Source organism: Zootoca vivipara, chromosome 9 (assembly GCF_963506605.1).
Source record: "Zootoca vivipara chromosome 9, rZooViv1.1, whole genome shotgun sequence".
Lineage (NCBI taxonomy): Eukaryota > Metazoa > Chordata > Lepidosauria > Squamata > Lacertidae > Zootoca > Zootoca vivipara.
In genome coordinates this window covers 5,841,775-5,957,895 of record NC_083284.1, presented here as the reverse complement: position 1 = coordinate 5,957,895, position 116,121 = coordinate 5,841,775, and the positions used below count along the sequence as shown (strand labels likewise).

The 116,121-nt window shown below is 46.6% G+C and overlaps 2 protein-coding genes across 14 annotated transcripts; both read right to left on the bottom strand.

The window, feature by feature from the left end:
• Window positions 1-2,851: 2,851 nt before the first annotated feature.
• FASTKD5 (FAST kinase domains 5) lies at window positions 2,852-17,198 on the bottom strand. The gene is made up of 2 exons (XM_035101169.2): window positions 17,098-17,198; window positions 2,852-8,776 (listed from the first exon to the last, which is right to left on the bottom strand). Exon 2 carries the CDS (start codon window positions 8,739-8,741, stop codon window positions 6,231-6,233), a length of 2,511 nt encoding a protein of 836 aa, XP_034957060.1. The 5' UTR covers window positions 8,742-8,776; window positions 17,098-17,198; the 3' UTR covers window positions 2,852-6,230.
• Window positions 17,199-25,231: 8,033 nt separating this feature from the next.
• LZTS3 (leucine zipper tumor suppressor family member 3) lies at window positions 25,232-97,607 on the bottom strand. Of its 13 annotated transcripts, none has more exons than XM_060278352.1 (5): window positions 97,244-97,607; window positions 44,787-48,478; window positions 42,938-43,411; window positions 39,294-40,124; window positions 25,232-34,023 (listed from the first exon to the last, which is right to left on the bottom strand). In XM_060278352.1, the coding sequence occupies exons 3-5, from the start codon at window positions 43,370-43,372 to the stop codon at window positions 33,307-33,309; spliced, it is 1,983 nt and encodes a 660-aa protein (XP_060134335.1). In that variant the 5' UTR covers window positions 43,373-43,411; window positions 44,787-48,478; window positions 97,244-97,607; the 3' UTR covers window positions 25,232-33,306. The 13 variants fall into 13 exon arrangements, with proteins under 13 accessions (XP_060134335.1, XP_034957043.2, XP_060134329.1 ...); XM_035101152.2 differs by having other exon boundaries at window positions 48,382-48,478; window positions 97,244-97,606; XM_060278346.1 differs by lacking the exon at window positions 97,244-97,607 and adding an exon at window positions 64,958-65,579.
• Between the last annotated feature and the right edge of the window lie 18,514 nt (window positions 97,608-116,121).

The following is a 116,121-nucleotide window of genomic DNA, read 5'->3' as shown; positions in this document are numbered from 1 at the left end:
ATGGGTGCCGGGAACTGCGGCACCATGATGGGAAAACTACAGTTCCCAGAATTTTAATTTTTTGGGGGGGGGGAGTCACATGCTTCTATTTTTGCTGGGTGTGCTTTAAACGCATGGTGGATTCACTGGGTTGTCTGAACATGTCATGCAGCTCCAGGTGTTGCTTCTATCTACTAGTCCCAAAGAGGCTGTGAAAACACTGAACATTTGCATCTAGACGGTTTGGGGACAAGTAAGAGAGAACAAGCTGAAACTTAAATCCAGATAAGGCAGAGAGATTGTGGGTAGTTAGGCCTGCTGCGGAAAGAGGTGGGCACTCCCCAACTTTGCACTGGTGGTGGGACGGGGGAGGGTTGCTCCTGGACTGTGTGTTGTCAGTGACCTGGAATACCTTTAGCTATCTAAGAAAGCACACCCTACTTACATCTAGACTATTTTAATTTGGGCTACCTTTAAGCCATGCAGAAACTATTGATCGGTGCAGAATGGAGCTCTGCCTGGCTGATTGTTGAAATAAAGTCACCAGAGCATATATCAAGGAATGAAGAGCTACCTTCGCCAGTTACCTGTTTGTTTCTGGGGCCAATTTAACGTCCTCATGATGAGTTTTGAGGCCTTAACAGTTTGGAACCAAGTTACTTGAAGCAACACCTATACTCAGGTGGACCTTGTGTGGGAGTTAAAGTGGGCCTCAGAGACTCTACGAACGAATGGGCCTACCTCCAATAACTGATAAATCAGCGCCTTTTTAGTGATGGCCCAATAGCTATGAAACTTCTTTCCATAATGCACAGCCCCTAAGTGAACCATGAAGCACTTTTTGTTCTGAGCTACTTCTAACTCACTCTTTTAACTATTTTCAGCTCAAACTAAATGGGCATTTCAGTGCTCTTTCTTAAGCAGCAGCTGCTCTCAGCCTCTCACATCTAGCTGCTTTGATTATAACATTTGTTTTGGTGTTTTGAAGATTGCATTATAGCACAGTAACGTTGTGTTTTAACAAAGCGATGCCCAGGCCTAATTAGGGCTTTCCAGGCCTTAGAAGGTTGACTCACCAAGCCAAGGTTGCAGTCACCAAAACGGAATGTCTAGTTGCCATTTTGGACGGCTCTAAAGTCCTATTTTTCAAATGATGGACTGGCTGTGATTGATTAAACATCTGGCTAGTTCAGAAGACAACCTTGAGCCAGGTTAAGAACTCTGAGAACTTAAGAGAGTTCTGATTGTGGAGACAAAATATAACAGATAGAATTCTACAGGACGTAGTATTAGTATGTGAAAACAGTCCAGATCCAATGATCACCAGGCATCCACCTTCAGATGATGGAGTTGTCAGGAGCCATCCTGCCACCCAGGCACCTTCATTTGGTCTCAAGTGGTCAAAAGCAAGGTGCAAAATGTGCCTGGTGCCCTGCTAATTTTGAACCCTGCACATCCTTTACCACCCTGGAGCATTTTGGCAGGTTGGCATGTGTCCTTGGACTCTGTTAATGCCTCTTGCTTGTCTGGATGAAAGACAGAGGTGTGTGTCTGTATGTGTGTGTGTATAAAAACCAGCCAACTGTACAATAATATTTACGTTCATTGCTCCAGCCACCACTGTATGTGCCCCCACCCCCAGAAAGGGAATAAGGCCCTTGGAATAAGGTTCACCCCACCCTGGATGTAGTGTACGGAAAACTGAGGTAGCCAGTACCCGCCGTACTACAGCTCTGCTTCTATCATATCAGCTCAACCAGGATGGCTGAAAATATGGTCCTTGGATGTGAGAGCAGAACCTGCAGTCATAGCCAGGGTTGATGACCTCTCCCCGGGAAACAGAAGAGCCAGTGTGGCGTAATGGTTGGAGTGTTGGACTAAGACACGGGAGACCAGGGTTCAAATCCCCAGTCAGCCCCGAAGATCACTGGGTGACCTTGGGCCAGTCACAGCAAGAATTCTACAGGATGCGTTGCTGGTGTGTGGAAACAGTCAAGATCCAAGGCCCCCAGGCATGCACCTGCAGATGGTTGAGACGTCGGGCACCACTCCGGGTGCCCAGGCATCTTCACTTGGTTGCAAGTGGCCGATAGCCAGGTGCGAAATGTGCCTGGCTAATGTTGAATACTGCTTTCAGCTTGGTATCCCTTTTGAGTTTCATCAACACCCTCCCTAGTTTTGCTCAGCAATAACTCCCAATATACATTTAAATGAAAAGGTCTTTGTGACTGATCTCTGATCCATGATTACTAAGGTACGTTGACACTGAGAAGGCTCGGTTAGTTTCCTCCTCAAGCACAAAGCCTGCCTATTGGCGACATCTTCTAATTCCCTTCAACAGGCAGAATCTTATCTGTTTGGGAAGGGGGAATCCAGGACAGCAAAGGTTGAGTGCTGACAGAAAGGTAGCAGGTCTAGCACAGTAGATCTCAAAGGGTGAGGCAGGAGACGATGGCAAGTGCAGTGGGAAGATTCAAGGGCAATCAAAGGAACATTTAAACACTTTAGTGTAGTTTGGTTCATTGGCTGCCATGCAGAAAAGTTTTAGATTGGGTGTTGGAACTGAAGAATGAATTAAGAGTTTTGGGAACAAGAAGGGAACTCTTTGTAGCACCAACTGGGTGCCAATGACTGGCGTGCAAGGCTGGCATACTTGGTCAATATCTTTACCCAGCTGAATGAGCTCAATGTCAGTATGCAAGGTGACAATGACAATATCCTTGCAGCTACAGACAAAACAAGCTGCATTTTTTTTAAAAAACAACAACATCAGCAACATACCCTGAAAATGTTCCCGCAGGTAAAAAGACAATGAATTACATGGCCTTGCACAGGAACATCTTGCAACACTGGTAGAAAAGACTGACCATTACATCACCTGCAGAAAATTTAGACTGGGTTAGAGACACCTTTGCAAATTGCAGCTGTTCAGGACTGACATTGAATGAGGAGGAAATGGCATGCATTTTAAGTGTTTGTACCTTGAAAATGAAACACACGAGTATGCTACTGGGCTCTTTTTGGATATACAGCCAGAAAACATACCCACACCTCTCTTCAAGAGCGTGGGCTATTCTTCTGCAGTTCTCCGTGACATATTGTTGTGAACAGGGATATGACAAATAAAGATCGGAAAAGAGAAAGGCTTCTTTGTGTTGATGAGATGAGAGTTTGTCTCAAATTAGACCGAAGGTGAATGAGATTACCTGGCAAAAGCAATCTCACACCCCTCATTGAGTTTGTATACCTGCTTAAGGTACATATGTAAGATAATAATGATGATGATAATAATAATAATAATAATAATAACAACAACAACAACAACAACAACAATTTATTATTTATACCCCGCCCATCTGGCTGGGTTTCCCCAGCCACTCTGGGCGGCTTCCAACAGAAAAATAAAACACAGTAATCTATTACAGTGTTTCTCAACCTTTTTTGGGCCACGGCACACTTGTTCCATGAAAAAAATCACGAGGCACACAAACTCTGTGCCGCCCTATAGGTACGCGACGCCTTTTCCTCGGGAGGAGACCGTTGCCTATTGTTCTCGCCTTCCTGCCCCCCTCTTCCCACCACCACTGAAGTTGTGCGACAGACACCCTCGCTGCTTTGTGTGTGAACCTGGGCGACTGGCGTGTGTGTGTGTGTGGATGGATGTGAGTGTGCGCGCACACGAAGGGGAGGGGCAGCTGGAGCGCAATGCGCGCTGCTGACGCTGGGCCGGCTTGGGCCCGCCGGGGAGCGAGCGGAGAGGGGAAAGAGGCCGCGCCGGTGCTGCTCAGCCTCGGCGCCCACCTTCTTCTCAGCAGCCGCCGCTTCTTCTCCGTGCCCCGCGGCCTCCGGCATCCGCAAGGCGATGGGCCTCGAAGCGCAGCCCCCTCCGCCGCCGCCACCACCACCAGACGAGGCTGAGGAAAGCCAGGCCCGTCAGGCCGGCCCCGTTCGTTGCGTGTGGAAAGTTTCAGTTGGTGGACTAGAAGCGGAGAGCGGGGCGCGTGAGGCGCCGCCGGCGAGAGAAGGGATGGGATCTCGGCCGCCGCAACTGCCGCCTTGCCGGGGACGCTGAGAGGGGGAGCTGCGGGAGGAGGGGCTGCGGCAAGGCGGGCAGCTGGCCCCCGCCTGCCTGCCATTGATCGCCCCTTCCCGTCCGAGCGCGGCTATCGTGGCCGCCCGGGAGGGTGGGCCGCCTCCGCCAGGATGATCACAAACACGCGCAGCTTCCTGTGGTCGGACCTGGAGACTCGGGTTCTGCTGGAGATCTGGGGGGAGGCGGATGTGCAGAGCGCCCTGGACGGCAACTTTCACAACAGCCATGTGTACCGGGACGTGGCTTGCCGCCTGGCCGAGCTGCAAATCGCCCTTCTCGTCGCCGCACTTCGCGGCACACCAGCCAGCGTCTCGCGGCACACTAGTGTGCCGCGGAACAGCGGTTGAGAAACGCTGATCTATTAAACATTAAAAGCCTCCCTGAACAGGGCTGCCTTCAGATGTCTTCTCAAAGTCTGGTAGTTGTTTTTCTCTTTGACATCTGTTGGGAGGGCGTTCCACAGGGCAGGTGCCACCACCGAGAAGGCCCTCTGCCTCGTTTATAATTATAGTTTGGAAATGATTCACATTCTTACTTAGCTGGATTGTTTTATACTTTCTGGGTGCCCCATGATCATATTATAAAATAGTTGTATTCTATGTTATGAATCAGGCACTGGTAGTAGTTGTTTCTTTTTTGTTTTCCAATGTATTTATCATCAATTGGTGTGGCGCAAGGAAAGTTATTATTCTGAAGGTGTGGCCCAGAGAAAAGTTTGAGAACCACTGGTCTAGCAGGATGCATTATTTGCCTATATTTCTGCAATTGGGAATCTTAAGTGAGCAATTCCTTATTAATTAAGGATACTGACAAGCTGGAACGTGTCCAGAAGAGGGCAACCAAAATGGTCAAAGGCCTGGAAACAATGCCTTATGAGGAACGGCTTAGGGAGCTGGGTATGTTTAGCCTGGAGAAGAGAAGGTTAAGGGGTGTTATGATAGCCATGTTCAAATATATAAAAGGATGTCATATAGAGGAGGATGAAAGATTGTTTTCTGCTGCTCCAAAGAAGCAGACATGGAGCAATGGATTCAAACTACAACAAAGAAGATTCCACCTAAACATTAGGAAGAACTTCCTGACAGTAAGAGCTGTTTGACAGTGGAGTTTGCTGCCAAGAAGTGTGGTGGAGTCTCCTTCTTTGGAGGTCTTTAAGCAGAGGCTTGACAGGCATATGTCAAGAATGCTTTGATGGTGTTTCCTGCTTGGCAGAGGGTTGGACTGGATGGCCCTTGTGGTCTCTTCCAACTCTATGATTCTAATTGATTAAGGATAATTCCTTATTAATCACTGTTTTGTGCACTCAAGATCAATAAATGTGGATTAATCCATTCAAAGTGTGTTCCAGTCACTCATTGGAACAGCAGAAAAATCTACCCATGGCCTCCACCCAGGAATTCTAAACAAGAAGGTGATTAAAATGTAATAAAGGATGGTGGAAACCTATTATGTGAACACTCCATATTACCCACAATGCCTTTCCTAGAACCATAGAATTGTAGAGCAGGAAGGGACCCCAAATGCCATCTAGTCACAGCTAAAGAATCTCTGGCAGATGGCCACCCAAGCTCGGTTCAAAAATTTCCAACAAAGGAGAGCCTCTTCTAGAAGGGATTGTAAAAAACTAAATACACAGTTTAAAATGCCAAGCACTTTACAGCATCACTGTCGCTCACATTTCTCCTAGCCCACCCGGTTATATAGGCAAAGCTAATTCTCATTTTGCAGATGGAGAATAAGACTCATTTAGAGTGATAAGTGAACTGGAGATTACATCTAGACATTACCACTGGACTGCATTGGTACCATTAACGCTTGAAGAGCTTTCCCCGCTCCCTGTTCACTTTCAAATGAGCTAGCTGTCACTCCAGGGAGGAAAAAGAGCGCATATAACATTATATTAGAATAAACATTTTATTTACAGGATAATCACTGCGAGAGACATTCGCAAGCTAGGGACCATTTCAGGGGTATGTTGCCATTCCTAAGAATACTGGAGCACAGATCCTGCAAAGGGATGCTGGCAACTGAGCAGCTTTGAAAAGGTACATTATACAGCAGTGCTACTGTGAACTACCTAGCTACATTGCCCAAGACCAAGAGCATCAGTTTGTGAGGAAACTTTTCAGAATTTTGCTTCTGAAAACCTGCAGATGGGTCACTGACTACCTACTATGTCATCTAAAGCGTCAAACACTTTGTGGTGCAAATAGCTCAGCTTTTCCGACCGGCTACGTCTGAGCAAAGGCAGCCACTCCCAGAAGGGCAGTTCTACCGCTATGTATCCCATTTGACGGAGTTGCCTCCTTTTCATACTGTGGAACCCCAGAAGGCGTTTGGAGCCATAGCAGTAGTGGTTCCTGCTGGACACCTGGACGGCTAGTTTCACATCCTGACCTTGCAGCTCATTCAACCGAGGAGCTGGACCTGTGCCCGAAGAGGCCTTGGGTTTGGTTAAAGCATTCAAGATGGCGCCCGTTAGTGGAACTCCGCTCAAAAACGTAAAATGATCCCAAGTGGGCGGAGGCGGATCCTGTGGCAATGCTGCTGCTGCTGCTGCTCTGTTTGGGGTAGACGTTTCTATCTTGCTTTCAGTGTTATTCATGGGGGATTGGCTACTAGGCCTACTGTTTAAGAGTTGACTCATCAAGTCATCTGTAAGGGAAACTCCACTTTCATTCAGTTCCAATTTTACAACTGCCTGAGAGTTAAACGGCAACGGCTTTCGGTCAGAGTCAAAACGAATCTCCAAATCAACCGATCTGGTATGAGGCAAGAGCATGTGATTTTTGACATACTGGGGCCCACCCAACATCTCCTCCAATAGAGACAGAGCTTCTGTCAATTCCGGCTTCGTTAAAATATCCTTCTTGGCAACGTTCCACAGCATATCTGCTACCTCTTGCCCAAACTGTGGCTCAAGGCGATGGCCTGTGTAACTGGGGCATTCAATCTCCACCGTGCCATCCAGAGTGAACAAGTCCTTGCTAAGGTCAAATTCACTCTTGCTGATTAATTCTGCAAACTCAGGACCCAAAGCATAGTCTAGCAAGTCGTTTGGGAACCGCTCTGTAAATGCCAGAGCTAACAAAAAGGTGAGGAAATGCTCCGGGAATTTCTGGATTTCATGCATCTTTGCGCGCATCTCTTCCTCGAGGCTGGCATAAAGCTCCTCTGCATTGGGGGGCTCATAGTTCAAGCATCCAAATGACCACAAGAATTTGGCAATATCTTTGCTCCGGCAATAAGAAACTCTGGAAGGCAAAGAGGCAGCAACAGCATTCATAATCCTCTCATCAAGATAATGCAAAGCTGAACAGGCAAGGGTGATGTGCATGACACCTTGAACGCCTATAGTTGGTATCATGGGAGGAACAACTTTCCCAAGCTGATTCATAAAGTCAAGATGAATAACATGAGTGTAACGGAACATCTTGAGGACATTCACCAAGGCAAAAGAGCTCATGTCTGATATACGGGCAGAGACTTTATCTCCAATTTTCCGCATGGTATGTTCTGAAAGACCATTGTGTGACTTGAAGAACCCTAAGCAAATGGCACCCACTTCCTCTAGATTGAGACAGTCCAGCTGTTTTAACACCAAGAAGTCTAATTTCTTCATTAACTCTCCAGGGGCTTTACGGCCTTCGCCTATGATGTAGACCAGCTGGACCAGCTGGGGCAAAGAGAGTTCTTTCCAATGCACGTTGACATAGCTCAGCATGCTTTCCAAGTACTGGGGGACGCTGCGGCCTAAGCACCGCCACAAGTCAGCCACCATCAGCTGCTGGTCTAGCGTCATGACCCAGACCCGGCTGCAGCACTCCGCTTCGTACACATTCAACATAGAGTGGGAGGGTGGGATGGCCAGGCAGACAAATGCTTCTAAAACCATCATAAGCTCGGATATATCGAAGAGGTGGACCTTCTCAATTCCATAGCGGCACAGCACAGCAAACCTTATATTGGACTTCATGCTTACTTGTTGTTCCGCTGGCAAGCAGCTCAGCTTGAAGAAATACTCTGCAATTGCTCTTGGTTTCAGGCTACTTTTCAACATGGAGATGTTCTGCAAGATCCATTCACGTTCTTCCATGGAAATGGGCTGAGGGAACTCATCTCGGTTGTAGCACAGAGATCTGTATTCGGGCCTTTGCTTCTGGAACAGCCTGATATCTTCCTTAGGGTCATAAGCCTCCACGTCAGCTGCTTGCTCATTGTCTTTCGTGGGGTCCAGTTTAGTTGGCTGCTCCAAAGAAGGTCGGATGGGCTGAGTGTGATTGCCTTCCAAATCCAGCAGTGTGTTCTGCGTGCTCGAAAGCTTCCGTGAGCAGGTAATGTTGCAGACATTCTGTAATGGTTTGGCACTAATCCTGGGACAGTCACTTTCTAGCGGCCCCTCCTCCAAACTTCTCGAGGTTTCCTCACGAGATATGGCTTTGGTTTCTGGGTAGGCAGATGGATTAAAAGATACATGGTATTCTGCAGGCTTCCACAGTCTGAGCATGGTGGCGGGTTTAGAGCCCTCTCCTGCCTCTTTGGTGGGCTGGCCGCCTTCTTCTGCCTTTCGGAAGAATACTGTCTTGCCCCCAATCTTGCTTGTAGTAGAAAATGCAGCTGCCCTGCAAGGCTGCCCTGCAAATCTTCGGCATATTATCCTCGTAGCCATGGTCACAATTACCAGGTCAGAAAAGGTCCCAGGTACTGAAAAAAGGGCAGATGAAGAATGAGTGGCTTTCATCCGTCATGATGGCTTCTCTTTTTCTTTTTTAAAAAGACTTAACCATTTAACACTATAGTAAGACATGCCCTGAAAGGCAGCATTTACCCAGCACTTCAAACAATCTCAGCACATGGATATCCACCAGAAAGTTGACTATACTCAGCAGCCAATAATTCTGCTCCATTCTCTCACACAACCAAGGTATTCTGCAAAATGAAGGACAGGACCCTTATCTTAAGAGATTAGGTGCTCAGTTACTACAGGAATCTCTTTCAGGACTAGAATACGCTATGAATTGTATCCATACGTTAGTGCATGTCTATGCAGATAATATCCTACGTTGATTTTGAATATTTAAGGTTTGTGCAAATCTTTAGTATGAAAGAAGCAACAACCCCCCCCCCCCTTAGCAGTAGGTGGCCTACAGTGGTTCTCAAACATTTTACAGAAGAAATTCACAAATAGCATTTAAACAAAGATTTAGGGCAAACCAGTGGGGATGCATTCCTGACCATAAAGTAACAACTCTTTGTGCTGCCTTTGCAAGCTTGAATGACTAGAGTGATCAAACCTCCCACATCCACTATCAGTGGCTGAAGCTGTTGCTGGCTGAAGTGGAAATGGATCCAACCCAAAGTCTTAAAAAGTGCAAGAAGCAGGGCTGTGATGTTCAGACTTCTGACTGACGAATCAAACACCCCGGTTAATTGGGCAGAATGTTCAAAAATCACCTTTTGAGCGGAAGTCCTTAGAAAAAGCACAATCAAAAGCATTCTCACTCCCTTGCAGAACTATTGTTTTTATTCTTTTTTATATATATAATTGATTAACCAACCGAGATTTCTTTAGCTGGTGACAACTATAGTTGAAAGCTCTTTATAACTGCCAAATAGCACCCCAACCCTCAAGTCCAATGAGGACATTTGAAATGTTTCAGGTCTTTGGAAGACAAAGGTACTGGAGACATGCTGGCCCCAGAAAATGAGAAATAAATGATAGTTTAAAATGCCTTTTTTAAAACAGGATCACTTAGGTATCTAGAAGCTGTGAACTTATCAGGCTTTTCTTTAGGCACAGATGCTCAACACAAAATGTAAAAAAAAATAGAAGAATGAAGTTCTTGAACGCTCTACCATTGCTGAGGGCTACCTGAATGCCCCACGCACAATGGGCCTGCTGATTCAGTAACAGTCCATATGGCTTTGGCAAAAGAAGATGGCTTTGGATTCATGCCCGAAGAACCACCTGACATTCAGCAACATCCAGTTTTCAAACAAAATGGCAGTTCCATTTTGAATGTACAGTGGTACCTCATTGAGCATCCAGGATCCGTTCCAGAGCCCCGGATGCTCGACGAAAGAGACACTCGACAAAGCGTTGCTGTGTGTGTGTGGAGCGGTTTTGCATTTCTGCGCATGCGCGAAGCGGCAAACCCGGAAGTAACCCATTCCGGAACATCCGGGTTTGCCGCGGACGTTCACCGAAATGGACAATCAAGGGGGCGGATGTTCACGGAGGTATGACTGTATTTCAAATGAATTCATATTAATCTGGAAGCAGCAAAGACCAGAGGCTTTAAGCACATTTGTATGTATGCTACACAATGCCAGGGTGAGATGTCAATGGTTTGGTTCAGACATAATCTGGTTCAAACTATGATTCTAGCAAGCCAGGAAATCCACATGTAGAAAGAGGAAGAATAGGGAGGTGGAAACATGATGTCTGAGTTAAGTCCAAAGGATTTTGCTTAACATTAAGCACAAATTAAAACTACAGTGGTACCTCTACTTACGAATAACTCTACTTACAAATTTTTCTACTTACAAATGGAGCTCCGTCCGCCATCTTGGATGCGGTTTAGATAGGATTTTTTCTACTTACGAATTTTTAGATAGGGTTGCTTTGACTTACGATTTTTTTCTCCCAATGCATTCCTATGGGATTCGACTTACAATTTTTTTTCGACTTACAAATGTGTGTTCGGAACGCATTAAATTAATAAGTGTAACTGTACTGCAATGTTGATTTCAAATGCTAAACCGCAGAGTCAATGCAGTGTAACTGATGTCAAGGAAACTGAGCCAAAAAATGGACTTGGTGTTAAAAAGGGTTTCAATTAGGTCTCCAGGAACTGCCACCACTTCCTAGAAGGCAGTTTTTTCAAAGTCAAGCCAGTGAAAAAGACCCCCACCCCCAGCCAGCAGAACAACCATTAACTCTCTTCTGTGTCTAATCCGCTTACACAGAGTTGGGGTACTTAGAAGCAAAAGCATGCTGAAATAAGTTAATAGACACCAAAGTCTAGATGTACTATTATAGATAGATCTATGGTGCGACCATACTTGGAATACTGTTTGCCACACCTTAAAAAGGATATTGGAGACCTGGAGAAGATGACGAAAACAGTACTGCAGAAATATACTGTAACTATTTAGTGTAGAACAGGCATGTCCAAAGTCCATTTCGGGGGTATAATCTGGCCCCTATGGCAGTCTATCTCCTGGAGCAAAATCCTTAAAAAGGTGTACAACTTCAATCCTTAAAAAAGGTCAACAACTTTGGTCAGCCCTCACACATGTTCACTTTACCAAATCTGGCCCTCTTTGAAAAAAGTTTGGGCACCCCTGGTGTAGAATAAATGTAAAAAGGGGGGGCATGGAACAAGTGTGGAGTAGAGAGATATTCCCCCCTCCCCACTCTGATATAATACTAAAACCCAATGGGGTTATCCAATGAAGATGAATGGTGGGAGATTCAGGACAAAAAAGTAGTATTTTAACTGTACAATGCTTAGTTAATCTGCTAAATTTGCTTCCTCAAGATGTGAGCGATGTGTCAGAGTGGGGAAATAATAGCTATAGAATCATATAAATGTAGAGTTGGAAGGGATCCCAAGGGTCATCAAGTCCAACCCCTGGCCATTGAGGAATCTCAACTAAAGGATACATGACAGATGGCAATCCAACCTCTGCTTAAAGGCCTCCAAGGAAGGAGAGTCCACCACCTTTTGAGGGAGTTCATTCCACTGTCAAACAGCTGTTACCATCAGAAAGTTCTTCCTAATGTTAAGTCAGAATCTCCTTTCTTGTAACTTGAAGCCATTGGTACGGGTCCTACCTTCCAGTGCAGGAAAAAACCAAGTTTGCTCCATCTTCCATGTGTCAACCCTTTACATATTTGAAGATGGCTATCATATCTCCTCTCAGTCTCTTCTGGAGACAGTACTCTAGGTGTGGCCTGGCCAAGGAAGAGTGGAGAGGTACTTTTACTTCCATTGATCTGGACACTAAACCTCTGTTGATGCAGCCTAGAATAGCATTAGCCGCTGCATCACACTGTTGACTAGTGTTAAGCTTGTGGTCTAAGTTAAGTAGTAGCAGGGTTGGTCACAACTGAATTCAAGATCCCTTGGTGGAGCTATTACAGTTGCCCACCCACCTCACCTCAGGACAAGTTAGGCTAGGAAACAAATGATCCACATGAGGACAGAGGCAACTTATTTAGCTGATCACTGCAGATGGTGACAGCAGTCACGAAATTAAAAGACGCCTGCTTCTTGGGAGAAAAGCGATGACAAACCTAGATAGCATCTTAAAAAGCAGAGACATCACCTTGCCGACAAAGTTCCGTATAGTTAAAGCTATGGTTTCCCCAGTAGTGATGTATGGAAGTGAGAGCTGGACCATAAAGAAGGCTGATCGCCGAAGAATTGATGCTTTTGAATTATGGTGCTGGAGGAGACTCTTGAGAGTCCCATGGACTGCAAGAAGATCAAACCTATCCATTCTGAAGGAAATCAGCCCTGAGTGCTCCCTGGAAGGACAGATCGTGAAGCTGAGGCTCCAATACTTTGGCCACCTCATGAGAAGAGAAGAATCCTTGGAAAAGACCCTGATGTTGGGAAAGATTGAGGGCACATGGAGAAGGGGACGACAGAGGAAGAGATGGTTGGACAGTGTTCTCGAAGCTACGAACATGAGTTTGACCAAACTGCGGGAGGCAGTGGAAGACAGAAGTGCCTGGCGTGCTATAGCCCATGGGGTCACGAAGAGTCAGACACGACTAAACGACTAAACAACAACAAAATCAGGAGAGAGACTACTGGTACACCTAGCCCAGTACTGTCCATCCTAAATGACCAGCGGTTCCCCAGGGTGGGATACAGAAGATGCTTCTCATCACTTACTACAGGCTTCCTCAACCTTGGCCCTCTAGATGTTTCGAGACTACAATTCCCATCATCCCTGACCACTGGTCCTGCTAGCTATGGATTATGGGAGTTGTAGGCCAAAAACATCTGGAGGGCCAAGGTTGAGGAAGCCTGACTTACTACCTGGTCCTTTTTAATTGAGATCACAGCAACCATGCAAACCCTATGAAACAAAACCCTGATGAATTGCAAAGTAGAACACCGTATTTTTGTATTGCCCTGAAATTCTCTTTACACTCTTGTTATACAAAATATAGATAGCCTGAGACGGCAATCTGAAGGCTGATGAGAAGAGAGGTTCCCTAAACCGTTGCTCTCCAGCCCATTTCCTCATCAAAATTAAGCTTTCAAAGCGGCTGTTTCTCTGAGGAAAGGAATACATACAGGATTTTCTGCAAAGCAAATAAAATAAATTCTGTTTCAAAAGCTAGCAGAAACACACAATATGCTGTTCTGTCAGTAGTAATTGATCATAGACGAGAAGAAAAGTATTTTGCTGCCACCTGGTGTTGAGAAAGTGGAGCCACCACAGAACCAGAAAAAAGAAAGGCCCAGAGCAGGCACCCCCAAACTGCGGCCCTCCAGATGTTTTGGCCTACAACTCCCATGATCCCTAGCTAACAGGACCAGTGGTCAGGGATGATGGGAATTGTAGTCCAAAACATCTGGAGGGCCGAAGTTTGGGGGTGCCTGGCCCAGAGCTTACATTATTTTATTTTATTTTTGAAAACCGCTCAGATTTCTAGCCCATCATGCAGTGGGCAAAAGCAAAACATGTCAGAACAGTATGCTTGTAACACATAGGCAGGACTAATGGATTGGCTTCTTTTTCCTGCATTGCTACAAGAAGTTGCTGGGCTGGTGGGGAGGAAATAAGTGAATTGAGAGTAGGGAGGCCATATTTGTTAAGAGAGTACAGAGAAAATGGGGCTTCTAGTGCCTTTTTAGGCTGGCTCATGCACATCTAGGCAAGTTGAATCATAGTACAAAAGTCGCAGAAAAGACTGCAGCCTACAGCGGAAATGGGTTAAAAGACACCTGCCCCTATTCTGTGTTAGAGGGCCCCATGTAGTTTCTATAGAAGGACCACTGTGCAGAGGAATGACTCATGGTTTCAGTTGTATCTACACGAATGCACAGAGTATAGAAACCAAGTAAGATGAATTGGAGCTTTTAATACAGGATGGCAAATATGACCATGTAGGCATTACTAAAACCTGGTAGGGTGAGATTGTGACTGAAATGGCGAAATATGTTCAAAAGGAATACATCAAACAGGAAGGGAGAAGTAGCAGCATTATAAGTAAAGGATGTTTACACTTGTGAAGAGATGCATGACTTGGAGCATGAAAGACAGATTGAGAGTATATGGGTAAAAACTGTAGGAGGAGAGGAAAACAACAGTGACCTTACTGAAGGTGTCTGCTATAGACTTCCATGCCAGACTAGGGTGATGCCCTCCTAGAGAAGATTACAAAACATTCAAAAAGGAGTCATGGGAGATTTCAACTACTCTAATATCTGCTGGAACACAAGTTTACTGTTAGGTGGATTTGACCAACTGAGTGCTCACTAACAGTTCCTCATCATCCTGGGAAAAAGTGACAAGTGGGGTGCCACAGGGTTCTGTCAGGGGTTCACTGCTGTTCAACATCTTTATAAACTACTACGGTAGCTGGCTCTGCCACGCGTTGCTGTGGCTCATCCCTGTGATTTTCCCCACCCTGTGCCGATCCATGACGTATCCCAACCCCCACCCCACCCCCGGCATATCCCTGTGATCCCCCTCTGTCCCAACCTATGACATATCACACCCCCTTCTCCCCACACCCCCGGCTCATCCCTGTAACAGGTCCCATTGTGTCCTGACCTATCCCGTCCCCTCCTCCCTCCAACCCCCACTCAGGCGAGTCAGTACCTCCGTTCGGCCTAGTCTGTAAAGGCTTCGGCCTAGTATGTAAACAGGAGCCAAGGTGCTGTTGAGAGGGAATGTTTTATAGGTGTAGTATCAATGTAGCCGCCGCTAGAGGGGCTAGTTTGTAACCTGGTTCATTTCCCAGCATGCACTTTTGGCTGAGTGGTGCTTTCTGGAACAGGGTTTTTCGGGGGGGGGGTTACCTGGCGGAGGTGTGACATCTGTCTTAGCAAACTTTCCTATATCCTTCGGACATTCGCATGTGATGTTGTATCAAAATTTCACCTCAATCAGTCAAGCGGTTTTGGTGAAAAGTGGAAACACACTCACATGTCCTTTTTACATATATATATATATTTCTGGGGGGTGCGCATCAAATCTGCAGATGACACAAAACTGTGCTCAGTTCTGGCCATCACAATTTAAGGAGGATATTGATAAACTGGAACGTGTGTAGAAAAGGGCAACCAATATTATCAAGGGTCTGTAAACCAAGCCTTATGAGGAATAGTTGAGAGAGCTGGGTATGTTTAGCCTGTAAAAATGGAGACTGAGAGGAGATATGACAGCTATCTTTAATTATGCAAAAGGTTAACACATAGAGGATGGAGCAAACTTGTTTCCTCCCACTCAGGAGGGTAGTACCCATACCAATCAATGGCTTCAAGTTACAAAAAAGAAGATTCCAACTCAACATCAGGGAGAACTTTCTGACAGTAAGGGCTATTTGACAATGGAACAGACTCCCAGTAGAGGTGGTGGACTCTCCTTCCTTAGAGGTTTTTAAGCAGAGGTTGGATTGCCATCTGTCATGTATAATTTAGTTGAGATTCTAGCAGTATAGGTGATTGGACTAGAACTAGATAATCCTTGGGATCCCTTCCAACTCTACAATTACATGATTTTATGGTTTCCAAGAAAGAGGAATTTACCATCTTTTGTATGCATGGTGTATGCATCCAGTGTGTTTGTCCTTGCCTGTGATGTATTAACAAATGATATACAGGTATACCCAAAATAATTCACTTTACCTTGTGTGCCTTGTCTTATTTAGCTTATAAAAGTTCAGCCTGTGTATTTTATGTATAGCACCTCATTTACAAAAGACCATTGGAAATGTCATTACTACCAATTTATTATTAAAATGGAGGAAAAACATATGCATAGGCCCCACAGGGAATGCTAGCCATTCTTTATAATCATACTACACCCTGCACAGGAAATCTGCAGGTGCCTGGTGTCTGTACATGTGATACTTGCCATTGCAATGCTGCTCTGCAAATGTCACCCCCGAAAACGGCAGAATACACATGGCAGAATATCAAGGCCTCTTTGGTTGACCCACCTCTGCCTGAGACCTAAGAGATGGCTGCTGAGCAGACAATTCTGGGCTGCTAGATGATGGGCGGCTTCACATGCTAATCCATAATGGTAGCATTAAGGAAAGTGTCTGCTGTGCAACCTGCATGCGACACACTCCACTGAGAACGTAAGAAAAGCCCCGCAGGATTAGGCCAATGGCCCATCTAGCTCAGCATCCTGTCCTCACGGTGGCCAACCAGGTGCCTCTTCTGGGAAACCTGCAAGCAGCACCTCTCCTCTCCTGTGGCCTCTTGCAGCCGGCATTCAGAAGCATCACAGCTTCCGACTGCAGAGGGCAGGGCATAGCCATCGTGGCTAGGAGCCATTCATATTCCATGGGGCTCCCTGCAGGTATTTCCACAGACACGAATTTGCGACCAATTTACCCTGAATTGTTTTAAGAAAAATCCGCCTTTGCCCCTCCCTGAAGGGTAAATTGGTATCAATGAAAGTCTGGAGGTGCCAGCAGAGGGGTGGCATAACGGGGGGTGGGGGTGGAAAGCAGGCACCTGGAGTCTATGACGCAAACACGGGAGGCGTGGTAAGCAGGGGGGGAAGAGCACCGGCCAGATTACGTCACTCCCAGATGATGACGTTTTCCCCAAGGTCCTATAACGTAGAGTCGTGGGCGGGGGCTGAGGTGAGGCGACTGTGACGTGCCGCTCAGGGGATCCAAGCATCGCCCCTCCCCCCCGAACGCGTCACCCTTCCCCCTGCTCTGTATGGTGGGGGTGTATTTATTTTCGAGAGGGCCGCCCCCCCCATCAGGACACCGACAGCGCCTCCTCCTCCTCCTCGGACTGCCCTTCACTCACCGGGAACGGCGCTGCCTCCGTCCTCCTCCTCCCTTCTCCGCTGCCGCCGGGTTTCGCCCCTGTCAGGCAAGCCTCCTCTTTCCCCGCCCTGCGCGACCTCTCTCCTCTGGAATGCTTCCGGTGCCTCCTGCTTCGGCCGCGCACTTCCGGGAGAGGCCCTACGGAAAGCGGACGGGCTCAACTGCCTTCGCGTGCTTGACGTAGGTGAGGGAGTGGAGGGGAGAAGAAGAAAAGACAGCTTCCGCGCAGGCGCGCCGAGGGAAAAGTTCGATTGTGCGCACGCGCCCGGGTGCCTCTCCGCTGTGCGCATGCTCCAGGACGGGGAAAGGGGCGTGGAATAAACTGCTGCCGCCGGCGCCGCGCAGGCGCAAGAGGGCGCCATCGCCCTGGCTGTTGCTAGGGCAGAGCGCGGTCGGCGTCGTCAAGGGGCGCTTCCGAGACTGGCCCGAAGCGGCGAGGGGCCGGTTCAGACTGCCTCTTCCCCAGGTTGCATGACTTCCTACCCTCCCTTTCTGTACAGGCCAAAGCCGGTCACTGAGGCCGCTTACTGGGGGGTGGGGGGAGTCTCACTGAAGTCTATGGAGGCCATTGGTCGTCGCGGGGGGAGGGGGGATTTGTTTATTTATTTCCTACCCCACCTTTTTCCTCAAGTCACTGTGCGTGGTTCTCTCCCCCTCCATTAATCCCCACCTCAACCCTGTGAGGTAGGCCAGGCTAAGAGGCACCTGACAAAAAACGGTGGGGGGGGGGCCTTCGTCTGCTGCTGAAGCAACATAAAAGCAATCCGTTACAATCCATTGCAGCCTCATAGGATGCTCCCTCTGGAATTTATCACACACACGTGAATTTGTAAATCTGTCTGTGCTTGGGCACCCAGAGCGTAAGTACATGACCCTTAATGTATCCTGTCAATCACATGCATTTGGAGAGGATCCTTAACTTGGCAGACAGAGAGAGAGAGAGAGAAAATACCTGAAATACAGGACAAAACTATCAATAAAGGATGTAGCATTTTACATTGGGATACAGGAGAATCTTGTATTATACGGTGCAGGTGGCAAAACCTACTGGACCCCAAAGGTCACCTTTCACAGCCCAGTGGGAATTTGAACCCTAGACACTCCCAGACCTTTAATCTGAAACTCTAACCACACCAGCCGAACCACACCAGCTCTCCAGTGTGTTAACATATATGCAAAATTAACTGCCTCATTGGGATTCAAATTTAGCCAGGACCTGGACAAAAATGCTCTGGACAAAAGCGCTCTGGGTGGCCTGTTTACTGTATTGAGCATGTGCCCTAATTTGCTATTTATGTGAGCATTCATTCTGATTTGTTTGCAGGGAGTTTAGATGCTGTTACATCAAACAAACAGCCCATGCTTTCCAGTGTATTTTCTTGCCGCTTTCCTCTAGACCAGATGTTTTCAACCTTTTCTGAGTCCACAGCTCCCTTGGCCAACTGCATTCTTTTTGTTGAATCCCTGTGGGGCTCAGGAGCCCAGTCATGTCACCTCTTGCCTGCAGAGCTGACAGCCTCTCAGCTTTTTTCGAATACCCTCCCTTGTGGAATGTTCCCTCCTCTCCCCTCTCCTTGGGAGTCCTCTGGGCAGCCTGGTCTCTGAGCTGAACCCCCACCCGAGAGGTGCCTCCCAGAGGCACCATTTGCCTGGGGAGCTTATGGCCAGGGCTGCTGTAATAAACAGCTGTGCAAGCCTTGGGGAGGCAGAGGTGCAAGAAGGCATCAAAGGAGGAAGGAAAGGAAAGGAAAGGAGAAGAAAGGGGGAAGGGAGACACAGGCCAGTTGCCCATGGCACCCCTGACCATCATTCAAGGCACCCCAGGGCACCATGGCAGTGCACACTGGTTGAAAACTACTGCTCTGGACCAATGGTTCTCAAACTCCACCCCCACGGGCCACATAGGGGACCACTTAATGATTTCACCCTGAATGGCAGGGGCAACCCAGCAAAATGGTGGATTATAAATAGTAAAATTATTATTAAAAATAATGCCCGTTGTTCCATTTGCAATGCCCTGTGCTAGATGCTGTATGATTTTTACAGATTCTGAGGCCACCATGCATTGTGTGCTTTTATTATTGTTTTGTTGACACACTTATTTCTGTGTTAACTGCTTTTGAGCTTGTCAATAGGCCATATAAAAATGTTTTATGATAAACTGTACCATGCACTTTTGGGCATTTGAAAGTTTATGCCACAGTCTATCTATTACCCTTTGAAGTATCACCACAACTTTTAATGCAGATTAGAATCAGGCTGAGCATTTCTGCGCTAGCCATTAAACTCTTACAGTGTCCTTAGCAACAGAGGATATGTAGCATATATATTTGAGAGCGGTTCACATCCATCTGTACTTCACGCTTGCTGACCAAGGCAATAACTATGAAGAGCAGCAACTATAAAAAGAATGAACTGGGAAACAGATGGACGTTTAGACAGGCCATGAATAATTCTGAAACTCGTGATAGCTATTCCATTATGGCAATTTATGGGCAATATATCCTCCCTTAGCTGTGTTAGGGTTTTTTCCCTCCTTTTCTGCAGTTTATATTCTTTTTTATATAAAATCTTTTTCATTAAAACAAATTTACCAAAACAATTTAATAATCAATATACCCAATTGCATTCCCCCCCTTTTATTCCCTCCCACCCCTCCCTCTCCCACCCTCCATGGACTTCCCTCAGCTCCCCTCTCTGGTTTGTTTATACATATAAACAAACAAATTTATACTCTGCATGTTGTAAATTTGTACATATTACCTTATCTATCATCTATTTTACTAATAAAGTTGTGGATGTTTATTCAAAACCTGCCAAGGAGTCCAAATCTTTCTGTTGTCTTTTAAAATAATTTGTAAAAAGTTCCCATTCTTCCTTGAAGTCACGGTTGTCCTTCTCCCGTAGTTTGTATGTTAACTTTCCCAGTTCTGCATAACTCACCAGTCTTTCTTGCCATTGTTCTTTCGTTGGGATTTCGTCAGTCTTCCATCTTTCTGCTAACAAGACTCTTGCTGCTGTTGTAGCATACATAAATAAGTTCTTTGTTTTCCTTGGCAGGTCTTGTCCTAAAATCCCTAACAAAAATACTTCCGGGTTTTTTTTTACAAATGTAGTTTTAAACATTTTTTTCCAATTCATTTTTGATCATCTCCCAAAACTTTTTGACTTCTCTACATTCCCACCACATATGATACAAAGTCCCTTCTTTTGCCTTGCATTTCCAACATATATTTGACCCAGTTTTGTACATTTTCACCATGTTTACTGGTTTAATGTACCATCTGTACATCATTTTCATTTAATTTTCCTTCAAAAGGGAACAATTCTGCAGTTTATATTCTCGGTGGGTTGACTACAGCTATATTCCAAATGTGCCCCCGCCATCTATTTGAATGAAGTTGCTATGATATTTGGAAGACTGAAATCAAGACAGCTGGTAATACCTAACATAGAATTTGTTCCTACGCATACCACCAATATTTTCAGGAAGCTCACCATTATGCTCCCAATATCTCTTTTCTGGAGCCAGTTCAGACCCCATGAGTGTATACAGTACTAGATGTGAATATTTTTGCACCAATAGACATCACTTTACATTTGGAGCTAAACCACAGGCCAAATGTGAGAAAGGTGTGATAATTCTTTGCTAAATTGCAGTTCTGCGTAGGGGTGATTTTGCAGCTGAGAGAAATTACTGTCCATGCCCCCCACCCCCCTGCTACGCTTTCCACTGCAACTTCCCCCTCCTCTCCTCCAGGGTTCCATACAACCATTCTACTACCTTCAGTGCGACCTTTTGTTTTTGTTTCACCCAACTTGGAGATGTATTTGCTTTGGGGTGGAGGGGCATTTACACTCTGGGATTTTCCTATCTTGAATAATTTGGTCTTGCCCACAAGTCTGTTTTAAGGGCTGTTTTTAGAATCCTAAGCTACCAGCCCTCATGGCTGCAAACATGAGTGTAGCCAGGAATTTTTTTTGGGGGGGGGCAGGCATTATGTTAACAGGGGGCAGAACCAAGTTATCTGCAATGGTCAGTTAGTTAATGCCTTCACCTAGGAAATGCAAGCATCTTTACATAATTTTACACTTGCTGTTCTTTTAAACATCAGGGGAAGGGCAAAGGGTACGGAAATGGACAAACTAATAAATAACAGAATTGAAATGAATTATTAGTGTTTTCCACTGTACTGCAAACTTTCCAAGAGACCCACCTAGCTCAACACCCAGGCACCAGACCGAATTTTAGGGCCAAAGTTCCTGCCTTTGTGGCCTTTTACAAGCCATATAGAATCCCTGTGGCTGCGGGATGTTGCTCTTTGCCTCTGGGTCAATCATTTGTTCATTTCCTACCCTAAAAAAAAAAAGAGGCACCCCACCTTTTTGCTTCAGGCAGTTTCAGAGCTCCCAGAGCTGCTGCTTACGTAAAAAAAATAAAACAGTTGTTCACGGTTATAATCCCAGCTAGCTCAGCTCCATGAAAGCATTCGGACATGACCACAGCTAAATGCCATGCAAATGCCCAGGCAGATCCATTAATTAAATAAGCTGTTCAGCAAAGGCCTTAATTGGGCTGTTACAAGCTCCCGGAACAATTGTGACGAGAGTTTATTCCTCGTCTGTTGTTCTTATTAGCTGCCATTTCCTCTGCAACGACAGGCCCTTTACACTGGAGGTTCATTACCTGCCAGGAAGCTAAGAAGAGCTCTGAAAAATGAGACCAAGGGTTAATCTAGATCAGGGGTAGGGAATCTCATGCCCAGGGGCCAAATGCAGTCCTGTCTGGCCCTCAGAAGTCTCTCCACGCCACACTCATCCCTGTGATTCCCCCCCACCCTGTCCCAATCCATGACCTATCCTGTCCCCTCCTGCCCCCAACCCACACCCAGGCGAGTTCCCCACCTCCATTCCATTTGGCCTAGTCTGTAAAGGCGAGCCTCCATTCGGCCTGGGGGCGGTGGGGGGGGGTGTCCTGCGGGATCGTGGGGGCGGGATACCACTTCCAAAGTGAATTTTCGAACATTCAGGATTCCGAAACCTCCTGAGTCGTGCGGGATTGTGGGGGCGGGATACATGGGGTGGGGGTGGGGGGTTGTAGAGAGGTCTAGGATTTTTTTGGAGGGTGGCCTGGTCCCTGGGGGCGTCAGGATCGGCGGTGGCTGATCCGCAGGGTGGGGTGGGGGTTGTGGAGAGGTCTAGATCGGCGGCGGCAGCGTGATCTGCGAGGTGTGGAGAGGCCTAAGTGTGTGGAGGTGTGTGTGGAGTGGGGTGTTCCGTGGATGGAGGGGGATCCCTGGGGAGAGGCCTGGTCTCGGCTGCAATCTCCGAGGTGGGCCTGGTTCCCTGAGGAGCGGCGTGGTCTTGGGCGGTTTGTTCTCTGTTGGAGTAGTGGTCTCCAGGGCGTGAGGGATTGTGGGAGTATGTTTGTCCGTTGTTCGTTGAATGTCCACTGGAGGGTGCAATTTTTCTGACCACAAATCCAGGTTTTTTACCTGTCTTAGGTGTGTCAGCTGGTCAGTGTAAGTGCATGATTACCTGCTCTCACGTGACTCTGAGGTTGTGGCCAAATTTCAGGACGATCGGGTAAGTGCTTGTGGGAGAAAAGTGGGGAATAACACACATGCACCTTCACCATTTATATATATATAGATATAGATATAGATATATATAGATATAGATATAGATATAGATATAGATTAGATATAGATATTTACATTATTTTAAAAACCACTATCCCATGGCAATAGCTGTTCTTGTCTATAAAAACCAATGAAGACGTACAAGGAAAGATGGTGAAACAAGTTTATTATTATTTTAAAAACTATTATGTCTCTGCTGCACATAAATAACTTTTTGTTGTAGCCTTCACCATACAGTTCCCATCAACCCCAGCTGCACAGCTGGGCTGCCTGGTCCAAAACCTCTGGAGGGCATCAGGTTGGGGAAGGTTGCTTCATTATTTTAAACACAATGACCAGCAAGGCAAAGTTGGTGGGTCAATGTCTGAATGCAAGGTTTGGAAAGGATACACACCTCAAAGAGTGTTAGTTCTGAAAAGATTCTTTTAAAAAAACCTGTAAATAAAAATTGTGTTTCAGTCGATTCCCCCCTCCCTCTTGTGGGTTTTGTGGTTTTATTTTGCAAATCTCATAGACATAGTTCAAAGAACCATCAACAGTCAACATGTGACAAAAAGATTCACAGTTTTGATTCAGTACACTTCCGGCTTAAATTCACAGTAAGAGCAGATATACAGAAACAGATTGAGGCTTATGGTTTGTTTGTTTGTTTGTTTGTTTGTTTTTAAAAAAAGGAGAACGAGAAAAATAACATCAAGGCAATTTTGCTTCCAACATGCTGACCCAGGGCCAGTCTAGATTTTGTGTTTTAAAAGATAATTCCAGTAGTTGTCAGCAAAATCTAAAAACATGCAGACGAGCAGAGTTCTTATTGCTGGTGAAATTGCACTGGGCTATCCTGTCAACTAATTAAAAATCCTGCAGCTTCACGTGTGTTATTCCTTGTTTTCCTACAGCAGACTTCCCCAACTTGTGCAAATGCTTTTTGCTGTCCTGAAACTCCCATCAGCCCCTGCCGACACAGCCAATTGTCAGAGACTGTCTGTTGGAGAAGGCTATTCCAGACTGTCATCTCTCTAGTAAAGACTATAGTCTGAATAATGACTAGTCATTATTTGGGTTGTCTGAATAATGATGTTTCTTTTGTGCTGCGTTCCCCATTTACGGTGCCTGAACACCGTCCCCACTTGCAGGGTCTCTGAAAGATTCTCCCATTTGCAGCCAACCAGGGCCACCGCAATTGGGGCAGTGGTCTCAGGAGGCAAGTATTGTGGGCTGTTAAATAAATTGCCAGTTATTTAATGACTACATTTAATTTTATTAGGCTTTTTACCTCAAGGGGGTGCCATTCGACTTTTCTCCCTCAGATGATGCTAGATCTGGCCTGAACTGTAGGAAGCAAAGTATTTTTGTCATGGTTTTTGACTGGTGGGTGGGAACTCTGTGTCACTCAGCCTAGCAAGTGAAGTCCCAGCTCCATTCAGCAGTCTCCCAAGAATCGATGCAACACACACCAGAAATTAGCCCGGGCATCCTTTCATTGACTTCGTTCCCAACAAACTTCAGCTCGAGCACAACTTATATGGAGTCTTGCCAACTTTTGACATCTATATTTCCTCGCTTCTGGTGTTTCGGCCGGCAAAGGCTTCCCGTGCAAAAGAATTCCATAGCCCCAAATTCCACAAGTCTGGCGAGAAATGAGTCATTCAAGACTTTTCTTTGGTAACTTACTTACAACGAGCCGTAGAATGGATTTCCCCCATGCGTTGGTTGTTTTCAACTGTGACCATGTGTTGGGCGACAGCAGGTGACAACAGTACGTGCAAAAATGATTGTGTGCACACAGCCTTGCAGGACTTAAACAGACAGCAAATTGGAAAAAAGAGAACTCCCCCAGTTCCCTGGTTTAACACAAAGCTGTGAACCCTTGGCATGGCAGCTTAGTCGCTTGCCCTTTCTGCTCTGTCCTTTTCCATGTGTGATATCTGCAGAGTGGTTTTGCTATGGGCACCAAGGTGCACACACACTGGGCTTTTGCAAATGTCTCTGTATTAGCTAGCTCTGAATCATGGGCGTACCCAGGATCAAAGCTAGGGGGGGAACACCAGCCACGCCCCCCAGCCACCCGATTGGCTAGCTGGCAATGATGTGGCCAGGATCCCCCCCCAGGAGGCATGGTCAACATCCACGCCCCCCAGAGGAAAGGGGGCCATTTGCAAGGCAGCACACAGAGCCACCCACGCTTGCACTCCCGCCTTGCCCGCTCCTTTAATGGCAGCGGTGACTAAAACAAGGCAGCAGCAGCGAAGCTGCCTCCGTTGAAGGAAACCTGGACCTGGACCTGGACCTGGGCTAACTTCAGCCCGCACTCCTTCAAGTCACAGCAAGCACAGCACAGAAAGTGCTGCCCCACAATGCTCCACGACACTTCATTTGCATGAGATGCCGCAGAGCATTGTGGGGCAGCACTTTCTGTGCTGTGCTCGCTGTGACTTGAAGGAGTGCGGGCTGAAGTTAGCCCAGGTCCAGGTTTTTTTCAACGGAGGCAGCTTCACTGCCGCTGCTGCCGTTTCGCTTCAGCTAAGCAGGCTGAGGTGTAGCACAGCAGGCAGCGTCCCTGCCTGTCCTCTCCAGATGCCCTGCTTCTATGCTGGGTACGCCCATGCTCTGAATACAGAATGATGAAACCATAGAATTGGAAGGGGACACAAAGAGCCATCTAGGCCAACCCTCTGCCATACAGGAATCAAATATTTCCTGACAGATGTTTAAAAACCTGAAAAGGAGAGCCCACCTGCTTCTGAGGGAGCCCGTTCCACTGTTGAGCAGCTTTTACCACCAGAAAGTTCTTCTTAATGTTTAGTCAAAATCGCCTTTCTTGTAATTTGAATAAAAATATGCTTGCAACATGCCTTATTACGATTTTGTTTTTGTTATCTGCTGTACTGTACAAACACACACAACCAGTCCTTTTGAGGAATCTCCAGTTGGAAGCTAGCTATTGTAAACTAAAAAGTATAGAACCAATTCCTTCTGGTCAGTAGTTTTCCTGCTGACCAGAAAGCAGAGGGCAGAGAGAAGCATTTTGAAGCAGGGATTCTGGGTGGCGATGAAGGATTGCAATTCAGCCCCCAAAAGCGGGCTACTGGGGGAAAAACACAACCACGCAGAATGGTCAATACAGGTTTCTCTCTTGTTGGCGCTGGAGAGTGGGTCTTAAAAGGGCTGCATTTTAGTCCACAGCTGACAGCTGCATTCCAAACCGTGAGGGTGGGGGAGCTGTAGCCTCTTTCTATACTTATTTCCAGTTTTGTCTCATTTATTCTTACCAACTTTTGCTGGTTATCATCCTTCAGGTTGGGGACAGGGAAGAGGGCACAGTTTTTTTATTAAAAAAAAAAAACCATCTCTCCGAACACAAAAAACATCAGCCTCTAGAAAAAAAACCAAGTTTCGGTCACTTCTGCAAAAATAAATTCCTCTGAGGGGGAGCAGCAAGATTTACAAGAGGAGTAAGGTGGGAAAGGGTATCTTGTTCCATTCTTGCACCACCACCACCACCCAAATTTCTCAGACATCCACAGCAATAAAAGGCTCGCTACCCCTTTTATCCAAATCACAGTGGTTATTCCCCAGAAACTGGTATTTTAAAACAGTGGCATTGTTTCAGCACCCAGGCCTATCAGCTTCCCCCCCCTGGTGTTTAGGAAACATCTATTAAGGACCATTTCTCATGGCATCTCTGAATGGCTGCCTATTTTGGTTCCCGCCCCATGCCCAGATAGTGTTGTACGACAAAGCAGCTCATGCAAATGAGGTGTTTGCCATTCGGTAATCGCCACACCTAGTGTGCCAAGAGGTGGCTTAACGGTTGTGACGAACGATTCCGAGAAACCGAAATCCTGCGCAGCTTCTGACTACCTGAGAATCTCAGCTTTCCGCTTCGGAGAGAACAGCAAGTGTTTAGCCCTCATGGGTGCAAAGAGTAGCCCCTGGAAAATGTAGTGGCGGCCACCTCCTCACAAGGGAACCCACACTGCGCAAAACCCAGCAGGGATTCTGTCAGTCGCCAAAGCCTAGAAACCTCATGGCACCAGCATAAAAAAATAGAAATATGGATCCAGTAGCATCCCGAAGGCTCATCCAAGCTGGTCTTTGGTCACACTGGCCAGGAATCGGAAGCAAATATTATAAAGTGCTGTTTCAACTGGGCAACGGGTGGGTCCTCTTGGGTTTCCCCCCCCTTTGGCTGCTTCCGTCCACAATGCAGCTGCAGGCAGCGGTGTCTCTCGGCAATTTCTTCCAGGCGGAGAAGCCTCAGGAGCAGGGGTGGGGGAAATCTAAATGGTCTGGTTCAAGTGAGTTTGGTTTCAAACCACAAGTTAAAGCGACAGCACACAGACACTTCAAAATAGCTTAAAATCCTCAGGTCCCCCCACCTACCTACAAGATTACCGATGGGTAGACAGAAAACATGCACCAAAACAAGCCTGCCGTGTGACTTGTAACCCCAGGAAGGTATAGTGTAATCTCAAGAGCGCATGAAATCAGTGGGGCTTTGGAAAACCCTCCAAGATGTTGTCTTCTTGCCAGAAATTCAGTTCTCGACAGTGAAGTCTGCTCTTTCCGCAAAGCCCAGTTACTCACAAGAGTTTTCTCTCTCTCTCTTTTTTGTACACGTGTTTTGCTTTAATAATCATATATACATATACAGAACAGTTATTTACATCCAAGTACACTTGTCTCTGTATACCTTAGCAGCATATAAGTAAATGATTTGCTTCCTAGTTCAGTTAATAAGCACTTTCACATACAGACAACCCGGCAGTGATTTTCCTGCAGATGCGAGCAACAGCAGGGTTTGCCCGATGCCAGCACCACTAGGCAGAAGGCCTCTGTCTCAGGTGGTAGAATCTGGGCACCATTGTAGAGTGGCAAACCATCTTGTTCCAAAACCTATTTATATATATTTAGAGAGGGTGACTCTGCGCATGTTTGTGTGAGTGTTGTTTCTTAGGCACCAGAATGAGAAGGCCTGACCTTGCATCTTGCTGTGGTGTGTGACTGGGAAAATTGGTGTAGACTGGGGAAATTTGTGGGTTCTTCTCTGATATCTATCAAGGTCCCCCCACCCCACAAAAAAGCACCATAAAAAACCCTCTGAAGAAGGCATTGACCATCAGGCATACTGAAGGCAAGCTAAACCATGGATTGCGCAAAAAAGAAGACGACCCGAAATCCTTTATGCAGCCAAGTCAACTCACATCACAAAGTTTTTGCTGCTGTTACAGATTCGCTGTGGAAGATGCAAGGGCACGCCTGCACTCCAAATATAAACCATCTTAAAACCGGGTTTAACTATCGTGGTTTCCCCGTAAATCCCAGGAAGGGTAGTCGAAGCCCCAAAGAGGAATGTGATGTCTCCTCTTTTAATACAAGTGCTCAGGATTTAGTATTAGGTAATAAAACGGGCTAGAAATAAGATTCCGGAGCCAAAAACCGTTAACCACAAAATGTAGGCTCTGGCTTACGGTGAAACTCGGAAAATTAGAATATCGTTGAAAAGTGCATTTATTTCAGTGATGCAACTTAAAAGGTAAAACCAATATATGAGATAGATGCATGAAGCAAAATACAGGTATGTCAAGCCTTTATTTGTTGTAATTGTAATCATTTGTCATTAGGCAGGTCAATTATAAATGGTATGTAATTAATGAAATGTAATAGCGATGTTTATTTTTGTATTATTGTAACTATTTGTTTTATTACTGTGGAATTTCCAAAAGAAAGCATTTGTAAAAATTAAAAGAAAAATCAAAAATAATAAGTTGCATTACTGAAATAAATGCACTTTTCGACGGTATTCTAATTTCCCGAGTTTCACCTGTACATATTTCATGGTCAGAAGATGTGGCAATAACAGCTGTGGGCTTTACAAATTGACGAGACATGGGCCAATTAGGGATGCTAGCTAAATGGGCCTGACGTTTAAAGCACTATGATACCACTTTAAACAGTCATAGCTTCCCCCAAGGAATCCTGGGAGGATTCTGGGAGTTGTGAGGGAGACCCCAATTCCACTAACCAAGCTACAATTCTCAGACTGGTTTAACAGTCTACCCCCCTTCCCAAAGAACTCTTGAAAATTGTAGCTCTGCGAGGGAAACAAGGGTCCCGGCAACAAATCTCGGCAGCCTTACCTAACTGAACTTCCCAGGATTCTTTGGAGGAAGCCATGATTGTTTAAAGTGGCATGACACTGCTTTAAATGCATAATGCTGGTGTAGGGCCCAAGTTCCCATTGCAGGGGAGCAATAGCTTGTGGGCTTCCTGAGAGCACTTGGTTGGCCAATGTAAGAAGCAGGTGGCTGGACTAGAGAGAGACTCCTGGTCGACTTGACCTTGCAGGGCTCTTCTTGTGCTTTTATGGCATAGCTGCCAAGTCTCCCGTATTCCCCGGGAAACCCCCGTATTTCCAGCTGTTCCCAGCCGAAAAAACGGATTTTTTTGTTTTTCCCCGGTTTATTCTCAGAAGCAACTTTTTATGCTGCTTTGCCCAGTTCCAAAATGGCTGCAGTGCGACTTCTGGTGCAGTGGCCATTTTGGAACAGGGCAGAGCAACATCAAAAGTAGCTTCTGAGTATGCTCCGCCCAGTTCCAAAATGGTGGCAGCGCTACTTCCGGTCTGCTACTTCCGGTCCAGTCCCTTATTTCTCAGGCCGGAACTTGGCAGCTATGTTTTATGGGTTCCTTGTTTGGTTGGGTGCCAACCAGCTACATGAGCTTGAAATGAGATTAGCTTTGCAGTGCAGACAGGCTCCAGATTTCCTGTTTCCAGGCAGCACTTCCTATCGCAAGGATGCCACGTTCCCCCAAACACTCAAATTGGCGGCGTTATGGTATTGGAAAAATGCCACAGCCCTTTCCTGTCCCAGCTAGCGAGCAGCCTTTGCTCTTTTTTTGCTCTTTTTTTTAAAAAATCACTTTAAATGCAAGTCCAGCAGCGCAATGGTAGCCACGATCTCCTTCAGGTGGCCCCCTCCTTCAAGTAAGGAATTTTGAGCTCCCAATCGCCTCCAAGAATAATTGGTTCTTTTATCGGCCTTGCATAGCATTCATTCCTTTCCTAACCTAGGGCAGATAAGAAGGTCCATTAGAGGGTGTGGAAAAGCTGGGAGGAACTGGCTAAGATGGTACAGACTAGCAAAATACCAGCTCAAAAGCTCTGCTGCAAATATGGGAGCCCAACTCATATTCCTGGGACCTAATTGGCACTTGCTAAATAAATCTAATTGCATGCAGCGGAAGCAGTAGGGACACTTGGTGGCAGGCGTTGCTTCGCAAGGGAAGAGGAACATTAATGCAAAAAGGCTGGGTGGTAGAGCCAGCGGCAGAGGAAGCCTGGGGCGGAATGCCCAGGTGTGGGGCGAACCGCCCATAGGGGCATGGCGTGGTGCCCATAGGGACGAGACACAGTGCCCATAGGGATGAGACGCAGTGCGCGGCGCCCATAGAGATGGGGCACGCAGCAGGGTCTCAGCCACCCTACAGCTGGGGGGGGAGGCAGCGGGCGGACAGCACGAGTGCCACCTGCCACTTTGTCACCCCCCGCCAGGGTGGCAGTGGCACCCAGGGTGGACCGCACCCCCTTCCTTCACCCCTGGGTAGAGCACCTGCTTTTCCTGCAGAAGGCCCCTGGGTCAACGCCTAGAATCGCCATGCAGGGCCGGGAGCGCCTCGTGTCTGAAATCCCGGAGGGTTGCTGCCAATCAGTGTAGACAGTACTGAGCCAGATGGACCAATGGGCTGGCTCAGTATAAGGCGGCCTCCAAGCGTGTGTGTTTCTGCTACTCAACAAAAGCAATGTTCTGGGGGAAAGGCCCGAGGGGAAAGACAAACCACCCTTCTCGGTTGAGATCATCTCTAATTCTAAAGATGTTTGGCCAAGCCACCTTCCCATTAAAAAAAATACAAACCCCCTCTAGTTTTTGGCTGAGCAAAGAGCAGTGCAACGATCTAGAACAAAATGGACTAGTGGGATTGCCTAAGGGGGCGGCAGGGGTGGTAGGAAGGCTCTGGAGGTGCAAATGACCATTGGTCTTTCAAAGGCTGGGGTCACTGGATCATCCATTTTGTTGAATCAATTAAACTTAATAATTTTAATTAGATTTTTTATAAAAAAAATAAATGTTTTGAATTTTATTGTGCTATTATCTTCCTTGGTGGGTTGTGTGCAAACCGCTGTTCTGGAATGGTGGTTTTTTTTTAGGGTGGCAACAGGGATGAATTTAAGGAGCCACGGTTGTGTGTGGCCTGGAAATGCTTAGGAACTATTGACCTAAGAGAACGCCCGTGCTCTTGCTTTCTTAACCATGCTGGACAAGGCAGATGACCAATTGTGTGTGTGTGTGTGTGTGTGTGTGTGTGTGTGTTTAGTGTTTGGAGCCGGACTAGATGCCCCACATAAATTCCTTTCCATCCTGTTCTTCTGCCTTCTCCCCCAATGTGGTAGCTTAGTTCTTGCCCTCCTGGCTGCATTAAAAAGGAATGAGGTGCCAACTCTCTAAAATGATAGTCAATATAAAAAAAAGTTATCGATGTTTTTTGGGGGGGGGGGCGGTTTCACTAATCCAGGCCTACTGATGCTACCTCAGTTCACGGCCCTCTCATCGGATCACTGCCTTGGAGAGAGTTGTTTAGATTCAGTCCACGCTGCAGAGCATAGATTGCATGCCAGGAAGGGAGTCTTGCCCTCTCCTATTGTCTGTGCAACCTCTCTCACGGCTTGTGTGTGTAGATGCCTGAGGGCATAACCTTGCGAGAATCAGATAACCTGCAAACTGCTCCCATCCCACCACCACAAACTAAGATGGAGTGTGAACTAGGAAGTAAATAAACACGCCTTGCTTCCAATTTATAATAGGCTTAGCCTATTATAGGTAATTGAGAACTGAGAACTGGCTTTCATAGGTAACTCCTTTAAGAGGGGGCGGCAGACAGCAACACTACAAATTTGTTTCACTTTTATACTGGCTGTGGCTCCTCTCAAAGGATCCTGGGAATTGTAGGTTTTCTAGGTGCTGAGAATTGCCTGCAAGCGATCTGCATCCCCTGCTCCTCTCAGAACGACAGTATCCAGAGTTATCTGGGGAGCAGAAATTGATTTATGTCCGGTTGTGACACAGAAATGCTTCAGGACAGCCTTCTCCAACCTGCGAGGCCTCCAAATGTTCTGGACCACACCTGCCATCACCCTCTGACTCTTGGCCATGTTGACCGAGGCTGATGGGAGTTGTGAGTCTGATGCTTGGAAGGCCCCAAGGCTTCCTCAGAAAATAGAGACATTCTGCTGATGTGGAAGAGAACGTCCCCTTTCCCCTGAGGAATATTGGAGGGATTCCACCCTGGGTTATGGCAAAGATGAGGCAAGCCTGAGTGTGGCATGAATTTCTACTAGCCAATATGGCTAAAAAAATGCCCTGGAAAGAGAAGGTGGGTCAGAAGACCATTCAGAGAGGTGCTGCAGTAATGGCAGACACAGAAAACTCTGCGGTGTCTTTGTCAATGGGGCTAATTAAAAAACAAAAACCCACACCAGGCACGCCAACTCCTAGAGGCAGAGGGCTCTTCAACCCGCCTCAATATTTGCTGGCATGGGACCAGGCCCCCTTGATGTTGAGGGGGAAGAGAAGACCGAGTGTGGCATGGTTCAATGGCTGACTCCTCCTGAGTCATAGCTGCCAAGTCTCCCGTTTTCCCCGGGAAATCCCCGTTTTTCCAGCTGTTCCTAGCTGAAAAAACGGATTTTTTTTTGTTTTTCCCGGTTTATTCTGGCGTGGCGGCCATTTTGGAACTGGGCAAAGCAGCATCAAAAGTCACTTCTGAGCATGCTCTGCCCAGTTCCAAAATGGCGGCAGTGCTACTTCCGGTCTGCGATTTCCGGCCCGGTCCCTTATTTCTCTGACAGCAACTTGGCAGGTATGCCCTGAGTGCGAGAGAGGAGGCAGCACCAGGCTGCCCAATTGGCCTCTTCCCAACAATGCACGTCGCACACGTGTGATGTCATACATGTGATGCACATTCCATGTCACATTGAGAGGAAACCGAGCGGGGAGCCCAGTCTGGCGCGGCTTCCTCTCTCGCACTCAGGAGGAGCCAGCCATTGAACCGCACCATGCTGGGCTCCCCACTCGGCTTCCTCCCATCGATGTGCGTATGACATCACCTGCAAGTGACACACGTACGATGTCATGTGTGCGACGCGCGTCCCAAGCATGACATTACACAATGTGACGCACGCTGCCCCCCCCGCAATCTTGGGTGCAAGACTGCGCCCCTGACCCCTCCCAACATACACACACTCAATCCACCCCCCCAATACTCCTGATGTCAGCTCATCCCTAGAAACACCTGTCTCTATTTTTTCCTTTATCACCTGCAAAGCACCAGAGCACGTTGGAGATGCCCAGGGCAGACGAACTTACACTGCTAGTTATATAGCATATTATTCTCCTTGGGAAGATCACCGGCTGAAGTACATGCACAGTAATTTGGGGAGGTGGGGTGGGGTGGGGGACAACGTACTTTGAACGCCTCAAGTCCTTTCCTCAGATCTCTGTGGACTCTATCCTCTCCAACCTGGAAGGAGTCCATGTTTTCTTCTCGTCGGTGTGTGGCGGGCTGGTGACCTTGCTGGTCATTTCGCTGACTTTGTGCTCGAGAATTTGGTTCTTCTGGTACATCTCCACGTAATTCAGCTGCAGCTGCTTCTGGTACTTGATGACCTTCTCCTTCTCCTCCTGCCAGGTGCGGCGCTCCTCCTCAAAGTCCATGACCTGCTGCTCCCGCTGCTGCCTCTCGGCCTTCAGCTCCGCCTGCAGCCGCTCCACCTCCTTCTTCAGCGCATTGAAGTTCTCCTCGCTCTGCCGCTTCATCTTGGCCTCGTCGCTCTCGCAAGCCAAAGGGTCCCTCGCCAGCTTTTCCGTGAGCTCTGCACCGTAGTGGCTGTGGGGCCCGCCCAGGCTGGTGAGGGTCTGCTTCAGGTTGGAGACCTCCAGCTCGCACTGGTCAAGTTTCTCCCTCAGCATCTGCACCTCGCCCATCTTCCGCTGCAGTTCGCCCTCGGAGATGTCCAGGCTGATGCTCTTGGTGCTGTAGGAGTCTTTCAAGGTCAGGATCTGCTCCTCCTTCTCCCTGAGGAAGCTCTTGCCTTCCTTGAGCTGGGTCCGCAACCCGACGATCTCATTGAGCTTCTGGGAGACGTCGGACTGGGAGTCCTTCAGCTGCTGCTTCAGCAGAGAGATCTCACCAGCCTTTTGGCACACCTGGAAGAGAGGCCTTGTCATGAGACAACTCAAAACAGTGTTTTCTCTAGTGCACGCTATGCCTCAAGCAATATCATACCACTCTGAACAGTCATGGCTCCCCCTCCAAAGGATTCTGGGAACTGTCATTTGTTACGGGTGCTGGGAATTGTTAGAAGACCCCAATTCCCCTTCAGAGCTACAGTTGCCAGAGTTTCCTAGGTAGAGGGATTGATTGTTAAAACACTCCGGGAATTGTAGCTCTGGGGAGGGAATAGGGAACTGCTAACAGCACCCCTAACAAACTACAGTTCCCAGGGTTCTCTGGAGGAAGCCATGAATGTGAAAGTGATGTAATGTAAGGCCTACTTTAAACTGCTGCACCAGCCCCACAGAATGAAAACACAAGGTGCCACAACACTCCTGCCCAATGCACTTGATGACCTAGCCCAGGCATCCCCAAACTGCGGCCCTCCAAATGTTTTGGCCTACAATTCCCATGATCCCTAGCTAACAGGACCAGTGGTCAGGGATGATGGGAATTGTAGTCCAAAACATCTGGAGGGCCGAAGTTTGGGGGTGCCTGACCTAGCCCCCCCACAAGCAGAAATGCCATTAGAGACAGACACATCTATCGGTCTTGGGATTGCTCAGCTTCTCATTTTTTCCCACTGGTAACTTCTGTTTTCCACATCTTCATTTCAGCTAGTGACCTATTTATTTTTAAGTCCTCGTGAAAATTCATCAGCTGTCTGATGCAGATTTCTTCTAATGCATGCCGTTTTCACTAATATGCACACTTTCGCAAAGCAGTTTACATAACACACGTTTTATGCTAGCTTACTTGCACATTACTTGGCTGGAGAATTGCATTGCAAAATTCAGACAAATGCAAATTTCATACGATAGCTTTTTTTTAAAAAATGTACTGTACATTGTTTTGGAAAATGCAGATAAGGTTGGTTCATCTTTAAATGTGAACTAATTCAAATTCCCTCCCCACCCCTTTGCTAAATGCTACCCACACCTATTGCTGCAGAAACCAACAACTCTCACCTCCCAGGCCTGGTTAAACATCCTGCTCTCTTTGCATTGGAACTTTGAATTTTCATCTAGTAACAACTACTACAGGCAGTCAGGCTGGAGGAGCTCACAGAACTCTCAGAGAAAAGAAGGGGAGGGGGGACCTTTCTTTGCCCCAAGGGTGCCAGACTAAATGATGTACAGTGGTGCCTCGCTTAACGAATGCCCTGCTTAACGAAATTTCCGCTTAACGAAAGGTTTTTTTCTACTGGAGGTTGCCTCGCTAGACGAATTCATTTTACGAAAAATTCGTCTAGCGAATCACGGTTTCCCATAGGAATGCATTGAAATTCAATTAATGCGTTTCTATGGGCAAATTTTTTTAAAAAAAAAACATTCAATGCATTCCTATGGGATTCACTAGACGAATTTTTTGTTATAAGAAAAGACCCGTGGAACAAATTAAATTCGTCTAGCGAGGCACCACTGTATAGCAATTTTAAGGGCTGCACCTGTTTTTGCCAAGGATGAACCTGCTTGCCCTCCTCCCTGGGCATGCAGCGCAAGGCAAGATGATCCTGGGAGTATTCTGCACCACCTGTAGTGGCTGTTGGTGGAAGAAAGTAGTTGTCTTCCTCCAGCCTTCCAACACAAACCAAGAGTTGTTCAAATAGAGGCATTCCCTCATTAGATGGGGAGTTTATGAGCCAGCTCTGAGAGACAGAACAGCTGGGAATTTGCAGCAGAGGGTGTAGCTTGAACCTCTATGCATGATCCCCAGGGTGATCAACAAGGACTGATCCAATAAGCGGAGAGGGGCTCAAGTGCACACGCCCTCATTGTGAAAGTTGTATGTGAACTCAGCTAAGAGTCTCGACGGACCTTGATTCCCACCAAAACTCCACTCTGCCACTCCTTCACACTTCCATTGGCTTCAAGAAGTGGGAGGACAGCATCGGGGTAGGATAAAATAGCACAGTGAGGGAATAATGAGAGAAAGGGGAAGCACAACCTAAATGGCAAACTCCTGTCTATGTCTTGACAGCAAGGGAGCCTAATGGTACCCCTGCTGGAAATTCACGGACTCATAGAAATGAAGAGTTGGGGCCCTAGCAATAATCGAACCTCCTGCAATGCAGAAACCACTGTCTCGCCAGAGTGGTGCATGCTCAGGTTATCTCCCGCTTGGACTACTGCAATGTGGTCTACGTGGGGCTACCTTTGAAGGTGACCTGGAAACTACAACTAATCCAGAATGCGGCAGCTAGACTGGTGACCGGGAGTGGCCAGCCACTGAGACCATATAACACCGGTCCTGAAAGACCTACATTGGCTCCCAGGACGTTTCCGAGCACAATTCAAAGTGTTGGTGTTGACCTTTAAAGCCCTAAACGGCCTCGGTCCAGTATACCTGAAGGAGCGTCTCCACTCCCATCGTTTAGCCCGGACATGGAGGTCCACCTCCGAGGGCCTTCTGGCAGTTCCCTCCCTGCGAGATGTGAGGTTACAGGGAACCAGGCAGAGGGCCTTCTCGGTAGTGGCGCCCTCCCTGTGGAATGCCCTCCCATCAGATGTCAAGTATTTGACTTTTAGAAGACATCTGAAGGTAGCCCTGTATTGGGAAATTTTTTAATGTTTGATGTTTTATCGTGTTTTTAATATTCTGTTGAGCCGCCCAGAGTGTCTGGGGAAACCCAGCCAGATGGGTGGGGTATAAATATTATTACTACAGTGGTACCTCGACAACTGAACAACTCGACTTCCGAAGGTTTCGACTTCCGAAGTCGACAACCCCGGAAGTCTTTTCGCCGTGCGCGCCCTGCGCAGAAGCGATACGCACAGTCGGCGCATGCACAGAAGCGCAAAATCACACTTCGCGCATGCGCAGAACAGGCATTTCGAGAACCGAAGACTTTGACTTACGAAGACGGCCGCGGAACGGATCGTCGTCGTAAGTCGAGGTACCACTGTATTATTATTATTATTATTATTATTATTATTATGGTATTATTATTATTATTGAACCCCTGGCAGATGGCACATGCAACTCACCTGTGCTCATGCCATCAAAGAGAAGGGTGTGTCTCTTGGCTGGTGACTGAGTTCCTGGCCAATGATACCCACCTGTGGTGCAGCCACAACCTTGAGTACTCAATCTGCCATCGGCACCTCCTCAAGGTACCACACTAAGGCAATAGCTTTGACTGAAGCAACCAGAACAGCCTTCACCAATCCGGTACCTTCCACAGACCTTGAGCTAGAACTCACATCAGCCCTGCCATGCTGGCAGGGGCTCATGGGAGTTGTAATCCAAAACATTTTGAAGGCTCCAGCTTAGGGAAGGTTGCTCTTGACACCTGGGTTAAAATTAGCCTACTTGTAACAGAATGGAGGCCTCTTTTTTTTTGCAGAGGTGAGCACCAAAGTCTGAGGAAGAACACTGGTATTTAAAAACTGATTTCCAGTTAAGTTGCGCCAACATAAAAGGGTGCAGTTAACACTCTCCCTGTCTTAAGTGCTTTTCAGAGGGAGTCTTTTTGGGGGGTCAGGCATGTTTGCTCAGGTGCACTTCAATGCTTTTAAAAGGCCCGTGGAGACTCATAAGCTTTTCCATTTCATTTCTCTCCAAGGGCGTATGGAGCACCTAAGCCACAATTCAGTCGACAAAAGAGCATGGTTCATTGTGCTGGTTTCCTGCTAGTCCGAACAGGGCACAACCCAAAAGAGACAATATTATAGACCAACCCTAAGCTGCTTGATACTCCTCCCCCTCCTTTTGTGAAGCACAAAAGGTGAGGGAATCTGCATTCTGTGTTCACCCTGAGTTGATCTCAAACAGCAGCCGGCAGACTTTTTAACCAAGCCTGCTGTCTGCAGAGAGTCAGTTCTGCAGGTTGCATTTTGGTGGTGGTACGCCAGCATTTTTGTAAGAACCTTGTAATGTTAAGGAGTGCTTCCAGATGACCTGACCCAGATTTGCTTGCAGGGAGATTAGACACCATTGGCTATTTAACGTGCATTCATTCCAAATTGCTTGCAGGCAGGTTAGATGAGATTGCGCCAAAGCAAGTGTTATTATCCTACACTTTCCTGTGCATCGCCCCCCCCCCCCGCCCCTTATCGCGAAAAATCCAGTCTTTTGGGAAAACCAAGATTGCCGCACAAGACCTCCCAATCCACTATAATTTTACAATCTGAATTTACCAGTATGCAATGGAATCCAACCCCAAAACAGTGACAAAAGTCGAAGCGCCCTAAGATTTGGGTGCCCGAGTTTAATTTGTTTCTTTAAATAATTGATAAACCGCAGGATCAAAATAAATTATCCGAGAGAATGTAGAAAACATAGCTAACACCCATGAACCAGTTAGAAACAAACATACATACAGTGGTTCCTTGACTTACGAAGTACTTGACTTACGAAATTTCGAGTTACGGATGGAAAAAAATGGCCGCACGCTTACGTTTTTTTTGACATCCGAAAGGAAAACTGTTGCGGTTTAGATGGGGTTTTCTCAACTTACGAATTTTAGATGCGGTTTACTAGACTTACGAATTTTTCCGTTTCCAATGCATTCCTATGGGAAACCGCTTTTTTCGGCTTACAAACTTTTCGACCTACGAATGGGCATTCGGAACGGATTAAATTCGTTAAGTCGAGGAACCACTGTAGAATCATCATCAATAGCACCGCTATTAAAAGATAAAACCAATAAGTCTTGTATCAATGCTAGTTTGGCAGAGTGAAATGGTCTAACAGGCATGGAAAGAGGCAAGTCAATTCCATAAGTAAATTGGTTGCCAGCAGTTAAGGGTTTTATATACTAATACAGTGGTACCTTGGTACTCGAATCGCTTGGCTCCCGAACAAATTGGCTCCTGAACGCCACAAACTTGGAAGCAAGTGTTCCAGTTTGCAAACGTTTTTCGGAAGCTGAATCTCCAACGTGGCTTCCGATTGAGTGCGGGAAGCTCCTGCAGCCAATCGGAAGCCGCACCTTGGTTTTCAAATTGTTTCGGGAGTTGAACTCCTGGACTGGATTAAGGTACCACTGTAGTAAAATATAAAGGAATAAATATAAATAAAAGTAAAACCACCACCACCACAACCTTTGGCCCCCCAAATATCAAAACAAATGCCATCGGAGTTGTAGTTCCGCAACATCTGAAGGGTCAAAGGTTGCTCCCACATAATATGGGTCTTCAGGACGCTTCAGGCCAACAACATCTTGAAGGCCCCCATGACACGGACCACACCTGCCTCTCACCTCCCACTTGGTCTCCTCGATCTTGGGAAGGAACTCGGCCTGCTCCTTCTTGAAAGCCATGAACTTCTTCTCTAGCTCTTCCCGCTGCTGGAGGAGCTGCCCCACGTCGTCCTGGAGTTTCTTCTTCTCCTGCTGGAGCTTGAAGATTTGGAGCTGCAGAGCCTGCTGTGCCCTCTGCGCCTTCTTGGACACCTGCTGCAGCTTGTTGGCATAATTCTGCCGCAGGTCGTCCATCTCACGCTCCCAGATCTTCTGCTTCTCCTCAAAGACCTGGTAGATGGCCGCCTCGCTCTTGTCTAGGTTCCTCCTCATCTGAAGGACCTCCTGCTCCTTCTCCCACAGCCGGTCCTCCAAGTCCTGGATGATGTCGTCCGTCGACGGTGAGTGGAAGGGCATCGTCTCGTTGAGGTGGTTGAGCCGGCTGAATGAAGACGTGCTCTTGCTGGAAGACCGGCCGCTGTCTGAGGTAGATATCCCATTGTAGCCCACAATGTTCTTGTCCACGTAGGTGGTCCCAATGCGGTTTATGTGGCTGGTCGAGGCGCTCATGGGCCCAATATGCTGGCTATAGCCTGTGCCGTAGGTGGGCAGGCTGGTCAAAGAGTTCCGCCCGGAATCGGAGAGGCCGCCCGCCTGGTTGGTAGTCCTGTTATGGCTGGGCTTCTCCATCCCACTTTTGACCGTGGAAGGGCTATTGCTGTTGGTGTGGTTCAAGGTCTTCCGGGTCTCCGATATGCCGTTGTTCTGTGGCGGGCACAGGTTCTGCATGGAATGGAAGTTTTTAGGGACTACGGGCTTAAAGGCTGAAGGTCTAACTAAGGGCTCGTTGCTCTGCAAGGAGGAGGGAAAGAAAAGAACAGGACAGCAAATTAAACATGAGGATTGACACAGCCTGGATAGCTCAGTTGGCGAGAGCATTGGTTTTCTTTTTTAAAAAAATATTTATTTTGTTTTTCAAATCAAAAAATCACAGTGCTATATCAAACATAAATAATAAAAACAAGATTCCAAGGAATCTCCTGGACTTCCACCCTCCCCTTAGTGGGTCCAATTATTTATCATTTCCTCCTGCATCTTTTATGATAATCCAAATCCTTTACCTCTTCCATTATGTCCAGAACTCATCCTTAAACTACAAGTGATATTCCAATCCTGAGCATTGGTTTTCAACCGATGGGCCATAGCACCCTGGGGTGACTTGAGGAACGTTCAGGGGAGCCCTGGGGTGGGGGATCATTTCATTAACTTGCAGCCCATAATTTCCTGTGTTATCTCGGTTTCGCTCTGAGGAACCAGCACCTTTAACTTGCAGCCCAAAATAAAGCAATGGCAAAAAAGTGGGGAAACACTTTTGCATGACTGTTTCACTTCTTAAAATCCCAGACTACAAAAATCCTCCCCACCTTCGGTAACAGTTCCTTTGTTTTACACAGAGGCCTTGAGAAATGCAAGGACACGGCAAAGTAATTTGATGGTGTGTGTGCTCTATAAACATAACCCTGAAAGTGAGGAGTGTCTTCTGTGTTTCGCTCTCCTTCTTCTTAGAATTTTGAAGTGTCAGGCATAGCTCTAGTGGCTTCAGCCCAAACGTAGCAGAGTTTTCCTGCACAGCGCAGAAGCTAGTTGAGGTGGAAATGACTAGTCGGCTAGACGCAGAATAACTATTTACAGGATTTATTAAAAGAAAAGAAAACCAGCAGAGTTTCTGCATACAAAGCAAAGCAAAATAAATCCTTTCTCTCTCTCTCTCTCTCTCTCTCTCTCTCTCCAACCATACGCAGCACTCCTACTCCTAACACCCAACAAGAAACAACTGTGCTAGCATTCCTAGATAACAGAGTTCAGTGCTGGTCATTAACCAATCAGAGAGCTGTTGCCAGGCCAGGCAGACCTTGGCTTCCTGCCAAGAGTAAATGGACACTGCCTTGAGTTAATTGCGTGAAGCAAGAATCTGTAAGTTTCCCATGAGAACCAATTATCAGAAACCGAACACTTCTACCCCCAACATCCCTCGCCTCCTAATTCTCCACCTCTCTCCCCAGGCAACCACCCTCCTCCTTGACAGTCACCCAGCTTTATGGGGACAGGGAGAATGAGGCAGGAAAGGACCATGTCCGCATGTGATTCCTGCGCTGTGTGTGTTTCTCATTTTTCTTCTTCAGCTCCGAGGACCTTTTGGCGGTTCCCTCAATGCGAGAAGTGAAACTGCAGGGAACCAGGCAGAGGGCCTTCTTGCTAGTGGCACCCGCCCCGTGGAACACCCTTCCATTAGATGTAAAACAGATGAACAACTATATGACTTTTAGAAGACATCTGAAGGCAGCCCTGTATAGGGAGGTTTTTAATGCTTGATGTTTTGTGGATTTTTAAAATATATTTTTTACTTTGCTGGAAGCTGCTCAGAGTGGCTGGGGCAACCCAGTCAGATGACCGGGCTATAAACATAGCTGCCAAGTCTCCCGTTTTCCCCGGGAAATCCCCGTTTTCCCAGCTGTTCCTGGCTGAAAAAACGGATTCCGAGCACAATTCAAAGTGTTGGTGTTGACCTTTAAAGCCCTAAACGGCCTCGGTCCAGTATACCTGAAGGAGCGTCTCCACTCCCATCGTTCAGCCCGGACATGGAGGTCCACCTCCTAGGGCCTTCTGGCAGTTCCCTCCCTGCGAGATGTGAGGTTACAGGGAACCAGGCAGAGGGCCTTCTCGGTAGTGGCGCCCTCCCTGTGGAACACCCTCCCATCAGATGTCAAGTATTTGACTTTTAGAAGACATCTGAAGGTAGCCCTGTATTGGGAAATTTTTTAATGTTTGATGTTTTATCGTGTTTTTAATATTCTGTTTTTATATTTTTTTGGTTTTTTCCCGGTTTATTCTGGCGCGGCGGCCATTTTGGAACTGGGCGGAGCATGCTCAGAAACGACTGAGTGTCTTGGCGGACCACTTAATGAGGATGGTGGTGATTTATTAAATCTTGCCCAAGGCAACTCCAAGTGACTTATAATCAAACAACCAAGCATTGCCTGTTGTACATGCAAAGAGCTAGATGTTTTGTTATTTTTAGGTAAAGGAACCCCTGACCATTATGTCCAGTCTTGACCGACTCTGGGGTTGCGGCGCTCATCTCGCGTTATTGGCCGAGGGAGCCAGCGTACAGCTTCCAGGTCATGTGGCAGCATGACAAAGCCGCTTCTGGCCAACCAGAGCAGCACACAGAAACACCGTTTACCTTCCCGCTGTAGCGGTACCTATTTATCTACTTGCACTTTGACATGCTTTCGAACTGCTAGGTTGGCAGGAGCTGGGACCGAGCAACGGGAGCTCACCCCGTCACGGGGATTCGAACCGCCAACCTTCTGATCGGCAAGCCCTAGGCTCTGTGGCTTAACCCACAGCGCCACCTGCGTCCCTTGCCACCCGCGTCTGGTTATCTTTAACCGTATTTTTTTTAAAAAGCTTCCTTCAAACTGAAATACAATGAAATGCAGTCTGTAAGAAATAAAGGAAGCAATGAAAATACAATTGAGAATGAATGCAAACATTTAATGCGGTCATTCCACAGACCACCTGGATGAAAGCCGTGGATCAGTGTGGCTGCTCACGGACCACGGTCTGGGTACCCCTTTTCTAGGATGCAAATTGTGTCTCACCTGGTCTAGTTTACCAGAGACTGGTAATATCTTTGGTGGGTTACTGGGTTCTCTGTACTGGGGAGGAGGTGGGATGTTCTTCTCATTGTTGGCCGCAACGTTCCCACAGAGGTCCGCCTTCCCTTTCTCGCTCTTGCGCAGGTCCCCGTTGATGTAGATGGAGTGGGAGATCTTCTCCGTCTTGTAAGTCTTCTCCTCCCCGGAGTAGCGGTTCGAGATCTCCCGCCTGGAGTAGCTATTCCGGGACCCATCGACCTGCCGGCTGCCGCTCTGCGTCCTGGTCCCCACGCTCTTCATGGCGAACTCTTGCTCGCCCGCGACGCCGCTGCCGACGCTTCCCATCGTGCCCTGGGAGGCGGGTTCGAAAGGGTGGAAGGCTTCCTTGTTGTGGTAGTTGGCGTCACTAAGGACGGAGAGGGTCTCTAATTTGGCCATGGCAAGGTATGGTAGTGGAGGCACAAGACGTCAGTGGCACTGGGAGAGAGAAAGGAACAAAGATTACAGAACGTCACAAAAGGAGGTTGCTTGGAGCAGCTGTGAGCACAAGAAAAGCCCAGGTATGGAGGCATGCTATCGGGGGCTATTAGCCACAATGGCTTGTCTCCATCTCCACCGGGGGAGGCAGTAAACCTTGGAACCCCACTTGCTGGGAATTACAGATGGAGAGAGGGCTGCCAGCACTCAGGTCTTGCTAGCAAGCTTTTCTTTCTGGCTGGCCACTGTGGTAAAAGGATGCTGAGCAAGATGGACCATGGGGTCTGATCCTGCAGGGCTCTACTTGCACCCTTACGATTCTTGTTTCTGGGCCGTGGTAAGGGCCAGGAGCTGGCGCACTGAAATTCCTGCCCACCTCGTTCACAGTGTTTCTGAGCTGCCCAACATTGAAAAAATATGTAACTGGTACGAAACAAAACGCAGCAAAAAAAACGAAAGAAAAACGGAAGAACAGTATAAAAGCAGTACACATCACAACAGCAGAGGTGTAAAAATCCAGACTTTATTCGTCAGAGAGGGGAGGGTGTTCCAGACTACAGGCTCCCTGTGCCTCGCCCCCATAATAGGAGCCAACTCTTAGGGGCCAAGGTCCCTGCCCCCCCCAAAAAAATTTCAGGGGCTAGCCCCTCAAAGCTGATGCGCATTGCCATTCAAACAGAAGGTGGGTGCCGCATCTTGTGATTGATTATATGGGGGGGGGCTTACCTGGCCGCCCCCCCAATGTTTTATTGAAGTTGGCACCCCTGCTCATCCCTCTTGGCCAACGGCAGCAACCCCTGGTGCTGCAAAGCTGGGAGAGCAATGGAGACCTACTGTGACCACTGGTCACTACTGCCTGCCACCACCCCCTCTCGTCCTGTTCCCTTCCTGACCTGTTAGCCTGCTCAGCCACTTGCCTACCTGTTAGGGACTGGCTGGATGAGGAAGAATGGTGGGAGCTGCCCCCCAAGTGCCCCCCGGGAAGGGCACAGTAGATGACAACTCCTGGATCCCAGTAGTGGGATACCGGCCACACCTCATCCCAGGCCCACTTTGGGGGGATTTCGTACCCTTGCCCTGCACACTGACTCCCATATAGACCTACTGCAGTCCAGTACAGGATCTAACCAGGTCAGGCCCCTGAGCTCAGCTGCCCATAGTCCAGGGCTAATAATATAGCCTTCTGGCCCATACATGGGTGTGATTTTATAAAATAGAGCGAAGGTGAAATCCCCCCCCCCAGCCTGCCAAGGTCATCACCCCGCACGCTGAGTCAGAAAAACTGGGAGAGAGCCCATGGGGGGGGCAACCATTGCTATTTGTCGCTCCCCCCACCCCGAGGTTTGATACTGGTGAAGCACCTGAACAGCCTCACCTGAATATCTGTCTGCCATCTCCTCCCCTCTTCCATCCTAGGAACATAGGAAGCTGCTGCTGTAGATGTTCTGTGAGATTCTCCTCTTTACTCATCTCAGGGCTTAATGGTGGCACCCGAAGGAGATTTCACGACGCCGGCTGCATGCACCTGACTCCTTGCAAAGGGGGCATCAGCGAAGGGGCATTTTGGGTGGGCAGCAAGCTAGCATAGTGTAGCAACTCTCACACCGAGGCAACAGGGAGTAGCACAACAGCTAACAGGACGTAATTACAATTGCTGCACGTATAGCGAAACCACAGCTACCAATGCCCCCACGCTCCCTTTCCAACACACACACACACACCAATAGCATCCTGCAGCAAGGATGTGAACTCTAACCACAACAGCTACACACAAACACACAAAGAGAGCCACAAAACAGCATGTCTAGTCCCCCGTGCCATGAGAAAAGTGCTGTTGGATCGGGCCAAGGGGGCCCATCAAGTACGGTGCTCTGTTCTCTCGGCATCCGAAAAGGATGCCCAAAGGATGCCCACACACAGACGCTGAGCGCAACAGCACCCTCCACCACCAACCCCGCGATTCCCAGAAACTGGTACCCAGAGGCATGGGGCCTCCAACACTGGGGGCAGAACATGGCCTCATCCTCACTGGAGGTTGGGTGGTCATCTGCCTTGCATGCAGTGTTTCCCAAACTCGGGTCTCCAGCTGTTTTGGACTACAATTTCCATCTTCCCTGACCACTAAGCTAGGGATGGTGGGAGTTGTAGTCCAAAAGCAGCTGGAGACCCAGGTTTGGGAAACGCTGGACTAGAGGACCCTCGGGGTCCCTTCCAACTTGATGATTCTATGAGCCTATGAATGCCATTCCAATATCAGGTGCTAAATATCAGGGAGGCTAGGAGTAATTGCATCATAATCTAAGGAGAGCCCTTGGGTGCTGGATGAGGCCATAGACCCGTCTGGTCTCTCATCCCCTTCTCACAGTAGCTAAATAGGTGCCTACAGGTGAAACTCGGAAAATTAGAATATCGTCAAAAAGTGCATTTATTTCAGTAATGCAACTTATTATTTTTCTTTTAATTTTTACAAATGCTTTCTTTTGGAAATTCCAAATAGTTACAATAATACAAAAATAAACAAAAATAAACATTGTGATTACATTTCATTAACTACATTCCATTTATAATTGACCCGCCTAACAACAAATAATTACAATTACAACAAATAAAGGCTTGACATATCTTGCTTTGCGTGTCATGCATCTATCTCATATATTGGTTTCACCTTTTAAGTTGCGTTACTGAAATAAATGCACTTTTTGACGATATTCTAATTTTCCGAGTTTCACCTGTACAAGCAGGTGATAAAACTAGAGGGGCGAGAGGAGAGACATGTTTCACCAAACAGGTTGAGATCCACAAATGTGATAGCCTGCAGCTCCTCACTGCTGCCATTTGAAAACTGGGGAAGTCAAAGGCTTAACCATATAGCTCTATGCATATGCATGAGGGGGGGAGAGACAATGTGTGTTTGTGATTTTGTGTGTGTGTGTGTGTGGGTGTAATACATTTCTTCAAGGTAGCATGTAGTCTCAGGTTCCATGTGACCAAATCAAGGCACTTTTCCATACCAAGGCATGCCATTTTAGGGAGTGAAACTTAATTTTTGCTAATTTCCTCAAGAGGGGGCGTGTCTCTAAATCTGCTGTTATTTTTGTGAGTGGACAACATTTAGCTCGGCAAGTCTGCACTTCATGAAGAAGCACATATACTGCTTTAGGAAAACCAAAGACTTTCACCTTCTGAAAACAGCAGGGTGGATAAAAATCAATGATTTTTTTAAAAAAATCAAAAAAATCGGATTTTTTTGATTTAAATCGGATTTTTTTGATTTAAATCGATTTTTTTGATTTAAATTGGATTTTTTTAAATAAAATGCTTTTTGAGGAAAGAATATTACCATCCAAAGGTTATTCCATCATGAAATAAAGATTAGTTTTTTTAATTATGTAGTATAAGGTTGTATATGTTTAATTTATGGGGTAAATAAATTCCATTAATCCATTCACCTCTTCCAGAGGTTTTTGTAAGATTATTGGGCAGTTTCTCTGCCTACAAGATATTATCACAGGTGCTTGGTTTACTTTTGCAGTTCTCAAAACTGAATTTGACTCAACAGAGATCACATGCCTCTTCTTCACAGCAAAAATGTTATAACATGAACAGAGTTGAGAAAAAGACCTTAATCCTATTGTTCTACAAACCTATGAATACAGAAGCAACCCCTTCAGTGCTAAGTTTCAAGAAGTTCAGTGAATAGAATAGAAACAATATTTTTCTGATTGTTTGGACAGTATTTAAGTTTTTCATGTGTAGGCTGGGCTGACAGTCTAAGTTTCTTAAAATATATATATTTTGTTTTTGTTTAGCCAAATTAGTTAACAAACATGGATGTTTGTTTAAGCAAATAACATTTGCTGAAATGTTATTGTTTCAGTTGAATAAATCTATTTAAATTGTTATTATTAAGGTAATGATTATTTTTCTCCTTCCTAAGTACAACAGTAAAGTTGTCCAAATATGAATGATTAACCTATTAAACTGGGGATAAAAAAACTAATATGAAAAGTTGTTATTCTAAAAATCTTCATCTACTTGCATAATAAAGTTATACCAGCAAGAATTAGTCTTTATGATTTAAATCAACTATGATTTAAATCAAGCCTTACTGACTAGTGATTTAAATCGTGATTTAAATCGTGATTTAAATCAGTTTGATTTAAATCAAATCCACCCTGGAAAACAGCACGTAATGCCAAATAAATAACAACAGCAGAAACGACAACAATACAGTCATATTGTATTGTTGCGTGTTTTGGGGTTTGCACTTTGCGCTGAACCCGGAAGTACCGGAACGGGTTACTTCCGGGTTTTGGAGCTCGCACATGCGCAGAAAGGCAAAATGACATCATGCGCAGAAGCGCCGAATCGCGTCACGCATGTGTGCAGATGTGGCACTGCGGGTTGCGAACACGCCTCCCGCACGGATCACGTTTGCAACCCGAGGTATGACTGTAAATAACTGCAATCATTTTTAATGATTTCTATGCAATTTTATGCACATTTTACTTACCAAACTAAATTGTATTCATTTAACATTTCAGTTATCTTTTGAATTCCCAAATCATGTTATTTTATTTTAATTTTGTTTAGCACCCCTAGTTTTTGGAATTTGAAAGTTGAAAAATTCAAGATGCCTTATTCCTATATACCTGAACCCTCCTCTTTTGCCAAGTTGTGGCACATTTAAAACGACCAATGTCCACAGCAGAATGACAAGTCTCCTCACCTAGCAGGAAGAGATTGCTATTATAACCCCCATGCAAACTCACTCATCAACCGGGGTGGGGTGGGGTGCAGATTCTGACCAGGGGAATGTCAATCAGCAAAAGGGACGAATTGGGTGGACTGCGGGGACGGGTGAGGAAGAAAAGGAATGAGCTTAGGATGCAGTGCTCTCGTGGGTTGGCCTCGAGGTCATCGTGTCCTTATCCCTCCCTCGCACAAGACAGAACAGTGATTTTATTTACTTGAATGAGCCGGCTCAGGTCTAAATCTCCGGCTGCGACACAGCACCTCCTATGTTCCCAAACGATCCCCGCTCATTCACGGGCCTGGTTATAGGTGCTAAAAAAAAATGGAATGGAAGAAGATAAAACAAGATTAAAACAAGGCCCCTCATCCGGAAAGTCTTGAAAACAATACAATTTTCATTCTGCCCCTCTTACCCTGACATGTGTTCGCCTCAGAAACGTCACCCAAGAACCACAAAAGCCACCTCAGATGTTGCATACAAGCAAAAAACACATAACCCATCACCACCTGAACACAGGTGTTCTGTTCCCTTCCACACTCATAAATGACTGGTTCACTGAAGTCCATAATTCATTGGCTCCGAATACAAATCTCACTTATTCATAATGCCACTTTCAATACAAGGTGAGTATTAAGAATCCTGAGTTATGCCCCGACTTGGATTTAATCTGAGCCGCAGAAGAACTCCTCCTTATTCCCACCCACCCACTGACCTGACTGTTGTCAATGTTCTAAGTGCCGAGAGCCCTGGGAGGTACCTGGTATCAATGTGGCTACCATTGCCTTGGGGAAATCACACTTCCCAGGGCTCCTGAAATGTAACGGTAAATGGAATTCCAGGCACCAAGGATGGTGGGAGGTGGGAGAAAGGAAGAAAAGAGGAAAGTTGAGAAAGACCTTCCTCTTCAGTCACTGAGCAGTAGCCACCATCTCCCAGTTAAGCAGCTGGAGGTTGGCCAAAAGTTAGGAATCTATTGAGAGTTTGGGGTTGAGGGTTCGGCGCATCCGTATCCTGAAAAGACGCATCCTGAAGCGGACGTAACATGAGGTATAACTGTATAAAGATACACAAGAGTGTGTGTGTGTGTGTATTGCACTAGTGATCTTCAAAAGGGAATTCCACCCCCCTTCTGTCACACACAAGAAAAAACACCTCATTTAGAATGGTCATCTGCAGTTTCTTATAGGTATATAGGGTGGGGGGGGTGTTTTCTTTTTTGTAGAAAATAATGCACCCTTTTAGTCATTCAAAATGCTTTTATCGATTAATCTAAGCCAGGCATGTGCAGCTTCCAAGAGACTGCAATCTACTCCCACTATAAAAAAACTGGCAGTGATCTTCCTATTGGATTGACCAGTTGTTGAGCTTTTTTTGGGGGGCAGGATGAGACAAAGTTGTTGAGCTTTTTTAGGGAGGATAAAACAAACTTGTTCAGTTTCTTGTGGGTTTTTTTGGGGGGGGGTTCCCGCAATCCACCAGGATCAACCAGGGGCACCCTGCGATTCACCAGTAGATCGCGATCGACCTGTTGGACAGCCCTGATCTAAGCAGTTTCATTTTTGTCAGCCTTATAATAATCAGGACATGCCTGATTGTGAACACTCCCCCCCCCCCAAAAAAAGAGAGAGAACTTGGCACCATACATGAAGAATCCCGTTTTGAACCACTGGACTCACAGACTTTGAAAAATATGGTCCTAACAGACCCATAATGCGCTTCTTGCACCTACAAGAGAAGAGACCATAAAGCAAGGGAGTGACAGCGCAGGCAAGGACTTTCTCGGATCAAGGCCAGAGCGTGCCTTAAATTTTGCCTTCCCTGCCTGGCAGCACGGCAGAGCTCCCAAAGTGGCAAAGACCAGCTATAAATCTGTTCGCTGCCCGTTGATGGCTGGTGCATGGTTTGTTCAGCTCCTGCAATAAAGAAAAACGGACAACCGGCAGAAGCTGCTCTCCTTCCTCCGCCGTTACAGATCCTGAGTTATGTTCTTTGGGAAGCAAAATGCTTCTCTGTTCCAACTCAAGCAGCCTTCGGTTTCAGAAAAGGCCCCGCTCTCTCATCGCCAGCCCCCCAGAACGCCCTCAGAGGGGGCACCCAGAGAAGGGGCTCAGATACTGATCTCAGGGTCCGAGCGGGTTCGTATGCATTTATTAAATTATTTATGTTTCGCTGTTTCATGTAAAATACAGCGGTACTTTGGCTCTCAAACGGCTTGGCTCCCAAACAAACCGGCTCCCTAATGCCGCAAACCCGGAAGGGAGTGTTCCGGTTTGCGGACGTTTTTCGGAAGCCAAACGCCCGACACGGCTTCCGATTGAGTGCAGGAAGCTCCTGCAGCCAATCGGAAGCCGCGCCTTGGTTTTCGAACCGTATCAGGAGTCAAACGGACTGAGTTCGAGGGCCAAGGTACCACTGCCTACAATATAAGCACATATACGGTATTTAAACATAAAGCACCGCAAATACAAATTAAATAGCAAGGCAGCCAACAATATATAGACATATACAATGTTTAAACACCATAAATACAAATTATTCATTAAAACGACCAGCTGATCAAGAAAGTTTAAGCAGCTGCCGAGGTTCGTTAGCATCAAATATGCTTTAGTGTGAAGCAAAACCTTCTTTTGCCTCTCCTGAATTTCCCAATCTTCAGCTTCACTGGATAACCCCATGGGGGTGGGGGTGGGGGTGGGGGTGGAATCTCCCTATCAGGTATCTCCTGATATTTATTATAGACCTCTACTCACCTTTCCCCTAAACTAAAAAGCTTCAAATGCTGCGATTTTCCTTCACAGGAGAGTCGATCCATCTCCTTGATAGGTTTGAACTGTCCCTTTCTTAACCTTTTCCAGCTCTGCAATATCTTTTTTTGAAGCGAGGTGACAAGGACTGCACACAGAATTCCAAATGTAGTCCCACCATCAATCTGTTCCACAGCGTCGTAATATTGCAAATGCTATTTTCAATCTCTTTCCTAATGATCCACACACAGCATGCCATTCTTTTTCGCAGCCGTCAAATGCATGGTCAACACCTCTACCAAGCCATCCATTACGGTCTTGTTCCAGTTCAGTCATTGGCAATTCAGGCCCCATGTGCGTTGTTGTTTAGTCGTTTAGTCGTGTCCGACTCTTCATGACCCCATGGACCAGAGCATGCCAGGCACTCCTGTCTTCCACTGCCTCCCGCAGTTTGGTCAAACTCATGTTCGTAGCTTCGAGAACACTGTCCAACCATCTCGTCCTCTGTCGTCCCCTTCTCCTTGTGCCCTCCATCTTTCCCAGCATCAGGGTCTTTTCCAGGGAGTCTTCTCTTCTCATGAGGTGGCCAAAGTATTGGAGCCTCAGCTTCACGATCTGTCCTTCCAGTGAGCACTCAGGGCCGATTTCCTTAAGAATGGATAGGTTTGATCTTCTTGCAATCCATGGGACTCTCAAGAGTCTCCTCCAGCACCATAATTCAAAAGCATCAATTATTCGGCGATCAGACGTCTTTATGGTCCAGCTCTCACTTCCATACATCACTACTGGGAAAACCATAGCTTTAACTATATGGACCTTTGCCGGCAAGGTGATGTCTCTGCTTTTTAAGATGCTGTTTAGGTTTGTCATTGCTTTTCTCTCAAGAAGCAGGCGTCTTTTAATTTCGTGACTGCTGTCACCATCTGCAGTGATCAAGGAGCCCAAGAAAGTAAAATCTCTCACTGCCTCCATTTCTTCCCCTTCTATTTGCCAGAAGGTGATGGGACCAGTGGCCATGATCTTGGTTTTTTTTGATGTTGAGCTTCAGACCATATTTTGCGCTCTCCTCTTTCACCCTCATTAAAAGGTTCTTTAATTCCTCCTCACTTTCTGCCATCAAGGTTGTGTCATCTGCATATCTGAGGTTGTTGATATTTCTTCCGGCAATCTTAATTCCTGCTTGGGATTCATCTAGTCCAGCCTTTCCCATGTGCGTATATGTAGAAATTTGGGGGGGGGGGGTTGCCCAGGTGTGCATCATTTTAGACCTGCTAAAACGATCACATTGCATTTGCCATTTTATTGCTCGGATTCGCCCAGTTTGGAGAGATCCTTTTGGAGCTCCTCCCAATCCTTTTTCCTTCTGGCCACCCCAAACAATTGGGTATCATCAGCAAACTTGGTGGCCTTACTTGCTCACCAGAAACCATCCGACATGGATGCTTTCGCAAAAATTCCTACATTGCAGGGGGTTGGACTAGATGACTCTATGAAACTCCAGCTGACCTATGAACGGGATAGAAAGCAGTGGTCCCATATCACCATGGCTAATAGAATCATAGAATCATGGAGTCGGAAGAGACCACAAGGGCCATCCAGTCCAACCCCCTGTCACGGACGGAGCCATTTCTCTGGCTTGTTTTTCTGTATCAAAGAGCATCAGTCCTTGCTTGCCCTCCAAAATAAAACCTAAATATAGAATCTAGGGTTGTCTGGAATTTCTCGGACGCAGCCGGTATTCAGCCCTCGTGAACAGCGTCCGGGGAGAAATCGCTGGCAGCCCATGTTGGTAGTATAGATTTTTGAAATACAGCAACCCTCCTGATGCCGTCCTGTCATCCTCCATGCAGCTTGGCTAAGGAGGCAAACTTTTTGAGAACCCGTAAAGGAAAATAAAATGCCTGCCACCCACTGAGGCTGCTGGACAAAGTCTGTTTCATTAGCTAACAGTCTGGCATGCCCCCCAGGCACTGGGAGTTGGATTGTCAGATTCTACTTATGATAAAGCCATACTTCTGAAAGAGACGGGCAAAGGGGAGAGTGATTATGGGTGGTTGAAAAGAAGGGCACTCACTTACAGACTGAGACAGGGAGAAGGCCGCCATTTCTTTCTAGGGAACAGGGAAATATATCAGTTTCGGGTTCTCCCCATTTCCCATTTTTTCCAATCTTGAATTCAGGTCTCCGTATTTCCTCAGCACATCGCAAATTCTTTCCTCATGAAAATGCATCTAGTGCAAATTTCTCCTAATAAGCCAATCTCTGCATTCAGTTTTGATTAAAATACACATTTCTGCAAAAAAAGCCCCATCACAATGCATTTCTGTATGTTATTTTTTCCACTAATACCTGCATTTTAATGCACACTTTATCCTTATCTATGCATTTCTGTACACAGTGTCCGGAGAACTGCATTGTGAAATTCAGAGGCGTGCAAATTTTGAAGAAGAGGTTCATGCATTGATATGGGAAGCTCAAATTAGCTAGTTTTTTTTCCCATTAAAATTCAACAAAACCAATTTTCTCCCTCATCCCTATTCCCCCCCTCTCCCATTGACATTACAGTCAATGCATACATGCATACGTCTTGGTTTGCATACGTTTTGGATTACAAACACGTCAGACCCAGAAGTCTGTGTCCTGGTTTGCAACCTTTTTTTGGGATTACAACCCATTTTTTTTTTGGAGGTCCCATTGGCGAAAGTGCGCCTTGGGTTACAACCTGTTTTGGTTTACAAACGGACCTCTGGAACGGATTATGGTTGTAAACCAAGATACTACCGTAATATCATAAGAAATTCTGTGCTAATGAACTTAAAATTTCACAAGCAGAAACTTCCATTCTCACTATTGCAACAAAACTAGGTAAATGGTAAAGGGACCCCTGACCATTAGGTCCAGTCTTGCTTTACTGGCCGAGGGAGCCAGCATACAGCTTCCGGGTCATGTGGCCAGCATGACAAAGCCGCTTCTGGAGAACCAGAGCAGCGCACGGAAACGCCGTTTACCTTCCTGCCAGAGCGATACCTACTTATCTACTTGCACTGGGTGCTTTTGAACTGCTAGATGGGCAGAAGCTGGGACAGAGCAACGGGAGCTCACCCCGTCGAGGGGATTTGAACTGCTGACCTTCTGATCGGCAAGCCCTGGGCTCAGTGGTTTAGACCACAGCGCCACCCGCGTCCCCACTATTTAGTGGAAGACCCACCCTGACTTTTGAAAAATGCTATATGAACAGCAGAACCATCATATATGCTTTGTAATTCTTCCCTTGCATCATGAGGACTAGCACCTTGCTTGTTTTTTTAAAAAAATTCTTAAAGGAACCATGAAGATTATTTGGATCCTGCAGCACAATACTAAAGGCTGAGTTAAAAGATAACATTTCACTGTCACAGCAAAGCCAATCCAAGCAACGTTTCCAAGCGACTCCTGGGGCAGAGATTGGAAGGCCTGCTTCCGCATCATTTGTGCAAGAGAGACAGAACTTTCCCATCTTTATTACCGCCCCATTCTGGTATGTGTTTGTTATGTTTGGCTGAACATGAGCAGGATTTAGCCTACAAAACTTGACTAAGCCAACAGTCAATATTTAACCAGCCCCTCCCTCACGGCTCCAAAAGGGTTTTGGTTTCCTCAGCTGAAAACATGCATTAGAGAGATTTCGTGCAACTACAAAAGAGGAGACAAAAAAACCTTCTCCACCATCAACACTGATCGAGTTTTCTATTTCCGGGGAGCTGAATCCGAGGTCTTTGTTTAGCCTAATTCCTTTTTCTCCCCATGTTCAAGCGAGGCTGAAAAGAATCCCTTTGTTTGGGTTGGACTGTGGTAAATGGAGACGTCCTTTGCAAATCCTCTTTTTTTAAAAAAAGGTCTACATACACTCATTGAACTGGTTAATGCTGTAATAAAAGAGTTGTCCTTGCCCCAGAAGAAATTCTCAAGCTAAGACTGAACTCTCAGGATGGGGTGAGAGGCCTGGCCCGTGTGCCACGAAAAAAAGGGACTCCCTTTGGGTCTCCCTCCTCCATCTGGTTTCAACTCTCATTTCTGTCCCAGGTCACAACCTTCTGCAAGCCCATCCTTCAAATTCCCCTTATTGAGATGTACTTCTGTTTAGGGCAGTTTTCCCCAAACTTTCTCCGGTGAAACACCACCCCCTTGTTTCCACGAACTCTTCTGCATCAGGAAGATTTTGGGGCATTGCATGGCACGACAGGGTCTCAAAACAAAGATATCTAAAAGGCCTGGGGAAAAGACATATAAAGATTTGAAGAGAATGTGGGAAATGCTGGTTGTTTTTTAAAAAATGAAGTTACGATATTGATATGTTCAAGACTTGATGGATTGTTTGAACGAAAGACTTTGTTCCGATATGTGAGACTGGATGCCGGGCCAAGTCCAGCCAGCTCCTATGGAAGGAAGAAGCCTCGGCCAAAGAAGATAAAGAAGAAGATTGGCACACAAAAAAATTACTGAACTATGCAGGACAAATTATTACCAAAAAAAAAAAAAGGGCAATTGCTCAATGCATATTTTTTAAGCTTTGTGTGCAGATTTTTACATTAGTATAACTTTTGAAAGTCACTTGTAATAAGAGGAAGGTTTTAAAATTGGATTGTTAAGCATATAAGGTTTTGTGGACGCGCGAAAACAAGTATATTATAAGTGGAGGGAAGTCAACCAAAAATTTGTGGTTTAATCTGGTTATGAATTTTTTCTTTTCTGTTTTTGTTATTTTTGATAAATCAATAAATTATATATATATATATATATATATATATATATATATATATGGTCTCAAACAAAGATGTGCTCTATCAAGTCCATTTCCCCATGATTCCCATCTCAGCGATGTCTACGCTGGCTTGGTCATGCCTGTAGAACGGAAGATGGCAGGAACTCTAAAGAAGGCTGATTGCTGAAGAATTGATGCTTTTGAATTATGGTGCTGGAGAAGACTCTTGAGAGTCCCATGGACTGCAAGAAGATCAAACCTATCCATTCTTAAGGAAATCAGCCCTGAGTGCTCCCTGGAAGGACAGATCGTGAAGCTGAGGCTCCAATACTTTGGCCACCTCATGAGAAGAGAAGACTCCCTGGAAAAGACCCTGATGTTGGGAAAGATTGAGGGCACTAGGAGAAGGGGACGACAGAGGAATAGATGGTTGGACAGTGTTCTCAAAGCTACGAACATGAGTCTGACCAAACTGCGGGAGGCAGTGGAAGACAGGAGTGCCTGGCGTGCTCTGGTCCATGGGGTCACAAAGAGTCGGACATGACTAAACGACTAAACAACAACAATATGCTATATGGTAATTTATGGATCTACGGTAATAGGTATCTAAAGCCATTTTATTTGTTTTTTATCTTATACAATAGGACCTCGACTTACGAGCTCATCGACATCCGACGTTTTCGACTTACAAGCGGAAAAAGTGGCCGCGCGCTCATGATTTTATCGACATGCAAACGGAAAACCTGTTCACGGCTAGATGCGGTTTCCTCGACTTACGAATTTTTCCGTTTCCAATGCATTCCTATGGGAAACCGCTTTTCCTATGGGAAACTCAACTTACGAAGTTTTTGACCTACGAGTGTGCATTCGGAACAGATTAAATTCGTAAATTGAGGTCCCACTGTGTTTTGTAAATGTACATCCACTTTTTTTTCCTTTAATTTTTTGTGGCGCCCTCAAGAGAGTGGAGCCGTAAGCTATAGCTTGTTTAGCTTATATGTAAATCAAAGTTCCCCCTAACCTATAAAAAGAATTTTTCACAAGCCACTAAGGAAGATGATCGCCCAACATTCAGAACAGTGACGATTAACTGACTTTATTCAAAATCCAGTTGAAACTATTTCTGTTTAACCAATTCCACAACACCAATGAACTTGGGTCGAGTGATGCCAGATAACTGCATGAAAATATTTGGTTGTAAGGGTGAACGAAACCTACAGCAACAAACCTATATAGCTACTCACCAAAATGCGCAAACCTTTGCCTATCAACAGATGTAGTGTAACTAACTTATAAGGAAGCCAACAGCTATTAACAAAACATGGGCTATCTTGTGACCAGTCAGAATCATAAATACAAACAAACATGAGCAAAGGAAATAGCTTCGAAAGTGATGAGAGCAGTAAAACTTAAAATATGAAGCAAGGGAGATGTTTCGTACTAGGCTCTGGGATTAGCTGCTGTGATTTGTACGAGAAACTTGGAAGGCCGGTCAAAATGATATCCCCCGTGTAATAGCCGTGGGGTTGGCACTTCACGTAGCTCTTTTAAGTTAAATTCCGCATAGACGCCCTCAGTGGAGGCAGCTCAAAAGAGGGCCAAGTGATGGAGAATTGGAAGCCCTTTTTATTTATTTTATTTATTTTTTCATCCATCTATTCTTTTGTTTTTATTTTTTCAGTTTCTTTTTCCTTTGCTTTGTTCTTGATTCAGGTTATTTGATTGGTGAAAAACCCTTTGTGAGAGGCAGGGAAGGGGGAAGTCACGATTTTATCGTGTATTGTGAGATCTTCAGATCAAGGGAGGTATATAAATTTAATTTAAAAATAAGAATGAGAAGCTGCTGGGTGAGAGCTGGTAGGATCCACCCCTTTCTGTGTGAAGCAAGGGTTCAGATCTACCCTTGAGAGAGGACTCTGCAATTATTATTATTATTATTATTATTATTATTATTATTATTATTATTATTTCTTCTGTTTTTGTTTTCATTTAGATTAGTCTGGGTTTTTTTTAATTGTATTGCATTATGAAAAAGCTTTACTGAAATCTCATTGGGGGGGGGTCATGCGAGCCAACCCTCAGTTGGCTAAACCTGCCAACTATTTGAAAATAGAATTGCATTTAGATAAGAACATGAAATAAGCCCATTTTGGGCCTGGTAGGTTAATCATTAATGTTGTGCTAGCGAGCAGCCGTGTGAGAAATCCCCGGGCTTCGTTCCAGTTCCAAAACATACCAGGAGGACTTAATCAGTGCTATTCTAGGGAGAAACTTGTAGCTACCAAAAGCAAAGGAGCCCACTGTGTTCTTGTTTACCCTTCATTCATGGCCATTGGAAGCGTGGACACTGGGAATGTGGACATTTTGGGAGAAGCTTCCGTTCTCAGGCACGGGAGGGTCACAAGAGTGAATATGTCTGTAGCCACGAAGACTGAGTTCTGCCTCCAACGTCAGAGGCAGACAGGTGTATAAAGAAGACATCGTTTCACATGCTGCCCGGCCGTATTCATCACACGCACCGCTGTTTCCGTTCTGCTGCAGTTACACTTCCACCAAAAACCATGCTATTCGTCTTGCATTCCACAGTGGTGAAATCATGTTAACTTATATAGTTTACTGTCACGGACTGGCTGGATTCAGAGGAATGATGGGAGGAACCAGCTGGAGGACCCCCAAGGAAAGGAGGCTTAGAGCCAGGGGATTGGTGGAGAGAGAACGATGAGTGGCCAGAGGGAAAAGAGGGAGATGGCTGGGAAGAGGAGGTGTCAAAGCTGAAGAGGTAACAGGGTTTAGTGAGCGGGGAGGGTCTGTGAAAGAGAGAAGTGCAGAATCAGAGGCAGAAGCTGAAGCAGGAGAGAGGGGAGGCCAAGAAGAAGAGATGAGTCTGGCTGGTGGAGAGTCATGGATGTCTCCCTCCCACAACAAGCTCCCCTACTGCTGTCTCCCAAAACCAGGAGAGGCATGAAAAGAGAGGAGGAGAGGTTGGCTTCACAAAGGAACATTCCCTGACTGCTTGTAAAGATAAAGATAAAAGTCCCGGCCAGAGATGAACGGCTGATGAAGACTACGCTGAAATGGTGAAATTGACCAGGTAAATCAGAAACCAGGAAGAGAAGAACTTTAAGGATGAATGGGGGGAAATATAATGTATTTAAGAGAACATTGTAAACAACTAAAAACTTCGGCAGGATTTGAACAATGTTTGTCATGTGCGAAAAATAAAAATTGAGAAAATAAGAGAAGCAGTTGGGGGGAAAAGATTGATAATGGTAAGCATGGAAGGGCGGAGGGGAGTCGAAGGATTCAGGGATGATTTTGATTTTTAATGTTTGGATTTAAAGCAGCAATGTAAAACTCAATAAAAATATACTTTAAAAAAACACAAAATCCATTTTGGAAAGGCAGCAGCTGAGGCAAAGTGGCAAACGAGGCCTCCGTCTCCTATGGGCGTGGGGAAACGCAAACAAGCAAACGGTTGTAAACACAACGCACAGGCTTCTTTTTCTCCCTTTCATCCCAATAATAAGATAATTGTAGGCTTTTCTGTTCTGGAAGACAACATGCCCATTATGGGGGCTGCGTCGCCCATTTGCATAAGTAATCACAAGACAAAGGACAGGCGAGATGGAAACGGGACTGGCGCTGCAACGAGCAAGGGGGACGAATGACAAAGACACATCACACACAAACAAGAGGGAGGAGGACATCCTTCCATCATCACAAGGTCCATCCATCAGGCATTATTTAGTTTTAGTATCATCATCATCATATTACTTGATCTTCACCGTAAGGTCCCAGGGTGGTTACAGCATTACAAGACAATATTAAAAACAGTTTTAAACTGCAGTCATACCTTGGTTCTCGAACGGCTTAGTTGACGAACAAATCAGCTCCCAAATGCCAAAAACCCGGAAGTAAGTGTTCTGGTTTTCAAACATTTTTTCAGAAGCCGAATGTCCGACGCGGCTTCCGCTTGAGTACAGGAAGCTCCTGCAGCCAATCGGAAGCCGCACCTAGGTTTTTGAATGGTTTCAGGAGTCGAACGGACTTCCGGAACGGATTAAGTTTGAGAACCAAGGTTCCACTGTACATTGTCAAGAGACAATGGAGTGCGCCTCTGGGGGTGAAGTCAAACCGCTGTGTTAGCAACACCAAAGCGACCTCCCTGGGGGTGCAAACCTGGGCAGTGTGCCTGGAGGTCCTGGGCTGCCCAGATGACAAGACACCCCCCTCCCCGGCCTCGCTGATGGGGTCCAAAGGAAAGCAGAGCAAGATGTTTGGCGCCAGCTTGGCTGCAGGAGTTGCCAGAAGGAGGAGTACAAGGCCGCCTTAAGGACTCCACTCCGGATTTGGATAGGGTTTACTCCTGAGCCTTTTCTGGTCCCCAAGATATCCCGCAAGGGAGAGGAGGTTTAGGATCAGAGTTTTCCTTCTACTAGATGGGTTACCACCCCAGGCTCACAAGCCAACTCTGCCCCCTCTACATCATGTCCAGAAACCATGTTTGTGACCGTTGGACCCACTCTTGGTGTCATCCGCTCAATTCGCCAGAGCCTGTCTTTGCTTGCAAGAGAAGTCCCTAACTCACCGAGGGTTTGAGACCCATCGGCTACCCTCACCTGGCTTAGCCGACTAGTCAAAGCCCTTTCCCGGGGTGTGGCTGCTGCTGCTGCATGCTGACAGCTTCAAAGAGCCACAACCTGAAATTGAACATTGGAAACAAAAACGGCCAGGATCATAAACTGATCTGCACAATTCCTCATCACTTATTCTGCAGCGAATCCTTCAAACTCAGGCCCTGAAGGGTAAGATGCGAAGACAGAACAGGGTTAGTCAGAAATGAAAGGATATTATTAGTATACTCCGGGGAATTGCTAAGTGCAATTGAAAAAGAATTTAAGAGGGTAATTAACCCCTCCCCCCCCAAAAAAAAGTTCAGGGTAGTCTTAACATGCTCAATAGCCAAAGAATATTGAGTGGTCAGGTGGAACATTTTGTGGTGGGCCTTATAACTAGTTTGTAAAGTTTACTCTGGTTTTCCATAGTAAACTTTACCGGAGGAAACTGTGCAGGACAACAAAGTCATTCCTGGGTGGGAATTATATTCAACTGGCTGGATTCCAATATTCCAGCTGATGTTGCCCATGCGTTTCCAAGCATATCTTTCCCTCCAAAAGGACTGTAAACAGAAGGAATACAGAGAGTTCCACAAAAGACGAATTCATTTTTGTTTTGTTTTTAAATTTCGGTACCTGGTGGGTAAGCCTGGCTCCCGTTCCACTTTCATTCGTCACACATGCCTGCCTCCACGGCAAACGCCAATTTCCTTGTCGAGCTTTGCTCCACCCTTGCGCTTCTGGGGGACGGCCAAATATATAAGCACACAAATAGCTCTTTGGAACGCAATCTGATTGCACCTGCTTAAAAAACAATGGGCAAGGGGAATGCCCGCACCCGAATGCCCAGGGTCTTGCAGCAGGGAGCAGTTTATTTGCAAATCATACCCACTGTAAGAAGGTCAAATCTCCGCACAGTAGCCCCAGCGACCCTGGACTGCGAACGCATTATGGATTTGTTATTAACTTGGCATGAAGAAGCTGAAGCGCAGCGTTGCACCTCTCACCTCCTGGTATGCTACTGGCAAAAGAAATTCGACGTAGGAGGGTCCAAAAACACTAGCTATTCATTGGTGGGGATTCAGCCAGAAACTGCAAGTGTTAGGCCTTGAAATCACTTTGAACGCTGTGGTTTTTAAGGCAGCCTTCGCTCAGCTGGTGCCCTCCAGTTTCTTTTGGACTACAATTCCCATTAACCCCAAAAGCTTCTCTGGTTTGGTTTCACCCCTTGAGGCACACTCCATTGTCTCTCCAGACAGACGGATGCCAACAACGACTAGCATGGGCCTTGATAACTTTTTGCAGGGATACTTCCCTTCACTCCTGGTTATTATGTTCAGAGATTTCTGCATTTTCAGGGTGCAAAAGAAAGATAAATAGGCAAAGCAATTATTATTATTATTATTATTATTATTAAAATCACAGCCTGAAATCTGAACCCGATATGCAAACTGAGCAAGTCGGCATTCATGCCCTTATTTTACCCTGCAAATCAGGCTTCTGGCAGAATTTTGCAAACATTTGGACTACCCCTAGGGTACCAAATGAAAACCAAGGAGTGCGGCACAATCTCTTGCATATCGTTGCCGCACACATCTATTTGCATAAATGCGAAGCTGCCTTAAAAGCCTGACAGTTCCAGCCCAGCAACTGCGAGAAATCTCGCCAGCCAAAGCCTCTTGCAAATATCCCACTTCTTGAGATCTTTTTTTGGCTCATCTGGGGAGGCCTGGATTTGAACCTGGGATTTTATGAGAGCGCGTGCCTCTGCTGATGAGCTCTGAGCCATCCCTGAGATGGTAAACGATGGTGGATTTAGAAACACAAAAAAACTGCCACTGTGCCAGGTCAGATTATTTGCCCATCTCAGCCCCAGCAAGCCAGGCTCCCAGGGTGTGTGGGAGTTGTAGTTCAACATCTGGAGGGCTAAAGGTTCCCCACCCCTGATTCTAATCCTATCCATGGAGGCTGGTCCATTAGGCTGAACTGCTTGCTGCCCCCACGAACCTCAGTCCGCCCCCATCTGCGTGACGCCAGGAAAGGGGTCTGGCTCCAACTTCTGTTGGTCTCCTTGCCCACCAGTTGCAATGGGCACCCCGCTTTATCACTACCCGAAGGAGTCTCAAAGCGGCTAACATTCTCCTTTCCCTTCCTCCCCCACAACAAACACTCTGTGAGGTGAGTGAGGCTGAGAGACTTCAGAGAAGTGTGACTAGCCCAAGATCACCCAGCAGCTGCATGTGGAGGGGCGGAGACACGAACCCGGTTCCCCAGATTACGAGTCTACCGCTCTTAACCACTACACCACACTGGCTCTCCAATAGGAGCATCCAAAGGAAAAGCAGGACGTTCCAGAATCAAATCAGAAGCCAAGAGGGCTTCTGTAAATCCCGGACTATCCCTGGAAAACAGGGACACTGGGAGGGTCTGGTGATTGAAGTCGAACCTGGGTCGCTCTGCCTGCCCCATGAACTTATGTTCTGCTCCAGTAGCAAAAAATACATTTCCTCTGTTTTGTACACAACCCATCATTGCTCCTGATGCAATTGTTTATCTCGCTGCACCGTTCCGCCTGGGAATAGCTCTCCCTCTCCTTTCAAGCAAAGGTATTCTTTGGGGTATAAGCAAAGCTGACCAATTATTCCACTCCAAAGCCACAGAAGCAGTTTAGTCCCCTGAACCACCCGCCCTTTCAAACAAGCGATGCCTCTCAAATAGCCCAGTTCCATGCTCACGGCGTAACCATACGGAACTGCAAATACGTTCCCCCTCCTCAAAAACGGCAGACTGATCTGCAAAGCGCTCTCTAAAAATAAACCAGTCTCCTAAAATAGTAACGTAAGGATATAAGTTGAACCCTGCTGGATCTGACTGGGTTACCGCAGACACTCTGGGCGGCTTCCAACAAATTAAAACACCGAACAGAGTAAAACATCAAACATTAAAAACTTCCCTGTACAGGTATCCTGGTCCCAGGCCGTACTGGGATTTAAATATCAAATCTTGAAAGCTAAATTGAAGCCAGTACCATATAAGCCTTTGAAAAAACGGGTGCCGTGCATTCTCTGCAACCAATTCCAGTTGCCACCATGCTCTGGACTAGCTAATGTTTCGGAACACTTTTGAAAGGCAGTCTCTCGAACACAGAGCCCCATCAAGTCCCTTTAAATTTTTTGCTGCCTTCAGAAATCGAAACAGATCTTTCCAGCAGCTTTTAAGGGAATCCAAGCCCAAACTTAACAGATGTGCAGCTTGGGCCAAACACATCCCACAATCTAAAAAGAACTCTCCCCACGAGTAATGGGGCATATGACGGCAGTCTCAAGTGTTGGAACTAACACTGGTGAAATGCGTATGTGTGAATCTGCCAACAACCGTGCCAGGGCCAGCTCCCGACAATTTGCTTGTGCTAGCACGCGTGCAAAGTTCAGGGGGGGGGGTCCCCTGATTCTCAGAGACCCCAATCCTCACAAATGGGAGGGTCGGGTTGACAGCTTCCTGGGGGAGGGAGAGCTCCCATGCCTTTAACTGCTCCACAACAAGCAGAGGTTCGGCAGGACAACAGGCACACAATGACAGCAACCACTTTGCTGGCTCAGTCCAAACCTGCCACGCAGTTTTCAAAGACCTGGGAGTTCTGCGGGAGAGCAAGCCCGGCAACCCTACTCACAAGGCAGAGGCTATATCACCTGCTGGGTCATATCACTGCCAGAACTCGAACCCAGCCTTATTAGATGCCGGCCGGGCAAAGTCCAACCCTGCAATCTGCTCTGAGCAAAGGAATGAAAAGAAGAGTGTCAGAAGAGCAGGGAGACATCGTGCAAAGCCATTCACCCAAGAGGAGGTGCAAACTCCCAAAACACATTTGCTGCAAACAGCACCTCTGGGTGCAAAAAGGAAAGTGAGATTTTCTGCAGGAAAAGTAGCAGATTGGGGCAAAGTTCTCCTCCCTAGAGACGGCTTGTATTTATTATTACATTTTTTTTAAGTAGTCCCCCCACGAAAGGGCTGCTCAAAGAAGCTTACAGATGGCAAAGCAACATGATCCTGGTTCTCTAAAACTGGGACAGGAACACTTTTCCAGCTCAAGGGCCACTTTCCATTCTAAGCAACCTTCTGGGGGGGGGGCACATTCCAGCAGCGGGAGCTGCCAGAGGAGAATGTGGGCAAGTAGCGGGTGCGAATTTCACCACTGTACAGTAGGCTTGTTGCTACACACATCCCTCACCCCCACCCCTCTGTCCTCTATCCAAGCAATTCCAGACAGGCAAAAGGATAACTCGGTCGGCAGAGCCTGAGACTCTTAATCTCAGGGTTGCGGGTTCGAGCCCCACATTGGGCAAAAGATTCCTGCATTGCAGGGGGTTGGACTAGACAACCCTCGTTGTCCCTTCCGATTCCATGAATCAAGGAGGGTACAAAGCAGATTTGGTAAAAGGGCTGCTGCTCAGGAGGGGGGTGTGACCTGGGGAGAGTCCCGGGGGGGGGGGCAGACGGAGATATCTCAAGAGAGAGGGCCACCGGGTCTGAGATTTCCCCCTCCGCGCTCCAAACCTATCAATGGAGGGGCTTGGAAACAAACAAACACAATTCCAGGGGGAAAGGAAGGCAACGGGTCACAGATTCCGGCCCAAATTCTAATGCCACAGGACTCCGATGTCTGCTCTGCACCTGCGGACAGAAACCTACCTGTCTGAAGCCTCCTTCCTCAGCCAGCAAGGACGGAGCTGGCGTCTCAGTTTGTCCCCCCCTGGCAGCTGCCCAGCCTGGGAAAGTCCTGCCTTATTCAAAAGAGGGGAGTTTCAGATTACCCTGCAAAGGGAGGTGGGCGGGAAGCAAGTTTCTTTTTCCCCCTCCTTTTTTTTTTACGGAGTCCTTTCTAAAACCAGGAATTCCTCAGGTCATTTAGCTCCACGCTCCAAGAGAGGCTTGCTTGCAGGCTCCCTCTGGATCCTCGCCCTCGCTGGGCTCTAAGCTGCTTCCTCGCCTGCAGGGACTTCTGGAGAAAAAACTAAAATTAATACCTGCTGCAAACAAACCCATCACCTGTTGCCAACCTTTGTTCCCTCCGATTGGCCGATACCAAGGAAGCGCTTCCCTGCCAAGTTCCATTAACTCTTCCCAGGCGAGACGGCAACTTGCCCTGACCTGCCTTAGTAGACTTTAGGAACAGAATCGTAGAATTGCAGAGCTGCGAGGGGCCACGGGGGTCATTTAGTCCAACCCCTTGCGATGCAGGAATTATTATTATTTTGTCCAACGTGGGTTCTCGAACCCACAACTCTGAGATTAAGAGTGGCAGGCTCTACCAACTTTGAGAACAGCAGAAGCAGCTGGGAAGAAAGAAGAGGTGTTCAGGGATATTTTATTTAAAAAAATAAATAAATAAATTTATAATTGTTGTGTGTCCTTGTTTTTCAGCTTGATCCTTTGACATGGTTTTGTCTGTTAGGTGGTATTTTATGCATGGTGACTTGCCATTATTAATATTGGTTATAGTTTAGTAATTCTTTATTGTAATTATGAAGTGTAAACGGTTTAATTATTATTTGCTGATATTTAATTTTGCTGCTTACACCTAGCAGTTCAAAAGCACATCAAAGTGCAAGTAGATAAATAGGGACCGCTCCAGAGGGAAGGTAAACGGCGTTTCCGTGCGCTGCTCTGGTTCGCCAGAAGCAGCTTTGTCATGCCGGCCACATGACCCGGAAGCTGTCTGCGGACAAACGCCGGCTCCCTCGGCCTATAGAGCGAGATGAGCGCCGCAACCCCAGAGTCGGACAAGGCTGGACCTGATGGTCAGGGCCCCCTTTACCTTTAATATAGAAAGCAGGTACAGTATACAAATTAAAAGTGAAATGAAATGAAAAGTGCCTAAACTGAGGTCCCGGATTTTCTTTCTTTTTTCTTTTTGGTCTAGGATAGCTCGATTGCTAGAGCATGAGACTCTTCATTTTGCAGAGTCGTAGGTTCGAGCCACAAGTTGGGTGAAAAATTCTGCACTGCGGGGGGTTGGACTAGATGACCCCTGGGATCCTTTCCGACTCTACAGTTCTAGAATTCTACGATTCCAAAAATAAACACATTTTGTTTTTTTGTTCTCGGCTCTAAGACACAATGCGATCGTACGTATTTATTTCCTTGTTAACAATATTGCACAAGAAACACAGCAAAACATAACCTATTCAGAAAAGACCAGGTACTGCAATTATGTCTCAGGGACACAGGAAACGGCCTTGTAAAAATGTCAAACTGTTTGTCTATCCAAAGTGGTGCCTTCCAGATGTTTTGGGTTACAACTCTCATCAGCCCTGGACAGCATGGCGTCTGGGGGAAACCACAAAGCTTACCTGGTGACCATGGACCAGCCCAATGTACCTCGCAGGGTTGTTGTAAGGACAAACACAGTGGGAGGGGGCTCAATGCCCTCAGAATACTGACTGATTGGGGGGACGGGGAATGACAACCTGGTGGTGGTGGAGAGAATTGGAAATAAAAAGGTGAAGAAATAAATAGGTAAAGGTAAAGGTGCCCCTGACCATCAGGTCCAGTCGTGTCCAACTCTGGGGTTGCGGCGCTCATCTCGCTCTATAGGCCGAGGGAGCCAGCATTTGTCCACAGACAGCTTCTGGGTCATGTGTCCAGCATGACTAAGCCACTTCTGGCAAACCAGAGCAGCGCACGGAAACGCCTGATCCCTTGTTTTCCAATCTGGAAGTTGACAGCTATGAATGCCTGGCACACTAAGATGGAAGGGCCTGGGGCTTTCTGTTTTCCTTCCTTCCTCCATCCCAAGATCTCCACATTTGCACCAAGCTAGCTTGGGCACACAGCACTCGATGCAAGAAGCAAAGGGCTTCCTCCTTCCAGAAAGGGCTTCCCTGTACCGGGGATACCAGCTGACCTATTAAACTTGGGCAGGAGGCAATCTTTTGATCATCCGCAGAAACTAGGTCAATGTCGGCATCCGCCGGTAGCCCGCAGTTAACCAAAAGGTACCCGCTGGAGAACTCGAGTCTTAATTTCGTACCAGAGCGCCAGTCTGGACACCCATTTTAAGACTCATCACAGGATGGGCATTTCGCCACAAGCCCATTATCCTGCAGTTTGAAAACAGAACACCTTGTATCCTTTTACGCACCGCATACGTTTTCGGCAAGTGTGCAACGCGCAGGTGCGCTTTTCGAATGCGGATCCCTAGGCTGTGAATAATTTAATGCTGCGGGCTGCAGACCATGTGAAATTGCAGGCGTTTGCAGAGGGAGAGAGGTGGCAACGAAGACACCCTCCTTTCAAATTTTCTTGCAAACGCATGTTGCTCTGAACTCCGAAAGTTCAGGAAATATGTAGAATCATAGAATCATAGATTTGTAGAGTTGGAAGGTACACCCAAGGGTCATCAAGCCCAACCCCCTGCAATGCAGGAATCCTGCCCACAGCCAGCTCTGAATGGGTCCGAACCCCCAACTTTCTGGGTAACAGCCAGATGCACGGACCCATGGTGCCAAGTGTCTGCTAAAAACACAGAAATAAAGGCATCCAGTATCAGCCATCGATCACACAGTGCTGGGGGGCACCAGCTGAGGAAAGCCCAAGGGAAGAAGGCTCAGAGCCTGGGGATTAGTGGTGAGATGATAAAGAGTGGTCAGAGGGAGAAGAGGCAAAAGACTGGGAAGAGGAGGTGTCGGAAGCTGAAGAGGCAGCAGGGCTTAGTGAGCAGGGAGAGTCTGTAGCAGAGAGCAGTGCAGAAGCAGAGGCAGGAGAGGAAGGGGCCCAGGAGGCAGAGGTGAGCCAGGCTGCTGAAGAAGCCAGGAGGTCTCCCTCTCCTGCTGTGAGCAGCTCCCTCCCCCCCTTGTCTCGCAGAACCAAAGTGGTATGAAAAGGGTGGAGCAAAGAGAGACGAGATGACAGAGCATTAGGCTGCTGGGGAAGGAACTGGGGGAGGAGCCTTAGAAAGTGGTGGAAAGGTGGGGGGGGGACCTACAATCCACGCAACAGCCTCCTTGTGGGAAAGACCCCCTGGGAAGAGTTGCTGTAATAGCTAGGACTGTGCTGTTTTGGTTGCTTTGAATAAAGAGGGCTTTTTATTATTATTGCTCACCTACGCTTGACTCTGGCTTCTGACATCAGTTGTGCAAAAATGCATCTGAATGAATAACTGCATTTTATGCACATAGCGGTTAAAACCCAAGCTAACATTGGGTTTTATTAGCGTTAAGATTGGCAAAAATGAGCCTATGAAGAAAAATTGCACGGCAACGTGCATATTGGGAGAAATTCGCTGGTGAATGTCTTTTTAAAAAATAATAATCCACAGTGATGTGGAAAGTGGAGAACTAAATTTAAGACTAGAAAAATGAGAAACCAAAACTGACAGAGACACCCATCAATCTAACCCAGAGGTAGTCAACCTTTTTATACCTACCGCTCACTAATGCATCTTTCTTGATGGTAAAATTTCCTTACCACCCACCAGTGCTTGATGGAAGGAGGATTCAGCTTGTGTCGTAGAACCCCCTACCGCCCACCTAGAATCCTGAAACGCCCACTAGTGGGGGGTAGGGACCAAGTCGACGACCCCTGATCTGACCACTAGCACATTCAACGTTGCAGCCCTATTGCTGGCTTTGCGCCTTCGTTTCTGAATAAGGGATGGAACGCATGCACACCGACGGCTTCCCAACGGGTGTCCAGGAAACTCTGGCATCCCTAAAGAGCTTGCAGCTCCCTGGCGAGATGATCAGTAACAGCAGATAAGCTCCCCGGAGAGAGAGCTTGCCCTCCCCTGCTGATCTTCCTTTGCAGGGTTGCCAATGTAGGGCAGAATCGATTACGGTCATCTCAGGGTAGGGATGAGCAGGAGATCTGGTTGCGTTTGCAATCCCAGAAACAAAAGAGACACAGAAACTTAGCCGGGTCCTTCAAAATTCGCACTTCTCCGAAATTTGCAGTGCAGTTCTGGAAAATGGTGACAAGCCTAGAAGGAACCCATTGTATAAAAGTAGTCGCATATAAGAATGGGGGGCTTGTACGACCAGACTTCCAAACGACCCGGTCGACTTCTGAAACATCCTGCAACCTGAAGTCAGGGGAGTGAACGTAGTAACAATACCTTAAAGGTAAAGGTAAAGGGACCCCTGACCGTTAGGTCCAGTCGTGACCGACTCTGGGGTTGCGTGCTCATCTCGCATTATTGGCCGAGGGAGCCGGCGTACAGCTTCCAGGTCATGTGGCCAGCATGACAAAGCCGCTTCAGGCAAACCAGAGTAGCACACGGAAACGCCGTTTACCTTCCCGCTGTAGCGGTACCTATTTATCTACTTGCACTTTGACGTGCTTTCGAACTGCCAGGTTGGCAGGAGCTGGGACCGAGCAACGGGAGCTCACCCCGTCACAGGGATTCGAACCGCCGACCTTCTGATCAGCAAGCCCTAGGCTCTGTGGTTTAACCCACAGCGCCACCTGCGCCCCTACAACACCTTAGAGCTGCCCAAACTTCTTTGCTCTTTCAATTGAGCAAATTTAATTTTTAAAATTTAAAATTCTTCAGATACCGTACACTCAACACTACAAGTTCACACGCTACAGAGCACCTGGATTTATCTCATGTGTTTTGCGCTTTTCTTCTGCTTAAAAAAAGAAGTAGTCCGTGACGGGGTGGGGAGGCATTTAAAACGTCAAAGTTTTGCTGTTACTACCAATGTAAAATAATGCACAAAGACACTCCACAAAACATCATAGCCTGCTAGTTAACGTAAGAAGGAAAGGTCCATTCAGATTACCCTCCAGACACTGGTCTGAGGGACCTAAAACAAGATGAAGACTCACATTCTCCTCTTTCCACCTGTGTATAACTTCCATATTTCCCCACAATTATAATTTCAATTGTCTCCCAACCTTGCAAAAAAAAAAAAAGGAGGGGTGGGTGGGAACCAGGGCGGAACCAAACACTCAAAAAGCCCCAGATATAGTCACATTGGACACTTCCCTCGCGCTTGATGCACTGCATCAGGAAAGCCCGGTGAAAATGCAAGATTTCCGGCGCTGCCACGCAACTCTCAGAACCGGGTGCGCACCATGTAGCGCTTATGGATTTTGCATGCTGAGTTCGCCAACGGAGCCAACAGGGGCGCGAGCAGAGAGGCAGGGAATGCCTTGCTATTCCTTGACCTGGCTGAGATGGATTAAGGGCAATGGAAATATGGCAAAACACATGATATGAGTTGGGGGGGGGCATCAGTGTCACAAAGCCATCTCCAGAAGATAAGGAAGAACACAAGAGCTCAAAGAGACACCAGAAGCAAAGAGGGATCATGTGTTTGCTGAGCGTCCATTCCAATTTGCTTCCCGGGAGCTTAGACGACATTGCATCAAAAGTGCAGGAATCCTGCGCACAGCCGTCCCCGGGTGGGTTTGAACCACCAACCTTCAGGGTCGCAGCCAGATGCACTGACCCATTGTGCCAAGTGCCTGCTAAACATACGAATACAACGGCACTGACTGCCAGCCAGCGCAGTGTTCGCTCCGTCAATGTCATGGACTGGCTGGCTGCAGAGGCAGCAGCTGGGGGGGGGGGCGCCAAGGGAAGAAGGCTCAGAGCCAGGGGAATGGTGGTGGGAGAAGAAGGAGTGGTCAGAGGGAGAAGAAGGAGAAGACTAGGAAGAAGAGGTGTCAGAAGCGGAAGTGGCAACAGGGTTGAGTGAGCAGGAAGAGTCTGTGGCAGAGAGCAGTGCAGAAGCAGATGCTGGAGAGGAGGGGGGCAAGAGGCAGAGATCAGGTAAGCTGCTGAAGAAGCCAGGGGGTCTTCCCCTCCTGCTGTGACAAGCTCCTCTCCCCCTAGTCTTCCAGAACATGGAGGGGAATGAAGAGGTTGTAGCAAAGAGAAACACCTTGTGGTGCTGGAGGAAAAGTCTTAGAGAGTCTTCAGTCCAAGGGACCGTGTTCAATATAGGAGAGGCTGCGCCAGTGGAAACAGAACTGAGCAGGAAGAGCGAACGGTCTCTTCTGCGTTGCTTGGGGATTATTTGCTGTGATCTGTCATGGGCATCACAGGAAGTGCTTGATAGCATACAGGAGCCCACGGGCATTGGGTTGGCAATCCCTGGCCTACAGCGCCTGGCAGCAGATCTTTTGGGTTTAAGAAAATGTAACTGGGCATTGTGCTGGATCCCAAAGAGATTGCCGCGTCACCTCTGGATAGATCCTTTGTCCGATTTGGAAAGGTCCATCCCAGGGTCTCCATGGTATATCACGACCTCTTTCCTAACGGCCGAAATCCAGCCGTTCTTAGTCACTATTCCTGGGCGAGATCATCCGTGACTTCAAAAGAAGCCACTCTGCAAACGGAGAATCTTCATAAAAAGAAAGGCTCCAGAAGCAAGATTTCGAGTCAGCAAAGAAGGTGAAGGAATACGGGCAGGATGGGTTTTTGTTTTTTGTTTTTCATCTCGGCAACAGATTATATAACACTCTCATAACACACACTTGACTATTCTACAGCTGGTATCTCCAGAGGAACAATCAGGAACAACAACAACAACAAAAGTTATAAGATTCTCTCTGAAGTGTATGATACAGTCCTCATTATTTCTTTTTTTAAAAAAAATCCTCAGGGGCAAAAATAGTGATTTTTTTTTTTTTACTTTTGTGGGAAAAATTTCCAGGATAACCACTTCTGTGCTTCCAGGATTCGCCATCCTAGAATATTCACTGTGCCGAAATGGACAAGGCAGAGAAGTGCTATATGGGAAACGAGGAAGGAGGAACACAAAGCAAAATTTCCTGGGTTGTGGGATCAGAAGCAGATTTTTTTCCAGCCTGGTACCATTTTGTGTGTTTAACATGGACCTCCTGCTTTCTCTCTCTCTCTCTCCCCACCCCCCTATGCTTGGCAGTGGCGTCACCCGAAGAGCAGGAAGGAGGACCGCCATGCAGGAAGTTGAAGGAGGATCGCTATTGGCCCAGGGAAAGCACGACCCCACCCGTGACTGGCCAGTCAAAAAGGAAGGCGGGGCACCCATTTGGACAGGCAGGGTGGAAGGCGGGGTGGTCAAGAAGAGGTGGCACCAGAGCCAATGATAGGAGGAGTCAGATAAATTGACAGGTCCTGGAGCCAACCAATTTGTCCCTATCTTCCTCCTCCTTGTGGAAGGGCAACACGGAGACCAAGGAGGGAACTGGCGGGGTGTAGCACATTATGGGATGGCTGGAATGATAGAATAGAAGAGATCCCATCAATCACCAATCCAGCTCCCTGCAATGCAGGAACATGCACCCATACGGGGATTGAACCCATGACCTTGGCGCTATCAGCCCCATTCTCTTGATTTAATTAAACTAAAAAGTTTCAACTGCCTTTTGAGCCAACGCGCAATTATGCGTTACCATTTTGGATTTCGTCATGCTGCTATCTCCCTTAGCGGGACATGCTACCTGCTCTTCTGAATATTGCTTTTCATAGGTTAGGGGGCACCGGGAGCGAGTTTGTGGAACCAAGAAAGCAGTGGCCCAAAAAGGATTGGGAACCGCTGGGGTAGACAATATACTGAGCCAGGAGGAGAAGTGCTCTTTCACAGGGCAAGGTTGGTTGCAGGAGTGGAGGAAGGGGGGTGCAGTGGGTGTGGTCCGCCCCGGGTGTCACCACTGAGAGGGGTGACAAAATGCCAGGTGGCACTCACCGCGCCTGAGCCAAGCATCTCTCCTGGGAGAGACACAGTGGCTTGGGCGCACGCAGGTTCCACGCTCCCCAAACGGTCGCCTGTCTCGGGAAACAACAGAGGAGTGTGCCTTTGGAGGTGAAGCCAAACGGTTGGAACTCGCAGCGCCTGCTGTGATTGTTGAAAACGATAAAGGAGAGACATGTTTTGGCACAGCTGGGGCAGAGGAAGGCGTCCAGTTGTGCTGCTGCAGATGCACCATGGCTTTTCATCTCTCTGCGCTCCTCCTCTGGTCACTGCTATTGATGCACGACTTGACTCCCTGTCTCCAGACACTGCGGTCGTCTGCAAGGGATTCCCACAATTCTATGATCTCTACTCTCCCATCCCCTGCAATGGGGGCCCCCCAGTGGAGGCGGCTGGATGAGACGGGTAGCAGTGAGATTTGGCAAAGCTAGCAACCCCATTTTCTTGAAACCGAAATTGCTTCTTTTTCTATGGAATCGGGTTTTATCCCTCCTGCCCCCCCCCCAAGCATCCTTTTCCGAGGATGCATTGAGCATCCTGGCAAGAAAATAAATACAGAAATAGAAAAGGAGGAGGCAGCTGACATTCTAAGCTGCCTCCCAAGGAGCCCGCAACTCCTCGAGCCGCTGTGTAAATAATTTTTCGCTGGAGCTGTCTGGTAGACACTGAGATCATATTCCCAGCGCTCCAGAACCACTTTGCAAGAGACTTTTAAACCTCCAGCTAGCTGCCATTTCAGAGGCGTGTAGGAGGTGAAGCCGGAACGCGCTATATAAAATGCCGACAGCCTCGGTCGAGGGGCAAACTCTCCTCCGATGGTGGGTTCAAAATGCACAGCGACGCAAAAGCCTTTCCTCGCTCTCTTTCAAACAAGGATTGGCCAATGCCAGAAACTCAGATATATAAGCTAACCGCTCAGCGGCACCTTAAACATGTTCACCATAATGGAATGCCTGGCCGCCATTATTTTTGCCATGGAATTTATTATAATTATATTTACTTTTCATTTCTGTACCGCTTCACAGTTTAAAGAAAAAAAGATCTCAAAGCGGTTTGCAACACATGAAAACATCAAACCAAACAAATCCAGAATAAAAAGAATTCAAGCTTCAAAGAAAATATTTCAGATCCTTCTCTGCCATTTTTCTTTCCCCATATTTATCCACCTACTGAATTTATAGAGCTGCCCCATAGCAGATGTACACTAGGAAGGCAGGGTGGTGTAGTGGTTAGAATGTCAGACTAGGACCTGAGAGATCAGGGTTCAAATTCCCACTCAGTCATAGAGCTCACGGGGTGACCTGGGAGTCAGCCACACAGCCTTTTCATCTAGAAACAGACAAAACTGCTCCAAGCCTAAAACAAGTAGAACAATGGGCAATGGATATAGGACATTAAATTGATTTAGCTGTATGGGAGAGATTTAAAATTCACAGCATGCTATGAGATAAAAGAAAACTATATGAAAATGTCATATAGATGGTATTTGTATAAGTCGAAATCTGATACCTGCTGGAAATGTCAAGAGAAGGTACCTTTCTCCACATGTGGTGGTCATGTAAGGTGGTAAAAGCTTTCTGGGAAATGATATATAATGAATTGGGGGGGGGGGATGATGAAAATAACTTTTATTTAAAAGCCAAAAACTTTTCTTTTAGGAATAATTGGTGGAGAGGAACCCAAGGAAGAGAGAAATTGATTCATGAATGCTATTACAGCAGCTTGTATGGTACAGTGGTGCCTTGCTTAACGAATGCCCTGCTTAACGAAATTTTCGCTTAACGAAAGGTTTTTTCTAGCGGAGGTTGCCTCGCTAGACGAAATCGTTTTCGTCTAGCGAATCGCGGTTTCCCATAGGAATGCATTGGAATTCAATTAATGCGTTCCTATGGGCAAAAAAAAAATCAAAAAAAATTCAATGCATTCCTATGGGATTCGCTAGACGAATTTTTTCGTTATGAGAAAAGACCCGTGGAACGAATTAAATTCGTCTAGCGAGGCACCACTGTATATGCCCAAAGCCGGAAAGAAGAAACAGTTCCAACAAAAGGAGATTAAAAATGATGGAATATGCAGAAATGGCGAAACTTATCACAAGAATAAGAAATCAAGATGAGAAACTCTTTAAGATTGAGTGCAGAAAATTTATTGATTATTTGAAGACGTATTGCAGACTAAATCATTAGTAGGGTTGAAATAAACTGGTGCAGTAACAGATAACTAAAAGAGAATATAACGGGAAGTTAATAAATAGATTTAAATTGTATATGCAGTAATAAAAAGATATAAAATAAGTAACCGCAGAAAGGAGGGGAGGGAAGTTGAAGAAAATGTGGATTGATGTAAAGATTGTTTATTATTCGGCAAATAGATGTCATATGAAAAATGAAATTTAAATTAAAAAACAAAACAAAAAGGAGAACAGTTCCAAACAGAACTCTCATCAATGATTTTTCACGATTATTGAATGTTCACCAGTGGAGATATTAAAGGGTGTTGGAAACAGGAGAGGGAAGGGGAAGAGTACCCACCAAACAATTGCAAAAAAAAGGAAATGATTTTGGCAAAGCATTAGCAGTTCATGCTGACAACGTGACCCCACTAGAGTTCCTGGCAGCTATTTCCAGCTTAAACCCGGCTTCAATTCTCACACATAAAGCTTCTGAGGCTCAGCAGCCCATCATCCCCAAACAAACAAACAAACAAACGCTAAAAAGGCTGTCCTGAAATGCTCTCAAAGACATCATTGGACAAGCTCCCATTTCGGTTTTCAATGGGGGGGGGAGGAGAGGAAGGAAAATACACTTTTGCAATAATAATAGATTTTTTTTTCATGATACAAGGCCCAGCAAGCAAGACCCTGCCCACTTCTGTTACTCTCGTTTTTCTCATGTTTCTCATGTGCTCGCATTTACTTAGATCGGGAGGGGGTAGACTTTCTCATTTATTTAAGGTTACAGGTAGGTAGCCGTGTTGGTCTGGATCGAAGTAAAATAAAAAAAATTCCTTCAGTAGCACCTTAAAGACCAACTAAGTTTTTATTTTGGTATGAGCTTTCGTGTGCATGCACACGAAAGCTCATACCAAAATAAAAACTTAGTTGGTCTTTAAGGTGCTACTGAAGGAATTTTTTTTTTCATTTATTTAAATGTGATCAGTCTTAAAGATATAGATAGATCTAGGTGTTGAGAAGCAGTTTACAATGTAACCCCACTCCCCAGTCAATAAATTCACAAATAAAGTACAAAATGCATTCCGCCATTAGAAATCCAGGATCAAAAGAAACCGAACCTTTCTTGGGCTTTCGCTTGTTTGTTTTAAATGCTGCCAAGTCCCTCCGAAGACCCCTGGTGCTTAGAGAGGTGCGACTTGTACGATTTTACGGATTAAATACATGCTCAGTAAGTACCCCTCACTCCAACCTAGCTTTCCTGGTACAGTAGAACATAATCCGTTCCGGAAGACCATTCGACTTCTGAAACATTCGAAAACCGAGGTGGGCAAACGGCGGTCTGCCAATTCAATAGAAAAAGTTTTGAAAAACAACAGATACATGCGGCAGAAGCCGTTAGACTTCTGAGGCACGTTCGAAAACGGAAGCATTTACTTCCAGGTTTTCGGCGTTTGAAAACCGAAATGTATGGCAACGGAGACGTTCGAAAACCGAGGTACAGTGGTACCTCGACAACCCAACGACTCGACTTCCCAAGGTTTCGACTTCCGAAGTCGACAACCCCGGACGTCTTTTTGCCGTGTGGTTGGCGCATGCACAGAAGTGCGAAATCGCGCTTCGTGCATGCGCAGAATGGGCGCTTCGACAACCAAAGACTTTGACTTACGAAGATGGCCGCGGAACGGATCGTCTTCGTAAGTCGAGGTACCACTGTACCATTGTAACAAATTTAGAATGTAACATCATTTAGAATGATGAACGTGCCCCAGAGTGGCAGGGGGAAACCCAGCCAGATGGGCGGGGTATAAATAATAATAAATAATAAATAATAATATACGGTTGTTTTCCTTCTTTTTTAGGGCAACATTCAGCGCTGCACTTCCCTTTATTGAGACAGATGAAACTTCTTCTCCCCTCACCTGCAGTCCTAAGCATGCTCTCAAAATTTGCTCCATGGGATTGGGGAACATCTCTGGGGCAGATTTGGGGGGGCACGAGGTTGCGGGGGGAGGGAGAGGAAACCCCACATTGCAAGCAGAAATCTGCTTCTTGCAGAATTGCATGCAAGCTGTACATGTTTAAATGTCGTCTTTACTCCTTTGCGGAACCCAAAGGGGCATAAATGGGGTTCACAGGCAGCCAGATCCAGAACTGCGTAGCTTCAGAAAGGGGCTCCAGACCATAAACTGCTGCTACCTTTGCTTTCAAAAGCTCCCCTGACATTATGAAGGCCTGCAGAGGATTTCCCAGAGACCACCAGCATTCCCCCTTCCTCCATTCAGTCACATGAGTCACCGCCCAGCCGAGATTTGCTTGAACTTTCTGCCATGGCAGGGTAATTCGTTCCAAATTGCTACCATCAGCTAATGAGCAAACAAGATCAACTCAAATGAAGTATCTCTGTCAACAGACAGGGCAGCCTTGATGGAGCCGCTTGGAACTAAAAAAAAACAACCCGAGAAAGTCTAAATATTGAGCTAGAGAAAGCTCTCGGCTCAGGGGCGGAAGGGGGTCCACGTGCAAATCCCGCCTCTCGCAAGGCGGCTTCAGGCAAGGCACTGTTTGCTAAGCCGTGTAAAAATATAAATGGTCAGAGCAGAAGATTTCTGGAATCGGACATTTTTTGAGGGAAGATCCATTGTAATTCAGTAAGCCAGCAATCTATGCTTTGGGTGAGTAGAAGTTCCGTCTGATCATAGGTAGTTTGTCCACCTTTGGTCCCCAACGTGCACTCTGCTCTAACCCCTAGAAGCTGTCGGCATGCAACAGGGGCCACACTCTGGAAAACGGTTTCGACTGGCCAGCTGAACCAGGTGAGGGTAGCCGAGGGAGTCTCAAACCTTCGGTGAGTTAGGGGCTTCCTCTGTGTGTGAAGACAGGCTCCGGTGGGTAGAGTACACGAGACCAAGAGGGGGCCCCAACGGCCAAGAAGGCGGTTTCTGAATGTGATGTAGAGGGAAGTGAGACTCAGGTGGGGCTGGTCCACCTAGGAAGGAAGCTCACCTAGGAGAAGGAAAGCTCTGGCCCTAAATTTCTATTGCTTTGCGGGATAAGAAAAGGCTAAAGAGCAAACCCTACACAAACCCAGAGTTGAGTCTCTAAGACTCCTTGTACGCCGCCTCCTGCCAACTTCTACAGCCAAGCTGGTGCCGAACGTCTTGCTCTGCTCTCCTTTGGGAGGCTGATTGGGGGGGGGGTCTTCTGGGCAGCCCAGGCCCCCCGTACACCCTGCCCAAGCTTGTGCCCCGAGGAGGTCGTTTCGGTGCCGCTAACACAGCAAAAACAACCCTGGAGGCAGCAGTTACAAGTCCCCAGTCTCTGCAGCCACAGCGGGTGCTGTGATTCTTCAGCAGTTTGGCTTCACCCCCAGAGGCATACTCCATTGTCTCTCGACAACAAGATCAGTCATCATCATATTTATACCCCGCCCATCTAGCTGGGTTTCCCCAGCCACTCTGTATAGTTTACAGCATATCTACCCAGCCAGATGGGCAGGTTATAAATAGTAAATAATAATAATAATAACCAGGACCCAGGTGGCGCTGTGGGTTAAACCACAGAGTCTAGGGCTTGCTGATCAGAAGGTCGGCGGTTCGAATCCCCGTGACGGGGTGGGCTCCCGTTGCTCAGTCCCAGCTCCTGCCCACCTAGCAGTTTGAAAGCACATCAAAGTGCAAGTAGATAAATAGGGACCGCTCTGGCGGGAAGGTAAACGGCGTTTCCGTGCACTGCTCTGGTTTGCCAGAAGGAGCTTTGTCATGCTGGCTACATGACCCGGAAGCTGTCTGCGGACAAACGCCGGCTCCCTCGGCCTTTAGAGCGAGATGAGCGCCGCAACTCCAGACACGACTGGACCTGATGGTCAGGGGCCCCTTTACCCTTTACCTATTATTATTATTATTATTATTATTATTATTATTATTATTATTATTAACATAATAAAAACATCAAGCATTAAAAACTTCCCAATACAGGGCTCCCTTCTGATGTCTTCTAAAAGTCAGATAGTTGTTTATCTCCTTGACATATGAAGGGAGGGCATTCCACAGGGCAGGTGCCACTACCAAGAAGGCCCTCTGCCTGGTTCCCTTCTAACTTCATTTCTGGCAGTGAAAGAACCAGCAGAAGACCACTGGAGTACCTCAGTGTCTCGGCTGAACGATGTGGGTGGAGACACTCCTTTGAGATACATGCTCTCTCTCTCTCTCACACACACACACACATACATTAAAAATTAAGACATGTGAATTTCAAAGGCAAGCTGTCTTTCAGTTTGCTTATTGGTTCAGGAAACATGAATTAAGTAGATTCACATAAAAATGTGGACTGAGCAAATTTCTTCTCCATGTGGTTGCATGTGACCCCTAAGGGACATCTATCCTCACCCAGGAGCCCCGGACAGGTGGCCCTCCAACATCTGCTTGAAAACCTCCAACCTAGGAGACCCTGCCACCTTCTGAGGTAGGCCGGTCCCCTGCCGAACGGCTCAGAAAGAGGGGCTCGAACCCCTCTTGCTAACAGTGACATCTTGGAGTCACCCCAAGGCTTTCCTTTCCTCTCCTGATAGCCAAGGCCGGCCACACACAACCCCTTCCCACGTCCACAGAGCTGCAATGGAGGACGGCGGAGACCCCCCCCCTCCGCACCCTAAACCGAGAGTAATTGAAATCTAATCACAAGCCGCGAAACTCCCATTGCTGTTGGCAGCCAAGCTGGCAGGCTGCCCGACGTCTCTATTTTGCTCGTTTTCCTCCACTCCACAATCAGCCCTCGTCGCAACTGAATGGGCTGCCTCTTCGGAACAGCCGCGCGGGTCCATCTTCCCAGGAGAAGGTCGGCCGGGAGCCTCTCTCCGCCACTTCAGAGACAACGTTTGGAGGCTCCCGGCCAAATGTCAGCTCTCCTTAACCTCATCTGCCCGTGCAAACGTCTCCTCCGCTCCAGCCTTCGCCAGCCAGCACAGGCTTCTGAGCGAGGTCCTCGGGCGGCTCAAACGGGGTGGGCAGCCGGGCAGGAGGGAGGACGAAGGGGAGAGGAGAGGAAGGAGAGAAGAGGAAAAGGCTCTCACAAGTCCCATGTCTCACAAGTCCCATTAAGCAGCACTGCAAAGAGGGAGTGGATTAAAGGAAAGTCATTTCGGCAGGACAACACAAATGCCTTTTCCCTGTTGTGCAAAAAGGGGGGTGGGGGTGACCTTCAGGTGTGGAGGCCAAATTTGCCTCTCCAGGTACAGGTGAGCCCACCTGCCCATTTTTGCTTCTCCCGGGTTTTCCAAGCTTCAGTTCTTCGCATTCCCACATGAGTTTGCAATTATTCTTCTTTTTTGTTTTTAAGGGTCATCATAAAAATTCACCCACTTTTTAGTTTGAACTTTCCCCAATTTATACGTTTGCATGCCATTTCCCCTAATATGGATGGGTTTTTTTTTTTGGTTTTTTTTGCAAAGCGGCTTCCCCATATATAACGCATTTATATATGTTATTTCCATTCACATGTTGTTTATTAAATCTGTATACCGCCCTCCATCCATAGATCTCGAAGTGCTTCACATCATGGAAATACAAGATGAAAAAACACAAAATGCACAACAAAAACAAGAACAGAAACAAAGCAATAACCCCCCCCCCCCCACACACATTTAGTTAGGCATAGGATCCCCTTTGCAAACCACTACGGAGAGTTGCATGAGCCCTGTGGATTTAAGCTGGTCCCATTTGCATTGACATACGGCAGACATTAACATTTTCTCGCTTCATTTGCAGGCCTTGTATTCACAAATACAAACACCACACCCCGGGGCCTGGCCTTATGTTTTCCTACCTACCCACACTGCATCATCGGCTTTGTGGTCTTAAGGCAACGCAAACGGTCTCTGGCTCTAGTTTGTGCGCATTTCGCAGCGCAACCCTAGGCATGTCTACTCAGAAGTAGAGTACAATGGGGCTTTGCTCCTGGGGAAGTGCGTGAAGGACTGCATAGTCACGGAGTCACACTGCATCAACGCTCATACCATGGGCGTACCCAGGATCAAAACGGGGGGGGCACGCCAGCCACGCCCCCCCCCAGCCACCCAATTGGCTGGATGGTGATGACGTGGCCGGGATCCCCCCAGGAGGCGAGGTCAACATCCACCCCCCCCAGAGGGGAGGGGGCCGTTTCCAGCCGTTGCCGAGGTGGCACACGGAGCCACCCGCGCTTGCGCTTCTGCCTCGCCCGCTCCTTTACCGGCAGCGGTGACTAAAACGAGGCAACAGCAGCGAAGCTGCCTCCGTCAAGGGAAACCTGGACCTGGACCTGGGCTAACTTCAGCCCACACTCCTTCAAGTCACAGTGAGCACAGCACAGAAAGTGCTGCCCCACAATGCTCCGCGGTACCTCATTTGCATACATGCAAATGAAGTGCCGCAGAGCATTGTGGGGCAGCACTTTCCCTCGACGGAGGCAGCTTCGCTGCCACTGCTGCAGTTTTGCTTCAGCCGAGGCGGAGCACAGCTGGCAGCGTCCCTGCTTGTCGTGCTGTGCTCTCCAGCTGCCCACCATGCCTGGCCCTGCCTGGCAGGGCGCTGGACCATGGTGGCTGGTATAGTTAAGATGGCCCTGCCCGCTGTGGCAAGATCGTGTACCCGACCAAGAAGGTGAACTTCCTCGACAACAGCGCGCGCCGCGAGCTGTTTTATACCATTTCCCCCTTTTTTGCTTCTGGAGGGGCAGCTGCCCCCCCTGCCCCGCGCTGGGTACGTCCATGGCTCATACAGATACATGATATGCCAGAGTATTTGTGAACATTATGTGCTTGACAAAAAAATGAAATAGAAAAAATAAAATAAAGGACATTGCCATCAAACCCAATGCGTTTTGACTATATGCGATTTGGGCTTTAGGCGCAATCTCCAGAATGCAACCCCCGGGCAAGTTGTGGGTCTGCTGTACTTTAGTACACAGCGCAGCTCCTAGCTGAACACGCACCAAATCTGGGGGAAACCATAGAGATTTGGTTAAGCCTGCCAAGGAAATTCTGCACTCACTTCATTTCAATCCAAATTCGAGGTATGCTCCTATTAATTGGTCCGCCAGTTAGAAAAGTCGCAACTCCCAACAGCACCAGGGCCAATGGTTAGGGAGGATGAGAGGATGGTAATTTATGGACCTAATAGGTATCCATTTGCACATAACAAAATATATATTTTATCAAAGTACAGTGGTACCTCGGTTTATGAACACAATTGGTTCCAGAAGTCTGTTCATAAACTGAAGCGTTCATAAACTGAAGCGAACTTTCCCATTGAAAGTAATGGAAAGTGAATTGATCCGTTCCAGATGGGTCAGTGGCGTTCGTAAACCGAAAATCCGTAAACCGAGGTGTTCATAAACGGAGGTTCCACTGTAGTTGATATAGAAATGAGCAAACCAGTGATATTTTAGGGAGCAGGCTAGCAGGTGGGGCCTATGACTTACATCATAGGAGCCTACACGACACAAAACACTGTTGGTGTATGTAGGTTTTATTTTATTTGTTTTTTATCTTATATTTTGGAAATGTACATCATTTTTCCCCCTTTAATTTTTTTTGGGGCCCCCAAGAGAGTGGGGCCCTAAGCTATAGCTTGTTTAGCTTATACGTAAATCGGACACTGAGGTCAGGGAAGGACGATTCTGTATCTCCTTCCTGCCCACAGACCATTCTATAGCCTGCGGACCATATTCCCCTCTGGGCAACTTCTGAGGGCCACATGCCAGAGCCAAGGTGGATAAAAATAAAATAAAAATCTGATATTTTTGTCTTAAATCATATTTTTTATGCAAATCAAATTCTTTAGATTTAAATTGGATTTTTTTATAAAAAAATGCTTTTGGGGGAAAAATCTTTCTAAAGATAGTTTTCTATTTAAGTTACATTATATTCCAAAAGCTATTCGTCAGGAAATAAGGATTTGTTTTAAGTTTTTCATGTGTGCTAAAACTCAGTCTAAGTTTCTTTATTTTTAAATTGTTTAACCACATCAGTTAACAAACATGGATCCATATGCTATAATCCTATTGCTTTAGTTAAATAAATTGTTTAAATTGTTATTAAGGAAATGATTGTTTTTCTCCTTCCAATAAAGTACAGCAGAAAAGTTGCCCAAATATAAACAGTTAACTTATTAAACCTCACCATGATTCCATAATTATCGGTCTATGTATTTCTAATAATATAACCAAATCAGTAATTTTAGATATAACTGTAAAAACTACTCTGAAAATTTATTATTCCAAAAACGAAACCTTCCTCCAGTTGTCAATATTAAGAGGATGCCTGCAAGGTTGAACCTTTCTGTAAAAAATCTTACTGACTAGTGATTTAAATTGATTTGATTTAAATCAAATCCACCCTTGCCAGAGCCAAAATGGGCAGAACAATGAATTTTACCTTTATACAGGAGGCTGTTTTCTATACAGGCACCGTTCTCTGCCCTCCAGCCAAGAAGGTGAAAGGGATCGCCATTTGCAAAAATGCCCAAGGAGGATGCAAAGGAGGACCACGGGTGGGGTGGGGGTGGGGTTACTTGAAAGAGAGTCCCAAGGACCAGATAAAAGGGCCACGTATTATCCCAGACTGGCCACCCCACTCTCAGGACATAGACCATGAAATTATTATTATTATTTATTATTATTTATTTATTTATTTATTAAATTCATATGCCACCCTTCATCAAAAGGTCTCAGGGCGGTTCACCAAATAAAATACAAGATAAAACACAAGTGAATAATTGAACCAAGACAACAGAACATAACCCGCCCCCTTCCATTTTTAAAAGGCTGTAGGATATATGGTGCTGGAGGAGACTCTTGAGAGTCCCATGGACTGCAAGAAGATCAAACCTATCCATTCTGAAGGAAATCAGCCCTGAGTGCTCACTGGAAGGACAGATCCTGAAGCTGAGGCTCCAATACTTTGGCCACCTCATGAGAAGAGAAGATTCCCTGGAAAAGACCCTGATGTTGGGAAAGATGGTGGGCACAAGGAGAAGGGGACGGCAGAGGACGAGATGGTTGGACAGTGTTCTCGAAGCTACGAACATGAGTCTGACCAAACTGCGGGAAGCAGTGGAAGACAGGAGTGCCTGGCGTGCTCTGGTCCATTGGGTCATGAAGAGTCGGACACAACTAAACAGCTAAACCACAACAGGATATTAATCAGGCAAAGGCTTGGTTGAAGAGGAACATTTTCACCTGGTGCCCAAAGGTGTAAAGGTAAAGGACCCCTGGACGGTTAAGTCCAGTCAAAGGCAACTGTGGGGTTGTGGCTCTCATCTCACTTTCAGGCCAAGGGAGCCGGCATTTGTCTACAGACAGCTTTCCAGGTCATTTGGCAAGCATGACTAAGCTGCTTCTGACAAAACCAGAGCAGCGCCAGAGCGGCACCTATTTATCTACTTGCACTGGGTGCTTTTGAACTGCTAGGTTGGCAGGAGCTGGGACCGAGCAATGGGAGCTCACCCCGTTGCAGGAATTCGAACCGCTGACCTTCCAATCGGAAAGCCCAAGAGGCTCAGTGGTTTAGACCACAGCGCCACCTGTGCCCAAAAGGTGTATAATGAAGGCGCCAGGCGAACCTCACTGGGGAGAGCATCCCACAATGGGGAGTCTCTGCAGAAAAGTCCCCGTTCTTGTGTTGCCACCCTCCGGACCTTTCGAGGAGAAGGCGCACAAAGGAGGGACTCAGAGGATGAACACAAGAGTCTGGGATGGTTTAGAAGGGGGGAGGCAATCATCGAGGTATTGCGGTCCTGAACCATTCAAGGCTTTATAGTGAAATGCCATTTTTTCATATGTGGTGGGACTGTAAAATGATAAAGAAATTTTGGGAAATGATCTATAATGAAATGAAGAAGATGTTTAGAATAACCTTTGTTTAAAAAAAAACCAGAAGCTTTCCTATTAGGTATTACAGGAGTGGACTTACCAAAATCTCAAAAGAATTTATTTATGTAGGCAACTACAGCCGCGCAGATATTACTAGCACAGCATTGGAAAGAAGGTGTCCCAACTAAAGAAGATTGGCAAGTTAAATTAACGGAATATGATGAAATGGCAAAATTGACAATGAAACTAAGAGGAAGAGACGACAATGAATTTAAGGAAGAATGGAAGATGCTTATTGCATATATACAATGTACACAGGTTATACATTAGCAGGTTTTTAAAACTACAGTGGTACCTTGGTTTAAGTACACAATTGGTTCTGGAAGTCTGTACTTAAACTGAAGCGTACTTAACCTGAAGCGAACTTTCCCATTGAAAGTAATGGAAAGTGGATTAATCCATTCCAGACAGGTCCGCGGAGTACCGTACTTAAACTGAAAGTACTCAAACCAAAGCGTACTTAAACCGAGGTATGACTGTACTTGTAATTTTGTTGGTGGCTGTTCTCGAAGCCACCAACATGAGTCTGACCAAAGTGGGGGAGGCAGTGGAAGACAGAAGCGCCAGGCGTGCTCTGGTCCATGGGGTCACGAAGAGTCGGACATGACTAAACGACTAAACAACAACAACAAAATTTTGTTATGAATGGATAATGGGTAAATTAAATGAGTTTTAAATTTAACTATGGACATGTGGTGTGCTGATAAATGATGGAACCAAGGAAGGGACTAGGGGGAAAGTCAATTTGTTTTGTTTTGTTTTTGTATTGCTGTTATTTTTGGAAAATTAATAAAGTGTGTGTGTGCGTGTGTGTGTGTGTGTGTGTGTGTGTAGGCTTTATAGTGAAATGCATTTCCTTTGGCTTCAGCTTCCCTTTGGCCCTCAAAACTATGACAGCTATTCCAGTTTAGGGGATTAGGCAAGCACAATTAGTCTCACTCCCTGTTTCTCCTACACAGGTACAATGCGTTCATTATCCATACTCTGCAGAGGGGAAAATGTCAACTCGTGGTGTGTGGGTTTTTTGGGGGTGGGGTGGGGAGGCTGCATTAAAGGCATCGCTGCTAAATGCCTCGCCGGATTGTCGGAGGTGGCAATTAAAAGGTTCTCCCAGGTCTTTCACACAGTTGGACAATGTGGGTTATGGCTGTCCGACCCCAGCCAGAAGCAGTCGGGTGATCTGGGTGGCCAGAGCCCTAAACTCGCCAACAAGAAAGGGCCGCCTCTGATATTATTAGTACTTTATTCATTTGTATAACCTCCTTTCCCCCAGACCTGGCCGCCTCAAGGAGGCTTACGCAAGCGACGCAGTTCAGAAAGCTAAAAGCGTGCAAAGGATAATCGCTAAAAAGCAATTCGGCTCTAATAAAATTAAATCAGTATTTAAAAAACAAATCTATTAAAATACAGAAAATAAAAACAGCACAACACTATTAAAAGCCCTTAAAAAAACAGCTCCCAAAATCCTGTTTTGTAGTTTTATAGTTCGATTTTGTTCTGTGAACCGCCCTGAGATCTCCAGGTATAGGGTGGCATATAAATTCAATAAATAATAATACCGTATTGGCCGGAATATAAGCCACACGCAAATATAAGCCGCACCTTTAAAATTCGGGGGGACGGACGGACGAACAATACCTCAATATAAGCCGCTCCCTTAAAATTCTGCAGGCACTCACACCCGTTCCATTTTACCGTATGTCTGTTTCAGCAGCGATATCGTAAAAGCCAATTTTTGTAAGGTCGGTCAGAATATGGAAAAAAAGCGAAGCTTATATTCAGGCCAATATGGAGGGAGTTGGTCTAACTTCACTAGAAAGGGAGTTCCAAAGTTGTCTGGGAGGAGCCACCACCGAGGAGGCCTTCTCCCATATCAGTCTCTACAGCCACAGGAGGCGCTGTAACCTTCTAACAGCTTGACTTCACCCCCAAAGACACACTCCTCTGTTGTCTCCTGAGACAGACAGCTGCCAGCAGAATTTATTGTTGCCCCGTGTCTATTTATTCAGATACTGCTTTTCCCACAAGCAAATCTGGGCTCAAAGCGGCTCACACAAAATCAAAATATAAACACAGCCAAACGACTGATACCGATGAGCTGGAAGGATGAATGTACAGCTCCATTTAATCTGAGTTTCTAATACTGGCTGCCAAATGGCTCCTTAAAACAAGGCTACAGTCGCCAAAACGCAATGTCTCGTTGCCCGCGAAGTCTTGTTTTTCAAATAATGGAGTGACTGCGGTTGATTCTCAGCTTGTTCAGAGAACAACCTTGAGCTAGGCTAAGAGTTCTGAAGACTTAAAAAAAGAAAAGTCGCTTGATCCAGGGACAGCCCACATTCCGGCCTCTTTTTCTTAATGGTAACTGCTGCTGCTCAGGCTGCACAGAAAAAGCATTTTCCAGAAAAAATGGTTCCGGAAATTCATTCCGATTGCGCAGATAAAATATAACGGATGGAATTCTACAGGATGGGGGTGTTAGTGTGTGAAAACAGCTCAGATCCCAGGATCCCCAGATGGTGATGCCAGGCACCCGGGCATCTTCCTCACTTGGTCACAAGTTGTCGAAGGCCAGGTGCAAAATTCACCTGGCTAATTTCGAACACTGTTGGTACTTAGATTATATATCTGAGTTTCTAACACTGTGTACCCCTGTGCTGGGGGAAGCTACACTTCAGTTGACTTTCCGCCTGTCACAGTAGAGTGTGTCATTTTACAGGGTGAAACTTAATTTTTGCAAACTTCTTCAGGTCTTAAAAATAATTTTGGGGGTGTGAGGAATTCAAATCTGCTATTATTTTTGTGATTGGACAACAGTTAGCTTGGCCGGTCCACGTCTGATGAAGAAGCGCTGCTTTTGGAAAACCAAGGAAATTTAATTTTACCTTCTGAAAATGTCAGGTAATGCTAACTAATAATAATTAATCATAAACATAATAAATAATATATAATGTAACTGCAAGTACTTGGAAAGCCAGATAGCTTCGTCGGCAGAACAGGAGACTCTTAATCTTAGGGTCGTGGGTTTGAGTCCCACGTTGGGCAAAAGATTCCTGAATTGCAGAGGGTTAGACTAGATTACCCTTGTTGCCCCTTCCAACTCTACGAGTTTTAATGATTTATATGCAATTATATACATACAGTGGTACCTTGGTTCTTAAACTTAATCCGTTCCAAAACCAAAGCGTTCCAAGCTGGGTATGTTTAGCATGGAGAATAGCCATGTTCAAATATATAAAAGGATGTCATATAGAGGAGGGAGAAAGGTTGTTTTCTGCTGCTCCAGAGAAGCGGACACAGAGCAATGGATTAAAACTACATGAAAGAAGATTCCACCATTAGGAAGAACTTCCTGACAGTAAGAGCTGTTCGGCAGTGGAATTTGCTGCCAAGGAGTGTGGTGGAGTCTCCTTCTTTGGAGGTCTTTAAGCAGAGGCTTGGCAGGCATATGTCAAGAATGCTTTGATGGTGTTTCCTGCTTGGCAGGGGGTTGGACTGGATGGCCCTTGTGGTCTCTTCCAACTCTACGATTCTATGATTCAAAACCAAGGCGCGCTTTCCCATAGAAAGTCATGCAAAACGGATTAACCCATTCCAGACTTTTAAAAGCAACCCCTAAAACAGCAATGTAACATGAATTTTACTATCTAACGAGACCATTGAACCATACAATGAAAGCAATAATCAACGCACTGTACTATAAAATAAACAAGACAGCATTGTAGATGATCAAAATTATCATCCACAGTCACAAAAACAAATTAACCGAAAAAGCCTCAAAAACAAAAATACAAAACAAAGAGCAAAAACAAAAGCGCCAAACTTCATCCATTCCGGAAGTCCGTTTGACTTCCGAAATGTTTGAAAACCAAGGCGCAGCTTCTGATTGGTGCAGGTGCCCCAGAAACGATAGCCGACAACTGCATCAGATTTTCGGCTTCCGAAAAACCTTCCAAAACTGGAACAGTTACTTCCGGGTTCTCGGGTCTTGGGAACCAGGGCGCTTGAGAACGAAGGTGCCACTGCATTTTACTTACCAAGCAAACCTAAATCACATTACTTTAACCAAAATATCTTTTGAATTCACAAGTCACGTTACAGCTTTTTAGCAACCCTCATTTTGGGAAGCGGAAAGCTGGAAAATTCAACACGGCCGACTGTCGCCGTGTCACGGACCCCTATTAAAAGCACAGGCCTGTTGCTCTGCTAGGAAAGGCGATTGTGAAAGCCAACACTCACCACTCCCTCCCTCCCTCCCACCCCATCCCCTTCTTGCAAAGTTGGCACCAGAAAGTCTAACATTAGCTTTTCCAAGACACTGGGCTACAAGTCTTCGCCTCCCATTTCGGACCCTCCTTGTCATGTCCGTTTCCAAGCGAACATTAAGGTCAGCCTGGATAGAGCAAGACAACGACGACAACAAAAACCCTTCTCTTAAACAGCCTTGGCTGGAAGGATGGCAACAAATCCAGCCCGCCTTCTTATTAATCTTTTAATCTGCTGCTAAAATTCCACTCCGAAAGCTCCTTTTAAGTGCTGCAGATTCACCGCTAGCCAATTCCAATCGAGCAAAGCAAAAAGGGGAGGAATGAAACACACTCTTCGCTGGATCTCGTCAGCTCCTTGTTCCAGTCGCTCCAATTTAATTCACTGTCAAGGAACCACTGGGCTGAATCGTGGGAGGATTAACACACCTTCACACACACACACAAACACACAAATCATAGACCCACAAAGTGATCTGTCGATTGGTAGCTCCTGCCTCCCAGCTGCAAACTGGGAACAGGGAAGCTTGCAAATGCCGCATTTTTTGTGTATAGGACGCCCCCCAATTTTGGGGGACCCCCAAATTAAGAAAACACCCCTCAGCACTACCTGTGTATAAGATGAGCCCCAATTTTAAACCTAGTTTTTTGGTTTAAAAAAACCTAGTCTTATACATGGGAAAATAGGGTATATCTCAAGCAGGGGACAAAGGTTAAGCCCCAAATCACAATCTCAGATCCACCCAAACCATTGTTTGTTTTCTCAAACCAGAACCACAAATGTCTGCCAAAAAGGGGAGAAGAAATTCCGGTCATGAGTTCGGATTCAGGAGAAAGGTTTCAGCTGACGGGGTGGGGTTGGGGAACCAGCAATAAGCATCACAGTTTTCCGCCACACATTGCTTGAATGTTGTAACTGAAGGCACGATGATTCACAGCCACAAAAGGAATATCTTTCACCCGTCTCTTTTGCAAGTACATAATGTCCTAAATAATGTGGTGTCTTGCTCATGAACTATTTTAAACTGGCTGTGTGGGGAGCAGTGGTTGCTGCAGGTTACAGGGAACGGTACTTTGGATTGGGGTTGCACCCCAAGTTCGGTTCGGTTTGGGGGTGCTCGTCGACCAGGTGCTGCTTTTGCCAGCTTCATCCTTTTCTGCAGCAGACAGGCCTGTCTGCAAACATTTATGCTTTAGTAACTTATAGGCTGGACTACTGCAATTCGCTCTATGTGGGGCTGCCCTTGAAGAGCGCCCACAAATTCAAACTGATCCAAAAAATGCAAATTCTGCAATATTAATTAGCACCTGCTAGATTGAACGTATTGCCTTAAGGCAGGGGTGCAGAACCTCTTCGGGCTAGCGGACTCGACTGTTATCGCCCTACCACCTGGAGGGCCAGATTTGGCATGTGGGCAGGATTGCCCACCTGTCAATCCTCACCTGCTGTCACCTTGACATCAGGTGATGTTGAGCTCTGATATCCTGATTATTGGGGTTCCCAGGGCTATCTGAAAGGGTTTTGATGCTTGCAAGGCGCTTTCAGACAGTTCCCATGCTCCAGTTGGAGCCAGTGTGGTGTGGTGGTTAAGAGCGGTAGTCTCGTAATCTGGTGAACCGGGTTCGCTTCCCCGCTCCTCCACATGCAGCTGCTGGGTGACCTTGGGCTAGTCACACTTCTCTGAAGTCTCTCAGCCCCACTCACCTCACAGAGTGTTTGTTGTGGGGGATGAAGGAAAAGGAAAATGTTAGCCACTTTGAGGCTCCTTCGGGTAGTGATAAAGCGGGATATCAAATCCAAACTCTTCTTCTTTGGAAAGCCCTGAACAAGTGATCAGAAGGGCAGAAGAAATGTCTTTTGGAAGCACCACCTGCCTGCTTGGGCTGGGTGATATCTGTTTTTCAACATCGTGGCGCATCACCAGCTAAAGGTCATCATATGCCGATATACCACAATGTCTGAAATAAGCCTGGAGCTACCGTATGTGGAGCCATTGGCTGGCTTCACGGTTTTCCCCACATTGCGATTTTTGCACAGCACACAAACACACACACAACGATTCGCGATATATCGGCAGGTCAAAAATTATGAAACTGATACCATGGTATGGACTTCAAACCGGTTTGGGGAGATATATTGGCCAGCCCTACTGCCTGCAGGAGAGTCTCACGTACAGGAGACTCTTCCCAAAGGGAGACTTCCCTGCACTCCACTTCTGAGCACCTGATCGGATTTTGAAGGACAACTGCCCTTCAGTTCTTGCACTGTTTCGGAAACTGTGACTTAAGTAGGTTCACTGTCAGATGGGAAGTGAATCGGATCTATCCCTCATCCCTAAACTGGAATAGAAACTGGCCTGTGTCCATTTTCACTGTGGCGACCTCGGATTGGAATTCCCAATCCTGTGCACATCTGCTCAGACGTAAACCCCACTGGACCTGATGAGATTACTCTGTGGTGTAGTGGCTGGAGAGCAGGACCAGGGCTTGAGGGAGCAGGGTTCAAATCCCCATTCAGCCATGAAGTTCACTGGGTGACCTTGGAACAGTCCCTCATTCTCAGCCTAGACCAGGGGGTCCCCAAACTTTGGCCCGGGGGCCAGATGTGGCTCGTGCAAGCCAATTGTGCGGCCCCCACCGCCCGCTCTTACTGGCACGCCGCGGTGCGGTTGCCCATCTCCGGGTCGGCGCGGCACCAGAAATAGCTTGTGTGCACGCGCGGGCCATAGGGCGGGGGAACGTGCTCCCATACGCATGCGCACAAGCTGTTTCTTGTGCCGTGCCGACCCAGAAGTGCACTGGAAATGACATCTGCACATGCACAGAAGCCATTTCCGGCACCACGCCACGCCAGAAAAAGCGAGTGCTCGTGCGGATGGGAGCGTGTTCCCCTGCCCTCCGGCCCACCGCACAATCGGTGCCAGAGGAACCGGCCCGAAGCCAGGTAAGTTTGGGGACCCCCTGGCCTAGACTACCTCACAGGCTTGTTGTTTAGGAGGATAAAACAGGGAGAAGTATGTATGTCACCACCTTGGAGGAAAGATGGGATAGAAATACAAAATATTAATATGTATACAGAGAGTTATTATTTTTAGTACAACTGACCGATACACCTTATGTTTTGCGAAGCAACTGAAAGCGATTCCTTTCCAGCTTTAGAGTACTACACACACAGAGGGAGGGGAGAACATTAAGATAAATTCAACATTGTAAATAAGTTTGGATGCAAAAGTGGAATACTGAATGGTACAGATTTTGTAAAATATGCAGGGATTTATGATATGTAAAATGAACCATGGAAAGAGAAGGGAAGTGACTGATATTTTAAGGATGTAAAATGAGTGTTTTAAATTGCAAAACAGAAAATTTAATAAATATTATATAAATAGAGAGAGGGAGTAGTAGCTTCCCAATTTGTTCAGGCAACTGTGGAAAAAAATCTCTTCCCAAGCAATACAACCAGGGAAATTAACAAACATCGTATTATTATTTTTATCAAACAAGATATTGCCCTTTCCAATGGTGTTGTGAACACCATGGAATGAAGCAAAGGAAGCAGAAGGAATGAACTTTTGTCGTGACAGAAGAATGAGGCAGCTTTAGGATATGTTGAGGGCCATAGAGAACCATAGGATTGTAAAATTGGAAGGGGTACCAAGGGTCATCTAGTCCACCCCCTGCAATGCAGGAATCTCAGCTCAAGCATCCATGACAGATGGCCATCCAGCCTCTGCTTAAAAACCTCCAAGGAAGGAGAGTCCACCACCTCCCAAGGGAGTCCATTCCACTGCCGAACAGCTCTTACTGTCATAAAGTTCTTCCTCAGAGGACAACAGTCATGGGAAAGGAATCCGCTGAGGAAGATTAGCTGTTGCTGCTAAACAGCCATGGAACAAAACAGTGCCATAGAGAGAGGAGAGGTTCAAATGGAGAGAAGTCATTCCTAAACATGCACAAACTCTATGGGAGGAGGAACCCGGCAGGGTGCGGGGCTAAGATTTCACTTCCCCAAACAAGGGTTTGCAGTTTTAAGAACTCGATAAAGACAGGTTTAAAAACTGCATTTGTCTTTCGCACGTACAAATCAGCAGTGGGAGGGAGGCTCCGAAGGGCATGGAGAGAGAGAGAGACACATGCGAAGTCAGTCGTGGTCCTTGTCCCTAAATAGAACAAACAACACAAAACTTCCTTTTCCAAAATTGCAACCTCGGCGGCTGCAAACGCCGGCAGAAGACAGGTGGGCTTGTGGCGGCTGGAGGCAGGAAGCCAGCAGCCTTATGGCAAGATCACTGGCCCAACAAACAAGGAACTGTCTTGATCACAATGGCAGCAGATCTTTGCGGTTTTAGGCAGAGAGAGAGAGGTTGGCTAGTACCCTTTGGGACTCATAAGGCAGAAGGCAGGGAGACTGACACTAGGTGGAGCTAGAGAGCACAGCAAGCAGAGCCAATGACAGGCAGAGCCAACGGATTCTAGCGTTGTCCGTAATCACACCGTTCAAAGATGGAGTGAACTCTTTATTAACACGACCTCCATAGACTTGGCTGAGTGTCAGGCCTAAGGAGCAGAACGGCTAATTCCTGGCGGTCTTCCTCCATTAAAATCAGTTGCAGAGACTGAAAGCTCTCGCCTCCGAACCAAGGCTCTTTCCGAGCAACCGGAGACTGTGTCTGCGTGCAGCCAACCTCTCCTCCGCCCCTTTTCATGCCTCTTCTGGTTCTGGGAGACCAGGGGAGGAGGGGAACTGTTCGCAGCAAAAGGAGGAGACACCCATGACTCATCTCTGCCTCTTGGCCTCCCCTCTCTCTTCTGCCTCTGATTCTGGACTGCTCTCTGCCACAGACTCTCCCCGCTCACTAAGCCCTGTTACCTCTTCAGCTTCTGGCACCTCCTCTTCTCCCTCTGACCACTCATTGTCCTACCACCATCCCAGGCTCTGAGCCTTCTTCCTTTGAGGATTCCCCAGCTGGTTCCTCCCACCATTCCTCTGCCTCCAACCAGTCCAGGACACCTCCCCACTGAGTTCTACACTTGGCTAAGGAGGAGGAAACCAACAGGCAATGCCACCCCCCAAAACTTATTACTATTATTTATTTGAATTTATATACCGCCCTATACCCGGAGGTCTCAGGCCAGTTCACAAAACAAAAACAAAACATAAAAGCACAAAATATATACAGTGGACCCTCTGGATACGAACTGAATTCGTTCCAGGGGTCCGTGTGCACCCTGAAAAATCTGTATCCAGAGGCACCGCTTCTGCGCACACATGCAGCGCACAGAGCGCTTCTGTGCATGCACGAAACCCGGAAAAATACTTCCGGGTTTGCTGCTTTTGCAACCCAAAGTTTACATTGCTTGAGAGTAACGTAACCCGAGGGTCTACTGTAATCAAAATAAAAATAACAACCCAATAACTCTTCTCCTCCCCCCCCCCCAAGAAAACATTTTAGAAGGGCATAGGATGTCAATTAAATCAGTCAAAGGCCTCGTTAAAAAGGAACGTTTTTGCATGGTGTCTAAAGCGGTATAATGAACTTCCTGCATTGCGGGGGGGTTGGCCTAGACGAAGCTTGGGATCCCTTCCCGACACCACAATCCTACAATTCTGTGAGTCTATCACAGGTGGTTCATTCCAAAATCTGGGGCCCTACATTCACCTCCTGTTAAGTCTTGGTTTTCCTCCTCCGGTGTCTCCAACTGTGGAAATGCAGACTGAGAGCATCCCGACTGGGGCAGAGACCCATTCCGGAGAAAGGCCGCCTTTGCCTGAATGGGCAGTGAAGCCTTACACAGAACAGCTGCACCACAGATCTGGTGGAAAGCAGTTCCTTCAACCAATGGGGTGCTCCTTCACCAGGAAAAAACCTTCCGCTCTCTCGCTCTCCTCTCTCACGACAGTGATCTGGAGATCAAAGCTTTTGCTGGAGTGTGAAAGGCAACGGGTGTGCATGCATGCATGCGTGTGTGTGTGTGTGTAACCCTGCCAACGTGCTTACATCATGCCCAACCGAGCCAGCGTGAAAATAAGCCCGAGTGCAGGGTAGCAAAGGGGCAGCAAAGGATGGGGAGAGAGAGAGAGATACCCAGCTCTCTCCCTTATCTCCACTGCACTGCAGCTAAGTGGTCCCCAAGCTCCCTGCTAGGGAGATGGGGGGGAAGAGAGCAGAAAAATGCCTTCCTAAAGCAGCTCAGAAATCCAGCTTCGGGATATAATAATTATTATATGTGTGTGTGAGAGAGAGGGAGAAATTTGCATGCACAATGACCCAGTTATGCAGTGGGCCAATTCTAGAGATGAGCAATAATGAGCAAATGCTTCAGCAGACCAAAGCCACTTGATTCGTGTGTGTCCCGTCCCCGTCCCCCAAATATTGTCCCCTAATAGTACAGGTCTACCCAGCTACACTTGCTGGATGGCTGTACTCTCCTCGAAGAGATGTGATTTGTACTCTCCTCTCCCTCGCTCTCTATTTTAGGAAACCTTTGCAGGGATGGGAGAAGGAAGGTTATGGATGTGATGTAGAAGACACCGGGTGGATTTCAGATGCCCCAAATAAAGGATATGCCCAATTCACAGGATCTGGATTATTAGCATTTTTTAAGGATCTGTCCACAACAGAACTGAAATGAAATCCGCTTTCACACACACACACACACACACACACACACACACACACACACACAATGAAGGCTCCATCTTCCAGAAGCGAAAGATCTCTGGCGAAAGAGATCTGATCATCATACTGTATATCCATGCGTACAGGGAGCCAAAAATGATGTGATGGAAGGTTATAGCAAGCAAAAATGTTTCGGTCTTTAAAAAAAAAAAAAACACACACACACACACACACAGAGAGAGAGAGAGAGAGAGAGAGGAAGAGGACATTTAATCCCTCTGCTCAGCTGGACAACATGTCACGTTTACCAGGAGTTTATGGCCATCCTTGCTTTGCAGCTATAATGCTACGGACATTAAAAAACAAACCAACCAAGGGGCATTATTTAGCCATATCGAACCCCTCTCTCCCAGTTTCTACACCTTGGCTTAGCCCAAAAAAGGGGGGGGAGCAGGTTTCCTCCCCCCCCCGTCTAGTTGCCGGCGAAATGGCACGCAGCAGTCGCAAGCACCCAGAAGAGCAGATGACATAATTTGCAGCCATCCCCTGTTCATCACCCAAACGCCAGCACCTCACCTCGCGCTCTGGATGACACCCCATTTATGACATCATCTTAAAACACACACACACACACACACACCCCAACCCTAACACCAACCATCCCTGATCATACCTGCAAGGGGTTTTATGGTTTTACTTACACAAACGCACGCACATCCTTTATCAATGGGTGGCCGCTTCTTCAACATTGCAAGGCGGGGGGGGGGGGGGAGGTGGAGAAAAGCAAGCAAAGAGGCTATGCCCCCGCCCCAGATTACGAAGAAGAAGAAGAAATTGGTGGAAATATTTTATTCTGGAGCAATGCACCCATTGCAACGGATATGCTTCCCCTTGCATTTCCCGCGGCGTCAGATTACTGTATATTGCAAGAAGCAGAGGTCTCCAAGCTCACGGGGGAAGGCAAACTAAACTAACAAGCGGGGGGGGGGGGTCAGAAGAGGTGGCGAGGCTTATTTTCGAGGACCCCCGCATCTCCGCCGTGCACCACATTTTAATTGCAACAATATCTGCACACGCTCCTCCGTCCTCCCACAGAATCTTCTTCATGCACCGATTTCCTCCACCCTGAGCGATTTTGCAAAAGAGGGGAAAAGGTAGTGCGTGCAAACGTAACCAGTCTTCCACCACCCTGCAAGCAACCCCCCCCTCCGCGGGTCCAAGTGTGTGGCGACGCCTCCCTCTCTCTCCCTCCGCCTGCGCCCCCTCCCCAAATCCCTCCCGGGCGTGTAGGCAAGAGGTACCTCTCCTCCTCCCCGCTGTGCCCTTACTCTTTGCAGGAACGCAGGCGATGCGCTGCGGGCGCGCAGCAGCTCCTTCAGCCGGGAGGCGTCCGGTTTTTAATCCTCTCCTTTTTTGGCGGCGGCGGCGGCTCGGGATGCAGGAGAGAAGCATGCAATACGACGGGGAAGGAGCTCGGAGTTCAAAAATGAAATGCAACCGAAAATGACGACCTCCGACCAATTGCACGGGAGAAAAAATTCAAAGCGTGCGCTCAGGCGGCCATCCGGCGCTTCGCGGAGCCTTTGCAAGGAAGGAGGCGAGCGGCGCTGCAGGCGAGCGGGCTGGCGGCTCGCATCCCGGCCAGCGTCACCGATACACACGCGCGCACTCGCAGACACGCATCTTGCCCCTTTTCTTGCGGCAAACGGCAGCCAACCCGCCTGGCCACGCCCCTTTGTCACAGCCTCAGCCTATCGGAGAGCAGGATCCGGGAGGAGGGTGGATCGCCTGCCCTTTTTAACTCTTCCCGCACTGCAGCGCTCCAACGCTTGGAGGCAGGGTCGGGGCTGGTCGACACGTGATGGGAAATGTTTGGGTTTGATGACATTTGTAATTTTTTATTGTCCCATTTTGCGCGGATTGCTTTTTCTGTGCACCGGTTAGAAGTTGCAGGTAATGAAGCGTTTCCTCCAATTGGGAAACTGAATCCACATTCATAAATTGACCTTAACAGATTGGAGAACTGGGCACAAGCTAACAAAATGAATTTCAATACTGCAGAGGCAAATGTCAGGTTCTGCACTTAGGCAAGAAGAACCAGCTGATCACATATAAGATGAGGGACACCAGGGTTGACAGTAGTACATGTGAAAGGGATCTAGGGGTCTTGGTGGACCACAAGTTGAACATGGGTCAATAGTGTGATGCGGCAGCAAAAAAAGCAAATGCTATTCTAGGCTGCATCCACAGAAGTCTCGTGTCCGGATCAAGGGAAGTAATAATACCACTCTATTCTGCCTAAGTTAGACCACACCTGGAATACTGTGTCTAGTTCTGGGTGCCACAATTTAAGGAGGATGGTGACAAGCTGGAATGTATGCAGAAGAGGGCATCCAAGATGATTGGAGGTCTGGAAACTAAGCCTTATGAGGAACGGTTGAAGGAGCTGGGAATGTTTAGCCTGAAAAAGAGGAGACTGAGAGTAGATATTATAGCCAGCTTCAAACATCTTAAGGGCTGTCACATAAAGGAGGGAGCAAGCTTGTTTTCTCCTGCTCTAGAGGGTAGGACTCGAACCCATGGCTTCAACTAAATTCCGACTAAGCATCAGGAAAAACTCGGGAAGTTGTGGACTCTCCTTCTTTGGAGGTTTTTAAGCAGAGATTGGATGGTCATCTGTCATGGATGCTTTAGCTAAGATTCCTGCACTGCAGGGGGTTGGACTAGATGACCCTTGGTTCCCTTGCAACTCCACAACTCCATGATTCTATGATTCTAAATAGCTTTTCGCCCTTCTCTCATAATACTAGAACTTCGTGGATGGCCCAATAATATTAAGTGGCAGAAGCTCAAGCATTTCTTCACACAGTATTTCCTTAGTGTATGGAACTCCCTGCCACAAGTAACAACAACAACAATAATTTTGGTTACAGGTAGGTAGCCGTGTTGGTCTGGATCGAAGTAAAATAAAAAAAATTCCTTCAGTAGCACCTTAAAGACCAACTAAGTTTTTATTTTGGTATGAGCTTTCGTGTGCATGCACACTTCTTCAGATACAGTGAAATGGAAGTTTCCAGGCACTTATGTAGAGAAGGGGTGGGGAGGGGTGGGGATGGGGAGGGGGGATCACTCAGAAGGGTGGTGGAAATGGGTGATTGACTGACTGATAGCTGTTGATGACCGCAAACGACTGCAAATGGTTTTGCATGAAAAAGCAAGGGTTGAGATGGCTGAAGATCGCTTATCATGTATAATGAGATAAAAATCCGATATCTCTGTTCAAACCAGGTCCCTCCATGGTTTTGAGCTTGGTGATAAGTTGCAATTCAGCAACTTCTCTTTCCAGTCTACCGTATTTCTGAAATTCTTTTGTAGTAAGACAGCTACTTTGAGGTCTTGTATAGAATGTCCTGGGAGATTGAAGTGTTCTCCTACTGGTTTTTCTGTCTTCTGGTTCCTGATGTCAGATTTATGTCCATTTATCCTTTGGCGTAGGTTTTGGCCTGTTTGTCCAATATAGAGAGCTGAAGGGCACTGTTGGCATTTGATGGCATACACAATGTTAGAAGATGAGCAATTAAATAGTCCTGAGATGGTATGTTGGATGTTGTTGGGGCCAGTAATGGTGTTGTCTGGGTGTATGTGGCAGCAAAGTTGGCATCTGGGTTTATTGCAGGCTCTGGTACCAGTGTCCATGTTAAGTCTGGTGGTTGTATTATTGTGGGTGAGGAGTTGTTTAAGATTGGGTGGCTGTCTGTAGGCAATGAAAGGTCTTCCTCCCAGAGCTTGAGAAAGGGAGCTGTCATTGTCCAGGAGAGGCTGTAGATCTCTGATGATGCGTTGTACTGTTTTAGCTTGGGAGCTGTATGTGATGACTAGTGGTGTTCTGTTATTTTCTTTTTTGGGTCTGTCTTGCAGCAGGTTCTCTCTAGGTATCTGTCTGGCTCTGTTGATCTGTTGTTTAACTTCATCAGGTGGATATTTTAGTTCTAAAAAGGTTTGCTGTAGATCTCTTAGGTGAGATTCTCTGTCTGTAGAGTTGGAACAGATGCGGTTGTAACGTAAGGCCTGGCTGTATACGATGGATTGTTTGGTATGTTTGGGATGGTAGCTAGAAGCATGTAGATATGTTTGTCGGTCAGTTGGTTTTCTGTATAAGGTGGTGTCTATATGTCCATCCTGTATTTTTATAGTAGTGTCCAAAAAATGTATTTCTTGCATAGATTGGTTCATTGTTAGGTTGATGGTGGGGTGAAAGTCATTGAATGTCTGGTGGAAGGTTTCCAGGGTCTGTTGTCCATGTGTCCAGATAATAAAAATATCGTCAATGTATCGCAGGTACAGGATAGGTTTGAGTGGGTGGGAGTTAAGGAAACGTTGTTCTAAATCTGCCATGAAGATGTTGGCATACTGTGGGGCCATGCGGGTGCCCATGGCTGTGCCGCTGATCTGGAGGAACAGGTCATCACCAAATTTGAAGTGGTTGTGGGTAAGGACAAAGTGGCAGAGTTTGGTAGCAAAGTCCGCTGTGGTTTTATCTGAAATGGTGTTCCTTATGGCTTGTAAACCATCATTGTGTGGGATGTTGGTATATAGAGATTCCACATCCATAGTGGCTAGTATAGTATTGTTAGGAAGATTGTTCAAATATTGTATTTTCCTCAGAAAATCTGTGGTGTCACGTACGTAGCTGGGAGCACTGATAGCATATGGTTTCAGAACAGAGTCCATATAGCCGGAAACACCCACTGTAATGGTGCCAATACCTGAGATGATGGGGCGTCCTGGGTTTCCTGGTTTGTGTATTTTGGGTAGAAGATAGAATAACAATAATTTTATTATTTATACCCCACCAATCAGGCTGGGTTTTCCCAGCCACTCTGGTCAGCTTCCAGCAAAAGAGAAAAATGCAATAAAACATCAAATATTAAAAACAAAGCAAAGCTTTAAAAGATGGCTGTTAAAAGAGATTAAACAAATTTGTGGTGGAGGCAAAGAGCCTCTGTAATTGGCGGTTAGACATGATGGACCCAGTCTATTGAAGCTGAATGCACATTTTGGGGGGGGGGTGTGATGTGTGCGAATTACGACCCATGGAAATGGCTTTGTCCAGATTCCCCTGTTGCTGTGCAGGGTTTCCCAAAGGGGTCAATATTGATCCTCTTGGGGTTGGCAGGACTCTGCAGGGGATGAATAAAAGCCCTAGAGATCGAAAAAGAAGTTTGCAAGGTACAGTGTAAAAAAATAACTAGGTAGTCTGAGCTTCAGCACTAAAGACGAAGGCCTTGCACAGAGGGCAGTTCCCTGGCCAATGAGGAAACTGTATTTAATAGTCATTTCTTTATTTTTTACACTTTAAGATACCTCATCACGGTGGTCGATAATAAATCAATGACAGTTTGTTGGCTTTATTTCATTTACATTCCTAAGAATCTGGGTGGGGTCAATGGCAACTTTCAAGGACCTCAGTGAATTCAGAAAGGGGTTTAAACTTTTCCAGTGAGGCCATGGGGTATTGCATTCATGTGACGGGGAGAAAGATGGGGGGGGCTGGCAGGCCACCGGATCCAGGCCCCTTTTTGCCACCCCTGGTTCTAAGCCGTTGCAACCTGCGATGTGATTCAGTCACTCTCAACTTCCTTCAACGGCTCTTCTCATCTCCCACGACTAATGTGGTTCCGCCGCTGCTATAGAGACTGGGTTTAAATAAGAAATGTACAGCCCACTAAGTATGTGCCCAGGGAGATCGGGAATAATTATACAATTACATGTTGTTTTCATTTTTCGAAGATAAGAGTTGCCAGAGCTCAAAGGTACTTGAAAGTCCTTTGCTAGGGAAACTTTAACCCCCTTAAGCCCAGGTATGTCAGGGCGGGGGGAGTCCAAGCTATGGTTGCTTGGGGGGGAGGGTATGCACTCTGCGTATGCTCAGAGGTACTCCTGCCTGTTAACAGAGCGAATGCTATTCTAGGCTGCATGAACAGAAGTCTAGCGTCCAGATCAAGGGAAGTAATAATAGTACCACTCTATTGCGCCTTGATCAGACCAAGGGCACTGAGAGGAGAGATGACAGCCATCTTCAAATATATTAAGGGCTGTCGCATGAAAGATGGAGCAAACCTTTTTTTTCCTGCTCTGGAAAGTAGGACCAGAACCAATTCAGGTTACAAGGAAGGAGATTCTGACTAAACATCAGGAAGAACTTTCTGACAGTAAGAGCTGTTCGACGGTGGAAGAATCTTCCCTCGGGAGGTGGTGGACTCTCCTTCCTTGGAGGTTTTTAAGCAGAGGTTGGATGGCCATTTGTCAGGGATGCTTTAGCTGAGATTCCTGCATTGCAGGGGGTTGGACTAGATGGCCCTTGAGGTCCTTTCCAACTCTACAATCCATTTAATTATTTAATTATTCCATTCTTCCTTTTTTAAAAAAAAAATTAATTTCCCTAGATTTGCCCAATATTGCCAAACTTCAGCCAATCATACAGATTTTTTTTTAAAAATAAAGAAATTTATCATTCCATTCTTCTGTTGCCCATGCGCTGTGTGATGCCTTTCCCCTCTGCCATATGCAAAGCAGCAACCACCCGTTGCTTTGGATGCCTTGGAAAGAGGTAGATTTTCATCCAGGCTTTCCCCTGACCCATGAGATCAGACCCTGGTTTCATTTATTTGAATTCTCCCAATCCCTGTTTTTTATACACCTTGGTGCGTATGCCTGGGAAGCCCACAGCACAATGCGTGTCAGCAAGAAACTCCATCGCTCCCCAACAAATGCCATTTAGAGATCAACTCCCTCTGAATCTGTGGGTTTCATATCCTGAACAGATATTCATTCTCCAATAACCAACCTAGGTGGTTGCTAGGTAACCACCATGTGGTCCACCCCAGAATTAACTTGTTGGCCTTGCTGGTGTCCCAAGTATCCCCATCTCCCTCTCCCTCCGCCCATCCAGTCTGCAGCTGTCAGTCTCTGCGTCCAATACTGATGTTCCAGATGTGGGTTGGCCCTGCATTCACCACTGGCAGGAAGCAAAGCGCAAGAGCTTGGAGATGTAATTATCGTTATTGCTCACCAGCACGTACACAGGTAATCCTTACATAATGTGCATACCACACACACACACACACACACACACACACACACACCATGTACTTGCAGATGAAAACCTTTCTCTTTTCCAAATACTGGTCCCTGAATGTTCTTGTTACGTGAAAACATCAGAGTTCTCCATTTAGCACAGGGGTCAGCAAACTTTTTCAGCAGGGGGCCAGTCCACTGTTCCTCAGACCTTGCAGGGGGGGCGGACTATGTGTTTTTTTTGGGGGGGGGAATGAACGGATTCCTATGCCCCACAAATAACCCAGAGATGCATTTTAAATAGAAGCACATATTCTACTCATGTAAAAAGCCCCACAAATAACCCGGAGATGCATTTTAAATAAAAGGACACATTCTACTCATGTAAAAACACGCTGATTCCCGGACTGTCCGTGGACCGGATTTAGAAGGCGATTGGGCCAGATCCAGCCCACGGGCCTTAGTTTGCCTACCCATGATTTAGCATGTCTAGTAAAAGTAATTGAATGTCTCCAGACATATTATTCCACCACTTGGTTCTAAACACCAGGTGTTCTGGAATATGCCCTAATATGCAGGGACTGTGAAATGCTGTACAAGTCAACATTCTGCAAATCCTGAATTCTGCCGTCGGTTGCAATCATACAAAGAGCATGCTCATTTGACTGGTCGTAGACAAGCAACACACATTTGATCTGAAGGAGCGTCTCCACCCCATCACTCAGCCTGGACGCTGAGGTCCACCTCTGAGGGCATTTTGGTGGTTCCCAATGCGAAAAGTGAGGTTCCAGGGAACCAGGCAGAGGGCCTTCTCGGTGGTGGCACCCTCCTTCTGGAACGCACTCCCTTAAGATGTCACGGCGATAAAGAACTACCCAATTTTTAGAAGACATCTGAAGGCAGCCCTGTTTAGGGACGTTTTTAATGTTTGATGATTTACTGTGTTCAATGTTTTTTATTTGATGTAAGCCGCCCAGAGTGGCTGGGGCAATTGATGCTTTTGAATTATGGTGCTGGAGGAGACTCTTGAGAGTCCCATGGACTGCAACAAGATCAAACCTCTCCATTCTGAAGGAAATCAGCCCTGAGTGCTCACTGGAAGGACAGATCGTGAAGCTGAGGCTCCAATACTTTGGCCACCTCATGAGAAGAGAAGAATCCTTGGAAAAGACCCAGATGTTGGGAAAGATTGAGGGCACAAGGAAGAGGGGACGACAGAGGACGAGATGGTTGGACAGTGTTCTCGAAGCTACAAACATGAGTTTGACCAAACTGCGGGAGGCAGTGCAAGACAGGAGTGCGTGGTCCATGGGGTCACGAAGAGTCGGACACGACTAAACGACTAAACAACAACAATTTGATGTAAGCCGCCCAGAGTGGCTGGGGCAACCCAGTCAGATGGGTGCCATAGCAATAATAATAAATGATGATGATGAGTCCAGTGACACAAGCCCACAGCTGGAGGCAGCAATGCTTCTGAATACCAGTTGCTTGAAACCACAGAAGGAGAGAGGGCTCTTGCGCTCAAATTCTCCTTGTGGGTTCCCACAGGCATCTGGTTGGTGGCTGTGAGAACAGGATGCTGCCCTGATCCAGAAAAGTCTGTTCTTACGGTCTTTTCTCTTTTTTTCTTCCTTGCCTTCCTCCTTGATTTGCCTTTACGCCTTTCTTCCAGTCCCTCTTTGGACGGACTTCTCAGTTCAGCCCCTGCATGCAACTTACACTCTCCCTGGATCAATCTTCCAGGAGAACTGTTTCAGTGCTGCTGCAACACCACCACCACCACCACCACCACCAACAACAACAACAACAACAACATTTGTTTGCCTCCCAACATAGGGTTGCCATATTTATAGAAATAAAAACTTATTGAGATTTATTTTCAAAAAGTTGTTGAGCATTTCTTGGGAAAGTTTTTTAAAAAAACCAGACATTTTCCCGATTTCCCCAAATTCCCCCTGGGTGCTAATTCCGTCATTAGGAAACCTGGGAAAATCCAGACGTGTGGCAACCCTGTCCCAAACACGATAAGACATCAAATATTAAAAAGCTTCCCTAAACAGGGCTGCCTTCAGGTGTCTTCTAAAAGTTGTGTAGTTCTTAATCTTCTTGACATCTGACGGGAAGGCGTTCCACAGGGAGGGTGCCACTACCGAGAAGGCCCTCTGGCTGGTTCCCTGCAACCTTGCTTCTTGGAGTGAGGGAAGCGCCAGAAGGCCCTCGGTGCTCAAAGTCAATGGGGGCTGAGCAATGGTGCTTGGTGTCAATATCCAGGCTGAGCGATGGGGGTGGAGCTGCCAACAGAGGTTCCCACCCCACTAGGTCAGCCCCCTTTCCTATGCTCTGCTGCCTATGGCCTAGTGGTGACACACACCAGACCTTCTGTACTTAGCCAAGGCTGCTTCTCCTTATACAGATCTGTTCCTCCCTGCGATAGATCTGAGCATCCATTCCGAGCAGTCCAAAGCATGCTGAGACAAGGGAAGCAGGAGGAGCTGAGATTTGTGCCACCGAGGGAGAGGACCCTGCCTGAGCCATCCGATCGGCAAGAGAGAGGCGCCAAACTGAGCACATGGCCTGGCGGTCCTTTGCAAATATCTACCCCCTCGGAATGGCGCCCTGGCTGGGAATCTGCTTGTTGATGCAATTTTGCCAAATGTGGCTTTTGAATTTGCTCTGTTTTCATCAAGCACGAGGATATTTGTGGGCGTTGCGGAGTCTTTCGAGGCCCAGAATATGGATAGCTGGAAGATTTTATCTCTCTTTTTGCAACCAGGAAGAGGTAGCCAAAGCAAGGAGAGAGAGGGGGGGAGGAAGGGAGGGGTGTTTGCACTGATTTCTGCACCCATCTCAGGTCCCCGCACATTGCACAAGAAGAGGTGGCAAACTCAGAAGTGGGGGGGGCGGGGCAGAATTCAGGGTGCATGCCCCCTTTGTGCATCTGCAATACATGTCGGGCAGGTGATGAGAAGCAGTCTGAGGTGAGTCAGAAACAGCATGTGACAGTCAAAAGCGCAAGGCGAGCTAGGAGGCAGGGTTGCAAAAACAGGTGAAAAAAGCGAGTAAGGGTGGTTATTTGCTTTCTAATGCAAATCTACCTAATTCATACTCGCTGAAGACATCTGAGAAGTAAAGAAGAACTACGATTCTCTGACTCTATGAAAGCCACACACCTCTGAATTTTGCGATGCAATTCGGCACCCGAAGAAAAGGTGCACACATTATGGGAGAGCATGCATGAAATATCAGGAGGAGGAGACAGGATAGAAATTAGTAAAATTGTGCATGGCACAGGGAGAGTCAACAGAGAAAAGTTTCTCTCCCTCTCTCATAACACTAGAACTTGAGGCAGGGGCATCCTAGGGACCAAGGCAGTTTCGGCCCCTCAAATATTTCTTTTGAGGGGGCTGCCCCCCCTCAATATTCAGAGGACATTGCATGATGTCATGTCAGCCCCCTCTAGAGAAGCTGGTGCCTCTGCCAATGAACCTGAGGTTGGAAAATTCAGGACAGATTTTAAAAGAGTTTTGATTCATGCAGTGCATAGTTAAACTTTGGAACTCATTGCCACAGGAGGCAGTGGGGGCCACCAACTCAGATGGCTTTAACAGAGGATCAGACCAATTAATGGAGGAGGGGGCTGTCAATGGCTACTATCCAAGATGGCTCTGCTCTGCCTCCACAGGCGGAGGCAGCGATGCTTCTGAATACCAGTTGCTTCACACCAAAGGAGGGGAGAGTGCTCTTGTGCTCGAATCCTGCTTGCTGGTTTCCCACAGGCATCTCGCTGTGAGCACAGGATGCTGGACTAGAAGGGTCATTGGCCTGATCCAGCAGGAGAGCCACTGTAGGCAACCCTGAGCTAAAGCAGAGATGGAGAATCTTCAGTTCTCCGCACACTGCTGAACTACATAGAATCATAGAATCATAGAGTTGGAAGAGACCACAAGGGCCATCCAGTCCAACCCCCTGCCAAGCAGGAAACACCATCAAAGCATTCTTGGCATATGGATGTCAAGCCTCTGCTTAAAGACCTCCAAAGAAGGAGACTCCACCACACTCCTTGGTAGCAAATTCCACTGCCGAACAGCTCTTACTGTCAGGAAGTTCTTCCTAATGTTTAGGTGGAATCTTCTTTCTTGAAGTTTGAATCCATTGCTCCGTGTCCGCTTCTCTGGAGCAGCAGAAAACAATCTTTCTCCCTCCTCCATGTGACATCCTTTAATATATTTGAACATGGCTATCATATCACCCCTTAACCTTCTCTTCTCCAGGCTAAACATACCCAGCTCCCTAAGCCATTCCTCATAAGGCATAGTTTCCAGGCCTTTGGCCATTTTGGTTGCCCTCTTCTGGACACGTTCCAGCTTGTCAGTATCCTTCTTGAACTGTGGTGCCCAGAACTGGACACAGTACTCCAGGTGAGGTCTGACCAGAGCAGAATACAGTGGTACTATTACTTCCCTTGATCTAGATGCTATACTCCTATTGATGCAGCCCAGAATTGCATTGGCTTTTTTAGCTGCTGCATCACACTGCTGACTCATGTCAAGTTTGTGGTCTACCAAGACTCCTAGGTCCTTTTCACATGTACTGCTCTCAAGCCAGGTGTCACCCATCCTGTATTTGTGCCTTTCATTTTTTTTGCCCAAGTGTAGTACCTTACATTTCTCCTTGTTAAAATTCATATTGTTTGCTTTGGCCCAGTTGTCTAATCTGTTAAGGTCATTTTGAAGTGTGATCCTGTCCTCTGGGGTATTAGCCACCCCTCCCAATTTGGTGTTGTCTGCAAACTTGCTCAGGATGCCCTCAAGCCCATCATCTAAGTCATTGATAAAGATGTTGAATAAGACTGGGCCCAAGACAGAACCCTGTGGCACCCCACTAGTCACTACTCTCCAGGACTACAACTCCCATCATCCTTGGCCTTGCATGCTGGGGCAGATGGGAGTTTGCGGTTCAGCAACCCCTGGAGGGCCGAAGTCTCCCCACCCCTGAGCGATGCAGGCCAACAATTTGACTCAGCCCAAGGCACCTTTCCGGTGGGTGTCCCCATGTCCATAGCAACTTAAATGGGAAGAGAGATGTTATTTATTGTCTTGCTGCGGCAGGATCCAATTTGACAGTGGTTACTCACAGAGAGTGGGCGCATCTCTCTCGTTCTCAGCATCAGAGCCCCCTTCTCCTTGCAGGGACCCGAGGAGCAAGGAAGAAACTAAAAGCAGATGGCTGGAGGAGGCTGGTGGCAGTTTCCATCGGAGGTTGCCAACCCCCCCCCCCAAAAAAAGCACACACGATGGCTGCCACTTTGGCCAAGGCTGTTGGCAAGGCGGGATGTGACATTGTGACAGCCGTTGAGCTATTGAAGAGAGCTTTCTTCTCTCCTCTCAGTCTCCTCTTCTACAGGCTAAACACACCCAGCTCCTTCAACAGTTCTTCATCAGGCTTTGTTTCCGGACCCTTGATCAACTGACTGTAAAGAATAGCCCCATAAGAAGCCCGTTATTACAACTCAAACAGACATGTCAGAGTTTAGCTGAATCTGAAAAGATGACTGCCCTGATCAAGAAGCCCTTAGAATAATAGAACTCTACAGTGAGGACCCAGGGACCCAGGTGGCGCTGTGGTTAAACCACCGAGCCTAGGGCTTGCTGATCAGAAGGTCAGCGGTTCGAATCCCTGTGACGGGGTGAGCTCCTGTTGCTCGGTCCCTGCTCCTGCAAACCTAGCAGTTCGAAAGCACATCAAAGTGCAACTAGATAAATATGAACCGCTACAGCGGGAAGGTAAACAGCATTTCCGTGCGCTGCTCTGGTTCACCAGAAGTGGCTTTGTCATGCTGGCCACATGACCTGGAAACTATGCCGGCTCCCTCGGCCAATAATGCGAGATGAGCGTGCAACCCCAGAGTCGGTCACCACTGGACCTAATGGTCAGGGGTCCCTTTACCTTTACAGTGAGGACACATAGGTTCACCTAGTTCAACCCCCTGCAAAGCAGGAATCTCATCTAAAGCATCCAGGACAGATGGCCACCCAACCTCTGTTTCAAAAAAACCTCCAGTGAAGGACAGTGAAGCACCATCCAAAGGAGTCTTTTCAACTGTTGAACAGCTCTTACTGTCAGAAAGTTAATCCTGGCATTTAGTTAGAATCTCCTTTCCAGCTTGTCAACATCCTTCAAAAATTGTGGTGCCCAGAACTGGATACCGTATTCCGGGTGTGATTTGACCAAGGCAGAATAGAATGGTACTATTAGTCTAGAATGGACTAGACTTCTGTGGATGCAGCCTAGAATGGCATTTGCTTTTTTCCATACTGCATCACCCTGTTGACTCATGTTCAGCTTGTGGTCCACTAAGACCCTTAGATCAGGCATCCCCAAACTTCGGCCCTCCAGATGTTTAGGACTACAATTTCCATCTTCCCTGACCACTGGTCCTGTTAGCTAGGATCATGGGAGTTGTAGGCTAAAACATCTGGAGGGCCACAGTTTGGGGATGCCTGCCCTAGATCCTTTTCACATGTACTCCTGTCAAGCCAGGTCTCCCCAATCTCATATTTGTGCTGCTGGTTGTTCCTGCCTAAGTGCAGAACCCGACATACACTCCTATTGAAATTCATTTTGGGTGTACCTCGAGCTTCTGTGAATTTGCTCCCAATAACTCCCCCATTTTGAGTTTCGATCTCACATTACTATCCATGTTTTCTCCAAATCTTCAGGTACTTATTGAATATTCACTGAGCGTTTGAACTTTGCATTTGTCTCTACTGAGAATCATTTTGTTAGTTTGGGCCGAGTTCTCCTTACTGTTGAGGTCATATACCGAATCCCAATCCTGCCTTCTGCAGCATTGGCTTCTGATGGGGCTGAGTACACCCCCGTCTGAAACGTTGTAGAGCAGCTGCCGGTCTGTGTGGACAATACTGAGTTAGATGGACCAGTGGTCTGACTTGGTAAAAGTTGCTTCCTATCTTTCTGGGCCAACCATTAGGGAAAACCAGATGCTAAAGGAGAACGAAAATAAGTGAAGCTAAACAAGAGGGAAATGGCTCCTCTGCTCACTAGGACTGGCACTCCACTAATCTGCGAGGATCCTGTTTTGCCAGTAAAGCGTTAACTCCCACTTCATTGTTTTTTTAAAAATAATTTGTATTAATTTTACGTATAATCACAATACATAACATGGTATCCTCTTACTAAATCTCTTGGCTCAACCCAGCCTAAACGACTTCCCTCCCTCCCACCTAATAGTTTACAAAATTAAATTTTACATTTTTGCACTTCCTTTCCTATCCTTGTTATATTACTTAAAATATTAAATTACTCAACCTGAATAGGTAACAAATTCATCTTACAAATCTTCAGATGACCCTGCTAATGATGTTAATTGCTTACAGTTGTCTTTCAAATATAATATAAGTTAGTTCCAATCTTTGTGGAATACTTGATCTCGCTGGCTCCAGATTCTTCCAGTCAGTTTCGCCAGTTCTGCAAAGCCCATCATTTTCAACTGCCACTCTTATTTTGTTGATACTTCATGCTGTCTCCATTTCTAGGCTAATAAAATTCTTGCTGTAGTTGTTGCATATAAGAACAATTTTATTTTATTTTATCTTGTCTCGGTATCTCTTTACCCACTATGGCCAGTAAGAAAGCTTCTGGTTTGTTTGTTTTTAACAAAAGTGTTTTTAAACATTTTCTTTAACTCATTATAGATCATCTCCCAGAAAGCTTTTTACCTCTTTACATGTCCACCACATGTGGTTAAAGTACCCATGTTAACTCCCACTCTGAACAGTATGATTTCACGGCAGCTCGGTCTGTGACCTTCGGGCTGCAGACGGTTGAGCCTGGGTCCTTCTGTGTGTGAGGGATACGCCCTGCCACTGAATCATCTCAAGAAAAGTAGCCGCACGCAGGGCGAGGTCTGGCTCTCCAACTCACTGCTTGCTTCGCTCTGCTCATGTGCCTGCTTCTCCCACCTTGCCTGCAGCTCGGCATGAAGTTTCACCCATCTCCTACACACCTAGCCTCTGAAGCAAACACGTTTCCTACGCAGCTTCTTCTGCCGAAATTATACTTTCTGCCTCCTCCACTATCCATCACTGCTTGGAGTCACATCTCAGTTCCAGCAGCTTTTAAGTTACTTCTTATTCTTTTCTTTCTTTTTGGTGGGGAGGGGCATCTTGTTGCAGGGAGATGGGGAAAGTAGGGGCCTCTGTGTGTGTGTGGATGGAAGAGAGAGAGAGAGGGAGAGGGAGAGATGTGAGTGTGAGAGGGATTGTCAGTGTGAGAGATGGATTTTAATGCAAACCTTCCTGATTTGCATTTCCTGAAACAGTGGATGAACAAAAAAAAACGCAGCGCTCTTTCCAAATCCATACTTTTCCAGATTACGAAATTCCAATTCCTCCAGCCATGTGAACGTGTGCAAAAAATGCACATCTTGCGGGAATGTGTGCATAAAGGTGCATATGTTATTGCAAAGGCATTTGCTCATTTGCAAAAATGTGTGTGTTCAGGCAAAATTGCATAGAAAATATGCGTTGAAGGAGAAATGAGCCCTGAAATGCTGGTGAGTTATGGTGAGACCTTTTTATATATGTGTAAAATAAAATAAAATGTGAAAAGTAATGCAGAGCCAACTCTTGCTGGAAATATTTTCCTTAATGGGATTGTGCAAAGGAAGGCAAAGACTCCAGCAAAGATAAATGATTATTTAATTATTGGATTGTTTGACTATTTTCTGTTATTATCCCCAAGGATATATGCAAGACTTCCTCAAAGCTCCCAATAAACATTTACCCTGAAAACAAACAAACAAACAAATAAAGTGATGCAGAGAACCAAATTTAGGATGGGAAAAATACGGAGGTTGATCTGTGATTGTGGCAATAAAGAACAGAACTGAAGTCTGGAAAATAGAAACAGAAATGGACAGAGTTGTCTGTCTCAACTTCTGAGTAATTCCTGCTTTTACTCTCAAAGGCGCCATCCTTTTCCCATGCAAAAAGTGTTTTGCCCAGTTTTGACTCAGAACTGTATGCACCTCAGCTATCAAACAGTTGGGGAACACTGATGCAGAGAGCGAATGAAAACAGAAACCCAAAATCTGTGGATAATCATACCAAACATTCCCGTTAGAAAAGGCCACGCTGACACCTAAGCGCGGCTTGCGGCTGCTAGTCTGAATGAGCCCCCGGCACCCCCCACCCCATGGCACAATCAAATAATTTCTATCAAAGGCGCCTTTAACATATTATCTTTAAATAGCACCCACACTGAACTAGGTTATAATTACTGACAGCTTCTAATTCTGGGAAGCTGTTTCAACTCCCTGCAAATCTCTGCGTTGTTATTATGAGAATAATCTTTTATTACTCAGTCCCCCTAGCTTCATCTCTTATTTCCTTAACTTGAAAGAGAGGAGAAACAATTCTGTTCCATTATCGCGGCGGGATCCTGGTTCCTTATCAGCAAATAACAAAATTTGCTATGAACTGGCTGGAATAGTCGGCGGCGGATGAGGAGCCCGGACCTGAGCGTCCGTTCTCTTTAATGGAAGCGGTTGCTGTTCCTCATCTGACCCGGCCATCTTTGAAAGTGAGGCCCCATTTAGTTGGCAGCTGATACAGATGGTGCTATATCAAGGTAATATCAGCGTGGGCTTTAGGGAGGGGTCAGTCTGGATGATGTCCCAAGGCCCCTTCCGTTTCTTGGGCCACGGGGAGTTACAAGTTTGAGCCTCCTGCTTCTTCGCATCTGGTTGCTATTTCAGCTCCTAGCTTATTTAGAGCTTAGTGTCCATTGGATCTGACGCTCACCAGATGTTCATTTCATCATATAAGGAGATTCCCAGCCCCCAGGAGAAATCACATGATGACACGTCTCTGCATCCGATGGTGACCAAAGCTCGTGGCAGATTGGAAGCAGGCTGTTTGCAGTGAGCTGTTTGCGGCCGCACGTTGCCTCTTCTGTGCTTGCGGGGGGCGGGGCGGGCAGAAAATGTGCTCACACGAGAGAGGCACTAACTCTAGGCCTGGCAGGTTCAAATCTCCACTCGGCACGAAGCTCTTTGGGTGACCTTAGACAATTCACTCTTTCTCCCCCAAAGCTACCTCGCAGGGTTGGTGTGAGCATAAAATTAGTTTCCAGGCCCAATTCAAAGTGCTGGTGTTTGACCCATAAAGTCTTACTGTGCTCTGGACCTCCATACCTTAAGGACCTCCTCTCCCCATACAAAATTACCTTGACCTTGCACTTGTCATCTGAAGACTTTCTCCATGTCCCCCATCACAGAGAGGTTTGAGGGTGGCCGCATGAGAACAGGCCTTTTCCGTGGTGGCTCCCCGATTGCGAAATGCTCTCCACAGAGAGGTTCGCCTGGCACCATCCTTACATGTCTTTGGTTACCAGTCGCGCCTGCCCTCCCCTTCAGATTTCAAGAAAATGCACAACCACTTGACTTTTAGAAGACACCCGAAGGCAGCCCTGTTCAGGGAAGTTTTAAATGTTTGATATCGTATTGGGTTTTTTGTTTATTTTTTTAACATCTTTATTGAAAGTTCAAAAAGTACATTATTATACGTCCACCAAACATGGTGAGATACAAAAGAAGAAGAAGAAGAGAGAAACAGAGAAACAGAAAAAGAACCCGTGCAGAAGGGAAAACAAAGTAGGGAGAGGGAACCCCAAACTGTATATTTTACAAGGTTGTTATTTTACTTCACCAGATCTTAACATTTTGCAGTATTTGTAAGAATGGATTCCAAATATCATTGAATTTGTCCATGGCAAGTCTGTGTTTATTTGCAAGTTGCTCCTATGTGGCGAATTTGTAGAAGCCTTCAATCCAGTCGTAGAAGGGATGTTGTATTGTGTTTTAATTTGTTGAAAGCTGCCCAGGGTAGCTAGGGGAAACCCAGTCAAATGGGCAGCATATACAACATTATTATTATTATTATTATTATTATTATTATTATTATTATTATCATCCCAGTCCTTTGACCATTAAATAATCTGTGGCCTGTTAAATGCGAAAGGACTGTTATTATTAATTTTGGGGTGATTGTTTTAATTGGCGAGAAGTACAAATTTTGATAGCTGTGTTTGCATATTAACTTGAGAAGTGTGAATGAGATTAAAATACAAACAAAATCTAATAGAAAGATCTCAGCTGCATCCTTAGTATCTGCAGTGAAATTATCTTTTTGGTAGCAAAGAGTCTTGCCTGAGAGTTGCTGCTGCCATCCAGTCATGGAAGACAATACTGGACTGCTTAGCTGATAGTTTTGGGCCGAATTCTCACATTATGCCAACCCACAGTTAGCAGCACAAACCATGGTGTTCTGGTTTCACATGTCTCAAATAGCGTCAGAGATCGAATTGCTGAAATCAAGTACTCTAAGATTTCTGCACCTGTCAAATGCTCAGTGAATATTCAACGTATCTGAAGATTTGGAGAATACATGGATAATACGTGAGATCGAAACTCACAGAGGGGAATTTCTGGGGAGCAAATTCACTGCAGCTCGAGCGATAAATAAGGGGACATCAGCATTTACAGGGCATCCTTCGAAAACCGTAATTTAATCAGCTGACGTTAATGAGGCATCCGATGTTGATATGATCTCGGTGTTGTTGCCCTATTCATAGCTAGGCTTGATGGTGATTTGAGGCGACAATGTTCTTGTTGCAAAGAACACTAGCTCTAATCTTCTTGACTCTCTGGCTGGTCCCAGGGCCAGAGCTAGGAAAACACAGGGGTCAACGGGGCAGATAGTTGCTGAGATAGTGGACAAACAGGCCCCTTCACTCTCTGCATTACTGTATTAAAGAGCCAATGGACCAAAGGAGTGTTTCTGCCACTTTGCAATCTTCACCAGAGGAATTTTCCACCCTGTGACTCCAACACTTCCCATGAGAGTTAAGGGCGGGCCAGAGATCCCAGATCCATTGGCGTCTGGTCCAAAAGTGGAAATCTGGACACAAAGTTGTTCAGCTTTTTTGGGTCATCTAGTCCAACCCCCTGCAATGCAGGCATCTCGCCCAACGCGGGGCTTGAACCCACAACTCTGAGTCTATTTTGAAATATATATATATAATTTTCAATTAAATTTTCTAATTTCTAATATTCTAATTTACATTTCAAAATATTCATTTAGACAACCTTAAATCAATGACTTTTTCCCTTCTTTCCGTGGTTCATTTTGCATTCCATGCATCCCTGCATATTTTACATGAACTTAACCATTCAGTAATCCATTGTTACATCCATCAAAACTTATTTACACTGTTGAATTTATCTTAATGCTACCAGCGTTTTTAAATGAACACAGTTTTCACCCATATATTCAGTAAACATTTTCCAGTCTTCTTTAAACATACATTCTTCTTGTTCTCTTATTCTATATGTTAAAACTGCACGCTGCACGTATTCCATCAGTTTAAGTTGCCATTCTTCCTTCTCGCTCGTTTTCCATTTGGGGGCTAACAAAACACGGGCTGCCCGTAGTAGCATACATAAACACTCTTTTTTTTGACACTTGGGAATTTCCCTCTGAATTATCCCCAACCAAAAGGTCTCTTTTTGTTTTTTGGAAAGGTACTTTGAAACATCCCCCCCCCCAATTCATTATATATCATTTCCCAATACTCTTTTACCCTTTTACAAGTCCACCATATATGAAAGAACGTACCCTTAAGCTCATTACATCTCCAACATTTATCTGATGCAGGCTTACACATTTTAGCAAGTCTAAAAGGTAAAGGTAAAGGGACCCCTGACAGTTTAGCCCAGTTGCGAACGACTCTGGGGTTGCGGCGCTCATCTCGCTTTACAAGCTGAGGGAGCTGGCGTTTGTCCGCTCCACTGACAGTTTTTCCGGGTCATGTGGCCAGCATGACTAAGCCGCTTTTGGCGAAACCAGAGCAGTGCATGGAAACGCCGTTTACCTTCTCACCAGAGCGCTACCTATTTATCTACTTGCACTTTTTGGCCTGCTTTCGAACTGCTAAGTTGGCAGGAGCTGGGACTGAGCAATGGGAGCTCACCCCGTTGTGGGGATTCGAACCGCCGACCTTTTGATCGGCAAGCCCAATAAGGCTCAGTGGTTTAGACCACAGC

Bases quoted from the DNA above. Each gene is read 5' to 3' on its own strand.
- FASTKD5 (XM_035101169.2), bottom strand. From the start codon at position 8,741: ATGGCTACGAGGATAATATGCCGAAGATTTGCAGGGCAGCCTTGCAGG.
- LZTS3 (XM_060278352.1), bottom strand. From the start codon at position 43,372: ATGGCCAAATTAGAGACCCTCTCCGTCCTTAGTGACGCCAACTACCAC. The intron at 40,125-42,937 runs GTGAGACACAAT...TCCTCCTTGCAG, and splicing joins TCTCTGGTAAACTAGACCAG to AGCAACGAGCCCTTAGTTAG. The intron at 34,024-39,293 runs GTGAGAGGCAGG...CCTCTCTTCCAG, and splicing joins TCGAGGAGACCAAGTGGGAG to GTGTGCCAAAAGGCTGGTGA.